Genomic DNA, 101,413 nt, shown 5'->3' on the forward strand with positions numbered 1-101,413 from the left:
GTGGGCACAGTGGCTCACGCCTGTAATCCCAGCACTTTGGGAGGCCGAGGCGGGTGGATCACGAGGTCAGGAGTTCGAGACCAGACTGGCCAATATGGTGAAACCACATCTCTACCAAAAATACAAAAATTAGCCAGGTATGGTGGCATGCGCCTGTAGTCCCAGCTACTCAGGAGGCTGAGGCAGAAGAATCGCTTGAACCTGGGAGGCAGGTGTTGCAGTGAGCTGAGATCACACCACTGCACTCCAGCCTGGGCGACACAGCAAGACTCCGTCTCAAAAAAATAAATAAATAAAATAAATACAAAAAATAAGCCAGGCATGGTGGTGGGCACCTGTAATCCCAGCTACTCAGGAGGCTGAGGCAGGAGAATTGCTTGAACCCGGGAGGCCAAGGCTGCAGTGAGCTGAGATCACGCCGCTGCAGTGAGCTGAGGTCATGCCACTGCACTCCAGCCTGGGCAACAAGAGTGAAATTCCGTCTCAAAAAAAAAAATTGGTATTAACCTCTTTTGAAAAACCTTTGGTATTACTATGTCTGGTAAAGCTGAATATACCATGCTGTGTAGCACAGAAATCCCACTTCTAGGTAAACACTCTGTAGTAATGCAAGTTTATGTGTATCAGGAAGTATATACAAGAATATTCATGACAGTGTTGTTTAAAATGGCCTGGACTTGGGACAGTCACAATGCCCTTGAACAGATCAATAATCTGTTAATATCCCTCTATCTACATACACACACATATATACATAATGCACACATATATATGTGTGAATACATGAAATATATATAGTTTTTTTAAGAGAATACCATACAGCTGTGAAAATGAACATGTGGTAAAATTCAGAAATACACTGTACAAAAAAGTGCAGTGTACAATTCCATTTACATAAAGTACATTCCAAAAAACAGGCAAAACTATAGTATTTCGAGTCTTGCATGTAAGTAATAAACTATCCAGAAAAGCAACGATGAGATTCGCCCAAAAAACACAGGCTAGTGGGGGACAAAGGGACAGTTAAGGTTAGGAGGGAAAGGAGACGCATTTGGCATGTGGCTCGGTTCTGTTTGCTGACCTGAATGGTGGTTGGATGGACTTTGTCTTAGTGATAAACCATTGTGCTGTAGATTTTTGTTTCGTGCACATTTCTGCATGTATGCTATATTTCACAAATTAAGAATTAGTGTTTTATTAAATTTTTTTAAAGATAAACTCTTCAGACAGGATTTAATAATACTGATTAGGTTATAGGCTGATTGCGTTCCGAGGCGATAAACTTGGGCGTTCCTAAATCACTTTAGTGTCTGTAATTTAATTTGTTTCTCCTGAGAGTGGAGCTGTGGCATGAGAAGGCCTAAAACCAAAGAGGCGGGGGCGAAGGAGGGGGTGTGGCTTCCTGCTTCCTGGGACGGGTAAGCAGCGAGGAAGCTGGAATTCTCCTGGAGCTCAGAGTAAAGCTCCCCGCGCCGTGCTAGGGCTCCTAACTTGCTTCTGAGTTCTATCTAACCAGGTGGGCCTCTGCACTCTGTGCGGCCCTAACGACTGTAGTCTAAAGGAGGTGAGGGTTCCATCTGTTTTGTGGAAATTTCTCTCAGTAAACTAATGCATGGCAGTGATTCCAGGTAAGAGGTGAACCAGACGTTTGGCGGCGTTTGGATGGCTAGTTGTTAAGGAAGACGGCTGAGGGGCAAATGAGAGGAGGCTGTGTGGGAAGCACAGCTGAAGTGGGTAGGACTTCTTAGATCTGGGGTTCTTAGTGGAACTAAACATGTTGGGAGAGGTCAGGGCCTTTCTTCACTCATGTATTCATTCAGCGAGTATTTATTAAGCATCTACGTCAGCACAATTTGACACGTTGAGGAAACAGCAGTCAAGGAATCTCTACCCATGAGGAGTTTACATCCAAGTGCGGTAAGATAGAAAACAGACCAAATGTAAAATGGCCCGGAGCGGTGGCTCACGCCTGTAATCCCAGCACTTTGGTAGGCCGAGGCGGGCGGATCGCGAGGTCAGGAGATTGAGACCATCCTGGGTAACACGGTGAAACCCCGTCTCTACTAAAAATACAAAAAAATTAGCTGGTGTGGTGGCATACGCCTGTAGTCCCAGCTACTCGGCAGGCTGCGGCAGGAGGTTGAACCCGGGAGGCAGAAGTTGCAGTGAGCCAAGATCGTGCCACTGCACTCCAGCCTGGGCGACTGAGCCAGACTCCATCTCAAAAAAAAAAAAAGACCAAATGTAAACATTAAATTGTGAGGTTGTTGCTACTCAAAGCGTAGTCTGGATATGAGCAGTATCAGCCATTGCTAGGGAGCTCGGTAGAAATGCAGAATAAGAACCAGGGTCTTTTTTTCTTTGAGGCGGAGTCTCCCTCTGTTGCCCAGGCTGGAGTGCAGTGTCGCCATTTTGGCTCACTGCAACCTCCGCCTCCCAGGTTCAAGCGATTCTCCTGCCTGAGCCTCCCAAGTAGCTGGGACTACAGGCGCACCAGTATGCCCAGCTAATTTTTGTATTTTTAGTAGAGATAAGGTTTCACCATGTTGGCCAGGCTGGTCTTAAACTCCGACCTTCAGTGATCCGCCCACCTCGGCCTCCCAAAGTGCTGGGATTTCAGGCGTGAGCCACCACACCCAGCCAAGAGAACCAGCATCTTAACATCTCAGCTGGGCGCAGTGGCTCACGCCTGTAATCCCAGCACTTTGGGAAGCCAAGATGGGTGGATTGCTTGAGTCCAGCAGATCCAGACCAGCCTGGGCAACATGGCAAAACCCCATCTCTACTAAAAATACAAAAAATGAACCGGGCGTGGTCACGTGCGCCTGTGGTCCCAGATACTCAGTTGGCTGAGGTGGGAGTAATTGAGTAATCGATTACTTTAGCCCAGGAGGTCAAGGCTGCAGTGAGCCGTGATTGTGCCACTGCACTCCGGCCTGAGCAACAGCGCAAGACCCTGTCTCAAAACCCCCAAGATATCTCAGTATTGTAAAGCACTCTATTAGGGAATGGTGATGTCCTGGAGGAAAATCAAGCAGGGAAGGGGCAGAGGGTGTCCCATGGGGAGGGTCATCGAAACTCTGAGGTGACATTTCCAGCTAAGACCAGGGAGGCAAGCGGGCTTCCGGTGTGGGTGCAGAGGTAAAGAGCTTTGCAGGGTTAGGGACGGGAAGGACCTGAGGCCAGGGTGTGCCTCTCTGCTGCCTTCCAGCTGGGAGACCAGTGTGGCTGGAGAGGAGGAGCAAGAGGACGGTAGTCAGAGAGAAACTGGAGGCCTTAGGACAGGGAGTGACCCACATTGTCAGGCCTTGTAGGCACCGTGGGAATCTGGGCTTCCTTCTGAGGGAGGGATGGAGGAGCTCTCTAATGCTTTTTTTGTTGTTTGTTTTGGGACGGAGTCTCGCTCTGTCGCCTCCACCTCCTGGGTTCAAGCGATTCTCCTGCCTCAGCCTTCTGAGTAGCTGGGATTACAGGCGCCTGCCACCATGCCCGGCTAATTTTTGTATTTTTAGTAGAGACGGGGTTTCACCATGCTGGCCAGGCTGGTCTTGAACTCTTGACCTCACGTGATCTGCCCACCTTGGCCTCCTAAATGCTGGGATAACAGGCATGAGCCACCGCCCCCGGCCCTCTGATGGTTTTGAGCAGAGGATTTTGAGCTCTCTACTGGTTTTGAGATAGCCAGGATGACATCACATTAAAATGGTTATCCTGGCAGCTGGTTTGGAAATAGGCTCATTGAGCAGGTGCTGGAAGACCAGTGAAGGGTGACTGCCCTGATCCAGGGGACATGTGGCACTCTGGCCCAGACAAGAGCAGTTTAAGTAGAATTGGTCAGATTCTGGACGAGTTTTGAAAATAGAGCAGTTGGCAGGACCTGCTGATGGTGTTGGCTGTGAGGTGTGGAGTAGTGGGTGTCTCCCAGGAGTTCGAGGCTTCAGTGAGCCGTGATCATGCCGTTGCACTCCAGCCTGAGTGACCGTGACTCAAAAAAAAAAAAAGAAATTAGTAAAATAAAATGGAGGCGAGTTCTCAGAATAAGACTGCTAGTAAAATATTTAATGCTACTTGTCCTCATTCCTGCATCTTAATGAGAACATTAATAGCTACAAGTCACTGGCCACTTGCTGCATCCCCAGCGCTTCAGTTGTAATCACTGTCTTAGCCCCCACAACACCTATAAGGTTGATACCAATCTCAGAGATGAAAAGCATTCTGAGCTACAGAGTATGACTGAGCAAGCAGGCTCTGAACCCTCTCTCCCTGGGTTTAAATCCTGCCTGTACTTTTTGGCTGTGTGTGACCTTAAGTAAGCAACCCAAATTCTCTGTGACTCAGTTTCTTCATTTGTTAAAAAAAAGAAGAAGGAATAATAGTTTGGGATTTTAACACAATAAATAGCATCTTCCTCTGTTTTTTCACCTCAGCTATTAGATTTAAAATAAATGGAATGTGAGTGACCTGGGAATATGTTTAATTATCTCTCTATTATTTCTTTCTTGGCATATAATAAGCACAGGACTAGCTTGTTCTGTTTTTTTTAGAATTTATGAATGATTTTAGATTAATGTAGTTGCTTGTCTATTTTCTTGAAACAACTTAATTTTCTTTTTTTATCATACAAGTGATTGTATTTTTGGCAAAAATTCAGAACAATTAAGTAAGACTAAATTATCTAAATTCTCCCTAAACCTGGGGTAACCACTGATAAATCATATGTCTATCTATATGTGTTATATTTATTTATTATATATAGATCCTCAAATGTACACAGTGTTTTAAGGCTCATTTTCTTAGTCCATTATATTTCATGATTCTCAGTCTATGTCAAAAATATTTTCAACATCAGTGACTATGTAGTATTTACAGTATATTACATAACACAATCTCCCCTAGAAATTGGAGTCTGATCTTTTTTTAGGACACACAAAAAATAGCAAAATCATACATTTAACAGAAAGCTTCCCCCCATTTTCCCTAACAGGTTCATCCGTAATCAATATAATGGAAAATTCTAAGACTTCTGACTCTTTTCAACATGAACTGGAGGATTATATTAGAAAGCAGAAAGCCAGAGGATTGCAACCAACGCTTCGCTTTACAAAGGTGAGGGAGGACTCCGCGTGCCAAGAAAAGGGCCCCACTGAGCCTCGGGGGCCGGAGCAGCAGGGACTCCCCTTCTGGAGGCCCCACGTGTTCCCCGCTTCCTTGGAAAGACTGAGGACCATGGAAAGCCGGGTACCTCCCTGGCTTGAAATTCCTCATGCGCCACAAAGACTGGAATCTGTAAACCACAGTCAAAATAATCAGGACCATTTCTTCAAACACTGGTGGCTTCCCAGCCCATCTGGGCAGGGAAAGAACACAGGCGTCCGCGGGGCGCACGGCAGGGAAGGTTCCTGTTGCCTCTTCTGGGAGCCCCGTGGCAGCGCCCAGCAGGCGGGCCGTGGGGACCGAGGCCTGAGGAGGAGGCAAGGGGAGGTGGGAGAACGAGGAGCGGCCAGGGAGGAGCAAGCAGAGCCCAAGAGGAAGCACCGCGCGAAGGGAGACTCACACAAAGGGAACAGGGGCAGGAGAAAGGCCGAGGGGGCGCCAGGCAGTGCAGAGAGGCACAGACGCAGCAAGAAGAATCACCAGGGTGGGGATGCCGCAAAAGAGGCGAGAAGGTCCGGGAGAGAGAAGAAGGGGCCAGGCAGGGAAGGCCCAGAGGAGAGGGACCTGTGGGATGAAGCCATCCTCGGCAGTTGTTACTGATGACTGGGGACTGGGGGCCCCAGTATTAAATCATTTGAATCCACTGGAAAAGATGGATTAGATAACACTGAAGCAGTTAAATGGCCACCTGCTTGGAAGAAAATAAAATCTAATCGTCACCTCACACTCTATTCAAATATTAAAACCCAGATGGTTTACAGATATATGTGTAAAAACTAAAATATAAAAATATTCAAAGAAAATATGGGAAAAGTATTTTTAATCTTGAAGTATGGATGGCCTTCCTAAATAAGACACAAGCCAGAAACCATCAAAGAAAAATTAATAGATGTAACTGCCGAGATATTTTAAATTTGTGTAAAGTAGAAGATTTTGTTGTAAAATTTGTAAAATGGAAATTTTAAAAATAAAGCATTGTATGTGTGCATCGAACAGCTCTGAAAGATACACAATACACTGATAACTGTGGGTTCTGGGATCAGAGAACTGAGTGGGTGGGGAACAGGTTGCAGTTGACTAACTTCTTTCTTTTTTTTTCTTTTTGTTGTTGTTGTTGAGATGGCATTTTGCTCTGTCGCCCAGGCTGGAGTGCAATGGTGCGATCTCGGCTCACTGCAAACCCCGCCTCCTGGGTTCAAGTGATTCTCCTGCCTCAGCCCCCTGAGTAGCTGGGATTACAGATGCCTGCCACCATGACCGGCAAATTTTTGTATTTTTAGTAGAGACGGGGTTTCACCTTGTTGGTCAGGCTGGTCCCAAACTCCTGACCTCGGGATCCGCCCGACTTGGTCTCCCAGAGTGCTGGGATTACAGGTGTGAGCCACTGCGCCCGGCTTTCTAATAAATACTTTTAAAGACAAGCAACAAGTTGGGGAAAATTTTATTTGCCTCGCTGTGAATATCCCTGTGCAAGTTATGGAATTATTGCCTCTGAGCTCCAAGCAGTCTTTTTGCTCTGCAAAACAGGACCTTAAAGGACGCCTCTGGTTTGCCAGCTGGCTTGATGCTAGTCTCTGCCAGTAGGAGGCGCTGGAGGGTCATTGTGAAGTGGCAGGCGGAAAAAGGTACTTTGCCTAAGTTGGCCCTTTTCTTTGGGAGGGGGTGTCCATCCGTCCTCGTCCGTGTCCGTGTCCTATGTCCTCTAACAAATTTCTTTGTCCCCGGTGGACTGTGTGACCCGGTTTTCTCTGCAGAGGTCTGAATCTCAGTTGTGGGGGACAGACCCTCTTCCAAGTTTCTCAGTTCCTTGTTCACCATCCCTCCATCCCATAGATAGGGCTTAGAGCGCCGGCACACTACCACCTGCAGATCAAATCCAGCTTTTTTACTGCCCTCGATCTGAGAAGATTTTACATTGGAACCTCAACTAGGCAAAATGTTATCCCAGCAAAATGGATCCCATTCTTTTCATTGATAGGACGTTATTCCAAAACATGTACTCATTGTTTTATTTTGAATTTCATGTATAAAAAAATGTGGACATTTGCTTCTGTGTTGTTATATGAGGACCTACCTAATGTCTTTGATTGTGCCTCTTGCCTACAAAGCCTAAAATATTGCCTATCTGGCCCTTTACAGAAAAAGTTTGTCAGCCCCTGCCTTACAGTCCTCTTGAACCACTTACGATAGTTAACCGTCTTTTATCAGCTAAGAATTCTTGGCCTGGCGCGGTGGCTCACACCTGTAATCCCAACATTTTGGGAGGCCGAGGCAGGCAGATCACCTGAGGTTGGGAGTTAGAGACCAGCCTGGCCAACATAGTGAAACTCCGTCTCTACTGAAAAAAGAAAAAAGAAAAAAAAATTAGACGAGTGTGGTGGCGGGTGCCTGTAATCCCAGCTTCTCAGGAGGCTGAGGCAGGAGAATGGCTTGAACCCGGGAGGCAGAGGTTGCAGCGAGCCAAGATCGCGCCATTGCACTCCGGCTGGGTGACACAGTGAGACTCCATCTCAAAAAAAAAAAAAAAAAAAATTATTTTCCAGGCTGGGCACAGTGGCTCATGCCTGTAATCCCAGTATTTTGGGAGGCCAAGGCGGGCAGATCACTTGAGGTCAGGAGTTCAAGACCAGCGTGGCCAACATGGTGAAACCCCATCTCTACTAAAAATACAAAAATCAGCCAGGCACGGTGGCACACGCCTGTAATCCCAGCTATTTGAGAGGCTGAGGCACGAGAATCACTTGAACCAGGGAAGCAGAGGTTGCAGTGAGCTGAGATCGCTCCACTGCACTCCAGCCTGGGTGACAGAGCAAGAATCTAACTCAAAAAGAAAAAAAAGAATTCTTTTCTGTTTGTTTGAGACAGAGTCTCCCTCTGTCGCCCAGGCTGGAGTGCAGTGTTGAAATCATAGTTCACTGCTGCCTCCAGCTCCTGGCCTCAAGTCATCCTCCCACCTCAGCCTCCCAGGTAGCTAGGACTACAGGTACAGACCATCACCCCCAACTAATTTTTAAACATTTTTTGTAAAGATGGGGGTGTCACCATGTTGCCCAGGCTGGTGCTGAACTCCTGGCCTCAAGCAATTCTCCTGCCTTGGCCTCCCAAATTGCTGGGATTATAGGCATAAGGCTCCACACCCAACAACATTAATAATTCTTTTTTTTTTTTTTTTTGAGATGGAGTCTCACTCTGTTGCCCAGGCTAAAGTACAGTGGAAAAAGGAGGGTCTGGAGGGAAGGATGGCTCCTGCCCTTGTCCAGGGAGCTGGGTAGGCATGTGTCTGGGCTGAGTTCTGGCTTCCTTGTCCCACAGGTGGCTCAAGCTTCCTGACCTGCTGACAGAGTTCTCTTCCTCCCAGGTAGGTGTCTAGAGCAGAACTGGCCAGTGTTGCTGCTAGTTCTGATTCAGGTAGAGCGGGACCCACCTCCTGGGTCCCCTGATTCACAGGATACAGATTCACAGGATACAATGTACAAGTGTCTGCGTACGTTGGGTATAAGGTGACTAAACGGTGGCAGGATGCTTCTGCTTGGGTTGTCCTTAAGGCAAGAATGGTGAGAAGCAACCCTGGAGCTGGAATAAGGGGGTGGGGGATAGGGAGATGCTCTGCCTGCCTTTTGGAAGTAGCCTCTGAGAACATAAAGGAAAACAAACTCTGTTTTTCCTGTACTCTCACAGCATGAAATATTTCTGTAATCTGAGATGTATGGGAGTTTTTCCCCACATGTCAGTCCTCTAGGAGGTGACACCAGCTGAGTGTTCGCTAATTAAATTCAATTCTTTGGGGTTTTTTGTTTGTTTTTTTGAGACAGAGTCTCGCTCTCTCGCCCAGGCTGGAGTGTAGTGGCGCGATCTCGGCTCACTACAAGCTCCGCCTCCTGGGTTCACGCCATTCTCCTGGCTCAGCCTCCCAAGTAGCTGGGACTACAGGCGCCCGCCACCACACCCAGCTAATTTTTTTGTGTATTTAGTAGAGACGGGGTTTCACCATGTTAGTCACGATGGTCTCGATCTCCTGACCTCGTGATCCACCCGCCTCAGCCTCCCAAAGTGCTGGGATTACAGGCTTGAGCCACCGCGCCCGGCCTTGTTTGTTTGTTTGTTTTTGATACTGAGTCTCACTCTATCGCCCAGGCTGGAGTGCAGTGGCGCAATCTCAGCTCACTGCAACCTCCACCTCCTGGGTTCAAGTGATTCTCATGCCTCAGCCTCCTGAGTAGCTGGGATTACAGGTGCCTGCCACCATGTCTGGCTAATTTTTGTATTTTTAGTAGAGACGGGGTTTCACCATGTTGGCCAGGCTGGTCTTGAACTCCTGACCTCAAGTGATCCACCCACCTCGGCCTCCCAGAGTGCTGGGATTACAGGCATAAGCTATCGCGCCCAGGCTTAAATTCAATTCTGACACTACTTACCTGAGAAAGTGTCAGATCCCACAGGCTGAGGGCTTAGTCCCACAAGACTATCTCCCATTTCTGATGCCAATCACAAGCCCCATGTTGTTTTACCTGTGCTCCTGACCAAGTGGTTAGAAATTGGAGTTCTTAAGCCCACCTCCTTGGGTTTAATTAATTTGCTAGAGTGGCTCACAGAATTCAGGGAAAAACTTACTTACATTTACTGCTTTATTATAAAGGATATTACAAAGGATATAGATGAAGAGATGCATGGGATGAGGTTTGGGGGAAGAGGCTTGGAGCTTCCATACCCTCCCTGGCGTGCCACCTTCCAGGAACCTCCACATGTTCAGCTGTCCAGAAGCTCTCCAAGCCCTGTCCTTTTGGGGTTTTTTGTTTTGTTTTGTTTTGTTTGGAGTCTCGCTCTGTTGCCCAGGCTGGAGTGCAGTGGTGCCTTCTTGGCTCACCGCAACCACTGCCTCCCAGGTTCAAGCAATTCTCGTGCCTCAGCCTCCCTAGTAGCTGGGACTACAGGCACACTCCACCATGCCAGGCTAATTTTTGTGTTTTTAATAGAGATAAAAACACATCTTTCTTTAATAGAGATAAAAATAGAGGGTTTCACTATGTTGGCCAGGCTGTCTCAAGCTCCTGACCTCGTGATCCGCCCACTTCAGCCTCCCAAAGTGCTGGGATTACAGGCGTGAGCCACCGCACCTGCTTTTGGGTTTTTATGGAGGCTTCACTACTTAGGCGTGATTGATTAGATCATTGATCATTCAGTGATCAACTCAACCTTATGCCCCTCCCCCTCCCTAAAGGTTGGAGGGTGGGGCTTAAATTTTTAGTCCCAACCCTCTCATCCTGTCTTGGTCTTTCTGTGACCAGCACCGTCAGAAGCTATCCAGGAACCCCCAGCCATCAGTCAACTTAGTAGCATACAAAAAGACTTATCACTTTGGAGATTCCAAAGATTTTCAAAGCTATATCTCAGGAAACAGGATGAAGACCAAATATATATTTCACAAATCATACCCCCTTAACTTCCCAACACCAAGTGGCTGATTTGCCCTCGAACCTGAAAAGCTCAGAACTGGTCATTTCCCCAATAGGTGACCAGGCCTGCCAGCCCCAGGGCTCTGACCCAATGAGCTTTGTAACATCCTAAGTGGAAGCTAGTCCACGCCATTCAAAGGTTTATTAATACTTGTGGATCATTCTAGGACTGAAGGTCCCTCTGAAGGATCAACACTCTAGGTTGCAGAGTCCTAAGGAAAAGAGACTAGAAGGAGTAGCCACATGCAAAATTTCACCCTGGTGCACTTTTATTCATGGTTCAAGCAAAAACTCAGAGTGGTTTTGTTATCAGGGTAAACATTTACTTTCCCCAGTGTTAGGAAAGCTCCTTCTGCATTGTGAATGCTGACCCATGAGTATTAATTAGGGTGTGAACGTGTAGAACATTAAATAGACATGCAAACTTGTGTGTCATGCAAACATGCAACAATGTGTTTGCAAACACATTGATGTGCAGCTCCCATTCACAATCACAGACATGAACACTGGGAAATAAAAATAAATTACTAAGCCCCCCAACCAACTGAACAGATCCCATCTTGGCCAAGGGGACCCCAGAGAAAACATAAAAACTAAGTTTCTAGCCATGACAGGATGGGACTTTAGACATACCTTATTGTACCACCCCGCCCCACCTCGCTAACTGCCGCTAGGCTTTCTTCCCTAAGGGTTAAACAAAAACCAGAAACCAGAAAAAAGATTCTCTGGCTAGGCTCAGTGACTCATGCCTGTAATCCCAGCCCTTGGAGAGGCTGAGACAGGGAAGCATTGCTTGAGTCCAGGAGTTTGAAATCAGCCTGGGCAACATAGTGAGACCCCATCTCTACAAAAAAAAATTTTAAAAATTAGCCGGGCAAGGCCAGGCGCATGGCTCATGCCTGTAATCCCAGCACTTTGGGAGGCTGAGGTGGGTGGATCACCTGAGGTCAGGAGTTTGAGACCAGCCTGACCAATATTATGAAACCCCGTCTCTACTAAAAATACAAAAATTAGCCGGGCATGGTAGCATGTGCCTGTAATCCCAGCTACTCAGGAGGCTGAGACAGGAGAATCACTAGAACCCGGGAGTCAGAGGTTGCAGTGAGCCAAGATCACGCCATTGCACTCCAGCCTGGGCAACAAAACTGAAACTCCGTCTCAAAAAAAAATTAGCCAGGCATGATGGTACATGCCTGTAGTCTCAGCTACTCGAGATGTCGAAGTGGGAGGATTGCTTGAGCTGGGGAGATAGAGGCCGAGGCTGCAGAGCTGTCATTGCACCACTGCACTCCAGCCTGGGCAACAAAAAGAGACTCTGTACCTCCCTGCCCCCACCTCCCCCCCAAAAAAAAGATTTGCTCCACTGCTAACTTCAACCAACCATGTGACTCCTCTCCATTTTGCAGTTTCAACACTGACCAGCATTCCTTCCTGATAAGAAACCACTGCCCACAGGAAGTGGTTCTGGCCAGTCTACAGAGGTTGCACACAGAGGGCCTTCATGTCCTCTGCTTCACCTTTTGATGTATAGGGCCTAATTGTAATACATTAGGTTAACCATCTGTGACGGTTAATATTAGGTGTCAACTTGATTGGATTGAAGGATGCCTAGATGGCTGGTAAAGTCTTGTTTCTTGCTGTGTCTATGTTGCCAGAGGAGATTGACATTTGAGACAGTGGACTGGGAGAGGAAGACCAACCCTCAATGTGGGTGGGCACCATTCAATCGGCTGCCAGCTCAGCTAGAAGGAAGCAGCTGGAAGGTGGGCTAAGCTGGCTTGCTGCGCCTTCTGGCTTTCACCTTCCTCCTAGGCTGGATGCTTCCTTCCATTCCTCCTGCCCTTGGACATCAGACTCCAGGTTCCTCGGCCTTTGGACTCTTGGGCTTACACAAGTCGTTTGCCGGGGGCTCTTGGGCCTTTGGCCATAGACTGAAAACTACACTGTTGGCTGCCCTGCTTTTGAGGCTTTTGGACTCGGACTGAGCCACTACTGGCTTCCTTCTTCCTTAGCTTGCAGACGGCCTATCATGGGACTTCACCTTGTGATCACGTGAGCCAGTTTCCTCTGATAAACTCCCTTTCATATATACATATATCCTATTAGTTCTGTCCCTCTGGAGAGCCCTGACTAATACAACATCTAAAGTTGAACATAGGATGCATGTTGCATTCATTAGCCTACTATGCCTGTGCTTCCTTTTCATGAATATTCATAGCTCCTCTTATAACCTGTAGACTATATATACGTGGCCAACCCACTCAGAGTAAATTGCTGTTTCCTTAACCCCTCCCTTGAAGTGCTGCTGGCTAGAGTCCATGCTTCCTGACCTGTCAGAATGGCCACCTGCAGGTTGCAACCCTTTATGAGAAATAAAGCTCTCCTTTCTAAACTTATGAACCTCGTCATTCGTTAGGTGACAACATAGTGATACACATACACACACAGCAACCTCTAGTCCGTCAATCTGAAATAATCAAAGGGATTAGAATAGAACTTTGAAGGGCTTATTTAAGCACGAAGTTTGAGGATATCTACCTGGGAAGTACAGACTCCGAAGGAAGGGGGTCAGTCCTGTGAAGTGAAGAAGTTAAGGTCTCACTATCTAGACAGAAACAAAGAAGCTTAGTGGGATTACATTTTCCATACAGAGCTGGTTCATGATTACAGCAAGATGATTGGTTTAGCTTGTTCCTTTTTAGGAAAGATATACTTAATATTTTATCTTTTGTTTATTTACTTATTTATTTATTTATTTATAGAGACAGGTCTCACTCTGTTGCCCAGTCTGGAGTGTAGTGACATGATCATAGCTCATTGTAACCTTGAACTCCTGGCCTCAAGCGATCCTACCACCTCAGCCTCCCAAAATAATTGGATTACAGGCAAGAGTCACCATGACTGGCTCTTAAATCCCTTTTAATCTATAGTTTCTTCTCCATTCTTTCTCTCCTTTGTTTTTAATTTTGAAATTATTTTTGAGGAAACTTGATTGTTATCTGTGGTAAAAAATGACTCCTCCCAAAGATATCCTCACTTTTTTTAAGAGATGGGGTTTCACTATGTTGCCCAGGCTAGTCTCAAACTCCTGAACTCAAGAGATCCTCCCACCTCAGCCTCCCAAAGTGCTGGGATTACAGGCATGAGCTTCCGTGCACAGCTGCATCTTGAGTAATTTAATAGTCACGGAGTATTTTGTGCCATCTGGTACAAGAAAAGAAGTTAATCTATAACAAAAGATCAGTGACTAAGAAGGGAAAGGGTCTTATCTTGGTGCCATTCAGTCTTTCACAACATTTTGCAAAGAAAAAAAAATTTAAAAAGGATGAATCTATAATCAGATAAGCAAAAGTTGCAGCTGTTAGCTATGTAGCTCAGGTTCCACAATCACATTTTCTTCAAGCCACAGAATAAGGTTGCAACAACTTATTTAAATTATTTATTTTCCAGCCAGGCGTGGTGGCTCACGCCTGTAATCCCAGCACTTTGGGAGGCCAAGGCGGGTGGATCACAAGGTCAGGAGATCAAGACCATCCTGGCTAACATGGTGAAACCTGTCTCTACTAAAAATACAAAAAATTAGCCGAGTGTGGTGGCGGGCGCCTGTAATTCCAGCTACTCGGGAGGTTAAGGCAGGAGAATTTCGTGAACCTGGGAGGTGGAGCTTGCAGTGAGCCGAGATTGTGCCACTGCACTCCAGCCTGGTGACAGAGCCAGACTCTGCCTCAAAAAAAAAAAAATTTATTTTCCAAGTCTCATCTGGGCCTCTATTTCTTTACCAGGCTCATTAATTGCACATTTTTTATAGCATTTATTTATTATTTGCTTTTTTTAAAAAATAGATACGAAGTTTCACTACATTAACCAGGCTGGTCTCGAACTCCTGGCTCGAGTGAGCCTCCCTTCTCAGCCGCCCAAAGTGCTGGGATTACAGGTGTGAGCCACCACACCTGGCTTATTGTTTGTCTATCTCACAAGACTGTATGCTCCCCGTGGACAAAAATCTTATCTGTTTAGTTTATCAATATACGCATAATGCCTGGAATGCACAGGGCCTGGAATAGCAGAGCATGTGCTCAGTAAGCATGTGTGGGGTGGTGGGCATAGAACACACTGCATTACACGCCGACTCTGATCACACAAAATGTCCTGTGAAGTAGGTGTGATTCATATGAGAACTGTGGGACCCAGATAGGAAAGCCATTCCCCCAAGGTAGGGCACCAGTTAGTGTCCAGCCCAGGTTCCAATTTCTGTCTTGCTGATAGGCCCAGGGCCACAAGATACAGATGCTCAGCCAAGGAAGTGAGTGGGGGCTAGAATCTAGACCACTCTGCTCACCAGGTTTGAGCTAAGAGCTAAGACTGCCAAACAATAAGAAAATTTCCCAAACACAAGCTGATTTTAGATCAATCTATCGGAGAATGTTTTGAACTATGTAAAATAACATAAATGCATATGCGCATGTGTATATAGCTATAGCTATAGTTAGAATCGATAGATCTCTCATTGGCCAAGGTCCTGAGCAAAGCCAGATCCCTTAACTGACACTCCCCCAGCCCGTCTCATTTTCTTCCTTCTACTTCTGCATTTGTGCACAAAGAAGTAAAAGACCAAGAAGCATGGCACACTTAGTCTGAAAAGTATTTAAGGAACAGAGATTTATGTTGCAATAAGTTTGCTAATTTAGATACAGAAATGGTTGATGTCCTCTGGGCAGTCATAACTTTTAAATTAGCTTTTCTTTCTTTTTTTTCTTTTTTAATAGAGATGGGGGTCTTGCTATGTTGTCCAGGCTGATCTTGAACTCCTGGCCTCAAGGGATCCTCACAACTCAGCCTCCCAAAGTTACAGGCATGAGCCACTCTGCTTGGCCAGAGATTAACTTTTCTACTGGATCAACATTTTTGATCTGAAAAAAAAAATCCCTTTTTATTTTGAGACAAGGTTTCCATTCTATTGCTCAGGCTGGAGTGTGGTGGCACAATCATGGCTCACTGCAGCCTCAACCTCCTGGGTTCAGGTGATCCTCCCACCTCAGCTTCCCAAATAGCTGGGACTATAGGCACACGCCACCACCTCTGGGTAATTTTTTATTTTTTTATTTTTTTGGTAAAGACAGGGTTTCACCATATTGCCTGAGCTGGTCTCCAACTCCTGAGCTCAATCAATCCTCCCACCTCAGCCTTCTGAGTAGCTGGGATTACAAGTGCAAGCTACTGCACCTGGCCCTCTTTCTCTTATTTGAATAATTTCTTTTTGTTAAAAGGCTCACCCTAGAGTCTGGAATTGGTAGGAGCAGAAAAAGAGACTTCCATTTCTTTATGTGATTTTTAAAATCCTGGATATTCTTTATTATGTTTTTTAACATTTTTTATTTTTATTTTTGATTGACAGTACAATATGAACATAGTGTTTCAACATTTTAAAATAAAATCACTAAAATAAGAAAATTAATGTGGAAAAAAAAAAGTGGGAGGCCAGGTGTGGTGGCTCATGTCTGTAATCCTAGCATTTTGGGAGACCAAGGCGGGTGGATTGCCTAAGCTCAGGAGTTTGTTTTAGTAGAAACCCTGTCTCTACTAAAATACAAAATAGCTGAGCGTGGTGGCACGTGCCTGTAATACCAGCTACTCAGGAAGCTGAGGCAACAGAATTGTTTGAACCTGGGAGGCGGAGGTTGCAGTGAGCCGAGATAGCGCCACTGCACTCCAGCCTGGGCAACAGAGCAAGACTCCGTCTCTACAAAAAAAAAAAAAAAAAAAAGTAGAATGTGTCCGTGGGGAGGTAGTACTGGTAAAGTGTTTGTACGAACTTGATTTTGGGATATGGAGCTGCACTTTGACCTCCAATAGGGGAACATTCCATGGGCCTGGTCTCCAACTTGGAAATAAACTCTCTAAAAACATTATTTTCTTTGCTTTGCACCTCATGTGACTTCTCTGAGTAGGAGGGATTCTGCTTTCATTTCTTTTAATGGTAACAGTGGAATCATTAACTCCCTACTAAAAGAGACTTATTCAATATATTTTTGTTTGATTTGGGCTCCCTTTGATGGTGGTTAGTTTGATATTTGAGACTTTTTCCTAAGGAGACTATAAAAAGCAATCTAGAATTCTTCTCTTTGATTTGGGTTAGAACTAACTGTGAGATTTCCAAGTGGAAAGTGAACATCAACCTAATAAGCTTTTATTCTACATGGTTCAAAATGTTCTCTGTAAAACTGATCTAAAAATCTGCTTGTATTCTGGAATTTTCTTATTGCACTATCTTAATTTTTTTTTTTTTTTTTTTTTTTTTTTTGAGATGGAGTCTTGCTCTGTCACCCAGGCTGGAGTGCAATGGCGCGATCTTGGCTCACTGCAACCTCTGTCCCCTGGGTTCAAGCGATTCTCCTGCCTCAGCCTCCTGAATAGCTGAGATTAGAGATGGGGTTTTGCCATATTGGCCAGTCTGGTCTTGAACTCCTGACCTCAGGTGATCCACCCTCCTCCGCCTCCCAAAGTGTTAGTTAGGATTATAGGCCTGAGCCACCGTGCCCGGCTGCACTATCTTAATTTTTACACTAGTTCTTTTACCCGTTCACTCCTTCCACAGCTATTTAAAGAGCACCCCTCATTTATGAATATAGGAACTGAGGCCTGAGAGTGGGTAAGTAGCAGAGAAACGATGCCAACGGGCACTCTTGCTGCTATACCAGTGCGGTCCAGGCAGGTTATGTATTCTCTGATTCCATTTCCCTTTTCTCTTGGGCACCCAACTAAACTCCATTTTCCAGGCCCCTTACAGTTGGTTGAGTCCATGTGACTGAGTTCTGGCCAGGCACCACAGTGGCAGCAGGTCACACTGCAATGACCCAATCTAGCAGTTCTCAACCCATCAGACCAGCCCTCCTTCACCAGAACAACTCTTTGTAATGATACTTTTACTGTCCTGAAATGAATTTCACAGATAATAGGCTCTACCTACATACGTAATTTCAAAACAAGTCAACAAAAATCCTGAACTATATAAAAGAGGAGATTGCTTTATAATAAACGGGTGAGTATTTTAACCAGCCAACACTCAGGCACAGCTGCAGGAGACAATATAGTGAGGTCCCCAAATACTTATACCAACCTGTACTGAACAAACATCAACCGAAGAGAAGTCAGAGCATGAGGTGATCTGTAGCCAAGACCAGGAAAATGGAAGAGCAAAGGCACAAGTGAATGGTGGACTAAAAACTGCTACATTCAGAGAAGGCAAAACCTGAGAGGGAAAGGTACTGTATGTTGATAGGCAAAACTGAGTTTTGTTCCAGGTTCAGTTAATTACAAACAGGTTATTCACCTGAATGAATATCCAATGGCACACGTGAACATCAAAGGAAAGGTCCTTCTGTGCACCTGGCTTCCCTGACCCCACCCACTAAACGCCCACAGCCCACCTCAATCAATATGACAATCTCCATGCCCTCAATGTTTTTCCAAGCCACTCCCACAAGAAGGTGATAGCTTCATCTGAGACCTGCTGAGTTACCTCCTCCAAGTTCAATGGGCAAGCAGATCCCAGATTTTATTTAGCCCTGAAGATAACCCAGTGAGATGGCATGGTTGGTATTATTTTCCTCATTTATTCATGTAGAAACTGAGGCCTGAGAGTGCATAAGTAGCAGAGAAGCGATGCTAACCAGTGCTCTTTCTGCTATACCAGTGCAGTCCATGCTGGTTATGTATTTACTGATTCCATTTCCCCTTTCCTCTTGCGCACTCAAGTACACTCCATTTTCCAGCCCCCTTACAGTATGATTGAGTCCATGTGACTGAGGTCTGGCCAGTGGAAAGTAGACAGAGTGATGTTGATGCTTCCAGGCCTGGTACCCAGCCCCAGCACCCCCTACACCACCCTGGTGAAGGCAATCATCCTCTTTTCCCTTTGCACAGTGATCCCTGGAGCCATGAGTTGAAAATGGGGGAAAGACCCTGGTCGCCTGCAGGACTGAGTGGAGCAAATACTCCTTACTCCCTGGCACAACTGCACTTGAATGTCACAGAACAATGCAGGGGATTTGTATTGAGTTAAACCACTAATATTTAGAGGTTAATTTATCACAAACGCAAGAGTTTCCATAACTAATTCATCCAGGGGTTCCCTGTCTATGATTTTAGACAATACCTGACAAAGCAGTGAGCAACTTTTAATCATTTACTGAGAAAGTTGTTCCTTTTGCAATGTTGTGGCACCCATGAGAGAGTGGATAGAAAGAAGTAGCTTGTGTTTTCTAAACAACAAATACTTTGAATACACATACAAAGAAGAAATACAAATGGCCAACAAGCACATGAATAGATGCTTAACATCATTTCTCATTCAGGAAGTACAAATCCAAACCACAATGAGATATCACTTCACACCCACTAGGATGGAACAAAACAAAAACAGAAAATAACAAGTGTTGGCGATGATGTGGGGAAATTGGAACCCTTTCATTGTTGGCAGAAATGTAAATGTTCACAGCTGCTATGGAAAACAGTTGGGTAGTCCCTCAAAAAGTTAAACATAGAATTATTGTATGACCCAGCAATTGCACTGCCTGAGTACATACCTGAAAGAATTGAAAACAGGCACCCAAACATATATTTGTACAAGAATGTTCACAGTAGCATTACTCACAAAAGTCAAAAAGTAGATATAGTAGCCTACTCAGATGTCCATCATTAGATGAACAGATAAAGAAAATGTGGTATATACAGGTACATACACAAAATATTACTCGACAATAAGAAGAAATGGTGCTACAATGGGGATGAACCTGAAAAACATTGCGCTGAGTCAAAGAAGCCATTCGCTAAAGACCACACATTGTATGGGTCCATTACATGAAATATCTAGAACAGGTAAATCCAAGAACAGAATGAAGATTAGTTGTTGCCAGGATCTGGAGAGAGGTGGCAATAGGGAGTGACTGCTTAATGGGTGCAGGGATTTCTTTTGGGGAAATAAAAATATTTCCGAACTAGATAGATGTGGTTGTACAACATTGTGAATGTACTAAATACCACCGGACTGTATGCTTTTGAATGGTTAACTTTGTGTTATGTGAAATTCACATCAATTTTTTTAAAAGCTCACACTAGTGTGTGGTCTCCCCAGGTCTATGTCCATCCAGACCTCAACAGTCGCGCCTGGGAGCGAAGGCAGTATCCAGGGAGACTCTGGCCTCTGGCTGGGCTGAGTGACTTCTTTTCCCTCAGTGCCTTTGAACTCTCTGCACCCAGCTCAGCCATGAGCAATGCTGTCACCAGCAATAGGCAGAGGGGCTGGGGCAAGAGTGGGATGGAAAGAATACTAGATGTGGAGACCAAATGTGACAGTGTCCTTGCCCCGCTGCCTGCTTTAGATCTCAGGGGACACGCCATTTCCTCTCCGATAAACTCTAAGCTCTTAGGGTAACCCGTGGGCCTGCCTGGCTGGGTCTTTGTTGACCTTTACAAGGGGCCTCTCCCGCAGCCCTCCAAGGGGTCCCTCTCCCCCGCAGGCTGCATGCCCAGTTCTCCCTGGACCCCCCCCCAACCCCCTCTCTACTAACCCCCGTTTGAACAGGAAGACACAGCCTGAGCCAGGTCTCCCCTCACAAATCTCCCCACCAGGGCTGGATCGCGCAACAAATAGAGCCGGCCCCAGGGCACTCGCCGGCAGGGCGCAGCCAGTGATCGTCACAGTCCTTCGAAATTCTTAAGATCTAGGTCTTGCTGCACCCCCACAACCTACAAACAGGGTCGGGGCCTTCTCTGCACTTCCAGTTCCCAGCTCACCTCCCTCAGTGTCACAGCCGGTTACCTTTCCTTCCTCCCTGGCAAGGGAGGGCAAGGCTTGGGGCTTGCTGACTCCAGGCCCAGCCCAGCCCGGGGCACCCAGGAGCCCCTCAATTACTACTCAAACAGACAAGAAGCGGCCCGAGTTAGTGGCCAGCTCCACCATGCACTACACATCCTGACCTCTCTGAGCCTCGACTGTCACTCGGGGTCACAACCCTTTCCTGAGCACCTCCCGGAGCAGGGGGCGATGACACACATGCAGCTGCCTGGGGGAGGCCGGCGGTGTCACCTCCTTTCTGGAAAGCGGAGGGCCCTGGTGGGCTCTGGAAACGCAGCCCAGACCTTTGCAGTGCGAGGAGGATGAGGGCGGAGACCTCGCGGTCCCCAACACCAGACTCCCGCCCCCACCGCACCCGGTCCCGCCCTCCCCACTGCCCCCCCAGCTCCTCGACCAGGGCGCCCCGCCCGGCCGGCTCCTCACCCACCCCAGCCGCGACTGTCTCCGCCGAGCCCCCGGGGCCAGATGTCCCGGGCGCGCCACGATGCGGCCGCGGCTGTGGCTCCTCCTGGCCGCGCAGCTGGCAGGTAAGGCGGGCGGCGCGCGGGCTGTCCAAGGGTCTGCGCTCCCGGGGCCTGAGCGGGGAGGTGAGAAGTGGCTGTCCTGGCCCTGGTCCTGGCAGGGTGCAGCGTCGAGGCCGCGGCGGCGGGGCGCCCGGGAGGCAGCTTGGCAGGCACGGTCTCTAAGGGTGGACATAAAATACCCCCATATCGCATTACCCCGGGGGATCAGAGAGCCCCTGGACTGAGGCCACCTCCCCGCGAAAGCCTGGACGCAGGAGAAGGGGAGGCAGTGAAAAGGGGAGCAAGTGAGGGAAGGAAAGAGAGGGTCGCTGGAGGTCACGAGGGGAAGGAAACAGGTCCCTGCTCAGGGTCCCCGCAGGATGTGCTCCGAGGAAGGTTGGCCAGGCCAAGGGTCCTGTGGTCACATTTTTAGTACTTCCGGGGAAGTGTTTGTAGTACAATCAGACAAACATCGGGCGTTCCCAGTTCTCGGAGGGCTAGGGCAGGGTGATCCCTCTGGCTCCCGTTCTCCCTGATGTCGCCGGTGTTGGGTGTCATGGGTAGCGTGGCTCCCTAGGAAGCAGCCTGGAGGTTGGGTTGTTGGAGTTGGATGGGGCATCTGGATGGTCCTTCTGAATAAGCCCAGCCAGATTGCCTTTTGGAAGAAGCCTCTACACACCCGGAAAAGTGCCCAAACTTGTCGATTTGCTCTCGTGCCCAAAAAGCCTAAAGCTGGTCATCCTGCCAGGGGGTGACAAGGCCTGCCCACCGGGGGTTCTGGCCCAGTGAGTGCAACATCATAAATAGAAAGAGCCCAGGCCGTTCAGAGCACTAAAGTCATTACTGATGGATCTAGAAACATCAGGTCCCTCTGAGAATGGAATCCCTGGGTTACCGAGGGGAACATGCAGTGAGGCCTGGCTCCATGTCCAGCACACAGCAGGGACTTGGCCACAGCCCCCAGTATTCAGTTCCTAGGGGACAAAAAGCAAGTGGGCCCCGGGAAGAGCCAGGGTGTGTCTCAGCCAGGAGAGGAAATGCACACTCACAGCCCAGGCCTTGCTCTTACAGGAGTCGCTTCTGGGTTTTCCCCGAAGGGCTTCGGGCACCTGTGTACTTGCAGCCCCACTGTGTGCTTATGAGCACATAACCACCATCCGGGAGAGGATTGCAGGTTTCTTCAATTCAGTGGTTCAAAGTCAGGTTCTGGGGTCCCACAAGCTAGGTTTTAATCTGGATCACTGTGTGACCTTGAGCACGTCTTTAACCTTCCTGAGCCTCTCTTTCCTCATGGGTAAAGTGGGTGCAAAACAGTATCTCCCCCACAGGATTTGGTGAGGATCAAATGAGACAATGTATGCGCCATGCCAGGCACAACTCAATAAACTGGCATTATTGATTCTTATTAACTCCCCCAAGAAGTAAGTGACCCGAAGCAAGGAAAAACCTCTGCTCTGCTGGAACGGCAGTGTGGTGTTTGGGGAGACAAGAGGAAGCCCAGCAGCCACTTGTGCCCCAGGCATCATTTCCTTCTTGTTTTTATTTTTATTTTTTAATAATTTTTTTTTTCCAAGACAGAGTCTTGCTCTGTCGCCCAGGCTGGAGTGCCGTGGCGTGATCTTGGCTCACTGCAACCTCCGCCTCCCTGGTTCAAGTGATTCTCCTGACTCAGCCTCCCGAGTAGCTGGGATTAGAGGCACGTGCCACCATGCCTGGATAATTTTTGTATTCTTAGTAGAGACAGGGTCTCGCTATGTTGCCCAGGCTGGTCTCGATATCCTGAGCCCAAGTGATCCTTCTTCCTGCCTCGATCTCCCAAAGTGCTGGGATTACAAACATGAGCCACCACACCCAGCCCCATCATTTCATTCTTGATGCAAGCGAAAGATAAGAGTGGTCCAGGAGCGAAGTCAAAAAGTTGAAGTTCATTTCATCAGTGTTGGAGAAGGCCATTATGGGGCCACGGAGCCTAGCTGCAAGTGCAGGCAGGATTTTAAACATGAGGTGCTCAGTAAGCCGGCTCCTCTTGGGCACACACACATGCCCTCTGGCCCCCTCTGCCTACCCAGGTCTGTGTCCTCTCTGTACCTCCCAACTCCTGCGTCTCTGCCCTGGCCTGCAATGTCTCCCTTTGCTCCTCAGCCAAAATGAAGGGCTCACCAGGTCAGATTGTGTTTGTTGGAAGCTGTGCAGCCTTGGTGTGAATGGAACCTGTTCTGATCCTTCTCCTTGAGATTTAATTTACTTCCAGTAACAACCCTGTGATATGAGACACGGGGACAGTATTTACCTGTGTACATGGCCATACAGTTTGCAGTGTGCTTTTTTGGACAGCATTTCATTTCTTTCCAACCCTCAGAGGCAGGCAGGACAACAGCACCAAGCTGCCCTCCTTTCATAAGAAGACAGAGGCTCGGTGACTGGCCTGAGGTCTCATAGTTGGCACGGCCAGAGACTGGGTTCAGGGATGGGTCTGTGAGTCCTGCTCTAGCTCCTCATGAATAAGCCCCTGCTTGCCGGGTGCTTCTCGTCAGAGTCTAAGATGAATTCCCAGCCCTGCTTCTGTGGTGTCTGTCCTTCCACTGGGGAATAGGGATCCAGTGACCCATCGGTTGCTGGGCTCGGGGGTCATGGGCTGTAATTGTACCTACCAGGGGACAGCAAGCTCTTTTTGCTGTCTGTCCTCACTGTCCAGCAACGGACAGACCAGCCACATGCTCTGCTGTGACTCTGGGCTCCTCTCCCAGCCTGTCCTGGGTCTCCTTCAGCAGTTTGGAGCCTACCAAAGGGCTGTACATCCAGTGGCAGCCAGGGGAGGTGAAAGGCGACCAGCTTTGGCTTCAGACTTCAAATCCTTGAGTTTGACTCCTAGGCCACTTACATACTATAGGTGGGACTTTGAACAAGTAACTTCATGCCTCAGTTTCCCCATCTGTGTAATGAGAATTAAAAATCCTGAATCCATCCTTGTGTGGTGGTACATGCCTATAGTCTCAGCTACTTGGGAGGCTGAGGTGGGAGGATAGATTGAGCCCAGGAGGTCAAGGCTGAAGTGTACTATGATAGTGCCTGTGAGTAGCCACTGCACTCCAATTGGGCAACATAACAAGACCCCATGTCTTTAAAAAAATTCCAAAGCCAGTTTGAGGCTTGATTGAGTTCCTTTATGCAAGGGCCAGGCATATAAGTACACAATAAACAAATGGCAGCTCTCTCCCCTGTACCTTTGTAAAGCTGAACTTAGCAAACACCTGCCTTCCAGATGATCTCCTGGGAGGTGGGGTATGTGAGCTCTGAGTCCAGGAGCCAACAGCTGCATCCAACACAGTCCCTGGACCCGTTAACTGGGCAGGTTCTTCCATGGCTTTTCCTTTGACACTTGACTCAGTGTGACTGCGAGGTCCCACAGCTATGGCTAGGAAAATGTGCGATGTCGCTGTTCTTGGCTTTTCCTAGTTCTCCATGGCAGCTCAGTCCTCCAGCAGACCCCTGCATACATAAAGGTGCAAACCAACAAGATGGTGATGCTGTCCTGCGAGGCTAAAATCTCCCTCAGTAACATGCGCATCTACTGGCTGAGACAGCGCCAGGCCCCGAGCAGTGACAGTCACCACGAGTTTCTGGCCCTCTGGGATTCCGCAAAAGGGACTATCCACAGTGAAGAGGTGGAACAGGAGAAGGTAGCTGTGTTTCGGGATGCAAGCCGGTTCATTCTCAATCTCACAAGCGTGAAGCCGGAAGACAGTGGCATCTACTTCTGCATGATCGTCGGGAGCCCCGAGCTGACCTTCGGGAAGGGAACTCAGCTGAGTGTGGGTAAGAAGCAGGCTCAATGCTATCAATGAGCACCGATTGTGTGCCAGGCACGTGCCAGGCACTGGGACCACCAGGCTTCAGTGTGCCGCACTCTGCAGCCGTGACTAATGGCACTGCTGCTAATAGTAACAGAAAGTACATGTGGAGACTTAACCAGGCCAAGCCCCTCCAAGTGTTTACATAGTTAGCTCGCTTAATGCTGCCAACCACCCTGGAAGGTAGGTCTATTACCTAACCACTTTAGATGGAAGTAAGGTGAAACTGGAAGAGGCGGGTCAGAGTCAGAGATAAGCACTGTGCTTCTCTTTTTTATTTTTTATTATTATTATTTTTTGAGACAGAGCCTCACTCTGTTGCCCAGGCTGGGGTGCAGTGGTGCGATCTTGGCTCACTGCAGCCTCTGCTTCCCGGGTTCAAGTGATTCTCCGGCCTCAGCTTCCCGAGTAGCTGGGATTACAGGCATGAGCCACCACACCTGGCTAATTTTTTGTATTTTTAGTGGAGACGAGATTTCACCATGTTGGCCAGGTGGGTCTCGAACTCCTGACCTCAAGTGATCCACCCGCCTTAGCCTCCCAAAGCGCTAGGATTACAGGCGTGAGCCACCGTGCCTGGCCAGGCATTATTCTTCTTATGGGGACAGGGCAGTGCTGTCCTTCAGGCCACACCAGGGACATTCGAAGCTATGGCTGGATTGGGCTGAGTCCCTTGGCCTTATAGTGGTGTTAGAAATCCCCACAGAGTGTGCATACAGGGAAAGGAGGCCCTTACTGCCCTGACCTACCCAGTGAGGGCATTTCTAGGGGCAGTGGAGGGACAGGTGCCCTTATGTTCTCTGTGAGGGCCTATGGCTCGAATTCATACCTGAGTCGAAGTTAGTAAGGAGACTGAGCCAGGCCCAGCTCTGCTTGCAAACTGGCCATGCTTTCTCCCCTGGGCCTCAGTGTTCTCTTCTGTGTCATGGGGCTGCTGATGGCCTCCATGGCCCACTTAATCCCAGAGAAGCTGCAGAGCTCTGACTTAAGTCAGCAAGTCCAGCAGACACACATTTCAAGCCACAGATGAAATTCTAAATTTTTAAAGTCATGTTTAAAAAAGCAAAGAGAAGCAAGTAAAATTAATTTAAATGATGTTATATTTAACTCAATTTATTAACTATATTTTCATCTCAACATGTAATCAATATAAAAAGTATTGCTGAAATATTTTACATTCATTTTTCATACTAAGTGTTCGATGAGCATTTTACATAAAAGGTATGGCTCATCTCGATTCAGACTGGCCACATTTCACGTGCTCAGCAGCACCTGTGGCGTATTGGACAGAAGGCATTTAGCTATGGGTGGTAACCCTCATAGCCTGGCTCTGGCTCTAGCCCCACCTCCAGCTTGGCCCAAGGCTGGAGCCAACCCCCTCCAGGGCTCCCACTGCCCTGCTTTCTGCTCACCTGAGGGCACTAAAAGCCACAAGGAGACCCAGAAATTAGACCACTCGGCGTGAGGAAGTGCAGGGGCAGCTGGGGACAGCAGCACGATTAGGAAGACACAAACCAAAGTGATGCCCCGCCACCTCTTGCTAGCCTGGGAGGGTGTATTGCAGGCAAGAAGCTGAGGCATCCCTTCACGTGGGGGTCCACTGATTTTCATACTGAAAAATGGGCTTTGGGAGTTTGGGGTTTGGGGTTTGGGGTTTGGCTTTGGCTTATTGTTTTTGTCTCTGTAAGCCCCACACCTTTCCACTCATGAGATTTCAGGGTCTGAGAAGGTGGAGGGTGGAATAAACACAGCTAGTTTCCAGAGCTTCCCACCGCCTCCACCCCAACCGCACTCACTCCTGACTTTTGTGTTTCCAAACCCCAAACCCCTCCCAGCACTGCAGGAATGTCAATGCCTCTCTCCAGCGCTGGCTTGCAGCCAAACCTGCTTCTCCCCAGGGCTTGTAACTAGACCTTCTTCGGAGCCAAAACCCACCTTCTCACCCAAGAGAGGCCTTTTAGAGGACAAAGCTGGGATGGTTGAGAAAGTGTTTGGGGAAAGACACGACGTTTTTCAGGCCCTTAAGTATATCATGGGCTCAAAGTTTTATTCCTTTTAAGAACAGAGAGGGAGAGATTAAACTGGGGGCTCAGGAGGAATCCAGGGGGACCTGGCTCTAGGCAAGAAGAATTTAAAACAGAACAGTCCCCCAACCTGAGTCTCCCACTAGACGCAGGCTGTGGTGCCCAGCCAAGGCACTGAGGGCCCAAAGAGTTGGCTCCCCTCTGGGCTCACCACGGACCATCTGAGAGATGTCCCTGCTTCCTTGAGTAGAAAATAAGTCAAACAGAACTACTTCTAGGGCCATGAGGATTGAAGGAGGCAACACTCCCAGGAGAGGGCCAGGCTCGTTGCACACTCTCCGACCCTGCTGATGACAGTTTCCTCTTACAATAGTTGCCCTCGGCACTCTGATGACCCAGCGCCTTGGGTGGACCTAAAGTGTTCAACTTTTTGTCAGAAAATCTTTGCACATGAGGTAGTGTGGCAGAACGAGAAGCACAGGTTCTAGAATCAAGGTCTTTTGGTGCAGATACTGGCTCTGCTGCCAGTGGCTGTCTAACTTCGGGCACATTATTTCAGCTCTCTGAGCCTAGGCTTCCTCCTGGATAAAATGGGGACAACAGTGCCTGCCCCAAAAGTTGTTGTGTTCAGTAAACTTATGCTGAAAGGCTCAGCACTGCTCCCCACACATGGTTGGAGCTCAGTGCACGTTCATCCTAGTTGCTTCTTCCCATCAATGTCTTGAAGCAGACAAACAGATCGTGTTCTCTCCGCTTTCCAGAGGAGGCTTAGAGAAGTGAGGGGCTAAAATGTCTACTTTTATATAGAAGATGCCAGCCCAAAAATGACTGATCTGTGGGCTTCCCCTGCCTGTCCCCTCTTCCAACCCCCAACACCTTTTTTTTTTTTTTGAGACGGAGTCACTGTCACCCAGGCTGGAGTGTAGTGGCAGGATCTCGGCTGACTGCAACCTCTGCCTCACGGGTTCAAACGACTCTGCTGCCTCAGCCTCCTGAGTAGCTGGGATTACAGGCATGTGCCACCACACCCAGCTAATTTTCGTATTTTTAGTAGAGACGGGGTTTCGCCATGTTGGCCAGGCTGGTCTTGGACTCCTGACCTCAGGTGATCCGCCTGCCTCGGCCTCCCAAAGTGCTGGGATTACAGGCGTGAGTCATCGTGCCCGGCCTTAATATTTCTTTTCTTTTCTCTTTTTTTTTTTCTGTCCCCCTGACTCTAGAGTTTAGGTTCATGGTGTCTCCTTACTCCCTCTCCTACCATTTTGGAGAAAATCAGTGCAGAGAGATCTGTTTCCTTAACCCACAAAGGCAACGGTTGGACTTTGTGGCCGGCAGTGCCCCCTTCATCCCCAGTAGCTGTGGCATCAGAGCCACAGCTGTCTTCCTTTGCTCTGGGTGCCGGCCCACTGCCCTCTCCCAGCACTTCAGCAGGGGTCACTGGGTTAGAATGAAGGAGAGGAGTGACCCATCCAGGAGTCAGGACAGGGGCTTGGGGTCCCAACACAGCACTCACCACTTGGGGCTGCAGGGGCCAGCTCCCCTCGTCCCTGGCGTTCACCTTTGAAATTAAAGTTTGAGACTGAAGTTCCCTTGGCTCTGATATTAGGTATATATTTTAGGGCCATCTGAGAAGGAAAACAAATCCCCAAATATGACACCTGCGTGGTACTGTACATGCAGAAAAGGGCACCCTCTCCTTCCGTGAGCTTCCTCCATGTGCTTAGGGATTGCCGAGTTGGGCGGAGGGGCTCGTTGTGCCAAAGGCTGGGCGATCCAGCCCTGGGGCTCAAGGTCTTCAGCCAAGTGGAGCCACAGCTACTGAAACTTTTTTTGGACACACTGTCCCTTTAATTCTCAGATAATCCCAAGGAGGAGGTGGCAGTTATCATTATTTCAGCAGATAAGGAAATGGAGGCACAGAAAAATGCTATGACTTGTCCCAAGTCACACAGTGGTTAATCAGGGGTGTAGGTCGGCTGGGCGCGGTGGCTCGCACCTGTAATACTAGCACTTTTGGAGGCCAAGGTGGGTGGATTACCTGAGATCAGGAGTTCAAGACCAGCCTGGCCGACATGGTGAAATCCCATCTCTACTAAAAATACAAAAAATTAGACGAATGCAGTGGTACGTGCCTGTAATCCCAGCTACTCTGGAGGCTGAGGCAGGAGAATGGCATGAACCCAGGAGGCGAAGGTTGCAGTGAGCCGAGATCGTGCCACTGCCCTCCAGCCTGGGCTACAGAGCAAGACTTTGTCTCAAAAAATAAATAAATAAATAAATAAAAATAAATAAATCAGAGCTATAGGCTCTGCTCAGGTCTGTGTGGCTCCAGAGCCTTCCTCTCTCCAGGACACCAAGCTGAACCTCATCCCTAGGCCCCCACCCCTTTCCCAACATCTGAGAATTCAGAAAGCAGATCAAACATTCTATTGCTCTGTGAGCTTCAAGCCTTGTAGCAGCCTAGGGAACAGTCATAAGGACTCCAGTACTTGGATGTAAGACACATTTTGCTCATTTGTTCATTTATTTGTTCTTGAGACAGGGTCTTGCTCTGTCGCCCAGGCCGGAGTGCAGTTGCGTGATCACGGCTCACTTCAGCCTTGACTTCCCAAGCTCAGGTGATCCTCTCACCTCAGCCTCCTGGGTAGCTGGGACTGTAGGCATATGCCACCACGCCTGGCTAAACTTTTTATTTTTTGTAGTGAAGGGTTTCACCATGTTGCCCAAGCTGGTCTCAACCTCCTGAGCTCAAATGATCTCCTGCCTTGGCCTCCAGAAGTGTTGGGATTCCAGGCATGAGCCACTGCGCCCGGCCATAAGACAAAGTTTTGTCTTTGAGTCCACCTGGTGTTCACCTGGCTAAGATATGTGTCTTGCTTTCTTTCTGTAGTTGATTTCCTTCCCACCACTGCCCAGCCCACTAAGAAGTCCACCCCCAAGAGGAGAGTATGCCGGTTACCCAGGCCAGAGACCCAGAAGGGTGAGTTCCCTATCCCTCTGCACCCTCAGAAACAAGGCAGACATCCCTTTGCCCTCTCTCCCTCCCCTCCTTCCTTCCCCAGGCACTTTCCAAGTGTTAACTCTAGAGCCTATCTCCCCGGCCCGAGCTAGGGTCAGAAAGGATGCTGAGTGTGACAGCAACTCACAGTCTCGTGGGGGACAGACTCGTAAATTGTTACTGGACAAAGCTTAATGGAGGAGATCTCCACCCACACCCCTGCACACAAATGTCCACAGCTTCATTATTCATACTAGCCAAAAGCAGAAACTACCAAAACATCCACCAGCTAATGAGTTGATTAACAAAATGTGGTTTATTTATTATCATGGAATATTGTTTGGCCATAATAAAGAATAAAATGAAAGGAGCCAGTCACAAAAATCCGTATACTATACGATTCCATGATTATGGAATATCCAGCATATGATCCTCTACAGAGACAGAATGTAGATTGGTTGCTGCCCAAGGCTGGGGGCTTGGGAAAGAAATGGGGAGTGATTCCTAATGGGTATAAAGTTTCTTTTTAAGGGAATTTAAATTTTCTGAAATTACATTATGATAATGGTTGCACAACTCCATGAATACACTAAAAACCATGACATTGTACACTTTAAACAAGGGGACTTTATATGTAAATTATAACTCAATAAAGCTGTTAACAAACAAAAAATCCACTCAAAGGACCAGCACTTTAAACTTTTCCAGTTTTGGCCAGACGTGGTAGCTCACACCTGTATTCCCAGCACTTTGGGAGGCCCAGATGGGTGGATCGCCTTGAGCTCAGGAGTTAGAGACCAGCCTGGGCAACACAGTGAAACTCTGTCTCTACGAAAATATAAAAAAATTAGCTGGGCGTGGCGGCACATGCCTGTAGTCCCAGCTACTCAGGAGGCTGAGGTGGATGCCTTGAGCCTGGAGGGTGGAGATTGAAGTGAGCTGAGATCCTGCCACTACACTCCAGCCTGGGTGATAGAGCCAGACCCTGTCTCAAAAAAAAGTTTCCAGTTTTAATACCTAACAGAGGACCTAATACACAGTGTGTGCTAGTTCATGAATACATGTTTGTTTGTAAATGAACACATTTGCTTCTCTGTGCTACACCAGACACCTCAGCTGGAGTGTACGCACATACACACACACACAGACGCACATGCCCATGCACACGCTTTCCTTAAACCCATCAGCCCAAACGTGTTTCTGGAAAAATACTGACCTCAGCCCAGCAAAAGTCACTGGTGACAAACAGAAAGTGCCATCTGCTGCTACCCAGAGAACGAACCACAAGCAGCCCCAGGAGCACTGCCTCGCACTGCTCAGTTTGCTTTGTCTTAAATATTTTAAGTACCAGAAATTATCGAGGATGGCACTGGATAGGATCTGGGAGACCGGGGTGGGAAGCTGCCGTCACATGAGGTCACAGTAAAAAGAAAATCAGAACCAATGTACAAGAGAGTAAAGTCTTAAGGAGCTTAAGAGTGACCTTATTTTATAAAGTCCCATGCCCTGACCCCTTCACCTAAATGATTTCAGGGAGACTGAAATAAAAAGGATATAAAATGCAAATACAATAGAGCCACTAAGATAAGGGTGCAAGAACTGGTTGTGTGCTACGGCTGTGGAGAACCCAGCAACATCAATTTAAACAAAGGGAAGACCCCAAGTTGTATGGCACCCCAACCCCAGTGATAGAAAGAAACAACCTGCCACCAAAAGAAGAAACCTTCATCCTAGCACTAAATTCTAGAAGCAATCTGCCCCATTCATCTTCATGTAAGGACAGCTGAATGACGGCGAACTCAGCCATACTTTTATAAATGATGGCAAAAACAAAGGTCTTCAGATTTCTTGCATAATTTCTTTTCTTTCTTTCTTTTTTTTTTTGAAATGGAGTCTCACTCTGTTGCCCAGGCTGGAGTGCAGTGGTGTGATCTCAGCTCATTGCAACCTCCGCCTCCCAGGTTCAAGTGATTCTCCTGCCTCAGCCTCCTGAGTAGCTGGGATTACAGGTGCCCACCACCACACTTGGCTAATTTTTGTATTTTTAGTAGAGGCAGAGTTTCACCGTGTTGGCCAAGCTGGTCTTGAGCTCCTGACTTCAGGTGATCCACCTGCCTTGGCCTCCCAAAGTGCTGGGATTACAGACGTGAGCCACTACGCCTGGCCTCTTGCATCATTTCTTGTATTAACCCTCAGTAAAATCCCAGGGCAAAATGCAAACCAAACATTAATAGGTTATTAAGAATAACCCGGATGTGTGTGAAGGTGACCAAGTGGAGTGAGGCTGGGGATGGGTGTGGGGAAAGTAGGTGGATGTTACAGTGAGGAGAGCAGCCCTGGGTCAGTGTAGCCTAGTGGCAAGTCAGTCAGGCCTAGGTCTGAGACTCTGTCTACCACTGCCTGTACTATGAGACACTGAATAGGTGATTCAGCCTCTATGAACCTCAGTTTCCTTGTCTGTAAAATGGGGATGCAGGATTAAATGAGATACACCAGGCACTCAGAGCTTGTGGGGCATCCACACAGACCTCAAAGCCTGTTATCATGAATGAAACCCATGGGGTCACTGAGAAGGGGCTGCCCCTGAGGCTTAGGGCTGTTCCTAAGACAACACCCTTAAGTGCTGGGGGACCATTTCTAAACCACGGACTCAGAAGCAGAGTGCAGATCCAGAGCTCAGAAGACCCTGAGGCCCCAGTAAGATGAGGAAGGCTGGGCTGGGGGTGTGGTTGGTGTGGCTCTGGCAAATGGCCCCTTACCCAAGCACGTTATTTGCAGCAGCAGCTTTTCCCGGAGAGTCACATTTTGAATGGGAGACAGTGCTTCAGAGGAGACCTGTAGCTACATCGCTGGCCTCCGCAGTGGTCTTAACCATGACCTCTCCTCAGGAAGGAGCCCTGCGGCCCTGTACACCCCTGTGACCTGCACCCACCTCCATTACAGTTTTTAAAAACTTAGTAGAGCCGGACATGGTGGCTCACGCCTATAATCCCAGCACTTTGGAAGGCCAAAGCTGGCAGATCACCTGAGGTCAGGAGTTCGAGACCAGCCTGATCAACATGGCGAAATCTCGTCTCCACTAAAAATACAAAAATTAGCTGGGCACTGTGGTGGGCACCTGTAATCCCAACGACTTAGGAGGCCGAGGCAGGAGAATCGCTTGAACCCGGGAGGCGGAGGTTGCAGTGAGCAGAGATCACGCCATTGCACTCCAGCCTGGGTGACGGAGCAAGACCCTGTCTCAAAAAAAAGAAAAAAAAACCTTAGTTGAGATATAATTTGCATACCGCAAAGTTCACCCATTTTAAGCATACAAATTCAATGATTTTGGGTAAATTTACCAAGTTGTGCAATCATTACCGTAATCTAGTTTTAGAAGGTTTCCACCACCCCAGTAAGATTCCCTGTGCTTGTTCACAGCTCATCTCTGTTCCCAGCCCCTGGCAGCCACTAATCTACCATCTGCCTCTGCAGATTTGCCTCTCCAGGGCATTTCATAGAAGTGGAATCGCACACCATGGGGTCTTTCATGCTTGGCTTCTTTCACTTAGCACCATGTTTTGAGGTTCATCCAGGTTGGGAGAACAAATAGGAGGTGAGAGGGAGCCCAGCAGATGCCCTCAGCATCTCAGAGGGGCCCCTCATCCAGCCTCCCCCTCAGTGTGTGAATCTCCTCTCCACACCCCAGCCATCCAGCCTTGGCTTGTTCCCCTCCAGTGACAGTGGGCTCCCTCCCATGTAGCAGCCCGCTCCCTTCCCTCCTGTACCTCTCATGCCCTCATTCACCTGAGGTGGGACCCACAGGGGCTTGGAACTCAGAGGATCTGTGTCACACCCTGGTCCTGCCTTTTAGTAGCTGGGTGACCTTGGGTATATAATTTCCTGGTCCTGCCTTTTAGTAGCTGGGTGACCTTGGGTATATAATTTAACCTCTTTGAATCTTGTTGTTTTTGGTTTTTGAACTGTGAAATGAGAGGTAAAAATAATGGCAAGCCAGGCACAGTGGGTCACACCTGTAATCCCAGCACTTTGGGAGGCCAAGGCAGGCGGATCACTTAAGGTCAGGAGTTCAAGACCAGCCTAGCCAACATGAAGAAAACCCGTCTCTACTAAAAATACAAAAATCAGCCAGGTGTGGTGACAGATGCCTGTAATCCCAGCTACTAAGGAGGCTGAGGCAGGAGAATCGCTTGAACCCAGGAGGTGGAGGTTGCGGTGAGCCCAGATCTCACCATTGCACTCCAGCCTGGGCAACAACAGCAAAACTCCATCTCAAAAAAAAAGTAAATAAATAAATAAATAATTTAAAAATACCAATACCTTTCTTCCTCACAAGATGGGAGTTTGCATTTAGTATGTACTTAGCACATATGTATTCAGTAAAAATTATCTCTCTTCCTTGACATCCACAATGCTTTCTGATTTTCCAAACCTCAAGCCCAAATCTGCAGCCTTGCCCTTTCACCCATGGACTCTGTTCTGTGCCTCAGCTACTCAAGGGACCAGCCACAGGGGCCTGAAGGGTGTCAGAGAAGGATTTGGGACATTGATAGTGTAAAGTCTGCTGTTTAAATAGCACACAAAATGGACAAAGGAACAGATAGTCAACTCGTAGAAGAAAAATCATACAAGTTCCCAATATATGAAAATAGGCCAAAGCTTATAAGTAATTAGGGAATTTAAGTGAAATAACATTTTCCCCCACTTGACTGGCAAAAACTAAAACATTTTGATGATATCAAGGGTCAGCAGGGTGCACTATTGGCGGGTGGGGACGGAAGTCAGTGCCGCCTTTTAGGGAGGCATTTGACAGCATCTGTCACAATTTAAAATGGGCAAAGTCTGTGATTTAGTAGTTCCCGTTCTCAGTATTTACCTCAGGAAGGCACCTTTGTAAGGAAATATACAGGTTGTTTTCTTCGGAGTTATTTGTAAAAGTAAAACACAGGAAACAATCAAAAGGCCCACTGATGACAAGTAACTCATGGTACATCCATGCTGTCAGATGTTACTCTGCTGGAAGAAAGAACACATTGACTAAGTGAAGGAAAAAAGGCACGTTGAAAAAGTAAAGGTACAAGAGAACAATTTGTACAGTATAATCCACTCTATATATTTTTAAAAACTATATGTATTTAAGGCCGGGTGTGGCAGCTCACACCTGTAATCCCAGCACTTTGGGAGGCCGAGGCGGGTGGATCACTTGAGGCCAGGAGATTGAGACCATCCTGGCCAACGTGGTGAAACCCCGTCTCTACTAAAAATACAAAAATTAGCCGGGCATGATGGCACGCCTGTAATCCCAGCTACTTGGGAGGCTGAGGCAGGAGAATCGCTTGAACCCAGAAGGCGGAGGTTGCAGTGAGCCAAGATTGCGCCACTGCACTCCAGCCTGGGCGACAGAGTGAGACTCTGTGTCAAAACAAACAAACAAACAAACCCTATATGTATCTATAAAAATTACATAGGCATGGAAAGAAAAGTTACTAAATTATCAATGGTGATTAACTCTGTGAAGGAGCAAAGATGTCAGGGAGCACGCTAATCCTATATTTAAATGTCTTACAATGAAAATATATTCAGCTATTTCTTGTAAAATTAAAAGTTTTAAAAATAAATAGTAAAAGACTCATTACCAGGCATGAAAATTGTCTACTTCTTAAAAATTTGGATGTGAGATATGAAATTTTGTATTTAAAATGATTTCAATGATGTTTAAAGTGCTTACAAAGACTAGATGATGGCCGGACATGGTGGCTCAGGCCTGTAATCCCAGCACTTTGGGAGGCCAAGGCAGGCAGTTGCTTGGGGCCAGGAGTTTGAGACCAGCCTGGCCAACATGATAAAACCCTGTCTCTACTAAAGATACAAAAATTAGCCGGGCATGGTGGCACATGCCTGTAATCCCAGCTACTCGGGAGGCTAAGAAGAGAATCCCTTGAACCCAGGAGGCGGAAGTTGCAGTGAGCTGAGAACGCGCCGCTGCACTCCGGCCTGGGTGACAAAGCAAGACTCTGTCTCAAAAAAAAAAAAAAAAAAAAGACTTGAGGAAAAATACGTTACATCAAAATGCAAATGGTGGTATTCTCTGGGAGGTGGGGCTTCCAGTTGAATTTTTCCCTCCTTGTATTTTTCTGCGTGTCTCATGCAGAAAAATGTTCCGTGTTGAACACATGGCACATGTGTGTTTTCCAGGCCCACTTTGTAGCCCCATCACTCTTGGCCTGCTAGTGGCTGGCGTCCTGGTTCTGCTGGTTTCCCTGGGAGTGGCCATCCACCTGTGCTGTGAGTTGTCTCCTCTTGGGTCATTGGGTGTCCCTGTTTGCTGTTTGAAGTGTCCCTGGGATACTTTCTTCTCTAGGGGAGCAGAGCAGATGGCAGCCTGGTGGGAATTTGCCTCAGAGAACCTATGGTATTTCCAGAGGTAGTTCTTGGCCTGGGGCTACGCAGCTAAAACCAAAGATCACCCTGTCCCTGGAGTCAGGCAAACCTGGGTTTGAGTGCAACGTGGCTGTTTCCTGAACCAGTGCCCTGGTCTCTCTGAGCCTCGGCTGCCTCAGATGGGGGTAAGACATTACCTACCTCCCAGAGTTGCTGTTTGTAAATTCCTGCCCCAAGTGCCTGGCACCTGGCACGTGTCAGTAAGTGGGAACTCACGTGAGCAGTTGAGACCAAAGCCCAGTGTCCAGAAAAGTTTGCCTATGGGGCTTGTGTTGTGTTCCTAGAAGCTAGAAATCCTCTCCACGCCACCGATATTGATGAGGCTGTGGGAAACAGAAATGACTGCTGCTCCCAGCCACCCCAGAGACGGGACCGTCTCCTTCTATGGCCCCCACCCCAAGCTCTGCACAGCACTGGGTTCACAAGAAAGACGAGGAGCCGGAGGGGAGGCCTGCATGGCTGCCCTAGAGCCCAGAGCCCAGACTCTACCCCGGTTCTTCTGCTCACCTGTGCCACCTCGAGCAAGCCCCTTCCCCTCTCTGCGCTTCTATAAAATGGGCAGGCGGGACAGCAAGGGCATGAAGTAGATCAGTGGCTCTTAACCTTTGTAGGTCACAGACGCCTTTGAACATACGATGAAAATAATGGACCTCTCCCCACGGAAATGCACCCAGAAGCATACTTTTGCCTACAATTGTTCCCCACAGAGGGGTCCATGTACCCCATTCTAAGAAACTCATAAATTTCAGTAGTTTGCAAACTCTTTCGATCAAGGAAGGACCTCATTGGTAAAATATTTTGAAACACATTTAATAACATGCATAAAATATTAACTAAGCGAATACAGCTAATTGAATATTATAAAGTAAATGCAGCAGTTGGCTGTATTTACTTATTTAATATTTTATGTATGTTATTAAATATGCTTCAAAATAAAAAGTAAGTTGGGTATAGTGGCAAGTGCCCGTACTCGAGAGGCTGAGGAGGGAGGATCACTTCAGCCCAGGAGTTCAAGTCTAGCCTAGACAACATAGTAAGACCCCATTCCTAAAAAAATAAATGAAAATCAAAAGTAATAACGGCTGAAATACAAATGTCAATAGACATGCTTTTATTTTCTTCCTAACTCCCAGTGGGAAATCTCGCTCACCCTCTGAATGCAATTGCCCTAGCCTGAGACTGCCTGTCTCTGGGACCTTTCATGTCTGACCTGCTGTGAAGGGCAAGCAGATGAGTTTAAGGACACAGACTCTGCAGCTGATTAATTGAGTTTGAATTCTGGCTTTCCCACTTACCAGCTGCATGACTTTGGGCATGTTATCCAGTAACTCACTGACTCTGTGTCTCAGTTTCCCTCATATAAAATGGAGATCTTAAAAGTAGTATCCAACTCAGGTTTTCAGTGAGCATTAGGGGAATTAAAATGTGTAAAGTGTTTGGGCCAGAGTCTGGGACCGGGGAGGTGGGCTGACGTGTCAGCTGCCCCCGTGACAATCCTCCTTGGCCTCTGGGGCTCAGCGCCGTGACCCACAGCCCACACTGACTGGCGCCCTTGCTTTCCTCTTCCAGGCTGGCGGAGGAGAGCCCGGCTTCGTTTCATGAAACAGTAAGTGTATAACCTGGGTGTGGCCCTGGGTTCCTCAGCCCCTGCTGCAGCTTGCAGCCTCTAACTGCAGCAAGGAGCCAAAGTCAGACCTCATCTTCCAAAGATCATAGACTCGGCCGGGCATGGTAGTGCACACCTATAGTCCCAGCTACTCGGGAGGCTGAAGCAGGAGGATCACTTGAGCCCAGGAGTTCAAGGCTGCAGTGAGCTATGATGGTACCACTGCACTTCAGCCTGGGCAACAGAGCGCGACCCCATCTAAAAAAAAAATTACAGACTGTATAAATAGATGGGGTGATAGAGTTCAGGAACCTAAGAGATAACCTAAACAAACAAACAAAAACCTGACCAATAACTTAAATGTATTTCAAGAACATTCTTAGCTCTCCTGAGGAGAGCAATCAGGCTTTGCACGCACAGAATACCGCAGGGTATCCCAAACTCATCCCATCCGTTATTTCATCCCACCTATTATTTCATCCCCTTGGTTCTGCGTGAGATAAGAGGTTATCACCTCATTTTACAGATCAGTGAGAGACTACTGGAAGCGGATTTGAAGACCAGCCTCTTCCACCAGCCATTGCTTTCCTTCCCTAGGAGCTGCCTTTGTCCCACCTGCCGCCCTCGACCCCATCTGGGTCCTAGGAGTTGGCAGAGTCACATAGCACTCTTGGGGCCCACTAAGCTGAGAAAGCGCCTGTACTTTCCCTGGCCTGGGTTGGGACCTTTAGTGGTGGCCTTTAGTCACCACCTTTGCAAGTTGCTTTGCCCTGGTAGGGCAGTGACATTAGGTCTTTCGTCTTTCATGAGGCTGTTGGAAGCCATCCTGGGCCAGGGCAGCATTCCTGCATTTGATTTTTGTTTCTCAAAACAGAGACTGTTTCACATCTGCCTATCCAGTTAATTACATTTGATCCTCAGAACAACCCCCTCTATACAGAAATGTTTGGGGGAGCAAAAGTACACACCTCTAAATTGAAGAGGTCAACAGGGTCTCTTGCTCAAAAGCTCCAACTTTAGGCAGAGACAGAGCTGGGTTTGAATCCCATCTGCCAATCACCATGTGACAGCCAGCAAGTCACTTCACATCTTCAAGCCTCGGATTTCTCGTCTGTAAAATGAGCTAACAGTGCCAATCTCACAGTCAGTGTGAGGACTCACTGGGGTATTATCCTTAAAGCATGTGGCCCCCGGCCCCTGGAGTCAGAGCACAAGCTCAAGTCACTTCAGTAAATTCAACTCTGCAAGTGCAACAACAGATAAACAAAATGTATTTTTAAATACTCTAAAATTGTAAATAGCCATATAAATTCATATTACTATATGCTCTGCATTGTTGTACACATTATATTTATATCGAGAGTGGCTTAAACATGCCTGCTGGATTTTATGGGCAATTTTCAATGATATTTTAATTGTGTGCAATTTTCACCTTGTGTGTTGAATTTAGAAGCTGCCCCCCTACTCAAGAGATAAAACTTGAGTGTAGCTGCCTCAGGCCAGACCTCTAGAAAGTTCCATTCAAGGCTGGGTGCAGTGGCTCACGCCTGTAATCCCAGCACTTTGGGAGGCCCAAGGCAGGTAGATCGCCTGAGGTCAGGAGTTTGAGACCAGCCTGGCCAACATGGTGAAACCCCATCTCTACTAAAAATACAAAAAATTAACTGGACGTGGTAGCAGGCGCCTATGTAATCCCAGCTACTCGAGAGGCTGAGGTAAGAGAATCACTTGAACCCAGGAGGCAGAGGTTGCAATGAGCAGAGATCACACCATTCCGCTGCAGCCTGGGCAACAAGAGTGAAACTCTATCTCAAAAAAGAAAGAAAGTTCCGTTCAAAATCTCTCCCATGATGATCTTTCATGGAAAGTAGGTCCCTCTCTGGTACTAACTGTGGTCTGGGTCTGTTCCCACCCCTTCATTTTAACGTGCTCCCCAGTGATCTGATGCCAGTTCTGGGGAGGCTGGAGGCACGACCTCATGCTTTTGCAAGCCCAGGATCAGCTTGAGGCAGGGAAGGGGCTCCGGGTGGTCATGGGGGGACCCTGAGCCCTCCACACTCTCTTCATTTCGAACAGTTGTACTCTCTTCTATTGTCTGAGTTTACACTTACCTGTAACATGTCATTTAAACAAAAGGGTTTGTGGCTTTAAAAAAGGTTGAAAACCACCTCTGGTTTTGCTCTCATGATCCAGGCGTGGAGGAAATAGCCCGTGGTGCTCACAGATCTGAGTTGCGATTTGAGGTAGTTGTTCCCCAGCCTCTAACTGTCCTTAGAAAATCATCCCATCCGCAGGCTAATTTCTTCTGGCCCCTTGATATAAATTTGTGATTCTCTTAGATTATCTTAGAGGTACTACAGGAAGTAACACAATTCAAAGCTACAGTTCTTTGAGCTGCAGTTTTGTTTTGTTTTGTTTTGTTTTTTAGCCTTAACAATCTTTTTAATGACTAAGATGGGTCCTAGAAACATACTAACAAAAAACTTTCGGCCCTAGGCTACTTGGAGTAGAACTCTGCATTCTCATTTGCCATTTGTCTCTGTTACAGGAAATTCAATATCGTTTGCCTGAAAATAAGTGGTTTCACAACTTGCTGTTGTTTTCAGATTTTACAAATGAGCAGAGAATATGGTTTTGGTGTCCTGCTACAAAAAGACATGGGTCAGTAACGAGAACGATGTGGAAAAATGAGAGAAGGGACACATTCAACCCTGGAAAGTTCAATGGCTGCCGAAGCTGCCTGCTTTTCACTGCTGCAACGCCTTTCTGTGTGTGACGTGCATGGGAGCAACTTGTTCGTGGGTCATCAGGAATACTAGGGAGAAGGCTTCACTGCCCCCAGGGCACTTCACAGAGTGTGCTGGAGGACTGAGTAAGAAATGCCGCCCATGCCACTGCTTCCGGCTCCTGTGATTTCCCTGAGCTGGGACCTTTAGTGGTGGCCATTTAGCCACCATCTTTGCAAGTTGCTTTGCCCTGGTAGGGCAGTAACATTGGGTCCTGGGTCTTTCACGGGGTGATGCTGGGCTGGCTCCCTCTTGGTCTTCCCAGGCTGGGGCTGACCTTCCTCGCAGAGAGGCCAGGTGCAGGTTGGGAGTGAGGCTTGCTGAGAGGGGCTGTCCAGTTCCCAGAAGCCGTGTCAGTCTCTGAGGGCTTCCTTTGGGGCTGGGAACTTGTGGGTTTGAGGATAGGAGTTCACTTCATCTTCTCAGCTCCCATTTCTACTCTTAAGTTTCTCAGCTCCCATTTCTACTCTCCCATGGCTTAATTCTTCTTTCATTTTCTGTTCTTTTTATACAAATGTCTTAGTTGTACAAATAAAGTCCCAGGTTAAAGATAACAAATGGCTCCTGTGACATAAATGTGCGAAAGCCCATCTACAGCAAAGACATCAATGCTCAGTGGAACAGAAACCATAAGGAGAAAATTTGTACATCCTCCTTTTGCACCTGAGATCCTCATTTGCCCGATGTTGTAGGTGTGGAGAGTCCTAGAGAGGCTAGGAAGCGCCCAGGGCACCCAGAGCCAGGCTGCAGGTGCCTCGGGCCCATCTCCCAGCCCACTCCCAAGCTGAACTAGCATGTGTTCATTTCTACCGCGGGTTGAACCCCAGGGATCCCTGGCTTCAAGTCAGGCACGCACCAAAGAGAAGGTAGGAGGCATGAGGGGTTCTGTCACATGTCCCTTCATTTTCTTATCGATTCTTAGCCTTGACAGTTGGAGAAGGAAAAAGCAAGGAGAAAGTGCTGAGCAGGCGTGGAGAGTGAAGAGCAGGACCTCGTGCGTGGGTTTGAAAAAGTGCCTGAGTCCCATCTTAGCCACCCCCTACCTGAGCTTTAGCAGCCTAGGAGCTATTGCACCATAAAACACTGCAACCTGAGGCTGCATTAACAGAAGCACCATGTCCAGGTCCAAGGAGAATCCAGCCTCACCTGCTTTTCCTGGCCAGCTCAAAGAAGGACATTGACAAATCAGGTTATGTTCAGTTACCTGTGACAAGCACAGAATGTAAGAAATGTTACAAAAAAACAGGAAAGGAAAGACAACTCTGGGGAAGGGGCAGTGTGACCTTCTCCTGGCATCTGGGGTGTGGCCGCAGCAGAATGAGGTGTGGTGGGCGGAGTTAGAAAGGCATAGATGCAGTGTTACTGGAAGGAGGGCCTTGAGTGTAAGTTGTCCAGGTCCTTGGCATTTTGAACAAAGAATTGAACAAAACACACAAAGTAATAAAGGAATAAAAGCAGCAAAAGGAGGAATTTATTGAAGTGAGAAAGCACTCCCCATGGTGGGAGTGGACCCTAAGCAGACAGCCCATGGGCCCAATTGCAAAGTTTTCTGGGTTTTAAGTACCCCTTTTGAGGTCCCTGTCGGATACCCTTATCTGGGTGAAGGATTTGGTCCATGGCTAATGAAAGGCTGAGGTGAATTGGCGCCCTATGCAGATGAAGGGATGGCCCGTGCTTGGCCTGTGGTCAATCCAGGGCAGTCTCCCTTTCCATCTGAGATGCAGTGGAAGGGGGAGGGTTGTAGGGAGAGTAGCCTTTGATCCTTGGTTACTCAGTTTGGGGAGATGGGGTTTTTCCTTTTGGTTTACGTTAATTGGTCTTAGATGCCCTGCCCCCAGACCCAGGTGTTTTCCGTTTGATCCAGCTTTGAGAAATCAGCACAAATTGGCTTCAGATTCCCTGCCCCCAGACGTAGGTGTTTCTCCTTGATTCAGCATGAATTGGCCTTAGATTCCCTGCCCCCAGACGCTAGTCTCCTGCCTCAGCAAGAGGTGTTCAAAAGAAACAAAAGCTCTGCCCATCAGCTCTGAGGACAAGGGACAGGCTGCCTTCCAAGGCTGAGGGGAGGGGGTGAAAGAATTGGGGTCACCTGGACCAGACTCCTGTAGGGTTCATGTTTCAGGGGGGCCCCTCACCCAGCCCATCACAAATAAATAAGAGATTAAGGCCTGCGGTGCACATGGTCTGCCCTCCTTGAAGGCTCACACCCAGTGCGCAGCGGAAGTAAGAATAGGCCGCAAGGCCCCTTGTCCCACTTCAGGCTTTGAAATTTGACCGTCTCCCTGTTGCTGTCTTTGCAATTGCATGTACTTGTTTGCAAGTTCTCATGGGGTTGGGCTGGGGGCAGGGGTGGTTTGCGCTCCTCTGTCAGTTTTCTGTGCAGCAGGCACCTGCCGAGGCGGGCTCAGCTCCGGCCGCCCAGGGAGCTGGAGCAGGCTGGGCTGCCGACGGTGGGGGCTGTGGTGAGAAGGTCTGCACCCAGCACCTGACTTTTGTTTGAAGAAGGAACTGAGCTACTACTACATTCTATAGGGCCGTTATGATGAAATATGCCCCCCAAACTCCATCCAGCTATCTTTTGACTAGCAATTCCACTTGTTGGCATTTATCTGAAAGAAACACATCAGAAAATGGCACGCACAAAGAAATACGCATCAGATTGTTCCTTCTAGTGCTGCTTACTAGCTAAAAATCAGAAATAATCCAAATGTCCATCAAAAGGGACTGGTCAGATAAATTCAGAGACAGTCTAATAAGGGGGTTTAGGCAGCTGCTAAGGAATGAGCTACATCCATATATGCTGATATCAAATGATGGTTATGACAAATGCATATATTTATAAAACATCTGTATAGATTATTCTTAATACAATATATGGTGAAATACATGGTCACTGTTAAAATTCAAGCACAGAAGAAAACAAGCAAAACAAATATATGTTGTTAGAAGTTAGGATACAGTTACCCTTGGTCCAGTGGTGGTCATTAGGAGGGAGCATGAGGTTTGAAGGTAAGCGTTTCTGCTTCTCAATCTGGGAATCACTTATATGAGTGTGTTTCATTAGTAAAAGTCATCAAGCTGTACACTCAGATATGTTGACTTTATACCTATGGATATAGATGTAAATTATACTTCAAGAAAGAGACTTTTTAAAATCCAAGTACAGAACATTGTAGAAATGTGTAAAATTGGTATTTGGAAGTTTCTTCAGCAAGCACATGGGATTACAGCTCACGCCTGTAATCCCAGTACTTTGGGAGGCCCACACAGAATGATCATTTGAGCTCAGGAGTTGGAGAGCAGCCTAGGCAACATAGCGAGACCTCGACTCTACAAAAAATTTTTAAATTTTTTCTGGGCATGGTGGTGCTTGCCTGTAGTCCCAGCTATTAGGGAGGATGAGGTGGGAGGATCTCCTGAGCCCAGGAGTTTGAGACTGCAGTGAGCTGTGATCGCGCCACTGCGCTCCAGCCTGGGCAACAGAGCGAGACCTTGTCTCAAAAATAAATTTTTTCTAAAAAAAGCTTCTTGGTTTTTTTTCTTCCCATATTTTTTAAAACATAAAATTGAAATCTCGAGAATATAATACATAAAATAGAGAATATAGAAAATTAAGTCTTCTAATATTGTTCGGCAGATTTGATCTTTTTTCTCTAATAATAAATCAAGGCCTCCGGGTATATTTGTTTGTATATGTACAGGAAAAGGTCTATAAGGATTTACTTTCAGCTGTTAATTGCAGTTACTCTGGGGAATTTCCACTTCTGCTTTGTACAGTTCCTTGTGTGAATTTTTACATCATGCATTACTTTTGTAGTTGGGGAAAAAGCAATTAAAAGTTTGGAAAAAAAGAACCTCTGGCCATTGTTATAATAAGAAATTGGAATCAATAAAAATATCCACAAATGAAAGATTTATTCATAAATTAAAAAAATCTGAACCATGGAAATCACGGTGAGGCAGTTCCGAGAGGTGGCCAGACAGCACAGCCTGGGTCTTTACCAGCTGTAGACTTTGGGCGAGCTACATTTGCAATTGCATTTACTTGTCTGGAAGTTTACATGGGGCTGGGCTAGTGGCAGGGGTGGTCTGCACTCCAGCAACCTTAGGTGAGCCTGGGTTCTCTGCCCTGAGGGAGAACATCTATAGTACTTCCCTTTCTGTGTTTTTCTGTGGACCTTAATGGGTCTGGGAGCAGCACTGGTTTTCCCCCTCCCCCCGCCCCCTTCCTTTCAGTGGGAAGTAGCCTGCAGGTGTGGAGCCCACCCGGGCCTGTTCAAAAGAAGAAGGGGGGTCCTACACCACCCCCTCCCTTTCATCCTTACTCATCCCCGCCCCCGCCCCGCAACTTGTGTCTCTACCTGTAGGAAGTGGGCAACTTGTTTTCAGAAAGTGATCCCCAACCCCACGTGGGCTGCAAAGCTGATCCGAATCTACCACCCAGTCAAAGGGAAAGACAGAAAGAGCCCTGTCTTCAGAGGCCTTCCAAGGTTGTGGAGGGCAAAAGATATTTCTTCTGTCGCTTCTTGGGAAACCTCCTTTGATGCGTCACTGACACTCCCGGGGAACCGTGAGTCACTGGTTCCTGGAGTCCTCCCAGTTACATAACTCAAACAGAAGGAAACCATATTCCCCAGCCCTGTGTCGGTTTGAGATTCACAGAAATATGCACGACACGTGTGATTCCTGTAAAGTTGAAAGCAGAGGTGCTGAAAAAGGCACTTACATCCTGCACAGTACTGTTGGCTCTCCTGGATCCTGTTTTTCCCATTAGTTTACTGCCTTTCACATGCAAGTACCCCTTCAAGAGCTTTGCTTAGACTTCTAAATTTGAAAGGAAACCATGTCCATTCTTTTACATAATTTTGTTGTTGTTTGAGACAGGGTGTTGCTCTGTCACCCAGGGTGGAGTGCAGGGGCGCACTCATGGCTCACTGCAAGCTCTGTCTCCCAGGCTCAAGCGATCCTCCCACCTCAGTCTCCTGAGTGTCTGGGACTATGGGCATGCACTACCACACCTGGCTAATTTTTTATATTTCTGGTAGAGATGGGGTTTCCCCATGTCACCCAGGCTGGTCTTGAACTCCTGGACTCAAGCAATCCATCTGCCTCAGCCTCCTAAAGTGCTGGGATTACAGGAATGAGCCACAGCACCTGGATTTTTCATGCATTTTTAGTTGTAGACCATTTCCACTCCTGTCCCCATTTATGACTGAACTAATACCCACAACTCTGCACTCAATTCTCCTCTTCCTTGGGGGGGGGTGTGTGTGTGTACAGTGCTCTGTTGCCCAGGCTAGTGTGCAGTGGCGCCATCATGGCTCACTGCAGCCTTGACCTCCCTGACTCAAGCGAGTAGCTGGGACTACAGGTGCGCACCAGCATGCCCAGCTAATTTTTTTAAATTTTAGTAGAGATGAGGTCTCGCTATGTTGCCCAGGCTGGTCTCAAACTCCTGAGCTCAAGCAATCCTCCCACCTTAGCCTCCCAAAGTGTTGGGATTACAGGCATGAGCCACCATGCCCAATCCCTTAAGTTTCTTGATGCCGGTTCAAATATATCTATTTGGGGAAACTTCTGTGCGCCCAGCCAGCCCTGTGCTGGGACTAGCAGCATCGCCAGGATAGACATAGTTGGGCCCCTAGGGCTCGCAGTCTTGCTTACAGCCTCTAGGCCTCAGTTCCCTCCCTACTAGCCCAGGGCCGAGGCCTGTGGGGGTCCTCTGGCTCTTTCCTGCCACCTGTTCAAATCACTCCTAAGCCTGAGGCCAGAATTGAAATGAATGAATGAACAAAGCAAAAGGCTCAGATAGAAGGTCCTTAGGCCCCCACAAGCTGGGAGCACAGCCCTCCCTCTCCGCTGCCCCTCCCAGCACCTCCCGCTGGCTCCCCCACCCACCCACCCACCTTTCTGTGCTCCTCAAGGCTGTGAGGACCACTCGGGATGTTTACTTTGCCAAGTACAATGGACAATCCCTTAGAGAACCAAGTTCGACAACTCAGATCTCAATCAGGCATGTGTTTCAGGCACTAAAGATTTGGCTCACAAGATGTCCCTAACCCCACAGCTTTCATTCTCATGGCCGGGGGGACACAGGCCCAAGGCTGGCACTTGCGTGGCTCCGAGAGTGAGTGGCCTCAGTGCCTCACTGGCTGCAGCCTGATGCCAGCCCCGGACAGACCAGAGAAAGACCCGGGTGATGCCAACACAAGCAGAGAGCATGGATTGCCTTCTCAAAAAAGTTGTGTTTGGCTGGGAGTGTTGTTCACAGCCTCTCACAGATTTTGTGGAGGTCTCTGCGGTTGGGTGAGGGCAAAGTTATGAGGGGAAGATGTGAGGTGGTGTTGGTGGAGGGGTGGAGGCCCCTCTTCCCCACACACCCCTCCCCAGTACCCCTTCAGCATCCTGCGAGCCTGAAGCTGCCTGCTGGGCTAGGCCTGCTGTCTGGGCAAGACCAGGCCAGGCAAAAGGGAAGCCAGGACTCCCACCCCTCCACCCTCACCTCAGCCTCAGCCAAGTTTGGGGGACATGGGGAAGGGAGAGCAACAGTAAACGTGATCAGCACAAAAGGTGGGTCTGCCTTCAGATCACGAAGGCTCTAGCTGGGCCAGGGCAGAAGATGGAGTTTGGGTCGTCCCTGCTTCTATCCGAGTACCTACCCTGCAGCCACACTGATGCTTCTGGTTTGGAAACAGGGAGGTAGGGCGGCTTCCACAAGACAAGCAGGCTTTGGTTGAAGTCCTTTTGTGGGCCCTGCTCAAAGCCCAGCTCCCTAGAAACTCAGAAAGCTATGTTGGGTGGTCTATCTTGTGGTGTAGGGGATGACGGAGGAGAGAAGAAAGGCTCACAGCAGCTCAGACCAGAGCCAGTGCTCACTCTGGCAGTTCCATCTTCCTCGGTCAGGAAGTCCGCCAGCCCCAGCCAGCACACAAAGGAGCTTATCAATGGGAGAAGGAGTAATGCTGTCGGCCTTTTATCTGCGTAATTTCAGAGTGCGCCTGTGTGTGCTTCTGTGTGTGGCAGGCGATTTGGTGGGGTGGGTGCAGGGGAACGTTTGTCTTTTTTTTTTTTTTTGAGACAGAGTCTCGCTCTGTTGCCCAAGCTGGAGTGTAGTGGCATGATCTCGGCTCACTGCAACCTCCGCCTCCCGGGTTCAAGCGATTCTCCTGCCTCAGCCTCCCAAGTAGCTGGGATTACAAGCGCGTGCCATCATGCCCAGCTAATTTTTGTATTTTTTAGTAGAGACGGGGTTTCACCATGTTGGTCAGGCCAGTCTCGAACTCCTGACCTCATGATCCTCCTGCGTCGGCCTCCCAAAGTGCTGAGATTTCAGGCGTGAGCCACTGTGCCCGGCCTGGAACATCTGTCTTACAAATTTTTCCTAGTCATTATGACATACAGGGCTGTTCAATGGACAGCTATCCCACGTTTGAGCCTGGTCAGACGCTCCTGATGGTAACTCCAAACCTCCCCACCCTCTCCCCCACACTGCTTTTAATATCCAAGCTCAGTTAAGACCTTTGTGTGTGTGTGCGTCTAAGAGAAGAAGGCTGATTCACACATTCTCATTTCTTCTGCCATGACCTCTACACCAAAATCTTTTTCATAGCATGAGTTATGACCCTGGCATGGTTAAGCATACATATTCCAGAAAAATAATAATCTGTCATTTGCATACAAATGTCACTGAGTGAGTAAAAATGTAAAACAGTGATGCTGCTCACTGCTGGAAAGCTTGTGGCCAAGGGCACACAGGTGATAAGCAAGCACTACAGCCTTGCGGAAAACAGGTGGGCACCATCTAGTAGTGTTTAATATGAATCAGGGACTGTCACTCAGCACTCGTGGGAATAGGTCCCCGGGAAAGTAGAAGCATCATTGCATCAGAATAAATATACAAAGATGATTCTATCAATATTGTTTGGGGAAAATAAAAATGGGAAACAACCCCAAGTTAATCAATAGGGAATCATTTAATAAGTTGTTGTCTCTCTATACCCAAAAATATCGTGTAGCCATCAAAACAATGACTTGAATGATTTGGCCGGGCACGGTGGCTCACATCTGTAACCCCAGCACTTTGGGAGGCTGAGGTCGGCGGATCACAAGGTCAGGAGTTTGAGACCAGCCTGGCCAAGATGGTGAAACCCCATTTCTATTAAAAATACAAAAATTAGCCAGGCATGGTGGTGGATGCCTGTAATCCCAGCTACTCAGGAGGCTGAGGCAGGAGAATCACTTGAATTCAGGAGGCGGAGGTTGCAGTGAGCTGAGATTGTGTCATTGCACTCCAGCCCGGGCGACAGAGCAAGACTTGGTCTCAAAAAAAAAAAAAAAAAAGAAAGATTTGCCAGCCTGGGCAACAAAGCAAGACCCTGTCTCTACCAAAAAATTAGCCAGGCATGGTGGTGCATGCCTATAGTCCCAGCTACTTGGAAGGCTGAGGCGAGAGGGCCACTTTAGTCCAGAAGTTTGAGGTTACAGCAAGCCACTGCACTCCAGCCAGGGCAACAGAGCAAGGCTCTGTCCCCACTGCTCCCCAAGAAAAGGAAGGAAGAAGGAAGGAAGGAAGGAAGGAAGGAAGGAAGGAAGGAAGGAAGGGAGAGAGGGAGGGAGGGAGGGAGGGAAAAAGAGGGAGAAATGGGCAGAGGGGAAAGGGGGAGAGAGAAAGGGAGGGAGAGAGAGGGGAGGGGAGGGGAGAGGAGAGGAGAGGAAAGGAGAGGAGAGGGCCGGATGCGGTGCCTCACACCTGCAATTTCATCACTTTGGGAGGCCGAGGTGGGCCATCCCCTGAGGTCAGGAGCTTGAGATCAGCCTGGCCAACCTGGCAAAATTATGTCTCTACTGAAAATACAAAAATTAGTCGGGCATGTAATCCCAGCTACTCGGGAGGCTGAGGCAGAGAATCACTTGAACCTAGGAGGCAGAGGTTGCAGTGAACCAAGATCACACCACTGCACTCCAGCCTGGGCAACACAGTGAGACTCCATCTCAAAAAAAAAAAAAAAAAATAGATTAACTTGGCAACACTGCCAGAGTGTACTATTGAGGAGGAAAAGCAGGATGCAGGGAAGTATTTAAACTATCCTTTTTTGTAAAGCAGGAAAGCATCTTCATGTCTGTAGCTGTGTGCCTGTGCCTATGACCCTGTGAGGAGGCTGCAGCAAGAGGAAGGGTGGAGGGGAAAGGGTGAGAGAGAGAAGGAGGGAGAGAGAGGAGAGGAGAGAAGAGGGAAGGGAAGGGGAGGAGAGGGGAGGAGAGGAGAGGAGGCCAGCACTGACCATGAGTGTTAAAACAAAAACTTTCCCCTGGAAAAGGGATTACTTTCATTTAAATAACAAGAGATCAAAACAAAAGTATTCCTCTTTTTATTTTTATTAACCTGTCTGTTAAAATTCAATTTTATAATACATTGAAAAGCTCCTAAGAATCAATGTTTTTATTTATCCTTGCATTGCCTAATTCCCAAAAAGGATTTGGGGCAGCTTACAAAGCTCAACACACACCGGGAGCAGTAAATTGGAGGGCAAACCAACAACAGAAGGGAGGGTGGGGGCAGGAAAGTGGGTATCATAGTGGCTTACAACCCGAAATGTCGGCATTTATTCCCCACTCGAGCAGGTTATTTGGTGCTGCATAAAAACCTCATGTGACCGTGCCCTTCTTCTTATTTGATAAGATATCTCTTTTTTTTTTTTTAATTTTTTGAGATCGAGTCTCACTCTGTCGCCCAGGCTGGAGTGCAGTGGCATTATCTTGGTTCACTGAAGCCTCTGCCTCCCGGGTTCATGCGATTCTCCCACCTCAGCCTCCTGAGTAGCTGGGATTACAGGCACACACCACCATGCCCGGCTAATTTTGTATTTTTAGTAGAGACGAGGTTTCACCATGTTGGCCAGGCTGGTCTTGAACTCCTAACCTCAGGTGATCCACCCTTCTCAGCCTCCCAAAGTGCTGGGATTACAGGCGTGAGCCACTGCACCTGTCCTTCTCTTACTATTTTTAGTTTTATAATCACTCAAGGTAATTTATTTTCTCCTCTGATATTTGCCTAAAATTACAATTCACCACCCCAGATAGAGTGTGCTGCTCTGGCTGTGACTGCGTGGTGTGAACACTCACGCTCATCAGATGAGACAGCACAATTAAGAGCCTTTCCCACTCACTTATACCTTCCTTACAGCAGTGGAATTAGTTATTACAATGGCTAATTCCTACAGTTAAAAATATGGCATTGCAAGCACACGCACAATGAAGTTACTGACTTACTGATCATTCTTTTCACTGTTTTGTTTCATTTTGTTTTTTTTTCCTAAAAGTTTGAGAATAATACTTCTCTCACTCCCCCAGCCCCTAGTCTTTAATTTCTTATCAGAAAATTAGGCTGACTCCTCAGTCTGGGAGTCTCTGAGGCTGATCTTCAGTTTCTACTTTGACCACCCGTGTCTGCCTGGGGCAGGGGAGCTTCAGTGATCCCACAGCTTCGTTACTGGTTAGCCGTGTTCTGGCTTCTGGGTTTCTCCTGCCTCATCAGATGTCTCATTTTCCCCATCTGTGGGTCCTAGCAGAGGGAAAAATGGCAGAGATAGAGGAATGCAACTCACCTATTCTTTTAGAATCAGAAGGAAAACATTTTCTTTCTCAAAGGCAAAAGTTTCTCTCGCCTCATGGGATTATCAGCTGCTAGATATTTACTGATCAATTTTAAATTGCTGATTTCAATCATTGAAGTGATGCATGAATAGACTCCATTGGAACATGTGGATTACATGACAAATGTAGCATTCACATACATGGGGAAAGAATAGATTATAGAAGCCGGGCATGGTGGCTCATGCCTGTAATCCTAGCACTTTGGGAGGTTGAGGCAGGCAGATAACCTGAGGTCAGGAGTTCAAGACCAGCCTGGCCAACATGGTGAAACCCGTCTCTACAAAAACACAAAAATTAGCCGGGCATGATGGCAGGTGCCTGTAATCCCAGCAACTTGGAAGTCTGAGGCAGGAGAATCTCTTGAACCCAAGAGGTGGAGGTTGCAGTGAGCGAGCCAAGATCGCACCACTGCATTCCAGCCTGGACAACAGAGCAAGACTCCATCTCAAAAACAAACAAACAAAAATAATAGATTATAATAAAGAGTGCCGAGACAATTGGTTAAATATTTGGAAAAAATGGAGTTTTAGCCCTTCATATCTGACACCAAAAGAAATTCTAAATGATTTAAGTAAATAACGTTTCTTAAAAGGACAGAAACCAGAAATTTAGTAATTTAATTAATAACAAAATCTAATAAAATTAAATGCAAACTGGTTTCTAATATAAATTGGAATTATTAAAATAATAAACAAACAGAATGTATTTTTTAAATGGATTTTACCAGATTGTACCATAATATAACATTTCAGTTGGATGAGAGTGCTGATAAACGGGCCCATTCATAATCCACTGCTGGGAGTCCAGGCTGGTCCCACCATTCTCAGGGGCAATTTGGCAATACATATCTAGAGCCTCAAATTTGTGTATTTTTTTGAACCGGCAATTTCACTTCTATGAATATATCATGAAAATATTCATGATATTATTGGTTATGCACAATAATAATAATAATTTTTTTTTTTTTTGAGACAGAGTCTCACTCTGTCCCCTAGGTTGGAGTGCAGTGGCACGATCTTGGCTCACTGCAACTTCCGCCTCCCAGGTTCAAGCAATTCTCATGCCTCATCCCCCCGAGTAGCTGGGATTACAGGCATATGCTACCACACCAGGCTAAATTTTGTATTTTCAGTAGAGATAGGGTTTCGCCATGTTGGCCAGGCTGGTCTCGAACTGCTGGCCTCAAGTGACTCGCCAAAGTGCTGTGATTACAGGTGAGCCACCATGCCCAGCCCCACAAGAATTATTAGTGGCAAAGACATGCATCAGAGTATTGTGAGCACATTGAAAACATGCTAAAAACTGGCTGGGCCCTGTGGCTCATGCCTATAATCCCAGCACTTTAGGAGGCTGAGGTGGGAGGATCACTTGAGCCCAGGAGGTTGAGGCTGCAGTGTGCCAGGATCATACCACTGCACTCCAGCCTAGGTGACAGAGCAAGACCTTGTCTCAAAACAAAGAAAAACATGCTAAAAACCTAAGTATCTATCAGTTAAATAAATGAGAATACATCCATGCAAGGTAATAAATAAATGACATTAAAATAATGCTGTGCAAGAATGTTTAATAAGTGGAAAGATATTCACAATGCATTATTAAATTTAAAAAGCAGATTATCAAACGTTAGATATTCTATGAACCCAGCCCTGGGCAGAAGAGGAGAGAAATTATCTGTGTGTGAGAAACATGTGTTAAATGTCGTGGGGGAATGACAGCCGGTAAGATTTACCGAAACAGTTGCAGGTAAAGGAAGGCAGAAGATTCATTAGAAAATACGTTGCCAGAGGGACAACGGGCAGGCAGCAGAGAGAAACTGACTGCAAGGAGACCAAGGCTTGCTGGAGATTTTACAGGGTAGTGTTTATGCCATCTGTTGAAGAGGGCTTTGTGTAGTATTAATAACACCAAGGTTGCAGTGAGCTAACTTGCAGGTGTCTGGCGAGAGTTACTTACTTGGGAGGGCTGTGTGTCCTGGACCATAAAGAAAGGCAGACTTGTTGCTTATCTGCTTTCTCTTTTTACTTTCCCTTGCTCCCACCCGCCTGACTCCCCCCAGCCTGACTCCTTTTTCCCTAATTAGGAATCTACAGTAAACAAAATATTCAGAAAGAGCATATGCCAGCCAGGCACAGTGGCTCACGCCTATAATTCCAGCACTTTGAGAGGCCGAGGCAGGCAGATCATGAGGTCAGGAGATCAAGACCATCCTCACCAATGTGGTGAAACCCTGTCTCTACTAAAATACAAAAAATTAGCCGGGCATGGTGGCATGCACCTGTAGGCCCAGCTACTCAGCAGGCTGAGGCTGAGGCGGGGGAAATCGCTTAAACCCAGGAGGCGGAGGTTGCAGTGAGCTAAGATCACACCACTGCACTCCCACCTGGGCAACAGAGCAAGACTCCGTCTCAAAAAAAAAAAAAAAAAAAAGTAAAGAGCATATGCCAAAATGGTAACTCTGATTGTGACAGGGGTTGGTGCGGGGCAGATTACAAGTGATCTTTATCGTCTTGTTTATGCATGTGCAGTACTTCCATCTGTGTATTACACTGACAGCCAGGCAAAACAACAATGCAATCTCCATTTTGAAAAAAAAAGAGTGTGTATGTATATATGGAGAAGATATAATGACAAGAAACAAATTACTGTTTTTAAAAAGTGATGAAGTGTTATTAGAGCAACTAGAGTAGGACCCCATTTTTAAGAGAGTAAAGGAATCCAGAAGATAATAAAGTAGAGGTTGCTGGTTGCATCTTTGGAGGTAGGCCAATATGAATACTTTATTTTCCTCTTCTCTTTGCTTTTCTGTGTTTCTTAGATTTTTCCTTAAAAAGGCACATGATTTTGATAACAAGAAAATTATGTATTTTAGGCTGTACCTATTTAAAACCTACTTGCACAGAACTTCACACTTAACACGTTGGCTGTGAATACCACAGGCTGGCCGTCTCTAGCTGCTCCCAGGGTTTCACTTCTCAGTGGCCAGAGCCACTCAAAAGGCACCTTAACTTCGGAAGTGAGATTGTCAACAGCATCTCCTAGAGTTGGAAAACCTCCTCTGAAGGGGAAACAAATCATCATCATCAAATAACAAAAATTTTTAAAAATTAAAATTTTCCAAAATATAAATGAGATTATCTACTTTATATATCTACGTTAAAAACTTCTCTGTGGGTACAGACACACACACACACACACATAATTCTAGTTATTTTTAGAGAAGTTTTTCCCACATTTGATCTCACTAAAAGTTTAAAGTGACCAGATGATTCATATCTTTACATGTTGTTTATTGACATTCACCCCCACTTGCCAGCCACCATCTTCATTTATTAAGCATTTGTTACACATTTGGTACCGTTCCATTTACCTGCATTATGTCAATTAACCACTTATGCACGTACACACTCTTGCCATTTTATAAGCAGGTCACTAAGCCTAAACTCAGTCAAGTCACCAGGCAGGAAAGCAACACTATAAGGATAGGACTTTACTCAAATAGTGTAGACCACCCACTGATACCTGGTGAGATGTCCTTGCCCCATCCCCCAGCACATGGGAACAAGAGCCAAGGCAGTTCAATTTCAGGTCCTGCACAAGTTTTCCTGGTCTCATCTATAAAGCCCCAGAGTTCATGATCACTGCATATAAGCTATGAGTTCTTCCTCTACTTTTGTTGTGGGTGAAACAGCAGCAAACTGCAATTAAAATTCAAAAATCTTTGCAACTAGCAAAATCTGATCCATTAGTCCAGAGCTGTAGATCTCTATACTGCAAAAAGAATTTAAAGTCTACCTAATTCAGCTTCCAAAATAAAACATGAACACCCTTTACAGCAACACTGCCCCATATTTGTCTAACCCACAATTTTTTTTTTTTTTTTTTTTTTTTGAGATAGGGTCTTGCTCTGTGACCCAGGCTGGAGTGCAGTGGTGCCCTCTCGGCTCAATGCAACCTCTGCCTCCTGGGCTTCAGTGATCTTCCCACTTAGCCTCCTGAGTAGCTGGGACCACAGGCACATGCCACCATGCCTGGCTAATTTTTTGAATTTTTGTAGAGATGGGATTTCATCATGTTGGCCAGGCTGGTCTCAATCTGGGCTCAAGCAATCCACCCACCTCAGTCTACCAATGTGTTGGGATTACAGGCATTAGCCACCACACCAGGCCCCCAACCCACATAAACTACCTCTCGTGACATAAAACCCAAACTCTCAGGGCAAGCCAATTCATGTTTAACTCTACCAGAAAGGTTTTTTTTGTTTTTTTTTTTTACTCAGAAGAAGTCCTTGCAAGCTTCCAAGAATCACTGAAAAACAAGTCTACTCAGTGGCTTACACTTGACCACAGTCTTAGCTGATGAACCAAGATGAACTCTTTGCTGCCACAAAATCCACGGTCAGCCAGGCACGGTGGCTCATGCCTGTAATCCTCACACTCTGGGAGGCCAAGGCGGGTGGATCACCTGAGGTCAGGAGTTGGAGACCAGCCTGGCCAACATGGTGAAATCCTGTCTCTACTAAAAATACAAAAATTGCTGGGTGTGGTGGCGGGTGCCTATAATCCCAGCTACTCAGGAGATTGAAGCAGGAGAATCGCTTGAACCCGAGAGGCAGAGGTTGCAATGAGCCGAGATCGTGCCACTGCACTCCAGCCTGGGTGACAGAGTGAGACTCCATCTCAAAAAAAAAAAACCAAAAAAAAACAAGAAATTCACAGTCATGTCTACATGTGTGAACCACAGCGAATTCCAGTGTCCACTGTAATTCCACCCCTTTCGATCCTGCTAAGGAAGTCTCCCACAATGCACTTGGGCGAGAGCGACACTGTCTTCTACAGGAATAACCGTGAACCTGTTCTACTTTTTAAAAATGAAGTGAACATTTTTAGTAGCCACGCTTCACAGTCAGCAGCAGCACAGTAAGGTATCTAAGCAGGCAGGATCAAGATGGTCATTAGGGTTCTTTCCAAGTGACAGGGCTCAGGTGATGCACCCAAGTCCATGGCCACCCTTCCTGGGTCACCTCCTCTCCCATAGGTCTTTTGTTCTCCTGGCCCCAAACCTCCACTGCTTTCTACATTGTCAGAATCGATTGGTGGTTCCTGTTTCCTTCTCACTTACCGACCTGCACATGTCACAGATTCTCAGTATATTCCATTTGCAAGAAAGCCACTGTTTTAGAGTGGCTCTCTGTTTTGTTTTGATTGTTGAGAGGAGCTCGTGGGCATTATTGCTGCATCACCCGCCACATAACTGGGGAGGTGTCACTGGCTAAACAAAAGGCAGGGGTGACGGCTCCTCACCCCTGTGGCCCAGATGGACTCCTCTCACAACCGGGGCAGAGCTGGGAAGACAATACAGACTCTCATGTTGCCTGCACAGAGCTCCCCACCAGACCACACTTCCTCGCAGGCTTTGAAGGGTACATCAATATAAGACAAATGACACGTTCTAAAAAGCCGCCTGCAAACACGGGCACCTGAGCCTGCTTGGTCTGCAAATGTTTCAAGGCTCAGGGAGGCTGTCATGGATGTTTCCCCCGAGAACTCCAGTGGCGGAGGTCTGCACATTCAGGTAGGAGCTCCTGTTCATGTCTGAATGGCACCCCTGTCTCCTCCTGGTGCTCCTTGGGGCAGCTGACACCATGTTGAGCATGCAGCCTGTTACAGTCAGGTAGGGCAATAAAGAGTGGAGTGGCGGGCAGGAGGTGAGGCACGGGCAGTGGCCCTTCCTGAGGGGCTCCCATGCCCCCCTTAGAGCCTGCTGTTCAGACTTGGAGGTGGCAGCGAAGAACGGGTCCCAGCACTTATCTTTGCTCATGTTGCCGCTGCATACACTTTCTGTTGGCTTCTTCCAAGAGGTGTCTAGTGCAGTTATCACCCATAGGAGCCTGAGCCAGCTGGAGCTCCAGGACATTCACCTGGCTCAGTCTTTTCCCACCTGAGAGGTGCCTGGGTGCTGCCTGCCAGGGCAGCCGTTGTCTGATTCCAGCATGATCACAGCAACCGCAAGCCAGCCACAAGCCTCTGTCTTTGTGTGCCTGGTTTACTGCGACCGTTGGGGATTCAAATGGGGTCAGATTGAAATGGGCAAAGAATCCTCTGAAGCCTGGACTCTTTCCCAAGAAAGTCAAAGGGAATGGCCAAGGAGGGGTTGGGGGACCCTGGAGGAGGGTGATCTGCACCCTCCACTCCCACAGCCCCCATAGCCCCCCAGTAGGGGCGAGTCAGACAGAGCTGCCGTGGGCCCCGGGACCACCTGCACACCTGCCCCTTTTATGTGGGGACGTTATGTAGGGCGGCCCCTCTCCAACCCCAGCAGCACACCCCCCACACCGACACCCAAGCTGCGTGGGACAGAACCAACAAGTTCACTTACCAAGGCAGATGCGCCCATCACCCCTGCTCTTTTCCCAGACTCCTCATGTGCCAGAGCCGCCTTAGGAGCTGTGGAGGAAACTCCAGGGCCCATATAAATTGCTTAGAGCTTTGGAACCCACGCAAGAGATCCATTCTCAGGAAATACTAATCTATGCCATCATCATTATTTATTGGCATTAGTTATGTGTTCTAGAAATAACAACAGAACAACCTAAGTGGTTGACTATAAAGAGGAGTTTCAATAAGCTGTGGTCATTTACTTGGTACACAAGTATTCAAACCCTAAAAACGGTGGTTCTAAAGATTCTGTAAGCGATTCAGGGAAGGTTTATGCAATGAAGTAAAAGAAAAGCAGGACGTAGCACTGTGTTTATAGTAAGCAAGGTCGAGACAAGGCCTTGGGACAGAAGCACAAGAAAGCATCCCTGAGTGTGCTCTGGAGGGACTAGAACCTTCTTTACACCTCTGATGGTGAGCTCTCCTCCCCTCCCCTCCACCACAAGGCCTCCCTCTCTCTTCCCTGACCCAGGGCAGTGATGAAAAGCCCCCTCCCCCCAGGACCCCGGGAAGGGAATGGGTTGCAGGTTTGTGCAGGGGGAGGCCTTTTCTCTTTTCATCTGCTCATTCATTCAATCACAGATTTACTCTTCATTCCCTTAGTTGCTCTTTGGCCTGGAGCACGTGGCTTCTTGTCCTTTGGCCTCCTAAAAATTAGAGGTAATAATTGCTTTCCTGTTGTTATGTCCAGCACAACAGACACAGCACACACAGCCACCCGGCCCTGCACAAAGACACAGAACAAAATGGGGGTTTCGGGCTGATTTGGCCACTTCCAGCTGTGTGCAAGGCAGTACTGATCTGAGCCTCAGCCTTGCTATCTGAGAAATGGAGCACCTCACAGTACCTGGCCCAGAAGGTCACATTGGTAAAAGTGTGGCAGAGGTTGTGCCCTGCACGAAGCATTGGCACTTGTTCCTCAGTGTTGACTGCAATCAGCCACAGCCCAGGGCCTCCTTCCCTGCTCTCAGGCCGGGCAGGGAGAAGAGGGTCCCTGCTCCAGCTCCTTGCTGCACCTAGAATGCACTCCAGCTCTCCCCAGTGCTGAGGCCTGCCATCTCCCTGCATGTCCCCCAGCGCACACACACACACACACACACACACACACACACACACACACACGCTGTACAAAGGCCCTTCTGTCCTCCAGCTCTGTGCCCCTCCTCTCTCTGCCTGGACCCCCTAAGGCTCCTCCTCAGTCTTCTCCAGGACCACTCCCCATCATCCTACAAACATGCAGCCTGTCCAGGAGGCGGTCTCTGTCACTGCACTTACAGCACTTCTCACTCTCCGTCATTTTTTCTTCTCTGTGTTTTTCTTTGTTATCTCTGTCCACTACACAGTCCCCTTGAGAGACCACATGTGCTTCTTGAGCGTTGCTTAAACACTGCCTCGAACAGCGCCCGGCACACATGTGTGGGTGCACAGTCAATATCAAATCAATGAGCAAATGAACATTATGTTTACAATGAAAACAAATCAGGGCCTTGGTCCTTATCCTCAGAGAGCTTTTTAAAATGATTGTGCAGGCCAAGTCTGGTGGCTCACTCTGTAATCTCAGCACTTTGAAAGGCTGAAGTAGGAGGATCCCTTGAGCCTAGGAGTTTGAGACCAGCCTGGGCAACATAGTGAGACCTCATCTCTACAAAAAATTAAAAAATTAGCCGGGCACCGTGGTGGGTGCCTGTAGTCCCAAATACCCAGGAGTCTGAGATGTGAAGATCACTTGAGCCCAGGAGGTCAACGCTACAGTGAGACATGATCGTGCCACTGCAAACACCGACCAACCTGGGTGACAGAGTGTGACTGTCTCAAAAAAATTAATTAATTTTTTTTAAAGTTTTAAAAAACGATTGTGCAAAAAGGTAAATACAGTATGACTCTACTTGTAGGAGGTACCAAGAGTAGTGTCTCTGAATTTGTCAGAGAAACTGAAAATAGCATAGCGGTTACCTGGAACTGGGGGAGGAGGAATGGGGAGTTGGTGCTTAGTGGGTACAGAGTTTTAGTTTAGGAAGATGAAAAAGTTCTGTGGATGCATGGTGGTAATGATTGCACAAAAACATAAATATACTTAATGCCACTGGAGTGTATACTTAGAAATGACTAAAATGGTAAATTTATGTTATGCATACGTTTTGCCACAATTTTAAAAATAGCTTTTAAAAAATGGTTGTAGAGAAAGATATAAACACATTAAACAACTGCAGAATGATGAGACAACATATGAGTAAGTGGCACCAACAACATGAGACAAGAAGTGACACATACTGCTTGATTCTGGCTCCCAAAAAGTCCAGTGCTGAAGGCCATCTCTGGAGCGGAGTGTGGCTTTGCACTGAGCATTGCTCTCTGGGAAGGGAAGTGAGTTATTTTTAAGCTTTCCATTTGTAAAGGTGATATAACTGCAGTAATACACATTGCAAAAATTAGCCACTAGAAACAACAGCAAGGGAAACGCATCTTGGTATATTTTCTTCTAATGTTTTAAAAACATTTTTTACATTTTACATAGTTATAATCATGCTGAATGTATGTTTATATCAAGCATGCTGTCTGTGTTTTCCTTGTCAACCTTTCCATAGGTTTCGTAATTCTAAAACATCATCATGTTAATGCCTAAAATTATATTGAATGCATTATCATTGTTTACTTAAATATTGCTTTATTTCTGAACATTTCCATTGCTTTTAACATTTAACATCTCTGTTCATACTCTATTGTGCCAAGACTAAGATTACATCCACTGGAGAAATGTTCCAAATTGAATTACTGAATATACAGGTATAAACATTTTGATAGCTTCGGATATTGCTTTCTGAGGTCATAATGACTCTCAAATGAAACAGATACCATCTTTTTTTTTTTTCCTGCTGGGGTATAAGTGGAAAACACATTTTCAGCACTGATATAATTTTGTGTTAGAAGATTGCAGCACTTTAAAACTCTTTTTCCCAAGAGCTAAAGGAGAGTTGATGCTATAAACATGGCAGGAACTCAAAACCCTGGGTACAGTCCCTGGTTCATCTCTGCCCTGTGCCTGGGGCAAGTCAGGGCAGGACTATTGGGAGCTGCAATCCAAGCACAGAGTTGCTCGGAGTTGCAGAAGGAGAAGCCACAGGGCAGACAGACAATACAGAATCTGAAAGAAGTGCCCAAGCCTGCGCCAGCCCTTCAAAATCAGAGAAGAGCGGGCCTCGAAAAGGCAAAGAAAGAAAGAAGGCAGAAGGAGCTGGAGCGAAGGAATTAACCGGGGGGAAGACAAGGGCAGAGGAAGCAGGGGGCTCGGAACACTCCCTTTGGAGAGGACTGGGTTTGTGGGGGCTTTCCCCTGCTGCAGCGGGGCTTTGCTAAAAGTGAAACTGTGATTTTCGGAGGGTTCTGAAGGCGTTCACCTAGGGAAGGAAAATGTTCCATTTGGGGGTCCACACTGGGTTAAAAAAAATGCCTCTGCCTGCTCTCAGTTATGGAGGCCCCCGAGTGTCTTCAGTCAACTCTGGGTGGTTCTGAGGCTACAGCAACACCCGAACTCGGCCTGTGCCCCAACTCGGCCCAGGGCCTGAAGGAGCCCCAGTGTGATGTTAACTCAAGTGTGCCCGCAGGACAAGGCCCCATGTTGCTTCCCCACCTTAATACAACTAAGAACAAAGCTCCCATCTGCTGAGTACCTCAGAGGCACCAGCACTGTGCTGGGAGTTTTGCGTTCTTTTTCTTGTTGCTTTCTTAACGGCAGAACGAGGTGGATATTAGCAACTCCTTTAGCAGGGCTCAATGGCATCCTAGAAAGCACACCACATTTGATAAATCTGAAAGCTAGGATTCACCCCAGGCGGCCTGACTCCAACGCCTTGAGAATTTAAGGAGCAGCAGGCTTCATGAGTTTGATGAAAAACTTGGGAGAAGGCCAGTGTAACCTAATAAAAAGTCAAAGTTATTGGATTATTTGAAAAAAAAAAAAAAAGTAAAGTTGATCCTTTCGAGAGTACCTATATAAAAAGAGCACCTATATTCAAAGCCAGCTACACCGCCGGTGGTTCAGGAGAAGTGGGGAGTTGGGTCAGAAAAGGTGGGACAGACAGGATGGCTCAGTAATTAGGGCTGGCACATAGCAGATCTGGGCTACCTGTGTGACTCTGAGCAAGTGAATTAACCTCTCTGAACCTTGAATATAAAACAAGAATAATGATAATATCTACCTCACACACAAGCATTAATAAAATAGTGCTTGCAGAGTGCATGGCACATACTCAGTCAATGGTAGCTGCTAGCATTGTTATCTTAATGATCACTGTTATTACATTATATTCTAGTTACTTTTGATATTTTTGAGACTGGCCTAAATCTCACCACTCAGGCTGCAGAAAGGATGTTTCACTAACCTTGGAAATTCCAGTACAGGCAAACCTCAGAGATATCTCAGGTTCAGTTCCAGACCACCACAATAAAGCAAATATCACAATAAAGCCAGTTACATACATTTTTTGGTTTCCCAGTGTACATAAAAGTTATGTTTACCCTATAAGGTAGTCTACTAAGTGTACAAAGACATTACGTCTGAAAAAACCAATGTACATGTCTTAATCAAAAAATAATTTATTACCAAATACATGCTAAAATCACCTGACCTTTCAGTGAGTCATAATTTTTTTGCTGATGGAGGGCATCTTGCCTTGATGTCAGTGGCTACTGACTGATCAGAATGGTGGTTGCCAAAGGTTGGCATGGCTGTGCCAATTTCGTAAAATAAGACAACAACAAATCTTGCCACATTTATTGACTCTTCCTTTCACAAAAGATTTATCTGTAGCATGAGATGCTGTTTGACAGCATTTTACCTACAGTAGAACAGCATTCAAAATTGGAGTCACTCCTCTCAAATACTGATGCCTCTTTATCAACTAAGTTTATGTAACATTCTCCATCTTTTGTTGTCATTTCAACAATGTTCACACCATCTTCACCAGGAGTGGATTCCATTTCAAGAAACCACTTTCTTTGCTCATCAGAGAGAATAAACTCATGTATTCAAGTTTGATCATGGGATTGCAACAATTCAGCCACGTGTTCAGACTCCACTTCTAATTCTAGTTCTCTTGCTATTTCTACCATATCTGCAGTTACTTCCTCCACTGAAGTCTTGAACCCTTCCAACGCATCCATCAGAATTGGAATCACCTGCTTCCAAACTCCTCTTAATGTTGGTATTTTTATCTCCTCCCATGAATCACAAATATTCTTTGTTTCATCTAGAATGGTGAATCCTTTCCAGAAGGTTTCACCCAGATCTATCAGAGGAATCATCATCTGTGGCAGCTCTAGCCTTACAAAATGCATTTCTTAAATAATAAGAATTGAAAGTCAAAATTACTCCTTGGTCCATGTAAAATCAATGTTGTTTTACCAGTCATGAAAAACAATATTAATCTCCTTGTACATCTCCATCAGATCTCTTGGGTGACCAGGTACATTTTCAATGAGCACTAATATTTTGAAAGGAATCTTTTTTCCTGAGTGAGTCTCAACAGTGGGCTTTAAATATTCAGTAAACCATGCCCTAAACAGATGTGCTGTCATCCAGGCTTTGCGATTCCATTTATAGAGTATAAGTAGAGCAGATTTAGCATAATTCTTAAGGGCCTTAGGGTTTTTAGGATGGTAAATGAGCATTGGCTTCAACTTAAAGTCACCAGCTGCATTAGCCCCTGGACAAGAGAGGCAGGCTGTCCTTTGAAGCCAGGCATTGACTTCTCTCTAGCTATGAAAGATCTAGTAGCATCTTCTTCCAATATAAGGCTGTTTTGTCTACATTGAAAATCTGTTGTTTAGTGTAGCCACCTTTGTCAATAATCTTAGAAAGATCTTTTGGATAACTTGCTGTGCTGCAGCACCTATTAGTTTCTATATTAGCACCTGCTTCTTCACGTTGCATTTTGATGTTAAGGAGATGGTATCTTCCCTTAAACCACTTGAATCAACCAACCTCTCCTAGCTTCAAACTTTTCTTCTGCAGCTTCCTCACCACTTCAGCTTTCATAAAACTTAAGAGAGCTGGGACTTTGCTCTGGATTAGGCTTTCGCTTACGGGAATTTTGTGGCTGTTCCAATTTACCCAGACCACTAAAACTCTCACCATATCAGCAATAAGGCTATTTCGTTTTCTTATCATTCATGTGCTCACTGGATTAGAACTGTTAATTCCCTTCAAGAACTTTTTCTCTAGCTTCTCAACTTGGCTAATTATTTGACACAAGAGACCTAGCTTTCAGCCTATCTCCACTTTCAACATCCCTTCCTCACTAAACTTAATCATTTCTAGCTTTTGATTTAAAGTGAGAGATGTGCAATTCTTCCTTTCCCTTGAACACTTAGAAGCCATTGTAGGGTTATTAATTGGCCTAATTTTATTATTTTTGTGGCTCAGGGCATAGGGGGCCCTAAGGAGAAGGAGATACAGAATGGCTGGTCATGGAGCAGTCAGAACACACCCAACATTTATGGATCAAGTTCACTGTCGTAAATGGGCATGGTTCATGGTGCCCTAAAACAATTAAAATAGTAACATCAAAAATAACTGATTACAGTCACCAGAACAGATACAATAATAATGAAAAAGTTTGAAGTATTGCAAGAATTATTAAAAGGTGACCCAGAGGCACAAAGTCAACACATGCTATTGAAAAACGGCATTGATAGATTTGCTCCATGCAGGGTTGCCACAAACTTTCAATTTGCTAAAAATACAACATCCGTGCAGCACAATAAAAAATAAAGTGCAATAAAATGAGGTATGCCTATACTTTAAACAGTGCCTGGAACACAGCAGGTACTCATTACATACAGTTATTCTGTTAATTATGAATATATACTTTTTTATTTTTATTTATTTATTTATTTTGAGATGGAGTCTCACTCTGTCACCCAGACTGAAGTGCAGTGGTACGGTCTCGGCTCACAGCAACCTCCATCTCCCAATTCAAGCAATTCTCCTGCCTCAGCCTCCTGAGTAGCTGGGACCACAGGTGCCCGCCACCACATACGGCTAATTTTTATATTTTTAGTAGAAACAGGGTTTCACCATGTTGGCCAGGCTGGTCTCGAACTCCTGAACTCAGGTGATCTACCCACCTTGGCCTCCCGAAGTGCTGGGATTACAGGCATGAGCCACTGCACCCAGCCAGTGAATATATATTTTTAATATGTAATTACCTCCTCCCATGAATTATGAATTATGCCAAATATAAAGAAAACTACTGAAGGTAATATACTAGCTTCAAGTTTATTTAGCAAATTAGCAGATTTGCTAAATAAATCTGTCAGATTTAGCAAATTTAACTTTTGCCAAATTTGCTTCAGTCTTTTATTTCAATAAATAAAATGCTTGTGTTGAGACCCCTTCTTCACCCCCATTCCATCCTCCATACTGCATACCCTATCTTGAAATTTCTGGGTTCTGCCTTCAGGCTTCTTTTATATTTGTGATTCTCTTATTATGTAAGTATCTATAAACAATGACATAATAATGAATAATATATGGCATGTGCTTTTATTTTTTATAAATAATGTCAGAGTGTACATGCACTTTTAAAATTTGCTTATTTCATTCAACATATTTTTGAGATTTACCCGTGTTGATGCCTGTGGATCTAGTTCATTTATTGTGTCATATTTTATTAATGTATTACAATTTTATTCATTCCCCTATTATTAGATATTAGTTTGTAATTATTATTATAATTTTCCAATTTCTGTTGTTTGTGCTTCTGTGAACACTCTTATACATCAAAGCTTCTCTGAGCAATGAACCTGGAAGTGGAAGTTCTGGGGCCAGAGCATCTTCGTTTTTAATAGATATTTTTACTAGGTATCCCAAATTATCTCCACAGCAGTTGTAACAATTTACATCCCCATCAGCATTGCATCACAGTTATTTGGTCATATCCTCCCTCATGCTTGATGTTATTGGTCTTGTTCATTTTGCTAATTTGAATATAAAATGATATTGGTTGTTTTCATTTGCATCTCAGTGATTCAAGTAAGGTTTGGCACCTTTTTATTTGGATATTGGCTTGGTCATGTACTTTGCCCATTTTTAATTCTGCTGTCTTTAACTTATTACTTTGTGAGAGTCTGATATGTTATGGATAAAGATCTTGTTACTTTTATGCACTGCAATATCTCCTACTAATTTGAGACTTGTCCTTTAACTTTGTATTGGTTTTTGCCCTGCATACTTTAAACAAATGTTTGAATGGTAACATCACACTTTTATGGCTTGTGCTTTTATATTTTGACCAAGAAATTCTGTTCCTTATCATGTCTCTGTCTTAAAAACACATTTTTTAAAAAAGTTTTGAAACTTTGCTTTTCATATTTATTCTATCTGGAGTATATGTTTGTGAATGGTTTGAGATAGAGTTCAAGTTTTACGTTTTTCCCACATGGGAAGCCAATGTCACAGCACCAATGATCGAATCCTTTACCCATGGGAGTGCCCAGCCATCTCCAACATTTTCACATCTGTATTTTCTAGGCCCCCTACTCTCTTTCATTGTTCTATTCATGTTTAAATTACTAGAGTTTATAAATCATGATATTTGGAATAATGGGTCACCCCTTACCCTTCAGCGAAATTATTCAGCTATTTTTGGCCCTTTATACTTCCATATGAATTTGATAATCAGCTTGTGAGGGAAATCTTGTTGGCATTTTGAATGCACTGGATCTGTAGATTAACCGGGGAAAACTTACATCTTCCTGAAGTTGAGTCTTCATGTCCATTATAATGTACCCTGGAGGAGAAGTTTCCATCAGAATAAATTCTCTAACATTTGTGACTGTCTTGTCTTCCAACCTGTGATGACAATAGCCACCGTACCTTACTACTCTCCTGAGAGAAATTTTTTAAGCATGGGGACATCTCTGAAGTCTCCTGCAGCTATTGACCCGTACATCCTTGATTCCAAATGGCAGAAAACTAATTTGCAGGTCAGACACTATTGAAATTCACCTTGATAAACCATGGCAATAAAATTGACAGTGATGCCCAAGAGGGAAGGATAAAACCCTCACCCGCCTTCCCAAATGAGATTAACTTTGGGGAATAACTGAGCAGGTAATTCTCTGTGTGTGGTTTCCTCTTTCTGAGAAGAAATCGAAAGAAACAGAAACAGAGTTTTCTGGCTTTGAGATCCTGAATCAAATGTGGCTGGATCCTGTGGTAACCCTAGGCCCATCAAGTGTTATATGCCTGGCTCTTTCTGTGTTGAATTTGACACAACATCTGACTCGACTGAGTCACAGAAAAAAATCAGTCATTACTTAATAAGTAACCAACACCTTGACTTGGTGCATGTATCGAGACTCTCCTGTTTTTCTTTTTGCAAGGCCTCAAGGGGAAGGTATATCAGGAATCCTTGTCCCCCGATGCCTGCATGGATACTACAGCAACACTACAACCTCACAGAAGCTGCTTAGCCCATGGATCCTGAAAATCATAGGCGAGAAGCACAGGTCCTGATGAGTGGATCTTTACCACTTTTACCAGATTCCTCCCTCGCTCAGAGGGATCCTCCCACACACCCAGCAGAGACTTCTCTGCCACCATCAACCCCCCAAGTCATATGGGGCTCAAGTTCCGCCCTGGTGAGCTGTGGCCCCCATCCTTGTGAACCCCAAAGTGTCCACCTTGTGGAACCAAATGTATCCATCTTGAATAAATTTGCCCAAAATCCTAAAGACTAGGGAAAGGGAACCATTGAGCTTGGCAAGTACTGAGGAACATCTTTGCTTCCTGCATCTCTAGCACCAGATCACCATGAGTATGGACCACCCATTTCAGAAGAGCCGCCAAATGCTGAGGTTAGAGAGGGTTACTTATGTCAGGCAGATGTTCTTTCCTTGTGAGGGAAAGCATTAAGCTTCTTTGATTTTTAAAAATTTTTATTTATTTATTTATTTATTTATTTATTTATTTTTGAGACAGAGTCTCACTCTGTCACTCAGGCTGGAGTGCAGGGACTCGATCTCGGCTCACTACAACCTCTGCCTCCTGGGTTCAAGCGATTCTCCTGCCTCTGCCTGCTGGGACTACAGGCACGCACCACCACACATGGCTAATTTTTGTATTTTTAGTAGAGACAGGGTTTCACCATGTTTGGCCAGGTTGGTCTCGAACTCTTGACGTCAGGTGATTCAACCACCTAGTCCTCCCAAAGTTCTGGAATTACAGGCATGAGCCACCCATGCCCCGCCTACTTTTAATTTATTTTTTATTTTTGAGACAAGGTCTCACTCTGTCACCCAGGCTGGGGTGTAGTGGTGCAATCACAGCTCACTCTAGCCTTGACCTCCCAGGCTCAGGCGATTCTTCCACCTCAGCCTCCTGGGTAGCTGAGACTACAGGTACACACCACCACACCTGGCAAATATTTGTATTTGTTGTAGAGACGGGGTCTCCCTATGTTGCCCAGGCTGGTCTTGAGCTCCTGGGCTCAAGCAACCTGCCTGCCTCAGCCTCCCAAAATGTTGGGATTACAGGCATGAGCCACCATGCCCAGCCCTTTCTTTCTTTTTTGTTTTGAGACAGAGTCTTGCTCCGTTGCCCAGGCTGGAGTGCGGTGGTGTGATCTTGGCTTACTGCAACCTCCACCTTCCCGGGTTCAAGCAATTCTTCCACCTCAGCCTCCCCAGTAGCTGGGATTACAGGCGCCTGCCATCATGCCTGGCTAAATTTTGTATTTTTATAGAGACAGGGTTTCACCATGTTGACCAGTCTGGTCTTAAACAAGTTGTGTGTGTGTGTGTGTGTGTGTGTGTGTGTGTGTGTGTGTTTAAAGCTTACAAATACATGAATATAAGTTTTGTCAGAAAAAATATGATTAATATTTCTTTGCTTTCCCAAATCTGCCATCCACACAGTTTGTATAAACCTAGAGATTTTTCTGTGCATTTAGACACACATTTTTCTGGGCATTTAGACATTCATACACACACACACACACACACACACGATTTTTACATAAAAGAATTATAATATATATATATTGGACTGCAGCTAACATTTTTTACTTAACAATATATGTCAGAATTTGCTATATTCCAGGACATACAGATGTATTGGCTTAGTTTGACTGCCTCCTGGTATTCCTGTAGGTCAGTGAACCATATTTAAATTCCTATTGCCCCATTGATGAAGACTGGGTTTTCCCACTTTAAAGGCAGTGCTGCATGAACACCTTCGCACCTGCCTTATTATGCACAGGTATGAGGAAGTATATTTTGCTGCACACAGAGCTAGACATGATATTGGTTGAGAGCTCAGGCAATCTCTGGGAAAACATTGATAAACAGTCATTACAATGGATGGGACCCGGGAAAGAAGTGACAAAAAACAACTGTAACAAATAGAAAACAGTTACAAACATAGTAGATATTAATCCAACTATATCAATAATCACTTTCAATGTGAATGGTCTAAATATATCCAAGTAAAAGACAGAGATTGTCAGAGTAGTAAAAAAGCAAGGCCTAACCATATGCTGTCTACAAGAAACCCACCTTAAATATAAGACTCAGATGGGTTATAAGGAATAGAGAAAGATATATCATGTTAACACTATCAAAAGAAAGCTGAGTAGCTAATTTCAGACAAAGCAGACTTTATAGCAAGGAAAATCATCAGGGATAAAGAAGGACATTACATAATATTAAAGGGGTCAATTCTCCAAGACGATAAAACAATCCTTAACATGCATGCATGTATCAGCAAAGCATCAAAATACCTGAGACAAAAAATGATAGCTATGCAAGGAAAAATACACAAAGTCACTATTATAGTTGGATATTTCAATACTTATCTCTCAATAATTGGTAAATCTAGCAGGTAGAAAGTCAGTAATGATTTAATTGACCTCAACAGCACTCTCAACCAGTTTGATCTAATTGACATTTATAGAATACTCTATCCAACAACAAAATACATATTCTTCCAAGTTCACATGGAACATTTACCAAAAGAGATTGCATTCTGTCCCATAAAACACACTTTAACAAAGTGAAATGAACAGAAATCATATAAAGTATGCTCTCAGACCACAACAGAATTAAACTAGAAATTAATAACAAAAAGAGAGCTGAAAAATCTCCAAATATTTGAAGATTAAACAACGTGTTTCTAAATAACACATGGGTCAAAGAAGACATCTCAAAAGAAATTTTAAAATATTTTGAACTAAATGAAAATGCAACTTCTCAAAATTCATGGGATGCAACAATGCAGTACTTCGAGGGAAACTTATAGCATTAAATACATATATTTTAAAAAGAGATCTAAAATTGACCATCTAAAATTCCACCTTAGGAAACAAGAGAAGGAAGAGCAATACAAGCCTAAAGCAAGCAGAAGAATAAAAATAATAAAAATTAGAGCAATCAATGAAACTGAAAACAGGAAACAATAGAGAAAATAAAACAAAAGCTGTTTCTTTGAAAAGATCAATAAAATTGGTAAACCTGTAGTCAACCTAATCAAGAAAAAAAGAGAGAAGGCAAAAATTACTCATATCAGAAACAAAAGAGAGATCATCACTATGGATCTCACAGACAATAAAAGGATACCGAAGGAATATTACAAATGAATGGGGCCACTTGTGTATGGCAAGCTCGGCTATTCCTTTTCTTTCTTATCCTGAAAGAAGGCAAAGGGTCCTAGCTCTCCATACCACTTTCCCTTCCTCACCACCCCACTCCCTTTCTCTGCGGGAAATTGAGACATGAATCTATTAATCCCAGGAAAATCATGTAATCTCACTGGGCATTATTTTTTCCCATATTTTAGCCAAAATATGCTAAAATCTCACCACTCAAAAAAATAAAATGGTTAAAGAAGTTTCCCAAATTGCATAAGCTTTAGGCCCCATAGGAACTCTATCTGCTTTGTTAGCCACACTGAAATTTCTGCTAAGATCCAGGGGGAGCAGGGGCAGTTAGGGTGAATTTGAGGCATCGGTTTGGTGTGCCGGAGTTTTTCTTTTTCAATAAGGTGTTTTGTGGTAGAAGAAATAGCAACGTAATTCCTACAGTGTTAAGAGCTGAAAGACATTAACCTCCTTGAGTTAAAAGTTAGAAACCAGAAGCACAAAAGGACAAGAACAGACAATCCACACACAAAAAAGAAAATTCAAGTGATTACAGATCTACAGAAAAACCGTCAACCACAATAAAAATCAAAGGAGATTGTAAAAATTATCCCACTTCTTGCTTCTCTCAAAATAACACTGATACATGTACACACACACACACTCCACACATACTAAGTCCTCACTTAACATCATGTGTAGGTTCTTGGAAACTGTGATTTTAAGCAAAATAACATACAGCAGATCCTCAGAAAGTATTTTTTCAATCAATGTTGTTTTGTTACAATGTTGACTGAAAAATTGGTTTTATTATATGTTGTTTGGCTTAAAGTTGCAGTTTCCAAGAACCTATGGATGACAGTGAAGACTTACTATATGCGTGTGTCTGTGTGTGTGTGTGTAATTTTTTTTTAATTCCTGGGGCTGACCAGGGTTTAGTGAAAGAAGAACTCTGATGCAGCCAACAGTATACACCTGTCAAATCTTTAAAAGGCCAACTTGCCTTGACAGCCATTTCCTTCTAAAAATTCAAACCAAGAAAATAATTCAAATGCACAAAAAGATATATAAGCCAAAATGTTTCTTTGTTTATTACTTTAACAGCCATGTGGTTTTTATACTCCATAACAGCACTTTAAAATATATAATGCACAAACTGTTAGAAATATAAACAGGAGGCCGGGCGCGGTGGCTCACGCCTGTAATCCCAGCACTTTGGGAGGCCGAGGTGGGCGGATCACGAGGTCAGGAGATGGAGACCATCCTGGCTAACACGGTGAAACCCCGTCTCTACTAAAAAATACAAAAAATTAGCCGGACGTGGTGGTGGGTGCCAGTAACCACAGCTACTCGGGAGGCTGACGCAGGAGAATGGCGTGAACCCGGGAGGCGGAGCTTGCAGTGAGCCGAGATCTTGCCACTGCACTCCAGCCTGGGCGACAGAGCGAGACTCCGTCTCAAAAAAAAAAAACAAAAAAGAAGAAATATAAAGAGGAAATAGTAAATCCACAAACACATTTGAAAAACAGCTCTTTCAGAAATTAGATGAAGTAGATAAAAATTTTAAAAAGACATAGCAGATACGGATAATACATTTTACAAAGCTTGATCTAATATAAATAATTTTGTGCCCAATCATTTATACAAAACTGTGCCTAAACTTATTTACGAAATCAACCATCAATCAAAAACTTCAATTTCAAAAAGCGTAAATACAGCCACATTCTCAGACCACAGAGCAATAAAATTATAAACCAAGGAAGGGGGAAAAATATATCCACTTAAAAATTTGTTATCACCTTTTAAGAACTGTTATGATAACTAAGAAACAAAAATTGAAATTATACACTATTTAGAAATTACTGTATCATAATTTAAAAAGTACACACGACCTTAATGTCTAATTAATTGGGCAAAGTATGAGCGGAATATCATGCAGATATCAGATAAGATTCATGAAGAACGTGTTATAAAAGAAATTGGCTGAAATAAAATTTTTATGGAAATTTACGATTAAAAAATTTTTAAAGCAGGCTGGAGACCCGAATAGGAAATATGATGACAGTGATGGAAAAAAATTAAAAATACATAAGCATAGGATAAAAACAAAGCAAATGCAAAACAATATACCAAAATGTTAGGAGTGACTATAATTCCATATTGGCACTATAAGCCATTATTTTTGTTTTGTTTTGTTTTCTATTCTCCAAAATATTTTTAACCTAAAAAAGACAGCAAAAGTGAGGCAGAGAGGAATTTAGGGACTTGCTAAAGTCATAAATTCAATGCACGGCCCAGGCCACCCCCAGCTTCCATTGCTGTGTCTAATCAGCCCAGGACTTCAGTAAACAACAACAACAACAAAACGAGGATTCACATCACCAGGAGAGAAACGGCCTCGGCCTAAGGACTTGGTGGTAGCTGGCAGCAGGAAACGCTTCGACTAAGGGGCTCTGGTTCCAAGCACCCACAGAGCCAGCGCAGGAAAACTAAAACCAAGAGCGGAATGAAATCGGTGAATAAGCCAAAAGAACCTCAGAGGGACCTTGGCTCCCGCACCCTCGCCCCGCACCTTAATGCTGCGAGCCTTTCCCCGTCTCCAGCGCGCGCAAGGCTGTCAGATCCTCACTCCGACCCTTCTCTGCACCGCGACCTCAGGGTCCTGCGCGGGACATCAGAGGCCGGACGCTCCACCTGCCCCAGGGCACGCCCCGAGCCCCCAAGCCCATCTCCTTCCTGCCGGGTGCTCACCTCTTCCTCCCTGCGGGCCCATGGCCTTCTTGAAGGGCTGCGGATGCGAATGAGCCAGCGAAGGGCCGCCCGCAGCCCCTCGGCACCTCTGCCCAGCCGTCCCGACCAGGGGACCAGCTCAGAACCGGTCGGGGCCCCGGCACCCAGGACCGCTCAGGTTCTCCATTCCAGTCCCTTCGCACTGTCTGACAGGGAAGGAGAGTTGGGAGAACGAAGACTCTCAAGTCTGGGGACTTCTACCCACCATTAAAGCTTTGACATTCTGGCCATTTCTTTCTTTTTTAAAAATTATTATTATTATTATTTATTTTGAGATGGGAGTCTCGCTCTGTCGCCCAGCCTGGAGTGCAGTGACTCGATCTCCACTCGCTGCAACCTTCGCCTCCAGGGTTCAAACGAGTCTTCTGCCTCAGCCTCCTGAGTAGCTAGGACTACAGGCTTGCGCCATCACGCCCGGCTAGTTTTTTTTTGTTTGTTTGTTTTGTTTTGTTTTTAAGTAGAGACGGGATTTCGCCATGTTGGCCAGGCTGGTCTCGAACTCCTGACCTCCGGTGATCCGACCGCCTTGGCCTGCCAAAGTGTTGGAATTACAGCAGTGAGCCACCGCGCACCGCGCCCGGCCCATTCTGGCCATATCTATAGACGGATGCATTGCACAGGAGGCTCAGCACTAATTGGTAGATACTGCGAGATGCTGGGAGGTTAAGGGGCCTACCCGCAATATCTCTGGCCAGTTCCTTGGGCTAGAAATGCCATAATTAGCCGCTCTTTTGATCCCTTGCAAAATGCGAATCCCGCCGCACCTCCACCCCACCCGAGTGGTAATTTCCTAGTGGTAATCTAAGTGAGCCTGTGATAAGATAAGTACCTCCTGGTGGTGAGGGTGAGAAATTGGAGAGCTGGCGCCCCAGCCAGGGGCGAGGCTGTAGGGGCTAGGGCGAAGATGGAGGCTGGCCGGGCCTCCAGATGGAAGACGGTAACGTACACCCACTTCGTTTCTGCTCGAGGTCAGTCCGGTGCAGACTGAATTCGAAGTCGCTCCCTCCTCCGCTCAACCCCGACCAGGCCAAAACTAAAGCAGCACCGCCCCCTGCTGGGCCGACAAGGCATCAGATTTTGCTGGACGCGGGTAACAGGCGAGATACGAAGTGTCCCTGCTGCTAGTGCCTAGTTACCTGCAGTGCTCACCCTCCATGGGCCTCAGTTTTTCTTCCTCTGTAAAATAAATGCGCTGGGCCGGATCTTTTCTGAGTTCTCTTCTCCCTACGAATTCTAGATCCCTCCTCTGTCCTCCCTGCGGCAGGGACCTTCGGGCGACCCTTTCCTGTACCCCCACCCCACCCTCTCTGGACCCCGTTTCTGCCTCAGTACGGCGCGCTGAGCTCTGCTCCCTGCCCAGGCCCTGACCTCCTCAGGAGCCGCGGTTTCCTGGGGTAACAGTGGGAAACTTGTCGGCCGTCTCTGCTCAGGCGCTTGCTGTGTACAGAAAGGTGAATTCATGGGAAAGGTGGCGGAGGGATCCAGGCTCTGGTGGACGCTTTACGGCTCCACCAAGGCTGGCCCCGAGATTTGCGCAGAATGAGCGGCTGAGGATGGAAGGGCTGCAAGATCCACCGCCTTACTTAGCTGGGACCCGGCCCCACCTCCTCTACAGCCGACCCTGTCTCCACCGGTGCGGTTGGTGCTAGGTTCCCAAACACACTGCTGCCGTTTCTGGTCTGACATCGCGGCCCTGCTCCTGCCTGCCTTCAGCCTGGGCTAGCCCCCCGCCCTTCCCCCGGCTCCCTGCCCCTGCGCCCACCACACTCCTCCTCCGTCTCCTTTAGGCTGATTCAGGCACACCGGCTCTCGTCGCCTTGGTGGCCCTCCCCAGCCCTCCTCCGCGCCTGCTCCGGGTGGCGCTCCGCTGGGCTCCTCGTGCGCCTGTCCGCGACCGCACCCACCGCATCCTGGCACCCCCATCGTGGCATCACGTGTTCCCTCATCTGTCCTCATGGCTGGCGTGCCCCTCTGCGGTGGGACCTGCAGAACAGGAATTGGTGCCGGGTCAGCAGCCGGCGATGAAGCCGGACGAAGCCTGCAAACCCCACCCATAGGCCAGCTTCACATAGCTCCTCTCCATTGCACAGTAGCGTGGGGAAGCACCGTTCTCTACCCTCCAAGTAAGAAGCTGACTGTGGGGCACAGGCTCTGCTTCTGGGCACGCGCAGAAACATTCCCAAATGATTTTTTTTGTTGTTTTGTTTTGTTTCTTGTTTGTTTGTTTTAAGAGACAGGGTCTTGTTCTGTCGCCCAGGCTGGAGTGCAGTGGTGCAATCACGGCTCACTACAGCCTCGACTTCCGGGCTCAAGCGATCCCCCCACCTCAGCCTCCCAAGTAGCTTGGACCATGGACCCGCACCAGCACGCTGGCTTTTTTTTTTTTTTTTTTTTTGAGAGAAACTGCTTTCCTTCCAACCAATTGTGCTCTCCTAATTCCAACAACCAAATGAAGCTTCAACGCTTCTTTTTGTTCAGAGGACTCCTGAGTCCTGTCCTACTCACAGTAAAGGCTCTGGTAAAAACAAAAACATCATGGGGCAAAATAAACTGCATCTTAAAAAGGCTAATTTTTCTCTCTCTCTCTCTCCAATTTGTTATCTTGAAATGATTTACCCAAAATAGAAACTTTAAAAAAATAGTGGAAAATTTTCTTTTTGCACAAGATGGTTAATTCTTTTGGGTGCTGGCCTGGGATCCATGAAATAACCTACACTCGACCATAAAGCTTTTCACTCCCATGTTTTGCAAACTGACGACCTTGCTGGTGGCAAGCTCCCCGTGTGACTTTCCGAGGGAATTTGAGTGGTGCAAGCCGGAGGATGGGGCCTCACTATGTTGCCCAGGCCGGTCTCCAACTCCTGGGCTCAAGTGATGCTCCCGTCACGGCCTCCCAAAGTGCTGGGATTACGTGTGTGAGCCAACGTGCCCTCCGCAAAGGGCAGTTGACCTCAGCCTCTGACGTGTGGAGGGAGCATCTCGTTCCTCTTTTTCCTGCTCTACTGGGAAGGTGTAAACCATACTAAGAAATCCTCTTGTCTGTCCCCACAAAAAGAGAAAGAGGACTTGCTGCAGGCCAAGGACAAAGAGGAAGGGAGGAGAGAGCCCTTGACTTCTCTCACTTCTTGAATTTCCTTGCCGTGGTCTTTCCTTCCTCTTTCCAGGTCCACACCTCTCCTTCTATAGTCCTAGAAATAGGTCACCCCCTACAGGAGTCAGCCTTCGCCCAGCCCTCATGCTCTGAGGGTAAGTGGGTGGAAACAGTCGCCTTCCCTCTCGCAATGTTTCCATCACTGCGTCCTCCAGCTTGCACCACTCAGATCCCCTCGGAAAGTCACACGGGGGGCTTGCCACCAACAAGGTCGTCACCGTTTGCATAACGTGGGAGTGAAAAGCTTTATGGTCGAGTTGAGGTTATTTCATGGATCCCAGGCCAGCACTCAAAAGAATTAACCATCTTATGCAAAAAGAAAAATTTCCACTGGCTTTGCAAGGTTTCTATTTTGGGTAAACTGTTTTAAGATAACAAATTGTCACATACGCATAAAAGAGAGAGAGAGAAAGAAAGAAAAAGAAATGAGCCTTTTTTGGATGCAGTGTATTTTTCCCCATGATTTATTTATTTATTTATTTATTTATTTATTTATTTATTTATTTATTTTGCCAGAGCCTTTACTGTGAGTAGGACAGGACTCAGGAGGGCTCTGAATAAAAAGAAGAGTTGAAGCTTCTTTTGGTTGTTGGAATTAGGAGAGCACAATTGGTTGGAAGGAAATCAGGTTCTGTAAGCATCAACAAAATTAGTAGTTTAAGTGATGTGAGTTATGGAAGGCAGACAGTTCTTGGTATATGGAAGTTACTGAAACAGAGCAGTGGACAAACGGGCAGTCTGCAGAAGAGGAAAGCTGAATAGCCAGCAAACATGGGGCCAGATGCTCAGTCTCAATAAGAGAGGTGCAAGTTTAAACAACGAGATACCATCACACCTTATCAGATTGGCAGAATTAAAAAGACTGACAAAACCAGAAATAACAAAGCTCGTGGGTAAATGAAAACTCCTCCACAGCTGGTGTGAGTGTGGACTGGAACCATGACTTTGGAGAAAAGTGTATCAAAAGCTATGGGGCACGTCTTTCAAATCAGTCATTTCTCACAAGGTTGCCATACTCCTCAAGTCATTCCTTTTCCACGAAAACACCCTAGAGAAAATCTTGTACTTGGACTCTAGGGAATGTATACAAGGATGTCCATTGTAGTTTAGCTTATAACAGCAAAACCCAGCCCAAAAGTACATCAACAAAGGAATGAATAAATAAAAGTGGCAGTTGTCATTAAACCTTTTTCCTGTTCTTGTATCACCCCAAAGTATGAAAGACTATGGACTCCTTCACTCATTAAAAAAAAAAAATTTAGGCCAGGTGTGGTGGCTCATGCTTGTAATCCCAACACTTAGGAAGGCTTAGGCAGGTGGATCACTTGAAGTCAAGAGTTCGAGACCAGTCTGGCCAACATGGCAAAACTCTGTCTCTACTGCAAATACAAAAATTAGCCAGGCATGGTGGCACGTGCCTGTAATCCCAGCTACTCAGGAAGCTGAAGTAGGAAAATCGCTTAAGCCCAGGAGGTGGAGCTTGCAGTGAGCCAAGATCGCACCACTGCACTCCAGCCTGGGCGACAGAGTGAGACTCTGTCTCAAAAAAAAAAAAAAAAAAAAAGATTTAGCAAGGAACAGTGAATGGCTCACACCTGTAATCTCAGCACTTTGGGAGGCTGAGGCAGGAGGACTGCTTGAGCCTAGGAGTTGGAGGCTCAGGAGTTGGAGGCTGCAGTGAGCTGTTACCACACCAGTGCACTCAACCTGGTTGACAGAGCTAGACTCTGTCTCTAAAAAATATATATATATTTATTGTGGCAAAATACACATAACAATCTTACCATTTTAACATTTTAAGTGTACAGTTCAGTGGTATTAAGTTCATGCACGTTGTTGCGCAGCCTTCACCACCATCCTTCTCTGTAACTCATTTCATCTAGAAAAACTAAAACTCTATAACCGTTAAACATAACTCCCACTCCTCCCTCTCCCCAGCCTGTCCCAACCACCATTCTACTTTCTGTCTCTATTATTTTGACTACTTTAAATACCTCAAATACATAGAATCATACAGTATTTGGTTTTTTGTGACTGGCTTAATTCACTTAGCATAATATCCTCAAGATTCATCCATATTGTGGCATGTATCAGAACTTCCCTTTTAAGGCTGAATAATATTCCACTCTATGTATATACCACATTTTGTTTGTTTAAATAAATTTTATTGTGTATATGTAAGGTATATACAACATAATGGTATAAGACACACATATTTAGTAGAATGGATACTATAGTGAAACAAATTGACTTATCCATCATCTCAGTTATCCATTTATTTCCTCCTGTAGCAAAAGCAACTATGCTCATCTAGCAAAAATCCTGGAATAATACACTACTATTAACTATAGTCTTCATGTTGTACTTTATTTGACTTGTTCATCCTATATGTTTGCTACTTCGTATCCTTAGGCCTACATCTCCCCATTTCCTCTTTCCTAATCCAATCTTGATAACCACTGTTTTATTCTCTATATATTTGACCTTTTTAAAAGATTCCACAGGCCAGGCATGGTAGCTCACACCTGTAATCCCAGCACTTTGGGAGGCCAAGGCAGGTGGATCATCTGAGGTCAGGAGTTTGAGACCAGCCTGGCCAACATGGCAAAACCCCATCTCTACTAAAAATACAATTAGCCAGGTGTGGTGGCAGGTGCCTGTAGTCCCAGCTACTCAGGAGGCTGAGGCAGGAGAATTACTTGAACCCAGGAGGCAGAGGTTTCGGTGAGCCAAAATTGCACCACTGCACTCCAGCGTGGGCAACAGAGTGAGACTCCGTCTAAGAAAATAAATAAATAAAAGATTCCACATACAAGTAAGATCATGCAATATTTTTTTTCTGTGTCTGGCTTATTTCATTTAGTATAATGTCCTCCAGGCCCATCTAGGTTATGGCAAATGGTATCTCCTTTTTTAAGGCTGAATTCCCTTGTATATATCCAACCACAGTTTCTTTTTTTCTTTTTTCTTTTTTTTTAATTATTATACTTTAAGTTTTAGGGTACGTGTGCACAATGTGCAGGTGACAATTTCTTAACCCATTCATCCATTGATGGTCGTCTAGGTTGTCTCCATCTCTTGGTTATTATGAATAATGCTACAATAAACACAGGAGTACAAATACGTTGGTGAGGTGGTGATTTCATTTCCTTTGGGTATGAGCCCAGAAGAGAGATGCCTGAATCCACATTTTGTTTATCTATTCATTCAGTAATAAACACTTGGGTTGCTACCACATTTTAGCTACTGTGAAAAATGCTGTTATAAAATGAATGTACTTCTTTACTCACTTTTAACTTGACATCAGACATTTTTCATCACTATAAAGGGTATAATTTCCAAAGTAAATGTTGATTTTTAAAATGAAACCTTATTCTTTTTAATTATTTCTAATAGCACATAAATAATATATCAATTTTGTTTCAACCGTCACTCATTTTTAAAATACAAGAAAAAGTTCTTAACTTTTGGAAATTTTTCATCACTCCTTTTTCTCCTTAAACTTATGAATTCTAGGCCAGGCACGATGGTTCACACTTGTAATCCCAGCATTTTGGGAAGCCCAGGCAGGCAGATCAGTTGAGGCCAAGAGTTCAAGACCAACCTGGCCAAAGGGGTGAAATCCCATCTCTACTAAAAATACAAAAATTAGTTGGGTGTGGTAGTGCACACCTGTAATCCCAGCTACTCGGGTGGCTGAGACACGAGAATCACTTGAACCAAGGAGGCAGAGGTTGCAGTGAGTGGAGATTGTGCCACTGCAGTCCAGCCTGGGCGGCAGAGTGAGACTCTGTCTCAAAAAAAAAAGAGTAAAAACAAATGGACTTATGAATTCTATTCTACTTCCTCCATAAAAGTTTAATATAATAGGTGCATATGCTTAAGGACCTTATATTGATCAATATTTCATACTTCTCTGCCAAAAAAGCATATGACATGAATTTTTAGTTTCCTGCAACCATAAGTTTCTAAATATTAAAAGTCTTAGATTATGTCATCATTGCGACTATTAATAGTGCACAATTGTCCTTTATAGCATAAATAAACTACAAGTCTTCAAAATTAATGAAAATTAAAAGTAACCTTTGGCCGGGCATGGTGACTCACACCTGTAATCCCAGCACTTTGGGAGGCCGAGGCAGGCAGATCACTAGAGTTCAGGAGTTCGAGACCAGCCTGGCTAACATGGTGAAATCCCGTCTCTACTAAAAATACAAAAATTAGCCAGGTATGATGGCGGATGCCTGTAATCCCAGCTACTAGGGAGGCTGAAGCAAGAGACTCACTTGAATCCAGGAGGCGGAGGTTGCAGTGGGCCAAGATCATACCACTGCACTCCAGCCTGGGCAACAGAAGAAGACTCTGTCTCTAAAAATAAATAAATAAACATAAAAGTAACCTTTGTTAGGGGAAACTGGGTGAAGGGTATGGAATTCTCTGTACCCTTTCTTGTATGTGCATGTCAATCTACAATTATCTCAAAAAAAGCTTTTTAAAAAATAACTTTGGGGGAAAATTCAGCTCTTAATGAAATGGAATACCCACAAATGAATTTTGGGGTCCAATTAATTAACGAACCCATAAAATAACAGGATTTATTTTATTTATTGATTGCTAGAATGAGACAGAGTTCAGCATTAATTTTGTTTTGTTTTTGTTTGTCATACAATGTAAGTACTGAGAAATTTTGTCTCCATAAATAAATAGTTGGCTTTGTTACAGCAGAATCACTAAATCTTTTAACTTTTTCCTTTTTTTTTTTTTTCAAAAAGACAAAAGCATGAACCAGGTGCAGTGGCGCATGTCTGTAATCCCAGCATTTTGGAGGCCAAGGTGGATGGTTGGATTCCTTGAGTCCAGGAGTTCAAGACCAGCCTGGGCAACATGGTGAACACCCATCTCTACAAAAATTTAGCCAGGTGTGATGGTGTGCACCCATAGTCCCAGCTACTTGGGAGGCTGAGGTGGGAGGATTGTTTGAACCCAGGAGGTTGAGGCTGCAGTGACTCCACTGCACTCCAGCCTGGGCAAAAGTGCAAGACCCTTTCTCCAAGGAGGAAAGAGAGAGAGAGAGAGAGAGAAAAAGGGAGAAAGGGAAAAAGAGAGAGAGAAAGAGAGAGGGAAGGAGGGAAGGAAGGGAGGGAGGGAGGGAGACAATGTTATCTATCATCAACAATTAATTTTAATGATCTATTAGTTGCTGTATTAGTTTGCCAGGGCTGTTTTAACAAAGTACCACAAACTAGGTGGCTTCAACAAAAGAAATTTATTGCCTCACAGTTCTAGAAGCTAGAATTTCAGGATCAAGGTGTCAGTTGGGTGTGTTCCTTCTGAGGGCTAGAGAAGGAATTTGTTCCATGCCTCTCACCTAGCTTCTAGTCAGTTGCTGGCAATCTTTGGCATTCCTTGGCTTGTAGAAACATCACCCCATCTCTGCCTTGTTTTCAGATGATGTTCTCCGTGTGTGTGTCCTGATTGCCCCTTTCCATAAGGACACCAGTTATATTGAATTAGGACCCATTCTATTGGCCTCATTTGAACTTGATTACCTCTGTAAGGACCTTGTCTCCAAATAAGGTCACATTCTGAGATGCTAGAGTTAACTTCAACAAATATACTTGGGGGGGACACAATTCAACACATGATAGTTGCCAAATCTAGAAAGCCTTCTTCCAATTTTGTTGAAAGCAAGCACTTGGGAACCACTGACCTGCACATGGGTTTGTTACCATTTTTAGATTTATTCACTTTCTCGGGTTTTGGAAGCCCTAAACTAGACTTTACTGAAGCCTACCAAGTAGTCATCAATGACACCATTCTTCTTTCACTTAAAAACGATTGCTGAAATTGATTAACTTGGGAAAGTGTTGGGGTATTAGAAATATTTTTAATTTAATTTCAAGACAAATTCCAATACAAACAATATTGTGATATAATGCTTTTATCTTTTTTTCTTTCTTTCTTTTTTTTCTGTTGCCCAGGCTGGAGTGCAGTGGTGTGATCTCGGCTCACTGCAACCTCCACCTCCTGGGTTCAAGCAATTCTCCTGCCTCAGCCTCCTAAGTAGCCGCGATTACAGGTGCTTGCCACCATGCCCGGCTAAATTTTCTTTGTATTTTTAGTAGAGATGGGGTTTCACCATGTTGGCCAGGCTGGTCTCAAACTCCTGACCTTGTGATCTGCCCACTGCGGCCTCCCAGAGTGCTGGGATTACAGGCATGAGCCACCACACCAGGCCAAAATGCTTTTATCTTACCATAGATTTTAAACTTGTTAAAAGTGTTTTCTTTTTTTTTTCTTTTTCTAATCTGTTTCTTTAGCGCTAAACTTGATTCTCATCAAAACCTTGGAGCTAAAAGATTTAGCTCACTGGATTCAAGGAAAATTAAAATACTGCCATTAACCTCACTGGCAAAGCTGGTCTTCAATTGAAACCAATTAACAACTCAGACTTAATTTCTGTTTAAAAAAAAAAAAAAGAATTCTGATTCCTTTTGTAATCATAATGAACATGTTACTATGCATCCTCATAATGACTGTCTCACCTCTGAATTCTAGCTCGATGATAGAGAGCTGAGTAGAGGGATGAGGCCCCAAAGTCTGCTGTGAGGCACTCTGCCTCCTGCATCCCTCCCAGATGACTCTTTTTTTTTCTTTTTTTTTGAGACGGAGTCTCGCTCTGTCGTCCAGGCTGGAGTGCAGTGGCACGATCTCGGCTCACTGGAAACTCCGCCTCCCGGGTTCACGCCATTCTCCTGCCGCAGCCTCCCGAGTCGCTGGGACTACAGGCGCCCGCCACCGCGCCTGGCTAATTTTTTGTATTTTTGGTAGAGATGGGGTTTCACCGTGTTAGCCAGGATGGTCTGGATCTCCTGACTTCGTGATCCGCCCACCTCGGCCTCCCAAAGTGCTGGGATTACAAGCGTGAGCCACCATGCCCGGTCCCCAGATGACTCTACCTGGATACTGGGGACTCTGCTCAGGAGAAATGCATTCTTTGGCAATTTCTAACGGATGGAAATTACATGAAAAATGTTTGGATTTGTCTTTTTATTGGTGGCCCAGAGGATTATGCGCCCACCTCTGGGGCATAGTAAGGAACAGGAGGGTGGGAAGTTTGCCTTTCAGTTTTAAAGTGGGAAATAAAATAATCATGAAAGAATAGACCAGAAAGGAGAACCAGCACAAAGCCTAACACAGAGACTTGTTCTTGGGCAGGTCCATTTTATGAAAAGAACCAATGGGAGTTGAGAATCTGGAAAACAATTTCCTTAAAATTATGTGTATCCCCAAGGACAGCCTCCATATACTTCCAGAGAGATGAACACTCTGGTTCAAGAACCACTGAACATGAAACTGTGGCACATTCACAGGATAATACACCACATGGCATTTAAAATAAATCTATATGTATCAACATAGCTCAAAGACACACAATATGATGACATTTCTGTATTTTGAAACTCTCAGAAAATAAAATTATATAGCATTTATAGATATATATACACATAGACATGTATACGTATCTAGTAAAAATTTCAAAACAGAGAAGGGGAAGTTGAAAGTAAATGGATAGAAAAAGATACATTATGCAGGCTGGGCGCAGTGGTTCATGCCTGTAATCCCAGCACTTTGGAAGGCCGAGGTGGGCAGATTGCCTGAGGTCAGGAGTTCAAAACCAGCCTGGCCAACATAGTGAAACCCCATCTCTACTAAAAATATAAAAATTACCTGGGCATGGTGCCACGCACCTGTAGTCCTAGCTACTCAGGAGGCTGAGGCAGGAGAATTGCTTGAACCCTGGAGGCAAAGGTTGCAGTGAGAAAAGATCGCACCACTGCACTCCAGCCTGGGCAACAGAGCTAGACTCTGTCTCAAAAAAAAGAAAAAGGAAAAGATACATTATGCAAATGGGGAGCATAAGAAAGTTATGTTTCTGGCCAGGCACGGTGGCTCACGCCTGTAATCCCAGCACTTTGGGAGGCCGAGGTGGGTGGATCACCTGAGGTTGGGAGTTCGAGACCAGCCTGACCAACATGGAGAAACTCTGTCTCTACTAAAAATACAAAATTAGCTGGACGTGGTGGTACATGCCTGTAATCCCAGCTACTCGGGAGGCTGAGGCAGGAGAATAGCTTGAACCTGGCAGGTGGAGGTTGCAGTGAGCCAAGATCGTGCCATTGCACTCCAACCTGAGCAACAAGAGGGAAACTCCATCTCAAAAAAAAAAAAAAAAAAAAAGAAAGCTGTGTTCCTTATGAATAAAAGGTAGACTTCAAAACAAAGTATTACCAGAGGCAGAGGTAAAGACGAACATTTCATAATGATAAAAGAGTAAATTCATCCAGAAGACACAATTCTAAATGTGTATGCACCTAATAACAAAGCTTCAAAATATAGGAGACAAAATATGAACTGAATTAAAAGGAGAAATAGACAAATCCACACTCATTGGACGTTCGGCATCCTTCTCTCTCAGCTCCATAGGAAAGGTTAACAAATTAAAAATTAAAAAACTTACCATCTTTCTGTCATAATTAATGAACAAAACTCCAAATTTAGCTTTTGATGAGAAGGAGGGTGGGGTGGTCCTTGGGAGGGTACAATTTTATCTATAATGTTCATGTGAAGGAAATGCGACAAAATGCTAACACTTATGAAAAGTGGGCATTTTATATTATTTGGCATATTGTTCTATATTAAAATGTTTTCAAAACTTTTTTTTAAAAAAGTGAATAGCAGAAATATTTAAATGAGTGAATAATGAATGAAGCTCGGAAGTCAACATCACTTCATCTGACATAACCCTCCACAATTCCCCATGCTGCCCCTACCCTCCCTTGTTGGCCTTTCTCCTGTGAGTCTTCCTCGTCTTATCATCCACCAATGGCAAACGTGGGACATCCTCATGTGGGTCAGGGGCAGACGTGAGTTTACAATCTCTACCTGCCACAGGCTTTGATGTCCTCTCTGTGCCTCTCTTATAGCCCAAACCACCCCTGTGAACTTTTTCCACCTTCTCAAGCCCCATTCTGAATTTCCTGCACTACCTGGATTCCTTGCCAATGTTTTATTTCCTGCTCTTCAATACGAGCCTTCCCTGAAGGTTCCATATCCTCTTCTGTATGTTCTTTCCACACCACCTTCCTTTGCAATGACACCCACTCTCACAACTTATCACCTCCTTCCCAAAGCTACATCCCCAGCCCTGGCCCCTCTCCTGAACTCAAATCCTGGCTCTCCAGTTGCATTCAGAACGCTTCTGTTTCAGTGTTATTGAGATTAAAGATCCAAAACAATTTTGTTACCGAAACACCAGGGGATCCATCTAGGTCCTTCTGCTCGCCTCACAGTAAGCCAATCACTGAGACAACAAGTATTGCCAAGGAAGAAGAATTTAGTCAGGTGCTGCAGCCAAGGAGATAGGAGATCAGTCTCAAATCCATCCCTCTGACCTGACTAAAATTAAGGGGTTTATATAGCAGGGAAGACATGTAATCATGTGTGGGAAAACAGGAAGTCGAGAGGAGTAAGGAAAAGGGGTTGGACAATAGGAAACCGGAGGTCAGTTAGGCCATCATACCAGGTGAAGAGTCTGATGTCTTATTGTTCATAGTAAGTGATCTGGTGAGTTTCAGCTCGTTGCTACTATCTGGGAGGCCTGATAGTTGGTTTCCCTAGAAAGGAACTCAGATAAGACAAATGTAACTTTCTCAGGTTTTAAGACTGCAAGGATCAATTTATATGTTTATTCAAAGAAACCACAAACATCAACTCTATGGGATCATTGGGTCAGTTTTACAGTAAGCATGTGTCAGCACCAAGGGAGGGGATGACAGAGAGTCAATGCAAGATGTAACCAAAATGTGTACATTTTTCCCCATTACAGTTCAGCTTCTTACCCTCTCTGCCCAATCCAAACTGCAACAAGGATTCTCCCAATTATATTTCAAACATCCTAGCTTCCTGGGATGCCCTCTTCTCTTTACTCTTGATGTTTATAATTCACCTTGATATGTGCAAAGAGGTATATGTTTTTATACTTGGCACTAAGAGTATTTTTGATCTGAGAATGTTTGTCTTTAATTGTGAAAAATTTTCAGCCATGCTTTCTTCCCATATTTCTTCTCCATATTCCCTTTGTTCTCCCCTTTCTGAAATCCTATTAAACACTTCACCATGCTAATATACATCTCAACAGCTTTTTCAAACTGCTTCTGTCTTCACCTCCCTATGTTGCATTCTCTATGAATTTCTCAATGCTAGCTTCCAATTCATTAAGTATCCCTTCAACTATGTCCAACCTAGAGTATATCCTAGTTTGATATGTAGAGTGTTCATTTCCAGTGTGCTCAGTATTTATCATCTTCAACTGTTCTTCTTTAATTTCTGCATTTTCCACATTTGTTGTTCTCTTTGTTTCAAACATTTTTCAAATTGTTCAATAATTTGCATCTTTTTGGAAGTGAATTCACATTCCACTTGTTGAGTCTTTTTTATGTATACTTTAAATTTTGAGTGTGTGTGCAGGGTTATCTTGAATAGAAATTTTTGAAAATCTCTTCCTCTCTTTACTCTCTCTTTTCCTGAGTTTTTTAAAGTAGCCTCTGACTTTCCAGGGCCCACAGTCAGAACTAGGCCTTACATGGGTGGCTGTGGGCTGTCTTTAAGAGAAAACCAGATCCAAATCCCTGTTTCAAGAAGAGAGCCTGGCTCCAGCCTTCCTCTATAGGCAAAGCACTGTGAAACTCTGTTAGCTGAAGGAGTCAAACTCTTGGTGCCTCTACAGTAAGAACAGACCCTCAAGACCCAGGCCCAAGAATGGTTTGCTAAGAACAGATCCCAGCAAGCCAGCCCCTGATTCCAGCCATTGTCCTGCAACTACATCCTTGAAGATGTTTATCTTGCTTTTGAGTACATCTGCCTTCTCCCCTTCCTCCTCTTCCTTTTGTTTTTAACTATACCATTACTATGTGTTAAAGCATGGTATCAGCTGATCTTGATTAGACATATCAAATGCCTCATTCTAAACAACCTCTCTCCTAATTCTTCCTTTATCTTCAAACCCAACTATATGTGAAGCCTTTCCTGACCACTCTTACTTGGAATGAACTATCTCAGCCTCCTCTGGTCTGCTGTACCCTACTTCTACCTTCCTTTAGCTTTTACTGAGCAAGAATTTCTTAAGTGTGTGCCACTGAAGTGTGTGCCAAGCCCTCTGTTTGGCACCCTGGTGTAAACATGAGAGGGACAAGCCTCCTTCCTCAAGGGACCAAGGGTTTGGTTGTCAAGCTGGACAGGCAAACAAACCATTGTGCTCCAGTCTGCAGATACCCAAGGTCCGGGTGACACAGAGAAGAGCAGGATGTGGTCTGTACTGTCTGGGAGTGGGAGGGGGAAGGAGCTGAACCCCACAGGAAGGAGATGCTTAAGCTGGGTCTTAAGGGAGAGGAGTTTGGTAAGCAGAGAGCACAGGTGAGAACATTCTTGGCTGAGGGAATAGCATATTTAATGGCTCTGAAGTGGAAAGGACTAGGGTCCCCTTGAGAAATGAGAGATGCTGAGCCTAGAAGGAGTGAAGAAGGTGACGGACGAGAGGACAGAGACTATGAAACCAAGTGTGCAGGGCCTCACAGGCAACATTAGGGATCCCCGACATTCTACTAGGGACACCAGGAAGTCCTTTCAGGTTGAAGCAGGGGGTTGGCATGATGAGATTTTCACTAGAAGGGACCAGAGCAGAAATGGGGTTGGCCAGTTAAGAGGCCATTGCAAAAGTCCAGGAAAGAAGGTCAGCAGCTAGATGAACTTGGGGAACTTGGGGTGGAGGAAAAGAAAGGTGACAGAAGTGAGGCCAAATTGATTGGTATTCCTAATTAAGATAAAACAAAGCCCTGATAACTCTAGAGTTCCTAGCCCTGGACAAGCTAACTCCTTCCAAGAACAGTAACATCTCCATAGACCTGAATTGGCGATGGGGACACAGCAGGCAATTTCCCAGCCATGATTCCAAGTTGTCCCTGCAGTCCATGTCTTAGGAGCAGTGGCACAGAACCCTGATGAATTTCCTACCACTGCTCTGCCCGGTTTTGCATTTTGAATATGTCTTTAGTCTACATTAAAATTTTCCATTTCCATGGACCAGTTTAAATCAGCATAGAAACTGGTTACTATCTTACTCTATCTACTTCTGGATATTTTTTTAAATAAGAGGCTTGCTTAAAGGAGTGCAGTCGTTCACATTTCTTCATGCCATCCCAAGTGAGTGCTACAGTGTGGGGTTTGGGAACTTACCTGGCAGTGATAGACAGGTCCAACCCAGCTCTCTGCATACCTGGTCTACAGAAAGTTTCTCCAGAACTTGTGCAATTGCATCTGTTCTGCCTACTGCAAGGCGGATGTCATTGTGGTTACATCGAAAATCCACCACGTTCTGCAAAAAATATCATTGGGGTCACAAAGCCTCCTTGATGGGTTTGACATGTTGCCTTGTCCTCCCCCCCCAACCCCCATGGTGCTCTGTACAAAGGGGCTGCCACCCCCCTGGCTGACACTTTTCTGAGCTGCAGGGCTAGAAGGCCCCCAAGCTGATTTCCACGAGACTAAGATGGAACTACTCTATTTTAAAGCAGTACACCTGCAAATCTGGCCATCATCATACTCAGGGGCCTGATTCCCAAGATCCAAATATGTGGAGGTTGACTCTGGCCCCCTCAATGCTTCCACCACTGGGAGAGTGCAGTTTCACGTCTAGCCATCTTCCTTACCACCCTCTTGATTGCAGCCTTTGGCCAGCAGGGCCATTTGACACTCCTGATACAGTGCTGGTGGTGCTGAGCAAAATGGCAATCTACCATCTACAGCAAGGATTGATGTGTTGGTGGTCTGTCTGGACTTGATTGCTTCTTTGTCTCCCTCATTCATGTGAGTTGAGGGACAGCACTGTGTCTACACAGTGAGGGACCCACATACCATGCACACACACACACATGAATACATCGATATGCCAGTTATAACCATCATTGCAAAGGTGTTTTCTTCCCCAACTCCCTCATCTCCCATTTGAAAAAGCTGCAAGTACTGGTGCAAGCCCTCAGTGATACAGATACATTATATCTACCACAGCCTTGCTAGTGTTACAATAATGAGACATTGCCTAAATGTCCACTAACAGCAGAATTAAATTATGGAAGACCCATGTATAATGCACCCATTTATAAGAATGGGGTGGATCTTCATCTGCTGAAAGCTCTCCTTCTACTGTGAAATAAGATAGGTTGCAAAATGTATCTCATACAATCCCATGTGTCTAAGATGATGTATAAACATCTGTTTATGTACAGATAATATCTGAGGGACACATTCAACTGTAACAGTGGTTTTCTGTGGGGAGCAGGTGACAGTGAGGAGAGCTGAGACAGGGGACTTTGTGTTTGTTTTTGTACAAGAATATATTGCACTGTTGTCACTTAAAAGACATTTAAAAAAATTTCTGAATATAAAATGTTACATGTTCCATGCAGAATAAGCATCTTAGATGCTTTGAGGGAGCTGGAAGGAGGTACTGAAATCAAAATAATTAAAAAAAAAAAAAAAAAGCCCATCCAGGCCCTGATATGGTGGCTCACACCTGTAATCTCAACACTTTGGAGGCCAAGGCGGGGCAGAGCGCCTGACCTCAGGCATTGGAGACCAGCCTGGGCAACATGGTGAAACCCTGTCTCTACCAAAAATACAAAAAATTAGCCGGGCATGGTGGTGCACTCCTGTGGTCCCAGCTACTTGGGAGGCTGAGGTGGAAGGTTCACTTGAGCCTGGGAGGTAGAGGCTGCAGTGAGCTGAGATGGTGCCACTGCACTCCAGCCTGGGCAACACAGCCAGTCCCATCTCAAAAAAAAAAATAGCAACAACGACAAAGAACCCATCCAACACTTAAGTTTGGACTTCACAAGGACAAGGAGAATGCAGTTCAACAAGCACAGCTCAGCCCATGCTGTGTTTCTGGGGATGGAGGACACATCATGAAGTCTGGGGCATGGTCCTCGCCCAGCAGAACTCATGGGTGGGGCAGACACATGGAACACAGAATGCCAGGTGTCTTGTCTCTAGGATCAAGCAGTAGCAATGTGAGGTGCAGCCACTATGGGATTCAAAGTGGAAAGACTCAGAAACCCTGAAGAAACGGGAAGAGGGCATGCCACTGCAGCTGGAAGGTTTCAGGACAGCAACAGGCAAAAAGGAAAGATGAGCCTATAGTCCCAGCTACTCAGGGGGCTGGGGCGGGAGGATCACTGGAGCTCAGGAGTCCCAAGGCCAGCCTGAGCAAAACAGCGAGACTCCAGTCTTTTTTATTTTATTTTATTTTTTAAAGAAACAAAAAGGAAGGGGACACACATGTGTTAGGGATAGAAAAGAGAAAACCGCCTCCACCCAAACATTCACCCATGTCACCCACACCTCCCTGCAGAGCACCCAGAGCTGGGGGTGAAAGAAATGAGGTCCAAATGAGACAGCACAGGAGCTGCCTCCAGGGCTTAAACAGACCAGCATTCCAGGCAGAGGGACCGCAAGTGCAAGGGCGTGAAAGCACAGAGCGCAGGGGTTGAATGACTTCAAGCCTGTGAAGCTGCAGCTGCAGGTATATGGGAAAGGCAGGGCAGGGGGCTGTGCGGAGGCTGGGAGGAGCCAGCACCCAAGGGCTGGTCAACCAAGCTGGGGGTTGAGTTTCCATCCAGCAATGCAGGCCATGGGAGGCTGCAGGAGTGACGCTGTCAGATCCCCTTTGTGAGAATAATAATTTTTATAACAACGTGGCTGGAGGACTGATCAGGAGAGAGACTGGTGTGAAGGCTGTTGCAATGGCTCCAAGAAGAGATGAGGCTGTGTGGTGAGTTTAGCCGCTGGATGAAAGGCCGGAAGAATGAGGTCAGCAGCGCACTGACACCACTACCCAAAGCTTCGGCTGCTGCCGCCCAACATGGAAATCTCCTGGGGGAAGGGAGAGGGTCCTTTCTCGGTGAACACTGGAGCTGCTCTACGCGAGTTCCTGAGAAGCAGGCAGGTTGCTAGCTCCTCTTCCTTCTCAGCCCTCAGTGCCCATTTTGCCAACAAAAAGCCCCAAGGTGACAGTACAAGAGACGCCTTTAGTGAAGGCAAAGGAAGGGACACTCCCCTCCTTTCCTGCCTACTCTCGCCCTCACTTCTTGAAATCTTTGGTCTCCCTTCACCCACTCTGTCACTCTCACAAGACAACCATTTCCAAGGACTATTTCCAAGGACTATTTCCAAGCCCTTTTCCTCATCCCCAAACCCTCAGTTTTCAGCTGCCCCCAGTTGCCTGGCCAGGCTGCCTCGACTGCCCTATTCATGGGCCCCAGCCTCCTCACCGGGCTAGAAGGCGACAACCGCGAAAAGGAGGGTGACTCTCCTCGGCGGGGGCTTCGGGTGACATCACATCCTCCAAATGCGAAATCAGGCTCCGGGCTGGCCGAAGGGCGCAACTTCCCCCCCTCAGCGCCCCACCGGCTCCCGCGCGCCTCCCCTCGCGCCCGAGCTTCGAGCCAAGCAGCGTCCTGGGGAGCGCGTCATGGCCTTACCCGTGACCGCCTTGCTCCTGCCGCTGGCCTTGCTGCTCCGTGAGTTTGAGACCCCCAGGAAGGCAGGGAATGGGGCGGGCGGGGGCGGGGGGCGCGGGACTCGGGGCTCAGCCTCGCTGCTTGCCGCCTGCAGACGCCGCCAGGCCGAGCCAGTTCCGGGTGTCGCCGCTGGATCGGACCTGGAACCTGGGCGAGACGGTGGAGCTGAAGTGCCAGGTGCTGCTGTCCAACCCGACGTCTGGCTGCTCCTGGCTCTTTCAGCCGCGTGGCGCCGCCGCCAGTCCCACCTTCCTCCTATACCTCTCCCAAAACAAGCCCAAGGCGGCCGAGGGGCTGGACACCCAGCGGTTCTCGGGCAAGAGGTCGGGGGACACCTTCGTCCTCACCCTGAGCGACTTCCGCCGGGAGAACGAGGGCTACTATTTCTGCTCGGCCCTGAGCAACTCCATCATGTACTTCAGCCACTTCGTGCCGGTCTTCCTGCCAGGTCCGGGCGCCGGGTGCGGCACCTCTCCGCGTGGGGCTTGGGGTTCACCTCAACCTGTTTTCCACACGTGGGCCCTGCTTTCAAGCCTCTTAGCGCACCTGGAAGCGACTTAGATACTGTTCCCATTTCACAGACACAGCAAACTGAGGCTAACGTGAGGCCGAGTAGGGACTGGGGATGGCTTTTTACGTCCGGCCGATCTGGGCTCGAGTTCGGATTCTTGTGTCGTTCTGGGCAAATGACTTAAATTCTCTGCGCCTCCGTTTGCTCGTGGGTAAAATGCGGACAGCAATCAACCCGCGCTCCAGGGTTGCTGGTTCAGCCCGGGAGAGAGGCCAGGTGCAAGGAAGCCGGCTCCTGCGCTCGGGCTCCGGGTGCCGCGTGCGCTGGGCTGAGCCGAGGCCCGAGCACAGGGGTCCGCGCGCATCCCAGGGTCCCCATCCTGTCTCCTCTGCCATCCCTTCTCCCAGGAAAACCGGGGGGAGGCGTCCCCGTGGGGAAAGGTGCGCGAGGCCGGGGCTGGGGCGGGCGCGGGTCCATAACCCCAGCCTGGCCCCCAGCCACGCTCTGTTGCTCTTGCAGCGAAGCCCACCACGACGCCAGCGCCGCGACCACCCACACCGGCGCCCACCACCGCGTCGCAGCCCCTGTCCCTGCGCCCAGAGGCGTGCCGGCCAGCGGCGGGGGGCGCAGGTGAGGCGTGCGGGGGCCCGGGGCGGGGGCGGCACGGACCGCGGGGAGAGCCCATGCCAGGGACAGCCCTGATACTGTAGGTAGAGTCAAGGGTTGTCCAAGTGGTGGGAAACCGAGATCTGAGGCGGAGAGACGTGGCCGGGACGGTGGGGCGGTTGGGAGATCCCAGGCCCGCTCCTAAATGTCGGCGTCTTTGGTGTCGTCAGTGCACACGAGGGGGCTGGACTTCGCCTGTGATATCTACATCTGGGCGCCCTTGGCCGGGACCTGTGGGGTCCTTCTCCTGTCACTGGTTATCACCCTTTACTGCAACCACAGTAAGTCCCGAGGAATCGCGGCGGGGAGGAGTCGGCCCCGCTTCTGCCCTTGGCTCTCTTAGCTCCAGGCGCACCTTGCCGGGGTGGAGGGGGGGTTGGGGTTGAGTTTTCTGGGATTCCCGAGCTGCCCCGCAGGTACAGTCACTTCTTTTCGGGAGATAGAATGAGAGAAAGCCCTTCCAGCTCCTTGCGCTCTCGGAGAGGTTTTGGGAGACAAAGCCCAGTTCCCAGAGCCGCTGCAGCTGGTGTGTTTCGTCGACGAAGCCCGCAGCTCGCGCACATGTCTGGACACATGACAAACGCCCGCCGGGAGGGGGCCGCTGTGGCCCTGGGTCAAGTGCCCAGGAGGGTTAGTCAAAACTACCACCAGTTTGAGGTTCGTCCTTGGCCCTCTTCCAGAGAACCGCCCACCCTGCTTTGGGTCCCATGCAAGGGAGGTGCCGGATCAGGTCTGCAGGCTCCCCGCTTTCGCCCGCATCTGTAGTTGCAATTTTTTTTTTTTAATTGATGCTTGAGACGAAGGATGGATAAGAAGCCCTTACCCGGCTCTCAAGAGTTATAATCCTCAAAGAAATAGGGGAAAGGAAGGAGAATTCGTAGAGGCAATTCTCTATTTGCCTCATCCAATTTCAGCCCATGATCGTTCTGAAATGATTTTTTGTAAAACCAAAAAACAGCAGCAGCAACAACAACAACAACAACAACAACAACAAATACACTGTCTTTGGGGACTATTGATGGATAGGGGCACTCACTTTTTCCCTTCTTTTTCCTTATCCAGGGAACCGAAGACGTGTTTGCAAATGTCCCCGGTGAGTCTCTTTTGAACTCTCAGCCTGCTCACCTTGGCCAGCCCTGGGGTGGGGTCCTGGTTTCCCCAGCAGCAAATAGTGGGAACTTTTCCCAGAGAGAGGTCATGGCCGTGGAGTCCTGGGGCAGAGAGTCAGCTAGTTCCTGAGCAAAGAGAGGCCAAGGCTGGCATCTGGCCTGTGTCTTTGAGAAAAAGGAGGCCCGGGTTAGGCTGGTGCCGACGGCAGTGTGACTCCAATAAATCTCCATCTTATTTGGCCTGGCACTTCAAACAAACAAACAAACAAAAAAACCTGAGGGATTCCCCCAATTCATCCTAGCTCCTCGGAGGCCTGACCTCCTCTTTATTCTGATTATTCCATCTGGGTTTTGTTGTTTTCTTAAGAAAACAATTTTTTTTTCCTACTTGGCTGGTCTAGTTTTTTGAGGGAGAGCCAATCTTTTATCAGCTGAACCAAAATAATAATGGCTTTGGTTCCTAACTTCTCTGTGTCATGTAGGACCTTGGTTTGCTGCCAAGGACTGGAGTAGAAAAAAGGGGAATGAGATGCAGGGACAATTGGCTATCTGGCAGCTCAAGTGACTGCCCCATCCAGTTTCAGCCCATGATGTCTCACACACACACACACACACACGCACACACACACACATTGTCTGTTTAAAACCTCTCTTCACCCTTTGGCTGAGGCATCCCTGTGGTAGCATCTAACAAGTGCCTGCTCTAGTCAGACACTGTGATAGGGGTAATACTCCCCATCTCTCTTAATCCTCACAGGAACCTTGTCCAGTCTCACGGCTGAGGGATTAGTAAAGTGGCAAAGGCACAATTAAACTCAGATTATCAATAGTAATAACCATTTGATGAAAGCCTACAATGCACGTTACTTGTTTTATAGATTTTTTTTAATTTTAAGTTTTATGACAACTTTTAAAGTAGTCATGATTACCTGCATTTTACAGATAAGGAAACTGAGGCTTAGAAGATTTAGTGATTTGTCCAAGGTCATACTGCCCGGGAGCTGCAACTTCCATCCAAAGCTCAGACACCTTCCCCATGGCTGCAGGCTGAAGTGTTAAGGATAACCAACTGTGTACTGAAAAAAGTACTGAAAAAAGAACTCTTTTCAGTAGATGAAATATTTTACATTTTCTACCTGGAGTTTGCATTTTATACTCCTTTACATTTTTCTGAGGGAATCCAAGTTCAGGACTTTACACATTGTTATTTTTAGCAATGGAAATGCAATGAATTTCCAATGCGTATGTTATAGGTGATATACCAAAGGGATAAAGACTCTTTAAAAATGAGCCGGGTATTGTGGTGCATGCCTATAATCCGGGCTACTCAGGAGGCTGAGGCAGGAGAATCGCTTGAACGTGGGAGGCGGAGGTTGCAGTGAGCTGAGATCGCACCACTGCACTCCAGCCTGGGTAACAGAGCAAGATTCCATCTCACAAAAAAAAAAAAAAAAAAAGGAGGGGGGAAGTTTTTAGCTTTTTTTTTTTTTTTTGAGACGGAGTCTCGCTCTGTTGCCCAAGCTGGAGTGCAGTGGTGCGATCTCGGCTCACTGCAAGCTCCGCCTCCCAGGTTCACGCCATTCTCCTGCCTCAGCCTCCTGAGTAGCTGGGACTACAGGCACCCGCCACAACACCCGGCTAATTTTTTGTATTTTTAGTAGAGACGGAGTTTCACCGTGTTAGCCAGGATGGTCTCGATCTCCTGACTTCGTGATCCGCCCGCCTCGGCCTCCGAAAGTGCTGGGATTACAGGCGTGAGCCACCGCACCCGGCCAGTTTTTAGCATTTTTATTATTCAGGGTGCACTTGGGAACTTTTGCAGAAGAACCATCCCTTTTCTCGATCTTTTCTGAAAACTCTCATTTTGAGATGAATAACTGAGAATAAAGTTCTGCCTTAAAATACAAAGCTATACAGATTAAACACATCTGGGAAGTTCCAACACCCGAGTTAATATACTCAGTGATGATGGTGGGCCGCTAAGCTTCAACAGAGAGGTTTTAGAGGGCTGAGAGTGCAGACATGACACTCATGATGAATTAGCATGTTTACAAGGCGCTAGCCTGGTGCTGAATTAACACATGTTTTTAGCGTAACATCATTTGGCGGATGGTGGTGATTTGCTCACATCCTCCTCTCTCCCTGTGATCCTCCGGGGCTGAGAATCAGGTCAGCTAATGACTTTGGTTATCAGTCTCACTCTCACACCTCTGTGGAGACCTTGACAAGGGCTGCAGGAAGCTAGAGTAACTCCGTTTAGATCCTGGCTCAGCCACCTCCTAGATGTGTGACCTTGGGCAAGTTTAACTTCTCAATCTCAGTGCCCACCCTTAAGGCTGCTGTGAGGGTTACATGAGATGGTGCAAGTAAGGCATTTAGCGCGGGTGCTATGCTGAGGTCATTCACCCAGTCCCATGCTGGTGCCCCAGGAACAGGTTCTCGGACCTTTCAAAGGCTGAGGGATTGGGAGGCTGGACATGGCTGGATGGATGCTGCACTGATGGGGTTCTGGCTACAATGATGGTCGCTTTCCTCTCTTTCAGGCCTGTGGTCAAATCTGGAGGCAAGTCCAGCCTTTCGGAGAGATATGTCTAACCCTGTGCAACAGCCACTACATTACTTCAAACTGAGATCCTTCCTTTTGAAGGAGCAAGTCCTTCCCTTTCATTTTTTCCAGTCTTCCTCCCTATGTATTCATTCTCATGATTATTATTTTAGTGGGGGCGGGGTGGGAAAGATTACTTTTTCTTTATGTGTTTGACGGGAAACAAAACTAGGTAAAATCTACAGTACACCACAAGGGTCACAATACTGTTGTGCGCACATCGGGGTAGGGTGTGGAAAGGGGCAGGCCAGAGCTACCCGCAGAGTTCTCAGAATCATGCTGACAGAGCTGGAGGCACCCATGCCGTCTCAACCTCTTCCCCGCCCATTTTACAAAGGGGGAGGCTAAAGCCCAGAGACAGCTTGATCAAAGGCACACAGCAAGTCAGGGTTGGAGTAGTAGCTGGAGGGACCTTGTCTCCCAGCTCAGGGCTCTTTCCTCCACACCATTCAGGTCTTTCTTTCCGAGGCCCCTGTCTCAGGGTGAGGTACCTGAGTCTCCAACTGCAAGGGAACAAGTACTTCTTGATACCTGTGATACTGTGCCCAGAGCCTCGAGGAGGTAATGAATTAAAGAAGAGAACTGTCTTTGGTAGAGTTCTATAATGTAGTTAAACAATATCAGACTTTTTTTTTTTATATAATCAAGCCTAAAATTGTACAGACCTAAAATAACATGAAGGGGTGAGCTTAACCCTGGAAAATGAATCCCTCTGTCTCTAAAGAAAATCTCTGTGAAACCCCTACATGGAGGCGGAATTGCTCTCCCAGCCCTTGCATTGCAGAGGGGCCCATGAAAGAGGACAGGCTACTCCTTTACAAATAGAATTTGAGAATCAGTGAGGTTAAACTAAGGCCCTCTTGAATCTCTGAATTTGAGATACAAACATGCTCCTGGGATCACTGATGACTTTTTATACTTTGTAAAGACAATTGTTGGAGAGCCCCTCACACAGCCCTGGCCTCTGCTCAACTAGCAGATACAGGGATGAGGCAGACCTGACTCTCTTAAGGAGGCTGAGAGCCCAAACTGCTGTCCCAAACACGCACTTCCTTGCTTAAGGTATGGTACAAGCAATGCCTGCCCACTGGAGAGAAAAAACTTAAGTAGATAAGGAAATAAGAACCACTCATAATTCTTCACCTTAGGAACAATCTCCTGTTAATATGGTGTACATTCTTCCTGATTATTTTCTACACATACATGTAAAATATGTCTTTCTTTTTAAAATGGGATTGTACTATGCTGTTATAAGTGGCTTTAATGAATAAACATTTGTAGCATCCTCTTTAATGGGTAAACAGCATCCGATTTTGGTTGTGCCATCATTTAACTATTACCTGGTATTTAGTTGTTTCCAACCTTTTCCTACTATAACACTCTTAAAATGTTGCATATATCTTTGTTTCTTTAGGATAAAGACCTAAAAGTAAAATTATTGAATCAGTCCCCACCTTCACCTGAGCCTGCCATTTTCACATAAATCAAAACAGATTAGCTTCATCCTGCATTACCCTTCTTCCTTTTGTTCTTTCTTGGTAACAGATGAGACGATGCTCCTTTCATGATAAATCACTAAGTCATCTTGTTGTTGAGGTAAAATACTCGTACTGAAAATTGCTTAAGTCGTAAATGTACAGCTCGATGACATCATAAAGCAAACACACCCATGTAATCAGCCCTCCAGAAGTCTGTCGTTAATTTTAAAACCAAGATACTTTTAGAGAATGGAAAGCAAGAGTGGCTTTCCATTCTCTAAATGAAGTAGCCTATGTGTGAAAGCAGAAGAGAAAGCTGATAAATTACCCATGAGACAAATTCCCCATGTCGCTCCTCCCTGAGCCCAGCTGACGGCCAGGAGGTGCCCAGCACACCCAGTCAGGGCAGGTGCCAGGTTTTGAGGCCTCCTGTGGAAGCAGGGCCTGGGCTCGGGGCTATCTCTGGATTCCCTGGGAAGGATGAGCATCTCACAACAGGTCGCTCCCCTTCTCATGGGAGAAAGTTGTGAAGTTGACCCTGGAGCACCAATGAATGTCAAAGAATCTGTGCCAGGGCAAAAACAGGAAAAGGGCATTTCTGCCAAAAGCAGTATTTCCTCTTCAACCTTGAGCTCAAAGTTGGTGGTGGTGGGCGGTGGAGGGGCCACCTTTGGGAGGCTCTGGAGAGGGCCAAATACTTACTGATTTTTTTTATACCCTCAAAACAACCAGGATTTCACTTGCCACAAGTAAAATGGTAAACAATAATTTGGAAATTAAAAATATCAATATAGGAACATCCATTCATTAGAGTTGGACCTCTGGACCAGGAAGAAAATAGAAAACAAATCTGCAAGCCATGCGGGCCTAAAGCATGCTCATGGTGGGCTGTGAATTCAGGCTTAGCAATCACTGACAACCACAGACCTCCAACCTGTTCATTCTACACATGCAGAAGGAGCACCCAACAGTTCAGAGCTGCCAGCCTCAGGCCCAACAATGTTTATTTGCCACTTGCTAGCCTGAGACATTGGTTCTACAAACCCTCTTACTATGTGGAAGATGCCCGTAACAGGTTTTTTTTGACCCTGAAAAACACAAAGGAGAGAAATGACTCCTCTATTATGCTGTAAACTTGGTATCAGCTGCTGGAATCCAGCCTCAATGTGGTTCATTTAACATTCATTCATTCAATAAAAACATATCCTATTTGTGGAAGAGAAAAGCCAGAGAGAAATTTGTCATTTTCCTTCTCCAGCTTTCAATTGGTTTTGAGAGCGCTCATTCTACCTTTGAAAATTCCCCATGAATCTTTATCCAAGTGGGTTAGGAAGAAATCTCCCTTTTCTATCAGCCAGAAACTGCCCCCATTCCTGCCCTGGGTCTGTGTGCAAATACTTCTCTGCACGCAATTTTATAAATACCTGGGGGCAGCACCACTTAAGCTGCTCCTAAAAGCAGGGTTGAGCAGCATTTCTCCACCAAAGGGAACTAAAGGAGGCCTCAGTAGCATAGTGGTTAAATGCAGAGGCTCTAAACCAGCCTCCTGACGCCAGGCACAGCAGCTCAGGTCTGTAAACCCAGCACTTCGGGAGGCCATGACAGGCAGATCGACTGAGTCCAAGAGTTCAAGACCAGCCTGGGAAACATGGTGAAACCCCATTTCTACAAAAAATACAAAAAAATTAGTCAGGTATGGTGGCACACACCTGTAGTCCCAGCTACTCAGGAGGATCTCTTGAGCCCAGACGTTTGAGGCTTCAGTGAGCCAAGACGGTGCCACTGCACTTCATCCTGCGCGATGGAGCACGACTGTCTCAAACAAAAACAAAATAAACCAGCCTCCTGGCTCTGCTACTTGTTAACTACGTGTTCTGGCAAGCGACTTAATGTCTTGATCCCTCAGTTTCTCCACTTATAAAATGGAACTAATAATAGTCCCTACCTCAAAGTACATGAGTTTATACATGTTTTCTCAGTTGCCTAGAACAGCTCATGGAACATGGTAAGCAAATAATAAATACATGCTGAAAAAATGAACTTGTACTGAATTTTCCAAACCAGTGTCGTATTGATTATACTCTGAATGTAGCTACTTGAGTCTGATTCTTCTCATTTCTATTCTTCCCCCAGGTAAACAGTAGCCCTTTCTGACCAGTATATATGTTATTACATATACCCCAGGATCTCAGCACCCAGTGCACGGCAGGGCAACATCTCAGGAAAGCTCCATCCCAGATAGACGCAGCCCCTGACAGCACTGTGTCATTTGAAATTCCCCTCAGCCTTGAATCCTGAGTGCCACCACCCCACTTCTGCTGTTGATGGCTATGGCCATTCATTCCACAAGGGAGCTCTGTCATCCTCTGGGCAGCTGAGGAAAGGCAGAGGAGGAAAAAAGTGTGCTATACCATTTTGCCATCTCGGCACCTACTGAAGGCCCCTCCATCCCTTCAGACACATCTCACTTCTGAGTGCCAGTTACTATTTCCCCCTTTTCTGTCCCCCCTTAGCTGACCGTGGTCTGCAAATGTCATTAATGTTTTATTGACTTAATAAAACTACCAGTTTATTCAACATTCACCATAGGTCAGTACCTCATTTAAGTCTCATCAAAACTATGATATAGGAACTACTATCATTCTACTTTGCAGATGAGGAAGCAAAAGTGTAGGAAGTTTCTATCACTTGCCCAAGACCACACAATTAGAATCCGAAGAGGTGGTAATGTGTCCACCTAAAAGACCACGTTTCCCGGACAACCTGCAGCCATACACAGTGAATAAGTTGCCAGGTGGGGCTTCCAGGAAGGACTCCTAGAGGGGCTATCTCAACGGGGAAGTTCGCTCTTTCCCCACCCACTTCCTCTTCCTTCCTCCCTGGAACACAACTAGGATTAGACAACGGTAAATTTGAGGTCGTATGTTAAGGCCACGGAGCAGAAAGGAGCCTGGGACCCTGATGGTCATGAAGCCACCATACAAACCCCATGCTACCTACTCCACACCTGCCACTAAGCCTAGTCCTAATGGCACACCCTAGGAAGGACAGAGGCCCTCAGCCACATATTTCCT

General features: G+C 46.3%; 3 protein-coding genes across 7 annotated transcripts; all 3 read left to right on the plus strand.

Annotated features, from left to right (window-relative positions):
- Window positions 1-1,404: 1,404 nt before the first annotated feature.
- LOC129030442 (lysine-rich coiled-coil protein 1-like) lies at window positions 1,405-6,147 on the plus strand. 2 transcript variants are annotated; one of them, XM_054475762.2, is made up of 2 exons: window positions 1,405-1,564; window positions 4,985-6,147. In XM_054475762.2, the coding sequence occupies exon 2, from the start codon at window positions 5,005-5,007 to the stop codon at window positions 5,752-5,754; it is 750 nt and encodes a 249-aa protein (XP_054331737.1). In that variant the 5' UTR covers window positions 1,405-1,564; window positions 4,985-5,004; the 3' UTR covers window positions 5,755-6,147. The 2 variants fall into 2 exon arrangements, with proteins under 2 accessions (XP_054331737.1, XP_054331736.1); XM_054475761.2 differs by having other exon boundaries at window positions 1,555-1,628.
- Window positions 6,148-20,876: 14,729 nt separating this feature from the next.
- Window positions 20,877-67,494, plus strand: CD8B (CD8 subunit beta). 4 transcript variants are annotated; one of them, XM_054475763.1, is made up of 6 exons: window positions 20,877-20,990; window positions 24,423-24,782; window positions 29,732-29,821; window positions 36,035-36,124; window positions 37,850-37,886; window positions 67,144-67,494. In XM_054475763.1, exons 1-6 carry the CDS (start codon window positions 20,948-20,950, stop codon window positions 67,274-67,276), a joined length of 753 nt encoding a protein of 250 aa, XP_054331738.1. In that variant the 5' UTR covers window positions 20,877-20,947; the 3' UTR covers window positions 67,277-67,494. The 4 variants fall into 4 exon arrangements, with proteins under 4 accessions (XP_054331738.1, XP_054331741.1, XP_054331740.1 ...); XM_054475766.1 differs by lacking the exon at window positions 67,144-67,494 and adding an exon at window positions 40,493-41,213; XM_054475765.1 differs by lacking the exon at window positions 36,035-36,124.
- Window positions 67,495-91,070: 23,576 nt separating this feature from the next.
- On the plus strand, window positions 91,071-98,172 carry CD8A (CD8 subunit alpha). Its single transcript, XM_054475768.1, has 6 exons — window positions 91,071-91,970; window positions 92,065-92,418; window positions 93,001-93,111; window positions 93,318-93,428; window positions 94,210-94,240; window positions 96,800-98,172. The coding sequence occupies exons 1-6, from the start codon at window positions 91,799-91,801 to the stop codon at window positions 96,849-96,851; spliced, it is 831 nt and encodes a 276-aa protein (XP_054331743.1). The 5' UTR covers window positions 91,071-91,798; the 3' UTR covers window positions 96,852-98,172.
- The last annotated feature ends 3,241 nt before the right edge of the window (window positions 98,173-101,413 follow it).

This window comes from Pongo pygmaeus, chromosome 12, assembly GCF_028885625.2.
Source record: "Pongo pygmaeus isolate AG05252 chromosome 12, NHGRI_mPonPyg2-v2.0_pri, whole genome shotgun sequence".
In the NCBI taxonomy this organism is placed as follows: Eukaryota; Metazoa; Chordata; class Mammalia; order Primates; family Hominidae; genus Pongo; species Pongo pygmaeus.

What these genes read in the sequence shown, in the direction of transcription:
- CD8A (XM_054475768.1), top strand. Translation starts at nt 91,799, where the DNA reads ATGCGAAATCAGGCTCCGGGCTGGCCGAAGGGCGCAACTTCCCCCCCT. An exon ending in CGTGCCGGTCTTCCTGCCAG is followed by an intron (nt 92,419 to 93,000) that starts GTCCGGGCGCCG and finishes TTGCTCTTGCAG; the next exon opens with CGAAGCCCACCACGACGCCA. An exon ending in GCCAGCGGCGGGGGGCGCAG is followed by an intron (nt 93,112 to 93,317) that starts GTGAGGCGTGCG and finishes TGGTGTCGTCAG; the next exon opens with TGCACACGAGGGGGCTGGAC.
- CD8B (XM_054475763.1), top strand. Translation starts at nt 20,948, where the DNA reads ATGCGGCCGCGGCTGTGGCTCCTCCTGGCCGCGCAGCTGGCAG. An exon ending in CCTGGCCGCGCAGCTGGCAG is followed by an intron (nt 20,991 to 24,422) that starts GTAAGGCGGGCG and finishes GGCTTTTCCTAG; the next exon opens with TTCTCCATGGCAGCTCAGTC. An exon ending in AGTGGCCATCCACCTGTGCT is followed by an intron (nt 36,125 to 37,849) that starts GTGAGTTGTCTC and finishes TTCCTCTTCCAG; the next exon opens with GCTGGCGGAGGAGAGCCCGG.